This window comes from Ursus maritimus, unplaced genomic scaffold (assembly GCF_017311325.1).
Source record: "Ursus maritimus isolate PB19 unplaced genomic scaffold, ASM1731132v1 scaffold_24, whole genome shotgun sequence".
In the NCBI taxonomy this organism is placed as follows: Eukaryota; Metazoa; Chordata; class Mammalia; order Carnivora; family Ursidae; genus Ursus; species Ursus maritimus.
The window spans coordinates 21,505,543-21,643,826 of record NW_024424897.1 but is presented as its reverse complement, the minus strand read 5'-3'; the positions used below and the strand labels follow the sequence as shown (position 1 = coordinate 21,643,826).

The following is a 138,284-nucleotide window of genomic DNA, read 5'->3' as shown; positions in this document are numbered from 1 at the left end:
AAACCTTAGAATTGCCATTATAGTACGAAATTTCCACTTTTGAAAAAAGTGAATTTCAAGGTTTTCTTATGATTCTTTGTAGAAGAGTACAGATTATACCAACCACCTACTAAATGCGCAGGGTATATCTTAAAACTCTCACAGTGAGGAAATGTATTTATGTGGCATGTGTCGATTAGATATGAAGATACTTTCAATGATAGCTAATACTCCAGTCAAACTTCCCTGAGAATTGAGATTTCAAGATCTGTTTCAACTTTGCTCCTGGAGGTTTTTTTGGGGTGTTGTTGTTGTTGTTGTTGTTGTTGTTGTTTTGTCTTGGGCTACAAATAGTTTAAGTGTCATTCATCTTTGGAAAACAAAAACAAATGAAATTTCTTGATCCACATTTTTCTCCAGCAACAGCCCCACTTATTTCCTCTGTTTCTTTCCTAGCTAAATTTTTGGGGAAAATGGTCTGTATCCACATTTCTACTTCCTCTATTTCCATCCCTCCTTTAACCACTTTAATTTGGGATCCATCCTCACCACTCTGCAGAAACCACTTTTGTTAAGGACACTAGCAAGTTTTATGTTGCTAAAACCAACTTGCACTTTTTCTCCTCACTTTACTTGATTTTTCAGCAACATTCAACATAGCTGACCACCTACTCCTTCATGAAACACTCCCGTCTCTTGAATTCTGTTACACCACACTCTGCTGGTTTTCCTTCTGTCTTGCTGGCTGCTCTTTCTCTTTTGCTGGCTCTTCCTTCTCTACCTGACCACTTAAATTAGATGTTTCTCAGGACTCAATCCTGAGCCCCCTTCTTATGATACATTCTCTCTTTAGGTGATCCCATCCATTTTCATGGCATTAAATATCACCTATGTGCTGAAGACCAAATTTCTATCTCTAACCAAAACTTTTATTTAGAGGAGAGGTTCACCAACCATGACCCTGACCATTAATCTCCATATTAGCACTCTTTTTATTTTCTTCATAGCGCTTACATAATTTTAATTATTTCATTTGCTACTTACTTATTGGGGGCGTGGGGGTCTGTCTTTCTTACCCAACCGTAAATTCAATGGCAGCAAAGCACTGCCTATCTCGTTTACCATCGTATTGCCAATATTTTGCATACATGGCACGTAACAGGCATTTAATATTTTTTAAATGAATAATGAGGATTTCTGATTTTTGGATTAGGTTGTGTTATAAATGTTGTATCACAAGACAAGTAAAAAATAAGTGTTACAAAGCTTTTTGTTATTCAACTATCTTTAAAAATCAGCATTTACTTTTTATAAGATTCTTTTTTTTTTTTTTTTAGATTTTATTTATTTATTCAACAGACAGTGAGAGAGGGAACAGAAGCAGGGGGAGTTGAAGAGGGAGAAGCAGACTCCCCGCCTGATGCGGGGCTCTACTCCAGGACCCTGAGATCATGACCCGAGCCGAAGGCAGACACTTAACGACTGAGCCATCAGGCCCCCCTAAAATCAGCATTTAAATAAAAAATATATTCTAAATACATAAAGATGATCCGCCACTACTAATCCAACACATGCTATGAGACTGATGATAACCTGCACTGATACTTCTCAAACTGTGGGCAATGTTATAAGACTTTAATGTGCACAAGAATTCCCTAGGAACCTTGTTAAAATGCAGATTCTAATTCAGCACGTCTGGCCTTAAATTCTGCATTTGTAACAATTGCCAGATGTTGCTGATGCTGTTGGTTCACAGACTATATTTAAATTAGCGAGGGTCTAAAGGATCCTTGTAAATGATTTATGAATTAAATAAACAATTTGCTTGACTTCAACTTTGTGTCTAGTACCATGCAAGGTCATTTTCATACACATTATCTTATTTAGGTTGTGGTGGTCTCTTGTAGTATAGTAAACTCAGAGCGGGTTTCACCCTTACCAAGGTCAAGTGTCCCCCTTTTATTTTTTATTTTATTTTATTTTATTTGTTTGCACCTTGTGGTCATATTTACTGACACCACAAAGGAAACAACACGTCTACAAGCAAACAGCAATACTCCATGCTCCCATCTAACAGAGCTTCTGAGATTTACAGCCAGACTGATGGGCCATCTGATGAGTATTCCAAGTAAAACTGGTTAATGATGACCATGAGCAGGTGCAGGACTCAAAGCTTTTAAAGATTTACTTCTTTTATCAGCACTCCTGATTTTATAAATGATGAAGCCCATCAACCCCATTCCTACCCAAATCACCTAGTAAACTTGGGTATAGTAGGGCTACATGGGGACTCAAACATTTTTAACAAGGCTTCGAAGCATCTCAGCACAGGACCCCCAGCTCAGGCCACCCCAACCCACACAGCCAGTGATCTGGAAAGAAGTGTCCCACTTTTAGAAAAATATTTTATAATACCTCTTTTATCATCATGAATTAAATATCACCTATCCATACATGGAAGATTTTTTCTTTTTTTTTTTTTTAAAGATTTATTTATTTATTTGAGAGAGAGAGAGGGAGAAAGTATGAGAGGGAGGGACAGGGGAAAGGGAGAGAGAATCCCAAGCAGACTCTGCCCTGAGTGTGAAGCCCAATGGGGGGCTTGATCCCAGGATCCCAAGATCATGACCTGAGCTGAAACCAAGAGACAGAGGCTCAACCGATTGTGCCACCCAGGCACCCCTGTAAGCTTTTAATAAAGCCACATCTGTCATACAAAGGTGAAACATGAAAATAAAATAATCTGCATTTCAATAGGTAAGTATACCAGCACGATTATTCTAGAAAACATAATAATAAGGTAGTCAGATATATATGTAGAATCACCATGAATGCAAGACCTAAAAACACAGAAGGATACAGGTTGCATCAATAATGGCAAAAGAGCCTTGGCTCTTAACATAACAAAGAATCATCTTCTCTACGTTTATATAGTAATTACATTCTTAGACAATTTAGACTGTATTGAAACCACGCAAAAATACTTAATGTTTATACATAAAATGGAGTTAGGTTCTGGCAGTCATTAGACATAAAACATTACTGAGTTTCAAAAAAAGGGAAAAACTCCAACCTGGAATGAAGGATGGCTTCCTAAAAGGGATGACATTTTTGATAGAACATAATGAATAAGGATTTCAATGGGATTGTGTTGCTTTTAACAGTGTTGGTGAGTCAGGAGAAGTTGGTTTGGGTTGGAGAGATGAGCTCATTTTTGGACTTCTTGGGTTGAACAGCATTAGAAAAATGGGGAGTTAGGAAAAATAATGCATGTTCAGAGAACACTACGCAGTCCAGAATAACATTAGAGGACAGAGGACACTACTGGCAAGGTATATTGAAGCTACATTGTGGATTTTTTTTAAGATTTTATTTATTCATTTGACAGAGATAAAGACAGCCACTGAGAGAGGGAACACAAGCAGGGGGAGTGGGAGAGGAAGAAGCAGGCCCCCAGCAGAGGAACCTGATGTGGGGCTCCATCCCAGAACACCGGGATCACACCCTGAGCCGAAGGCAGACGCTCAACGATTGAGCCGCCCAGGCGCCCCATACATTGTGGATTTTCTTAAATGCCCTACTAAGAAATCCTTAAAATGGTTTTTTAGTAGGGGAATAACTTGGCATTTTAGGAAGATCATTCTGGCAGCAATCCTCAAAATGGATTGAAGGAAGTAAGTCTAGATACAGGGTTACCAGTAGAAAAAAACATGTAACAGTCTGAGTCCATAGTTTTCCAAATGTGTTCTATGGAACTCCAGGGTTTCAGAGGGCTGCCACAGGTGCCACTCTGTGTCAGGAGAAGGGAAGAGCCAAAAGCTAGGTAAGCCTCTCCCTCCTCTCAACTGGAACATCACACTTGCATCTGTCCCACATAAGATTTTTGTATAAAAGGGTATCCTGTTGATAAAAACAAATTTTTGTCTTTTTTTGTGTGTCTCATCCAAATTCTTGTTAATTGTGAGATGCACTATGGAACACCTCAAGGAGTCATCATATAATATCAGTGTCACTATATAGAGTACTAGCTACAAGATATATAAGCATTATATTAATTTTTACTATCAACTTTTTAAACCATTATTTGTCCCATTATACAGAATATGTCTCCATCCCTAAGTTAGATTACCTGTAAAAATTCCCTAGGTTTGCTTGGGTTTGGGACAAATAGGACCACATTAGGTCATTGATGTTTGCAATGGAAAACTGTAGAGTCCTTTGAGAAACTCCAAATTTCTTTTATTAAGATATTCATGGATGCTGTTAGCTAGGCTAACATAGAAACTATATACTGTGTACTCTGGTTTCTCGGTCCTACTAATTCAAATTTGAGGTAGGACTTCTACATACATTATCCTATTTAAATCTTTACAAAAGCCAACACATTTACAAATCTCTGTGTATTATTGTATTCTTTCAGGCTACTTGCAGAGTCAAAACAGCAGGTTACATTTGTAAAAGCCAAGGGCCTATTTTATACTGAAGTATTGTTTACCAAACAAGCTCACAATCTTATTTCTAGAATGCATGAAAAATGTTAAAATGGTGACTCACCCTAATTCTATTACCCATTAATTCTGGGGAATTTTGTTTTTATGGTGGCAAGCAGAAGTGTGTTGGTAGGATGGTCCATAAAGTTTTTTGTCCTACTGAAATGATTCTCAACCAAGAGAGGGAGAGTATCGGTGGCTTACACCAGTTATAAATAATCTCTCTCACCTGGCCCCCTTGAATCCACTGGCATACAAATGCTTTGGACAACTATTTCTTCTAGGCCAATGGGCCAGCTATTTCTCAAGGTTTGAAAGGTACAGCATAACATCTACAGTACCAAAATGAAGTTAGGAAGCTTAGTCTTAACAAAGAAAGTTGTAGAGCCAAAGGGACAGGGATTTAATGTCTAACAGTCATAATTTCTACAGAACTTGCTGAACTTTAGACAACACTGACTTCCAGAGACTACTTAGTTAAAAAGCATCTGTTTCTATCTCAGTAATTTTTAAATTTTTTTTGAAGAGGCACTTCATTTCTCAAATGAAATCTTACATAGATTACCGTACATAAAACAGGTAAAGAGGTATCTTAGTAGTATACAATATAGTAAGTTCAAATATATAAGAATTACTGAAAGGTCAAACAATGAGAACAATAAGGCTGTTTTAATAAACAAAAACGAAAAATCTATAGATATAGATGAAACTTGCAGCTTTATATCAGCTTCAAACAAATACATCATTTCTGTGTTTTGTTTTATTTGTCAATATGAAAAGAAATGAAGATGCATATATATAAAATCTGTTACCACTTGCAAGTGTTTCACCTTATTATTTCAGATTAGTTTTTAAACTACTCCCTGAAATTTGAAAGAAGATGGTAAGTAACCTTTGTTTCAAAGTTGAATCACTAAAAATATCTAACAAATCTTTACATTCTTTAATTCTGAACATAAAAATCAGACAAGAAGTAACCCAACCTTAAAATAAGTACTTGAGAAATTTATAATATATAATCATGATGTACCATGCTACACATTCTTACTATTGAGCAGTTGGTTACTACGCCGTGGTAAAAGCAGGTTCCAAGCACCTTAGCCTGAGCCTTTATGGGCACTTAGTTAAATAGAGGGAATAGGAGAGTTAATGATGTTCTTACTTAAATAATTTTACATGAGCAAATATGCACAGGAAAAAAAATACGAGTTCAGAACCATAATCTTACTCGTCATATTTATAAAGTGTTTATATGTCAAAGAGTTTCAAAGAGTTAGTAAAAAAAAAAGTTTTGAGATCAGAGTATAAATTTATACATTGATAATCTTCAATGCATTAAAATTTGGTAAATGATACTCATGAAAGTCAAATGAAATTTAAACCAAGTTAGCCTCTGATGCACATCTGTGGTACTGTCTAAACCGTATGCAAGCATAAAATCAACTATTAATGAGTATTAGCGAGTGATTTCCTAATTACAGAGATAAAGGCAGAAGATAGCAAAAATGATTAATTGTTAAATATAAAAATTAGTAACTTTCAGTTTTCAGGCTAGAGCTATTATGTATGAACTATGATGTAACTCCACATCTATGAAGTATTTATAGGTTTGTGAGCATGATCTTTTTTTCATATCCACAGACTCTATATGACTACTATTACAGGAAATTATTCTGATGTGCCAAATATTCTGACAAGTTAATAGTCTTTCAAATAGATATCACTTTGCAAGTGAACTGATAGTGCTGTGATAGAGAACTCAAATTAAGTGAAATATGTTGTCAACTTTAAGAATTAAAACATTGTTATAAAGAAATGGTTTATTGTGGAAAGTGCAGTGCTTCACGGAAATAAAGAATGTAGCAAAAATTTTAAACAAATGCAAAAGTTAGAAGGCACTATATTATTTTGCCCAGAGTAGAGCCAATATTGGATTAGAAAAAGATGGTAGGATTCATATTGTTGGATTTAGCCAACATTCCAAACTCTTCTACCAGACCTTTAACAGCACCTCTGACAAATTAGCCAGCAAAATTAACTAGTTTCAATGTCACTATTTTCCTTACTCTTTTTACCCTAAAAGCTGAACAAATAATCAAATGACCAAACACACAGGCAACTCATTTATTAATTTATTCAATTAATATGACCGTAGTCGTACTATGTGCTGAGGAATGGGCTGAGCTACTAGCATATTAACAACCAAAATAAGCAAGAAATCTATTTAAGTAATCTTTAGATAATTAAGAGTTACAAGTAGAAAATATACCTCTATATTGTTTCATCAGTGATGCTATTGAAATATTTTCAGTTTCCCTTATTTTAAAAAAGTTTCCTGTATAAACCCACAAATAATCTGATGTGCCAAAAATTTCAGCTCTAAGAACACACATTAACAAATACCATTTGTGATATGTTGCCAATTCTATTGATAAAAAAAATTCGGGAGGTAAACTGATTTTGAATTTTGACAATGAGTAAAGAGTATTGTTCATAAATGCATTTTATTCTGTTTCATATCCATTATTAAACACCTACTTTTCTTTTATCTCTCCTAAGTGGAACACATATCCACTCTAATACGATATCAACTCCATATTATTTTGATTTACTCTACACTACTTTGGACTCTAAGAACTTTAATTTGGGATGCAGAAAGCAGATTTCAATTAAGGCTGAAAAGATTATCTCATTCAAAATCACTGGGGATTAAAGTATTTTGATAATTACATAATAATAATAATAGTTATACATAGGTCGTATTTAAAATACATATAGTAGAAATATAATTATTGTTTCATTATTTCATCTTTTTTTTAGTGATTCAAAAGACAGAGTCATCCTTATGGTTTTTAATTTTTATAAATATACCAGTCAGTAAAAAGTTGTATTTTTAAAAGGCTAGATAGCAGAGTGATCTCTATGTCCTCGTGATGTTTAGGATCACTTTTCAAAATAATTAATGAATCCTTAGCACAAAAAAAATCATTTATTGAGCACCTACTATAGGCAGGTTTCTGTATTAATCTCTCAGTTCTTCTCAAACGTGGTCTAGAACTATAGTTGGAGTCAGGAGGCAATTAACATTGGATGTCTGATAAAAGATCTATGAATAATCTTTTACTCCTAAATAAGTGAATATATACAGTAAATATATTGACAAGTTTACAATAATGTATTAAAAAGGTATCACTGGAAAGTTGTATGCTAATTTTATGGTATCGTCTATATCTTACTGATTGAGAAAGCAAATTTCTGTTCATATTTGATTCATATTTTAATGGACTAATATGTGATCCTGAAATCTGCCAATATAAAGTTAATAGATAAGATTTTACTTTAGGGATAGTTTAGCCAAAATACCCAATAACATTTTTGTTTTCTTGGCTTTCTTTTTCCGTTATACCGTTTAATTATTTTAAAAATTTCTGAGTTCTATCGAAAAATTGCTAGCATCAAGCTCCTACTCATAAAAATTAATTAAATAAAAGGCATCATAATAAACATAACAAAAATTGCTTTTCAGCACTATTTTCTTAATTGAATGCAACAAACTCTGAGGGTCTTTTATGAACCAAGGACTATTCCTGGCACTGAGCACACAAAAATAAGACATATTCTCAGTCCTCTAGAAGCTTAAAGACAAGTGGGGGAATAAACATTTAAATCAATAAATAATTTCAATACAATTGGCAAAATATGCACAGAAAGGAAAAGGCTCTTAGCTGAGGAGGAGGGAGGTGAGTGACCAGTAGGGTGACTACCAGAAGGCATCAGAGAAGGTCATCAGAAAGAGGGCATCTGCAGAGCCTTCAGGGTGATGATGCCTGAGCAGACTCTTAAAGGATGAACAGGCATGACAAAGTAAAGAATGAACTGAAGACTTTAGTGAAGACATGGAAGTGTGAAATCCCATGTTGGATCATAGGAAGCACAAACAGGAATTTTCTAAAATTATGTTCTATCAGGATCCTGTGGCCTTTCTGTAGTTTGTTCCTTTGAACTTCACCATTTCATCCTTCATATGCTCATAATGGAGGCTAGTAAACACCATTTGGAGGTTATATCTCTGTAAAACTCAACCATCCAGAGCATAGAAAGGGACTTAGAAATGAAAAATGGCTTTCACAAAAGCCATGTGATAAGCTGACATTAAGGAGAAAAAATTTGTTCAATAACCCTGGAATATTTAGTGTAGGGGCATTCAGGTCTGCACAGTTCAAAACCCCTGTGAGAATATATTATAGCATAATAATACATTACCTGATGGTCAGAATAGTAACCCAGGGTTACCAAGATAAAGTTATCTCTTGTGTACCTTGTTTATAAGACAGGGATTGGGTAGTAAATACACTTAGAAAGATCTCTATCCAATATTGTTTAAATAGAAAGGTTTCATACTAGATGAGAAACATGTCAATACCTATGAAATTCGTATTTGTGAACCACCTCATTTCTCAACCATAACAGATAGAAGAACTACTGTTATTACAACACAAATAACAACATTTAGCAACATCAAGAGTCTCTGGATAGAAAATATTTAGGATCACAGATTGTGAGAAAAGAAAAAAGTTATAGCTTCTGATTTATTACGTGTATTAACTTCTCATTTTTATTTGACAAAATTTCAATTTCAAAAGCTTATTTCATCTGACATCTTCACACATAGAAAGTCTCAATAAACGTTTGTTGAAGAATGAATTTAAAAGAGATTTTATATGCTGAAAGAATGACTAACTAAACAGCTTTACATTTCACAATAAACTGTAGCATGTTAATTTAACCACCAAATTAGACAGAAAATAAAGGTATTCCATAAAGTATTCTACTTTCTTATACTGCCAAGAAATGAGAGGTATACACTGCAGTTCAAATCTCTGTCTATTGAGGCCAAAATGTCAAGATAATAAGAAAATATTTTAAATATCAAACACATGGACCAGATTACTCAATCTCAGGTGTCTCTAATGAACTAGATATTTTACTATATCAACTACTCCATCCTCAAGGACCTGATGTTACAACAGCCAAATTCACATCATTGATCTTTTTCAAATTTTATTAAGTGTTGAAGTTTTTGCATTAAGCATACTATATACCATCCATCTCTATGGACCTATGAATTTAATCTAGACATCTAAACTCACAACTGATCACTGTCTATATCCTATATTCCATCTCTTTTCATTTATAGTTTGTACTTTCTAAATCAAATTCTATACAAGTTTTCATTCCTTTCTTATTCAGACAGTCTTTATTCAGGCTTATCTAAAAGTCTTTGTTAGGGGCATTACTATACCCAATTATGCTATTTAGGTAATAATTTCTTTATCTCACATGAAATGAATTCAGGAGTATTAACATTTACAGGGAAACACTCTATTTTCCATAGATTTTACACTATTCTGTATGTTAGTCTGGAGAAGTGAAATGATTAAGAATAAGAAAAAAGTGTTGGATTTTGATTTATATCTTCACAAAAACAAATTCAGCAACTCATCTATAATAATTAAAGCATGAGAGTTTTTAAAATTATTTTTTCATAATGTACAACGACCTAATTTTTTCTTGTTCTTGGCCAACCAGACCTTTACATGTTAACAATTACACTTCATAAACCATTTTGAAATATTCACAATGTCAATTTTTAGAACTACTTTAAAACCCCAATAATTTAAAATTTAACAGCATAGTCTTTCATAAGAGAAAACACCTGAAGCATTATTCATAATGGCCATTTAAAAGTTTTCATATCCATACTAAACACATACTGTTCATTGACTTGTTTGGTATTCTACAAGAAAAAAAATTTATATGGGTCACGGCAGTCAGAAAAATTGTAGGCATACCCATGTACAAACTGAGGATTCAGGGCCACAATATTGCATTCAATTAAACTGTGAGGGGGGAAGCTCTACCACCTGTATCTTGTGTCCCAAATTATTTAATCAAATTTAAATAACTTCATATACTCTAGACTTAGAGTTGCCAAAGATCAAGGTTCATTGGCAGCATAAGATCCTTCGATTATTAAAAAAAAAAAATCCATGCTATTCGTACTATTTATCAAATTCATATTTTTATACTAGGCGTCAGTATCTCATTTATTAAGAGAATGAATACGTTTCTCAAAAATTCTGATCTTCGAAATACCTCACCTTCCCCAACTTAAAATGCATCTGCCATTTTCAAGGTTTTACAAACACTTGTTGAAAAGACCACTGAGAAGTTTACAATAGTAGTGTGAAATTTTAGTTATCCCAAGTAAGTACATACTGGAAATTTTTTGAGAAGCGAGGAGTTTCACGACTTTCAAAATTAATTCAAATGAAACTTTTTAATTGAGCCTGATTTTTCCTTTGGGTAAAGAAGGATCATTAGAAGATAGAGTTCCACGGGAACCACCAGTGCCAACCACTTTAAAATTCACCTTTCCCATATGATAGCATTTACTCTTAGAAGAAAAGAAAAAAAAACTGTCACGTTTCATTCTAAAGAAGTCACTCAGATTAGCATAATTCCAATGGACACTGAGGCCATGGACAAAAAAAGCATCCAAAAGGATCAGTGATTCCAACCCAGGTTTGCTGCCATTTCAGGGACGCCCCATAAGGACTCTTCCTCTGCAGACTTCGAGTTGACCCCTCATGTCTGACAACCCCTGAGACATAAAATTGAGGAGAAGTTATCACGTTCCAAAGTTAGGTGGGGGCTAGGGGGAGCAATATGAGAGATGTATGAGAACCGACACGCTTTGCCTTCTGAAATGCCTTATATTTACTTTTGACAAAAGAAATAAATAGAAGCAAAACCGAGATTCAGAAGGAACTCTCTCTGCTGCGTGCACCGGTCGAGCTTTTCAAAGACCCCTTAGGAAAGAAGCGGGCTGGAGGCTCACCTTCCATCTCGCCGCCGGGCTGGGCTGGAGTTGCGCTCTGGCTACCCGGCCGCTCCACGTGCTCCTGCCGTCGCTGGGACGCAGCGCGCAGCTGGCGGGAGATTCCCGGCACGGGGAGTCCCCGGGATCCGGCCGCCGCGTCGGCGCAGATTGAAAGGGGCAGGAGCCGGCGACCGGCCGGTGCGCGGGGTTACAGCGGCGCTGGCTGGCGGCGGCTTTAAAGCGCGCTCGCCGCGGAGCGCCCGAGGTTCTGCACCTCCAGCCCCCTTTTGAATGTCAAACACGAGAACCAGATAGGATGGAAATGGCGCATCAGTAAATTGTCCCAAAGTGTCTATTTAAGAAGGATAACGAATGGGAGAGTGATATATGGGGGAGGGGCGATCTGGACTGTTTTCTTACAAGTTTAAGTTCGAAGAGGTTTGTCTTAAATTTAACAAGATCTGGAACTTTTGGTCTAGGTTCGGGGATGATTGCCATGAATATCGTCAATGACAACTGACTCCATTCGAAGTATTATGTTTTTCTTCCTCTTTTTCTTTTCACATAATTCTTGGCCCAAGTTTTCAGAAAATTCTAAGGCAGTTTAAAAGGATTTGGGCACTTTTATCAACTCAACTTTTTCATTTTGGGAAGCAAAAATTCTCTCACTTTTGTTTTCCCTTCTGGGAACTGCTTGCCACCACTCAGAAAATACTATGCACTCTATTTAGGTGTTTGTTTTCTACTACTCTGCCTTCTTCCAAGTAGGATCTGAGACAGCTTACAAAAATACATATACATACATATAATGTATCAGAAAAGTAAGTAAAGAAAATAGAACTAAGGGGAAGGTGTGATAAGATAGTGAAATTAACTCAAAGATGTTACTGCACAAGAAACATACCAGTCAACATCTTTCCCTAACATCCTTCCCACTTTATAGAGGTAAAGTACAAATTTGACTATAGGAAAAGGAAAGGGAAAGTGCCGGAATAACAATTTTTCAAAAGCAAAACTTTTCTTCACATTGAAGTCTAAGTGACATTGTTCTGGTGAATCCTTACAAAGATATCCATTATGTTGATTTGGACAACATGTGAATGATTCTCAAAAAGGCCACTTCTACCCTTGTTAGGAAATTATATTGTTACTGTATAAAAATATATTTCAGGCTTAAGGTTGGGGGATTGGGCATTAGCAGACCATATCAGAAGAAACCCACACTTACAAGTGTCCATACTGTAATTTTATGAATTTTCATTTATTTTAAATATGCCTTGGTATAGAAGGCCAACATACATATGTGTGTGTGTATCTATATACACACACATTTATGTGTGGTGGGTGATTTTTTTTAATGAGTAAATAACTTGCACTGGCTTTGTTTTAAGATCATGACACCATGGTAGTATCTCTGTAGATTGTATGGGTTGGAGTTCTACAGGATAATATCAATTTTGGAGAAATACTCTAAACACCAGGTCTAATTATAGTATTGAAAGGGGAAATTTGTTGTTTGTTAGTTTCTAAAAGCAAAAATAGCACATCAAAAGTAGCAGAAGAGGAACTGTAAAATTTCGCAGGGATGGTTTAAGGATGAATAGTTATTTGGTTATTAAAAGGATGTAAAAACTGTTTTTATACTTAGCAGTGGAACGTGTTACTACTCTGTAAAAAAATTAGTTCAAATGGAGTATTTCAGACTCCAGAGAATGGTACTTAAGGGAATAGATAAAAAGTAGGTGGATGAAATAATTTATGTAACTACTCAACCCTTAAGAAGGTGGAGCATAATCCCCACTCCTTAGTGTGGGCTACATATAGTGACTTCCTTCCAAAGAGTACAATATGAAAGGGAAGGAAAAGAGTAATTTTCAAGTAGAGAAATCTGACAAACACTACCTTAGCCAGGTGATCAAGGTAACATCAACAGTGATAAAACATAATGACAGTATGTACCCTTAATATGTTATGAGAATGGCACTTTATCTCTATAATCTTCTACCCAAAAATCTATAACCTCAGTAGAATAATGAGAAAACATCAGACAAATTCCAATAGAGAGGCATTCTGCCAAGTACCTAACCAGTTAAGGTCAGGTAATGTCATCAAAAATGTCTTTTACTGTCAAGGTTATCAAAACGCAAGAAATGTCTGAGAAACTGTCACAGCCAAGAAGAACCTAAAGAGACATGATGACTTAATGTAGTGTGGGAGTCTGGATGGGATTCTGGAGCAGAAAAGGGACATTAAGTAAAAACTAAGAAATCTAAATAAAATATATGTCTTATTTAATAGTAATGTATCAACGCTGGTTCGTTAATTGTGAGAAATGTACTATACTAACCTAAGTTGTCATTAGGGAAAACTAGGTGGAAGTATACAAGAACTCTGTACTATACTCACAATTTTTCTGTAGATCTAAAACTGTTCTAAAATCAAAAGTTTATTTTAAAAGAATAGAGGGGCACTTTCAACAACTACTACTCATTTGGTTAAGTCTCTTCTTACAGTATTCAAAGTTTATCACACAGGATTTATAAGGATCGATGACTTCTAATAACTGGGAAACTAATAAAACACTGTGGATTTGTCATGTACTTTGACTAAAACTGTAATGTCAAACTGCTAGGGAATTAAAGATAATGCCTAATTTTGTCTTCATTATCACTACCTCAAGGAGGAAGGGAACAGTTGAGACTAAACCATTAACCTAGACATGGTAACTGACATGGGTGGATCTGACTCACCGAATCACATCTCATGGCTTAAGCTATGTAGGTATAATTAACAGTGACTAAAAACGAAATCACTGACAAAGGTTGCTCCTGGACCATCTGAGATAGTCCAAGTACTGACTTGGCTCAAAGGAAATAAAACTGAAAACTCTTGATCTCACCCAAAATAATCATTCTGCACCCTGTCTGAACCTTGGTCTCTTTACCCATCAGCCTACTCAAAACCACCCCCGAGGGTGTCCCGCTGCTAAGAAATAGACAACAAACAGGCCACCGAACTGGTCGCCAAGAAGGAATCATGAAAGACACGGGCATGGTCTCTTTCCGAGCTCTGTGATCATTACTCATCTGTCATCCGTCCCCACAGGAAAAGTACACTTCGGGGATCTTGTCTTTCGATTGGGCCCGTTTTCAAAAGCAAGGTTACTTCACGACCCTAGATAAATTTGCATGGGGGGTCTCCCAACGCCGTCTGATACTCGATGTGGAAAATAAAGGTTAAATGTTTCTCTAGCGTGGGAAGGGCTGGAGATGCCTTGTTGGTGCACAAATGGTTCTTCAAGTTCTTCGTTTGGGGAGTAGAAAATGCAGTTAGGTAAAAATTGGGTGGAAGAGTTTGGAAAAGATGCTGCACACAACTTCAGGCAGAATTCATGAGAAGCAAGGCACGGGAAATTCCCACAGGCTCTTTGCTTCCTGTAAGGAGCAAATTCTCACACGCTTCTCCCTCCCTCCGGGCTTAATGTAATTCCATCCTTACTCGCCTTACCGCATCGTTCTATTTGGGATCCACAGTGTTCCTCTCGTGGATCTCTTCAGCCTCCAGAAAAGGAAGTAACCGAAACGCGAAGGCTTGGCTTCTTTAACATTCCTCTTTCCTTCTCTCCCGGGGTGGGGAGGAGGGCTACTCAGAGAACTAAGTCACGGAGAGCGCGGGAAAATGGCGCCAGGCGCGAGGCACTCGCACGAGAGCAGCCGCGTGCGAGCGAGGGGGCGGGGCGCTCGCCTCCCTTGCTCGGGCCCAGCACGCGTCCGCCCCGCCCCCGCGCGCGAGGCCCCGGAGCGCGCACGCGCTCTCCTGCGCGTCCGCTCCCGCTGTAGCGACGGACGGGTAGGGGAGCTGACCCCGGCGGTTTGCTCCGCTCTGTGGAGGAGAGATGGGGAGGCGCTGGGCCTGGGCTGAGGTAGGAAGGAGCCCGCCCCTCGACGCCTCCAGCGACGCTAGCCCCTGAGCCGTGATGCGAGCGTGGGTCCTACTCTCCGCGGTGCTCTGGTACCTCACTGGAGGTGGGGCTCCTCCCCCCCCACCCCCGCCCCTCTTCCCAGTCCTGCCCGCTCCGCTTCGTCCTGCCCTGCCCCACTCTTAGCGCCCGCGCTTCTCTTCTACCTAAAAAGTCAGTGGTTTCTTTCTTCCACAGTTGGATGGCAGCGTTCTTCTGAACGTACGGGGAAAGGCTTCATTTATGGCAAGCCCGGACACCCAGGTACTAAGGACCTCTTCACCCGCAGAGTCTATCAGAAGAGGCGGGTGTGCAGTTGGACCTGCTTAATGTTCTGCCAGCGGAGGGAAAGGGAGAGAGAGCTCATTGACGTCCACCTGGTGCTTGGCACTCGTGTCATTTCATCGTTACAGCGACGCCTCAGTGTATCACCTGGCCTAAAGCCGCGCAGCTCGTAAGGAGCTAGGATTCAATCCAGATCTCTCTCTGATGCCACCTCACTTCCAGGTGTCTCTGCTGCTTTGCAACGTGCAAGGCCCACTCAGTGATTTCCAGGGCTTCGAGTCCCTCTGTTTGGAGCTCCTACACATCCTTTAAGGCTCAGCTCAAATGTCGTTTATCACTGTGAATCACTGTGATGACACTTTCCCACACTGCCCAAGGAAAATTGGTCACGCGGCTAACTTTAGCTAATTTGGGGCCAGTTCATAGCATTTGTCATGTTTGGGATCTCTCCATGTTTGGAGACCCTCCCCTTTTTCCCGTCCCCTAAATTGTGCGATGGTGTCTTCTTTGTAGGTTTAGGGCCTGGCATTCAGTAGACTTTAAAGTCAGTATCTTGTGGGATTGTGTTGGTTCTAAGTAGAGTATTGCTGCCTCTACCAGATCCGAAACACAGAACAGGTAACTGCAGAAAATCTTTCTAGTATGCTCCCACATAAGCTTAATTATTGTTCCTAAAAAAGGACATTTATAGTTAAATATCAAGTTCCTCTTAGGGATGACCGTGATTATCTTGAGAATAGTTTTGCAACCAATTTCAAATCCTTTTCTGATCTTTAAATAGATTCCACTAACCCTTCAAAGAATTGTGATTCAAGTGAGTTCTGAAATGAACTAAATATATCATGTACATTTTTATAAACAAAACTATAATATCACAGAAAAAATAATACGTCTAGAGTTTTAAAAACTTATAAGAAGAAATTTATGTTAGCATTCTAAGTGTTATAATGATATGCTGATTTTTAAAATACTGAAATCCAGAAAGAACTAATCAGTGTGTCTTTGGGACAAAATGGAAGGAAGTGTATTTCTTAATTTAATTTTGCTTTATATTATTTTATTTTGTCACAGTGAAAATATATGTAAAATTACACCACAATAGCCCAATCCTTGCCTGTATGGATTATAAACGTGCTAAAAAAGAAACAGTGGACCCCACCTACACATGGATTGGGCCTAATGAAAAGCCATTAACAGGTAATTTATTTGATCTTAGTTATCTTCTTTTTTTCTTTTAAGGTTTTATTTATTTATTCGACAGAGATAGAGACAGCCAGCGAGAGAGGGAACACAAGCAGGGGGAGTGGGAGAGGAAGAAGCAGGCTCATAGCAGAGGAGCCTGATGTGGGGCTCGATCCCATAACGCCGGGATCATGCCCTGAGCCGAAAGCAGACGCTTAACCGCTGTGCCACCCAGGCGCCTCTGATCTTAGTTATCTTCTTAAATGATAGGGACTTTTTTTTTTCTTTTAAAGAAAAGCACTGTCACTTATTGGGATGAACAATTGAAATTTAATTTTAACTGCGGTTTCACCTGCCCCATACTCAGATACAGCAAATCATGTTATATCTTGGTGACTTATTTTCTCTTTATGAAAAAAATCGAAGCAGTAATTTGTGTATCCTACTTCCCAGAGCTGTATTAGTTCAAAAGTTTTTTATAAAACCTAAAATTTGGGGTGCCTGGGTGGCTCAGTTAAGTGTCTGCCTTCTGCTCAGGTCGTGATCCCAGGGTCCCAAGTCCAGCTCCCTGCTCAGCAGGGAGCCTGCTTCTCCCTCTTCTGCTCCCCGTTTGTGCTCTCTCACTCTCTGTCAAATAAATAAAATCTTTTTTTAAAAACCCTAAAATTTATCTTTGTAGCATCTGTATTGGAGATGAAGTATCTAATGTGTAATTTTTCATGATGTTAGAAGAGTGTCTTGGAATATTAGCATTATTAATTTCTGTCTTATGTGAGGAAATTGTGTAGTACTACAGAGCAGTGTAATCTCATTTACTAAATTACCAGCATAAACCAATTGAAATTAGAGGCCAAAAAATGAGTTAAAGAAAATCAAAATATATTTTTCAAGTGTACTTATCTTATGTGGTTTTCCATAGAGTAATAACAGAATTAAGACTATTTTGAATTCTTGAAGTTAAATAGTCCATTAATTTTTTAAGTTTTATATGTATTTATAACCCCAAGTTTACTAAATAATGTTTGAATTGTTATATGTTAAATAACCAAGTAATTTACTGTTTCTGTTTAGAAAATAATCGAATAAATATAACTAAAACAGGAAAGCTGAAGGTGGAAGATTTTCTGGAGGCTTTGTCTGGACTTTACACATGTACTCTTTCTTATAAGACTGTCAAAGCGGAAACCCAAGAAGAAACGATAGTAAAGCAGAGATATGACTTTATGATCTTTGGTAAGAATATGGGCACATTTTAACGTACACATTTAGTTAGGATACGAATTAAGTGTATGGTCTCTTCATTTAGTGAAAATGAGTCTGTTATATATAATCATTATGACTTATGGAGTATTTTGGCGTATTTGATTATGCAAACTCTTAAATTGACATCTAGATAGTGTGTCCTAAATAATCCTCTTTCAGCCTCCCACTTCCCACCATCTAGGTATGCAAGTACAATCTACTTTACCACAATTTTGTCAGGTCATTTAAAACTGATGTTTAGTTCTATAAAAGCAAATTGATGACATTTTCACTGGACTGTGCTGATAGCAATGACACTTTCAGCAAATTAAGACATTCCCCCATCTTATTTTTTTTTGATACTCTTATCTATATATCCAGCCATTTCTTCTCTTGTACTGAGTAGATAATGTATCAGATGAAAACAACCTTTGTTCATTAAAGTTATTCGTTTTGTATATTTTTGAGGACAAACTGATAAAACATTTTATTAGATAAATTTCTATGCTGATTTGCAAGATTAATGAGATTTAATATTACACATTATTTGCAAATTGTTTAGTAGCACAATGCTAAGCACAACTGTTTTTATTCTCATCATTTTTTAAAGCCTATCGGGAACCTGATTATTCATATCAGATGGCTGTACGTTTTACCACAAAGTCTTGTGAAGGAAGATATAATGACCTGCTTTTTAGAGTGCTGAAGAAAATCTTGGATAATTTAATCTCTGATTTGTCATGCCATGTCATAGAACCATCATATAAATGCCATTTTGTTAAAATTCCACAACATGGCCTCATACATGAGCTATTTATAGCCTTTCAAGGTAAAAGAAAATTCAACATTTCTTTAATGTGAGATATCTTACAAAATAGTAGGCCTTAAATATTTGTTATGCACTAAAGTATATCGTTGGTTCTAGCCTGGTTAAGGTTTTAAAAATTAACATTAATTATTTACTTTAAACAAGGATATATTGTTGCTGATCTTTTATTTTTTTACTTATTTTTTTTAAGTAGGCTCCACGCTCAATGTGGGGCTTGAATTCACAACCCTGAGATCAAGAGTTGCATGCTCTACAGACTGAGCCAAGCAGGCACCCCAATATTGTTGCTTATCTTTTAGAAGGCAGTATTTTTTATAAATACTATGCAGCTAATATTTAATTAATAAATTCCTAAAAACTTAAATTGTATTTTTGAGAAGAATTTAATAAAAGAGAGGAACCAAACCAAATTGATTTCCATCCATTTTAAAGCCTTGTAGTTACTTTGATTAGCCCCCAGATGGAGTGAAATCATAATGTATAAATTATTCAAATTGTGCACTTTACTCTGTTACTAGGATTAGATAGATTAAACACAAGCATGCAAACATACTGAATTCAGCATTCAAAGCTTTATTGGAATGGTTGGAACTTTTTAGAATTCTTTTGTGAAGATATCATTTTTTTCTTCTCCAGTTAATCCTTTTGCACCAGGGTGGAAAGGTGCATGCAATGATTCTGCTGACTGTGAAGATATCACTAACCGTAATATCCTCCAGGTGAGAATTTCAATGTAGGGGGAAAGTATTTGAATAGTTAATAAAACTATGTAAAAATTTTTATAAATGCTCATCTTATTAATTTAAAAGTTTCCTCAAAAATTGATTTCTCCATATTGTGAATAATAATAATTGGCATTCTAAGCAAGTAGATTTAAATTATTGATTTTTTTTGTTTCAGTTTTTAGGCAGAGATTGTGAGAGTCTTGGCTGTATCAAGATGTTTTGTTTTGGAATAATACATCTAGAATAATATATAGCTCTCCAGGTTAATAGTATGTATTTTTTCTATGATGGAAGGATGAATCCCTGGTTTTTGTTTCCCAGATGGTATCTAAGCAGCAGCTTGAAGAACAGCCCCACAATCATGTAATCCTAGGTTAAACCAGTAGTCCTTCCAAAATTGTATGTCTGCTGGTCGTAATAGTTGCTTTCCCCTCTGCCATTCTCAGAGGCTAAGGACATAGTCTAAAAAATCCCTTTACTCTCCTGATCTAGTTCCTGAGCCTATACCCTTAATATTGCGCATGGCTTATGGAAAGCACTCAGTTAATATTAGTTATTACAAACTCTGTGTTCAAAAAATAAAATAAAATTTACATCATTAGTTTGTAATGCTGATTAGAGAATAGTTTTGGTTTCCATTTTGCTTGGCTCTTTGGAATTAGAAATGATGAACTCTCAGTTATCCACACATGAAACAGACATGCTGGAAATAATTTAAACCTCAATTTAATTTTTCTTCACTATTGTACATATGAATTGACAATAATTGATAAGGTCAAGGCTAGACTAAATTTAACATTAACACACAACTTTTCAGGAATTCATCTGTTGGATAAAGGATGACATGCTTTACTATGTTTCATGGCCTCTGATACAGGAGGATAAATTTGGTTCACAGTTTAGTAATTGTATTTCTTTCTGGTATTTTAAAATCTTAGGCAAGAGATCGGATAGAAGAATTTTTCCGGAGCCAAGCATATATTTACTATCACGACTTTAATAAAACTATACCAGCTATGCATTTCGTGGACCACAGTTTTCAAGTAGTACGTATGGATAGCTGTCGTCCAGGCTTTGGAAAAAATGAAGGTCTACACAGTAATTGTGCTAGCTGTTGCGGTAATTATAAAATATAAATATCTAAATATTTAGGTTATATAGTCAGAAGACTAGATTAATAATTCCCTTAGGATAATTGAATATATTGATTCTTTCACAATAAGTTATATTTAGTTAAAGGGAAGTAAAAATTCAAAGCCCAAATTTCTAAATATAATCATCCTCATGAGTATTAATTCTTCCTAATGCACTCTCCTGTGTTATAAAACATTTCTATAGTGTTCTGAGTTGAGCTGCTATGCTACGAAGGAAAACAACAGGATGGTCCTATCTAGAAAACAGAATTGGAAATAGAAACTAGAAAACTAGAAGTAGGAACTCATAAATGGGGCACGGCAGAAGATACTGTAAAATACTGATATTAAAGGAAAAAATAGGATTCTAACTTTCTCCTACCTTTAAGATCATCAAATTACAATGTTTCAAACTCAAATAATCTTCCACAACTTAATTGGCTGAACATTACCCAGTATAACATAGGTATAGAAACAATGTGATACTGAAGGCAGATTTATATTACTGGCATAAAATACCTCTAACTGAAATGATAATAATCTGCTCCGTGTTTTTTCCTCTGCAGTGGTTTGTGGTCCTGGGACTTTTAGTCCTGATGTTGATGTTACTTGTCAGAGCTGCGTTTCCATCCGTATTTATGGAGCTAAATCTTGCACATAAACTTCGAACAAAAATCATATTATGAAGACTAGAGGTGAAAGTATTGTTACTTGCTTCTGGAGGTGGGGAACATAAGATAATTTGTTCACATCCCGGAACATCAAAGACCCATTAAGTAAGACCAGTAAGACCAAAACATCGGAAAACATACATTTAAGAAACTTCAAAAAGATAGTTGACATGGCATTTCTAAGAAGGAATTTAGTATCTCCAGTGGACAAAGGAAAGTGTATTAGTGGATGATTTCCATGACATGTGTTTTGCTGTTTACAAACTGAATCTGTTGCTCTGTACCTAAGACTATATTAAGGTCAAGAGGAGTAGCAAAGTATAATATAATAAAAACTTTATACTTTCCATATATTAATTTGTTTGAAATCACTCTGATATGATATAAAGACATTTATAGTACTTTTGTAATTAAAACCAAAAACGTTGTTTCTTTTGGTCCCTTTGCTTTTGTTTTTTAAATAATTAGTTTTGAAAGTATAGTTTTAGATTTATAGAATAATTGAGCAGATATTACATAGAGTTTCGTATACCCTCACGCCTCCCCAATTTCCCCTACTATTAACCTCTTGCATCGGCATGATACATTTGTTACAATTAATGAACCAAAGTTGATAACTATTATTAACTATAGTTCATAGTTTACATTAAGGTTCATTCTTTGTGTTATACAGTTCTATGGGTTTTGACAAATGCATAATGCCTTGTGTTTACCATTACAGTTTCATACAGAATAGTTGCACCTCCCTAAAAATCCCTTGTGCTTTACCTATTCATCTCTCCCTCTTGCTCCAGAACCCTTGACACCACTGATTTTTTTTAATGTCTCTATGGTTTTGCCTTTACCAAAATGTCATGTACTTGGAATTATACAGTATGTAGACTTTTCAGGCTGGCTTCTTTCACTTAGCAATATACATTTAAGGTTCCTCCCTGTCTTTTTGTGACTTGATCATTTTTTATTGCTGAATAATATCCCATTGTATGGATGTACGAAGGACATCTTGGTTGCTTCCAGTTTTTGGTGATTATGAATAAAGCTGCTGTAAACATTTGTGTGCAGGTTTTTGTGTGGACTTCAGTTTTCAACTCAATTGCATAAATATCTAGGAGCGTGCTTGCTGGATTGTATGGTTTAGTTTTGTAAGAAACTGCCAGACCATCTCCCAAATTGGTTTACCATTTTGCATTCTCCCCAGCAATGAATATGTTCTTATCACTTCTCATCTTCACCAGCGTTTGGTATTTTCAGTTTTTTGAATTTTGCCGTTCTCATAGGTATATAGTAGAATTTCATTGTTGTGTTAATTTGAAATTCTCTAATGACATCTGATGCTGAGCATCTTTCATATGCTTATTTGTATATCTTCTTTTGTTAGGTGTCCAGATCTTTGTTCATTTTTTAATTGGATTTTTTATTCTCTTATTGCTGAGTTCTAAGAGTTCTTTGTATATTTTAACTACAGATTCCTTCTCAGTTACATGTTTTGCAAATATTTTCTCCCATTCTTTCTCTTCATTCTTTTAACAGTGTCTTTCATCAAGCAGAAGTTTTTAATTTTAGTAAAGTCCAACTTACCATTTTCTCTTTCGCGGATCATGCTTTTGGCATCATACCTAGAAACTCTTCACCAAACCCACAATCATCTAGATTTTCTCCTGTTACATTCTAGAAGTTACATAGTTTCATGTTTTACATTTAAGTCTAACATTAATTTGTATTTTGTGAAGAGAATAAGTTGTGTGTCAAGATTCATTTTTTTGCATATGGATGTCCAGTTCCAGCATCATTTGTTGAAAAGACTATCCTTCCTCCATTGAATTGTCTTCACTCCTTTGTCAATGATCAGTTGACTACATTTGTGTGGGTCTATGTCTGGGTTCTCTATTCTGCTCCATTTATCAATTTGTTTAGCCTTTCATCAATACCATGGTGTCTTGATTGCTGTATAGTAAATCTTAAATTTGGTTAGTATCAGTCCTCTGACTTTGTTCTTCTTTAGTATTGTGTTATTCTGAATCTTTGGCTTTCCATATAAACTTTAGAATCAGTTTGTTGATAACCACCAAATAACTTGCTGGGAGTTTGGTTGGAATTGCATTAAATCTATAGGTTGAATTGGGGGAAATTGACGTCTTAAATATATCAAGTCTCCCTATCCAGGAACATAGAATAGCTCTCTGTTTATTTAGATCTTCTTTGATTTCTTTAATGAGAGTTTTGTAGTTCTCCTTGCATAGATCCTGTACATATTTTCTTACATTTATGTCTAAATATTTAAAGGTTTTGGTGCAAATATAAATTACACTGTATTTCTTAAATTTCGAATTCCAGATGTTCTCTGGTATTTAGGAAGGCAGTTGGTTTTTGTATATTAACCTCATATCCTGTGATTTTACTGTAATCGTTTATTAATTCCAAGATATTTTTGTTGATTCTTTGGGATTTTCTTTTTTTAAAAAAAAGATTTATTTATTTGTGAGAGGAAGAGAGAAAAGGTGTGTGCATGCATGTGCATACATGTGTGCACGGGGAAAGGGCAGAGGGAAAGGGAGAGAGAATCCTAAGCAGACTCTGCGCTGAGCATGGAGCCTGATTCTGGGCTCCATCCCATAACCCCAAGATTACAACCAGAGTGGAAACCGACTGGAGTGGAACCCAAGATTCAGACACTCAACTGGCTGCCCTACCCAGGCGCCCTGATTCTTTGGGGTTTTCTACAAAAACAATCATGTTATCTACGAACAAAGACAGTTTTGTTTTTTATTTCCCAGACTGTATATTTTTCACTTTCTTGTCTTGTCTTACTGCATAAACTAGAACTTCCAGTATGATATTGAATAGGAGTGGTAAGAGAGGACATCCTTGCCTTGCTCTGGATCTTAGACAGAAAGCATCCAGTTTCTCACCAGTAAGTATGATGTTAGCTATAGTTTTTTAGGGAGTCAAGGAAGTTCTACTCTATTCCTAGTTTGCTGAGAGTTTTTATCATGAATGGGTATTGGATTTTACCAAATGTTTTTTCTGTATTTATTGATGTAATCATATTATTTTTCTTCTTTAGCCTGTTGATGAGATGGATTGCATTAATTGATTTTCAAATGTTGAATAATCCTAGCATATTTAGAATAAATTCCTTTTGGTCATGGTGTATAATTATTTTTATACACTGTTGGATTTGATTTGCTAATCATCTGTTGAGGATTCGTGCTTTTATGTTCATGAGACATACTTGTCTGCAGTTTTCATTTCTTGTGATATCATCATCTGGTTTTAATAATAGATTTAGTATTAGCATTAACATTATAGATAATGTGAGTTAGTCAGGATCCTCTTAGGAGACAGAAAACACAAAATAATTTGAACAGGATGATATAAAGAAGTATTAACTATAACAGGGGATTAGAATAGCAAGGAATTGGTTAGTAAGATATAAAGAGAACCCTAAAGAATGTAGGAATAGCAGATATAAAGAGCAGCTCCTGTCACTAGGACTGAGAGAGAGTGTTCAAGAATGAGCCACCATCTCCCAGAGCAGACATCCAGACCTTATTGAAGAGGCCACAACCATGGGTCACTGAATGGCAGAAGTCACTGATGCTGGAAATTCACTCTGTGTAACTTTCCAGAGATCCACCCTTTAGGGTGCCAAGGAAAGTTGTTCAAGGGGTAATTTCTCACTCAACTACAAAACCACACAAGGAGGAGAGCTGTTACCATGCGCTGTGGGATATGAACACTGGAAATGTCTCAGGAACCTGCCAAGGCAACAATCTAGAACCAGAAAGAAAATTCCTTTCCTCCTCTAATGTCTCTCCAGCATCATCTCTGACAAAACTTAATGCTGTGCCAGCTGGTGAAGGAAAACATTTACAAGACCTAGATCCATTTTCACAAAACAGACAAAAAAGATATATTTGGAGCTGAGAGGCAATAAATTAATAACTGAAATGGTGCAACCCTTTGACTATTTAGCTTCCATATGAACCTTTCTACATACCATTTAACACTTGTACACTGACAAAGAACTTTTATATTTCTACCTAAGAAGATACAGCTATCCATCATAAAAGTATTCACGATTTCCTAAAAATATAACAGCACATAGTTCCAATAGTCATTGTTTCTATTGCTGGCTATATTAATTATTCCTCAAATTCATTCACAGTCCCGTTCTGTGTCCTAAGGACTGAATTGTAAAATTCACTTCCAACAACTTGAATATAAACTAAAAATCAGAGAGAAGAAAATAGGCAGTGAATTAAAATAACCATGATTATAACAAGCAAAGAGAAAATATGCAAAGCTACTTTGTTTCTGTAATTGGTCATAAGGTTGTAATTGTTATCTGTGGCTTCTTTAACTACTCTATTCCATCTTTTCTTGGCCTCAGCCAGAACTTCAGTTGCTCTGGGTTCTTTATTTGGTGGAATGACCAAAACCTTCATTCCCAAAGAGTATGAGTCCTCGTGTTCTGCCCTTCTTTATTATTGTTGTTGCTATGTAGTTTTCCATTAACCTTTAGTATTGGACAAGAAAGAACTAAGAAGCACCCCCAGAAAATCTCCTAGGTTCCAGAAACAGTTCTTCTTGCTGCTGTCACGTAGCAACTCAACTCTCTCTTGGTAATCAGGACCATCACTCCAGTAATTTAATACACCACCTCCCTTTTTCCTGGCCTGTTCGTTCCATAGTATATGGAGCTTAAATATCCAGGTGGCAGTCTCATCTTCCAATTCAGGAAAGAACCATTGTTGTGTTTCCTGGTAGAAGCATTCCCCCACTTGAGGACAATGATCTCCAAACCAGTAGAGCTCAAAGTTGCCAGGATAGAAAGAAAAATTCTGCAAGTGGGTTACTAGGTATAATTTTGAGAGGGCCCACTTCTACTTCCATCTCTGATTTCTGGACTATTCTGGCTATGAAGGAGACAGCACTATATATATTTGTCTCTGATTCAAAGCATATACAGAACCCCTTTGTTTCAGGGTATTATCTCTCAACTGATACTGTAACTGAGATTTTGGTAAGCCATTTCACCTTTCAGTTATGCCAGTTGCTTCTGGGTGATGGGGTATGTGGTAAGACCATTTAATTCCATGGTTATGAGCCCATTGCTTCACTTCCTTTGCTTTGAAGTGAATTCCTTGATCAGACACAATGCCGTGTGGTGTGTCATGATGGTAGATAAGGCACCCTATGAGTCCACTGGAGCTGGCAGAAGCATTCTGAGCACAGGAGGCAAATCCACACCCAGAATTTGTGTCTGTTCCAGTAAGGATGAATCTCTGTTGTTTGGACAGTTTTACTCTGTCAATGTAAAAGGAATTAGTCACACAGGTTAATGAATATAATGTTGCCCTGAGATAGACTAATGCATTATTCTTTTTTTATTTTATAATAGTATGTCTCATTTTGAAACAGAATTTTATAAAAGTGAGAAACAGAATGTGAACATTTTAATGATTGAATCCTAAAGAGAAACTTCTGTCCCCTTACGAATTAAATGTCTTGGGGTGCCTGGAGCTCAGTCGGTTAAGTGTCCTCCGACTCTTGATTTTGGCTCAAGTCATGATCTCAGAGTCATTACATCTAGACCTGTGTTAGACCTCACCCTCGGCGGGGAGTCTGCTTGAGATTCTTTTTCTCTCTCCTTCTGCCACCCCCCCACCCCCACTCACTCTTTCTCTCTCTCAAATAGATAGATACATCTTTAAAAGAAAAAAAAGAATTAAATGTCTCCTTCTTGAAGGTGGAACCACCACCAGAACCATCCTAGAGAGAGAGATGCCTAGGGAACCGAAGGGGGAAAGCTGCACGTGCTCCCGAAGAACGGCTGACACACACAGCACACACAGAGCACGAGGCGCCAGGTACTCTCCGAAATGTTCTTGATGTAGTTACTCAGTAGTCCTCATGTTCGTCATAGTAGGTACATACTCATTCACATTTTATAGAGAGCAAGCAGAAGGACATAATCGTTAAGTAATTCGCCCAAAGTCACACAGCTAGTAAGTGGTAGAGCTGGCGTTGGAAGTCTCTAGAATCTAGGCTCTTAATTACTAGATCTTCTGTCTTTCTTTGCAAGTTTTATCTTCACAAGTAATAACTATTCCTAACATTTTGTATGAGCTCTTCAGATAAAGCAGTTTAATGAGAAAGTGTCCATTAGGCAAAGAAGATAGGAACAAAATATAAATTTTAACCAGCCCCAGTGAGGGAAAATGAGCAGTACAGGTTAAAGGGAGAACTAGTGATGGTACTGAGTACGTAAGATTGCCACCTGCTGCTTCCTGATGGTGTGAGCTGTGACTTGACTTTCCTTCCCCAGCTCTTTTAGATAATCCCACAGAATATAGGCACTGCTCTTGAGTTTGTGAATTTCTTTTTTTCTGAGCCAGGACACTATTTTCTCCTTTTACATTTTGTTTTTCATGCTCCAGCGTCCTTTTACACTTTAGATTGTTGCCATATTTGCATCTTAACTGTGTTCATCCTTGGCAAGCTTTCCTTACCCCACAGCCCTTGCATGTGATAAATGTTTCTCGGGGCCCTTCTTGCCTTCCTCCTTCGGTTTCATAAGCTTCTTCAGTCCCTCGGAAGGAAGAATGTAGATAAACTGACAGATCAGTATGATTACCTTTAGCTCCATGAGTAGAAATAGTTTTACAGTAAAAAAAAAAAACTTATCTCGAGAAAAAGAATTTTTAAGTTACAATAATGGATAAAAACACAAGATTGCCAGCTTTGTGCAGGTGTCAGTGTCTTAGAATGGAAATTATTTTCTTACCATAGCAGGCTTATTACTTCGCCAGTAACCCATTCCTCAGAACTGAAAATTCAGTAGCCAAGAAAGAACAAATTGTAGCTGGTAGGAAGTAATATAACTTCAGACAGCCCTGACACAATAATGAATTATGTAGGTCTGAAAGCCCCTGAGGTTGCAGAAACATGACTGGTGCCAAAGTGTAGTTCCAGAGTGTCAGTGTTTTTTATGAAGACGGCTAGAAATGTGAGGTGGAGTTTGGATAAACAGATACTATGCTATCACTTTGGATCCTCCCAGGGTAACACATTGATATCTGGTAACCGAATCCAGAAACAAATAGAGAGCAATGAAGGTGTTTGGAAAACAAAAGAGATAAGGAAACAGGAAGCAAAAAAAGAGAAAAAGTGGTTTTGACCAGCAACCACTGATTAGAAGATGTTGCATAACAACTCAGAGGGTAGAGGAAGTTCACCTCAGTCCAAAGGAGTTTGAAGTCCGTTTCTTGCAGACATAGATCACACAGCTTTTGACCGAAAAACCTCCTGGACCCTCCCTCGTTTCTGTGGAAGTTTTCTGGAATGTAGGTCACATAGAAGAAAGTCAACCAAATTAAAGCGCAGAGGATGACTAAATCGAGGGTTGAGATGTGTGCAGGTGCTTCTCTCTTCCTTCCTTCTGACCGAACTCTGTTTGAGTCTAATATTCAACGGTCTTTAAAGCATCTTCCAAGACGTGTCTGTCCTGAATGACAGAAAACAAGTGAGGAAGAATCTGCAGTCTATAATGGAAGGACCCTGGCTTTCTGATTCTCGTCCTGACTCCCTCCGTTTCTAGTACATCTTTGGCAAAGACCATTTTCTCATCTCAGCTGTGGGGAAACTAATTCCAGTTTCAACCTGTCTTACAATATAACTTTATGTAGTCATATAATTTATAAGAAAGAACTTTGTAAACCATAAAACCAACAATTTCAAGTTTCTGTATTAGACTGTAGGACCTGTGATAGATAAAGAAGTGATTCTAGACAGCTAGGAATCCATGGCTTTCACCATAATGTGTATACATCAGTCAATAATCTCATTTACTACAAGTACCACGCTCAATAGTCTCAGTCCCTGTCACCAGGGAGGGCACAGACTGGTGTCTGAGACAGATTAATACAGTACTGTTTGATTAAGTGCTATTGTAACCTCGATGGTGGCTTAGGACCCTCTCTCTGCCCCTTGAATATTTCAGTGGTAGACTTGAGGGAAGATTGCAGAAGGCAGATGGAGGAAGGGTTTACACTGCCCCAACACACACAAAGAGCTTCAAGTAGAACAGTGAACACCATTCTTTCTTTTTTTCCACCACTTTTATTGTCAATTATAATGTGCTTACAGAAATATGCATTACACGCAAAAGTATAGCTTAACAAATAATTATCAGATAAACATCTGAATTACCTACCACCCAAATGAACACATCTAGCATCCTAGAAGCCCATCCCTTTCCCATGCACCTCCCCCTGATCATGTCCCTCCTCCAAAAAGGATGATTCATGATAATCATTTTCTTCCTTTTCTTGGACATTTACCACCAAAGTGTGGATTCCTAAATTATTTTCTTACCATAGCAGGCTTATTACTTCACCAGTAACCCATTCCTCAGAACTGAAAATTCAGTAGCCAAGAAAGAACAAATTGTAGCTGGTAGGAAGTAATACAGCTTCAGACAGCCATGGAACAATAATGAATTATGTAGGTCTGAAAGCCCCTGAGGTTGCAGAAACACGACTGGTGCCAAAGTGTTAGTTTCAGAGTGTCAGTGTTTTTTATGAAGACGGCTAGAAATGTGAGGTGGAGTTTGGATAAACAGATACCATGCTATCACTTTGGATCCTCCCTATTTTTGAACATTCTGTGGAGAGAATCAAATACATTCTTTTATGCCTTGATTCTTTCTAAAGATTAATCTCATACAGCGTTAGCTCATTTGTATCCATTGCTATATAGTATTCCACTATATAGATATACAGTAATCCCCCATCATCTGTGAGGTATACATTCCAAGACCCCCAGCGAATGCTTGAAATTGTAGATAGTACCGAACGTATCCATTAGGATTTTTTTTTTAAAGATTTTATTTATTCGACAGCGATAGAGACAGCCTGTGAGAGAGGGAACACAAGCAGGGGGAGTGGGAGAGGAAGAAGCAGGCTCATAGCGGAAGAGCCTGATGTGGGGCTCGATCCCAGAACTCCAGGATCACGCCCTGAGCCGAAGGCAGACGCTTAACCGCTGTGCCACCCAGGCGCCCCCCATTAGGATTTTCTTATTTATTTATTTATTTATTTATTTATTTATTTTTAATTTTTTAGGATTTTCTCTTTGAAAAAGTTCTGTAAAAGACTTGTCTATTTTTCTGTTGCGTTGTCTTTTTAAGTTGATTTTCACAAGCTCCTTATACTGGATACTGGATTCTATTGCTTTATGAGCTACATATGTTTTAAATATCTTTTCCCACTCTACGATTTATCTTTTCACCTCTTTATGATAACTTTTGGTGAAGATGAGTTTTTAATGTTAATATAAGTGTAGTTTTACCTTTCACATTTTGATCTAAAATCCACCTAGAATTAATTTTTATATATGCTGTGTGGTAGGGATCAAATTTCATTTATCCATGTGGTTACCCAATTGTCCTGGCACCATTTATTGAAAAATCTAGCCTTTCGCCACTAATCTGCAATATTTCTCTCATATATTAAATGTCCATTTATGCATGAAAATCTGTGAGCTGTCTCTTCTGTTTTTCTGTCCCTGCTCTAATGTTACACTAAAATTACACCTTTTATAATCCATCTTGATATCTGGTAGAGCAAGTTTTTCACCTCATTCTTCGAGAGTACCATAGCTCTTTTTGTTCCTTTCCACTTCTGTATTAAATTTTAGAATCAGCTTAAGTTATACACTCACACAGAACTGTTGAAATTTTGTTGGGATTGCATTGTATCCATAAATTAATTTGGTAAGTATTGACATTTTCACAATATTGTGTCTTATAATCCTTCAACATAGTATCTCTTATTTAAGTCTTCTCAGGTCTCTCAATAAGATTTTTTTTTAAAGATTTTTACTTATGTATTTATTTGAGAGATAGATAGAGATAGAGAGAGAGAGCACAAGGAGGGGGAGCGGCAGAGGGAGAGGGAGAGGGAGAAGCAGGCTCCCCACCCAGCAGGGAGCTCCACCCGGGGCTCAATTCCAGGACCCTGAGATCAGGACCTGAGCCGAAGGTAGACGCTTAACCAACTGAGCCACCCAGGTGCCCCTCTCAATAAGATATTTAAATTTAATGTGTTAGAACTCTTTAAGACCTTTTGTTAGATAGATTCCTAGGTATTTCATATTTTGGGTGCTATTACAATGAGTACTCTTCCAAATTTCATTTTTTTGTTGCTGATATATAAAAGAATATGATTGTTTTGTGTATATTGATTTTAGCAAATTGCTAAGTTATTATTCACTTTAATGATTTATCTGTACATCCTTTTGGACTTTCTTTCTTTCTTTCTTTCTTTCTTTCTTTCTTTCTTTCTTTCTTTTTTTAAAGATTTTATTTATTTATTTGACAGAGAGAGAGACAGCCAGCGAGAAAGGGAACACAAGCAGGGGGGGTGGGAGAGGAAGAAGCAGGCTCCCAGCGGAGGAGCCCAATATGGGGCTTGATTCCAGGACTCTGGGATCACACCCTGAGCTGAAGGCAGACGCTTAACGACTGAGCCACCCAGGCGCCCCCCTTTTGGACTTTTTTTTTTTTAAAGATTTTATTTATTTAGTTGACAGAGAGAGAGACAGCCAGTGAGAGAGGGAACACAAGCAGGGGGAGTGGGAGAGGAAGAAGCAGGCTCCTAGCTGAAGAGCCTGATGTGGGGCTCGATCCCATAACGCCAAAGGCAGACGCTTAACCGCTGTGCCACCCAGGCGCCCCCCTTTTGGACTTTCTATATACATATTAGATCACCTGCAAGTAATGCTATTTTCTTTTTTTTTTAAATCCCTATGTGTGTGTGTGTGTGTGTATAAAAATATATATATATATATATTTTTTTTTTTTACTTTACTTGCTAGACCTTCTGTACAATGTCAAATAGATGGTGAGAACAGACATCCTTTTCTTGTTTCTCATCTCAGAAAGAAAGCTTATAACATTTTACCATTAAATATGATGTTTATTACAGATATGTTTATCAGGTTAAGGAAATTCCCTTCTATTCCTAGTTTTCTAGGAATTTTTATCATGAATGGAAATCGAATTTTATCAAGTGCATTTTCCTATCTATTGAGATTATCATGTTATTCTTCTTTCTTAAACTGTTAATGTGGTGAATTACATAAATTGATTTTTCAATATTAAACCAACCTTGAAATCCTAGATAAATCTAACCTCGTCCTAACATTTTATCTTTTTTTTTTTATTGTTTGATTTGGTTTGCTAATACATTTTTTTATTTTTGCATGTAAAACTTATTTTGCATGGGTAAAACTGGCCTGCATTTTAATTTCTTTTGTTCTTGTTCCCTGGAAGGGTTTCTATAGATTGGAACTATTTATTCTTGAATGCTTAATTGAATTTACTGGAGAAACCATTAGATTTAGAATTTTCTTTGTGGGAAGGTATTTTACTATTGATATATTGTCCTTTGTGGTTATAGGATTTTTCATATTTTCTGTTTTTTCTTGGTTTAGTTTTATCAAATTATAGTTTCCTATGATAGTGCCCATTTCATCTAAAATCTCAAATTTATTGGTAAACGTTGTTCCTAATATTCTCTTATCTTGTTAATGCCTGCAGCATCTACAGGACTGTCCACTTTCTGTATGTGCTTACTTTTTTTTCCTTTTATCACTCTTGTCAGAGGTATGTCCACTTTATTAATCATTTCAAAGATCCAATATCTATCTTTATTGAACCTTTTTATTGTTTGATAAACTTGTGCTCTTATTTTCTTTCCTTTCATTTGTTTGGATTTATTTTGCCAGCTTTTTTTTTTTTTTTTTTTAGCTTCTTGACATACTTAACTTTTTATTTCCCCCCTTTGGTCTTTCTTCTTCTCTAACATGAATAATTAAAGTGACACATATTTTTACCTCTAAAAAATAGTTTAATCACACAAGTTTGATATATATATTTTTCTTATAGTTAAATACCCCCAAAATTCTAATTTTCATTAGGATTTCTCCCTTGACTCATGAGTTATTTACAAATGTGCGCCTTACTTTCCTAAGATATGGTGATATTTAGTAATGTTTTGTTATTGATTTCCATGTTGTTTTTATTGTGGTCAGAGGAGGTGCTATGTTTCAGTGTTTTGAAATACGTTGAAACTTATTTTATGTCTCAACATATGGACAATGTTTATAAATGTTCCAGGCATATATTCTACAGTTGTTGAGTACAGCTTTCTAAATATGTCCATTAGGTTAAGTTTGCTAATCATGTTCAAAATATCTATTTTCGTAAACTGATATTTTTAGCTGCTTATTCTATCAATTACTAAGGGAAGTGATTGTGTATTTGACTATTTTGTCTTCTGATTTGTCAATGTTTGCCTTCTATATTTTAAGGCTATATTATGTGCATAGCAATACAAAATTGTTATATCTTCCTGGTAAATTGAAACTTTTATCATTATGAAGTGACCTTCTTTGCCACTAATAATGCTTTATGCCTTAAATTTATTTTGCCTAATATTAATATAGCCACACCCATTTCCCTCTGTTTAGTATTTACATAGCCAATATATTTCTATCCTTTTATTTTTAATGTTTTATATCCTTATGTTTTAGATGTCTCATGAACAGCAAATAGATAAAAATTATCCATTCTGACGATATTTGCATTTTTACTGGTTCATTTAGCCCATGTACATTGGATTTCATTCCATATTTTCTTTTGGGTTTTTTATTTGTTTCACCTCTTCTAGGTTTCTCTTTCATTCGTTTCTTGTTTTTTTGTTGATAGCTTTTTTTTATCATTATATCTTTTTTCCCTCCACTGGTTTGTTTCTATTTCATTAATGGTTATCTTAAAAATTATAGCATGCAGGGGCACCTGGGTGGCTCGGTCGTTAAGCGTCTGCCTTCAGTTCAGGTTATGATCCCAGGGTCCTGGGATCAAGCCCCGCATCGGGCTCCCTGCTCAGCGGGAAGCCTGCTTCTCCCTCTGCCACTCCCCCTTCTTGTGTTCCCTCTCTCGCTCTCAAATAAATAAAATCTTTAAAAAAAAATTATAGCATGCATACTAAATGATCAAAGTCCAAAATTAAGCAATATCATTTCTTTCTTCCCAGATAAAATATAACATTTTAATAGAAACTTTTAATAAATTCATATTATATTATGTTATTGTTATTTAACCCCACAAGATACTATTAATATTGTTTAATTATTTTTATATACAATTACTGTTCATTTATTTTTAAGTAATCTCTACACCCCACATCGGGCTTAAACTCATGACCCTGAGATCAAGAGTCACATGGTCCACTGACTAAGCCATCCAGGTGCCCCACAATTACTGTTCATTTGGATTTAACCATATATTTACCAGGTTTTTTGTAATTATTCTTCATTACTTCATGTACTTCTTATTTACTCCTCAGACCTTTCATTTGGGCTCTCTTTCCTTTTGCAAGAATTTACTTTAGTGAGAACCTACTGGTGGAAAATTCTCCCAATTTTTGTCTAAAAATAACTTTATTTACCTTCATTCTTTTTTTTTTAAAGATTTTATTTATTTATTTGACAGAGAGAGAGAGAGTGCACAAACAGGGGGAGCAGCTGGAGGAGGCAGAGGGAGAAGCAGACTCCCCGCTGAGCAGGAAGCCCTACATCGGGCTCAATCCCAGGACCCCGGGATCATGACCCAAGTCAAAGGCAGATGCTTAACTGACTGAGCCACCAAGGCGCACCTATTTACCTTCATTCTAAAAAGATAGTTTTGCTAAGTATACAATTTTGGGTTGGCAGTTATTTCAACACATATTAGATATAATTTCATCATCAAATGAATTCTATTAAAGTCAGTTTCAGTTGAACTATAACTCCTTTGAAGGTAAGCGATCTTTTTCTCTGGCTGTTTTTAACATTTTATTTTTGCTGTTGTTCTGCAATTTTACTATGATTTGTCTAGATGTGGATTTCTTTTTATGGATCCTGCTGTTATTCATTGAGCTTCTTGAATCTGTGGCTTGGTATCTTTGATTAGCTCTGTAAAATTCTTAATCATTACCTCTTCAAGTATTGTCTTTGCCTTAATCTCATTTTCCTCTTCTTTTGGAACTCTGATTAAACATATTTAATACCTATTGTGCTATACTCCATGTCTCTCTCTCTTTTTTTTTAAAGATTTTATTTATTTATTTGACAGAAACAGCCAGCGGGAGAGGGAACACAAGCAGGGGGAGTGGGAGAGGAAGAAGCAGGCTCATAGCGGAGGAGCCTGATGTGGGGCGCGATCCCAGAACACTGGGATCACGCCCTGAGCCAAAGGGAGACGCTTAACGACTGTGCCACCCAGGCGCCCCAATACTCCATGTCTCTTGACCTCACTCCATATTTTCCATCTTTTGTCTCTCTATATTTTATTTTTTTCCAATTTCAATTGCACTCCCTCCTCAGTTACATCCGATATGTTCTTTTACCTATTATGTTTTTAATGTAGGATCAAATTTCTCATTTCTAAAAGTTATATTTGGTTCTTTTACAAATACAATAGGTGACTTTTTAATAGTTTCTTCTTGCCATTGGCATTATCAAGCTCATGTTAAAATTTCTTTAAATGTAATGAGCACATATTTATAATCTAGTCTAATAATTCCAATAATGATATCTTTATAAGCCTCTTTCTGCTGTTTGTTGTTTCTGCTTGTCATTTCCTTATATGCTTTGATTTTTTTTACTGGGGACCACTCATTGTCCTTAAAGAATTATTTGTGGAAATGAAGATGACTTCTTCCAGAAAAGACTTGTGTTTTAATTCTGACTGACATCTAGGGACACAACCAATCCTGGGCCCTCACAAACTAAGTTTGCAATTTGAGATTCTCTGAAATACCCAGATGATGCAAATCCAGGCTGAGTTCTATGAAAACACAAGCCTATAGCCATAATATTTCAGAAATTTTTTCTTTTTTTTTTTAACCTCTTCTTCACTCAGTACCAAGAGTCTTCCCTATATCCCCTGCAGGTGAGGCAAGAGTATGGGTTTCCTGATTCACTTTTACCTCAATGATGTAACCTTTCAAGATTCCAGTTTAATATGGGAAAGATCTCCTTTAATTAGATTTCCCACCTGGGTGGGTTCTTGGCCTTGACTTCTGGATTCATCAATCCATAAGGCTGGCCAAACTGAAGCCCCAGCTTGCCTGGATCTGCAAATCTCAGTCTCCTTCATATGGGGCAAATTTGCATTAGTGTTCTAATACTTTGTTTATCTCCCTGGATCTCCTTTTTACTTATATTTTGGCTTGAGCTTCTTGTCAACAATTTGATGCTTTTTATGAATGGTTTTAAATGATCTTATCCAGGGGCACCTCTCTGGCTCAGGCAGACGAGCATGCAACTCTTGATCTTGGGGTCATGAGTTCGAACCCCATCGTGGGTGTAGAGATTACTTAAATAAATAGGACTTTAAAAAAATAAATTATCTTATCCAGCATTTTAAATTGTTTTCCATGGAAGAGCTACAGCAAATAATCTAACTTACTGGATTTAAACCCTGTTCTCCAGAAACAAGTTTGGTGTTACCATTCTTGAATGTTCTTCACCTATCTCATATCTAGAAGTTTTTACTACCTTACATAGTTTCAGCCTCTCTCTATCTTGCTTGTGCTTCTCTCCCTCCATTCTCTCTCCTTCCACTGTCCCTCTCCATCTAAGGAGCAAAATCAATAAATTCCTTGATTTATTTCCTACAAAGTAGTTTTCCCCCTTATCCAAGACATCCAACTCCATAGGATCGTATCTACCTCCAGCCGGCTTAACTAGCATTTCTGAAAAAGGTTTCTTTCCCAAAAAGGGTAACCACAGTGTGCTTAGAAGTCTCTAACTCAGCCTGGAGAGATATAGAAACTGTCAGAAATGGGTATTGCTAGGGGCGCCTGGGTGGCACAGCGGTTAAGCGTCTGCCTTCGGCTCAGGGCGTGATCCTGCCGTTATGGGATCGAGCCCCACATCAGGCTCCTCCGCTATGAGCCTGCTTCTTCCTCTCCCACTCCCCCTGCTTGTGTTCTCTCTCTCGCTGGCTGTCTCTATCTCTGTCGAATAAATAAATAAAACCTTAAAAAAAAAAAGAAATGGGTATTGCTTAAGCTAAGAGTTCTGAAGAATAAGTAAGAGCGCAATCTCCATCTCTCCAAGCTCAAATAACGACTATCCCAACTGCCCCCTTTTCGAAGCCATCTCTATCACAGTTTCAGCTGCTGGAACAGGAAATTCTTTACAGACACATGCAGTTACTGTATTGAATTTCACATTGGAATCAGGGATGTGAGATGAGGGAAATCAGCAGATTAAATATGAACGTCAGGTTTTTGGTTCAGTTCAATCTCCCTTAGACGAGTAGTCCCTTGCTGAGACTCTGAGAGGACAGAACAAAAATTCTTAGTGACAACTGGTAGTTCTGAGGTGGAGCCAGCCTCATGAAATTCTGGGTATGAATCCCAAACTTCCCCCAACTCAAAGGTACTTCTGAAGAAAACAATTGTTTACAGAGCCCTAGCAAAGAAAAGTTAGATTTAAACCTTGTTCTCCAGAAACTTTCACATTAGTGAAACAGGCATATGTACTAATAATTTCAGTACAGTATGGTGAATGCCATAGTAGAGATGTATTCAACGTGTTATGGGCCATATAGAAGTAAACCAATTCTTTGGGTAACTGGGATGACTACTGAAGAAGAGCTATTTGAACCGTAGCTTAACAGAAGGATAAGGTGGGGGGAAAGTAGGGACGCCTGGCTGGCTTAGTCAGAAGAGCATGCAACACTTGATCTCAGGGTCATGAGTTTGAGCCCCACATTGGGTATAGAGATTATTTTAAATAAATAAATACTTTTAAAATATTTTTAATATAAATAAATAAATAAGCATATCATTGTACAAGTGACAGCATGTTCAAATAAAAGGCCAACAGTTTGGTGTGACTGTCCCCTTCCCTCTCCCTTAAATTCTGATTCCAATGTCAGAGGTAAGAGGGGACTACCCTGTTATCTTTCACTACATACCCTAAATTTTTTTTAATAACATTCTTCCTACTTTGTAGTTCTTGTTCAATGTCTGTTCTTCCCAGTTTTCTTCCTTAGTACTGGGACGTCAATAAATACTATCTAAAATTAATAACTCAAGAACAAATATAAGAATATCATTTTTAATTGTAATAAAAACTAAAACTAAATAATAACAAAAACTTAAGTCTAGTGACTAAAGAAAGTGGGACTATGTTATAGGGTAAAGGGATTTGAGAGGAAATTTTTATTTAATTTTGTATATTCTTCTGTTTTGTTCAAGTATGTTTTCATGTGTATGCAATGTTTTTAAATTAAAATTCTTATTGAGGTAAAAAAAAAAAAAAACCTTACAGTAACATGAAGGTAGAAACAAACTTAAAGTGCCCAAATCCTAAATGTATGGCTTATTAAATTTGTATACATGTGGACACCCACATAAGCACTATCCCGATCAAGTTATAAAATATTTCCAATGCCCCAGAAGATTCCCTCATGCCCCTTCCAAGCCAATACCGTCCCCACTATTCTGACTTCTACCACTGTCATTTAGTTTTGCTCGGTTTTCACTTCATTTACATGGAATTATTCACTATGTACTTTTTAAAAAATTTTTTATTGATGTATAATATAGTGAAGTATACTGATCTTAAATGACAGTACAGTGAATCTTTATATATTTCCAGCACCCCAGAAGATTCCCTCTTGCCTCTTCTCAGTTAAGACTATTCCACTAAGATAACCACTATTTTGAGTTCTACCACCAATGCTTAGTTTTCCTGCTCTTGAGCCTCATATAATGGAATCGTACAGTACTGTGGTGGCCATGGAGAATTTTCTTCAGGAGAACCTGCTGCAGGAAGCACCGTTGACTAAGAACCCCCACCTGCTGCCTTGTAGATCTCCCTCCTGAGATCGAGCTTCCCTGGACTGCTTCCAGCCAAAGGCCGAGCATGGGGGTGGGTACTAGGGCCTGGCCACTCCCGCCTGATGGGGACTCCTCCAGTAGACCACCCTTGCTCAGGTCTGAGCAAAGGGACTCTCAGAAGTGCCCTGCAGTCTGAGACTCTTCCTACTCAATCCTTCCCTCCTTCTCCCTTCAGGGGTTTTAGACCTGCATCGAAGGCTTTCCATTCCTGCTCCCTCTCCCTTTATTCTTCCCAGGCTCTTCCCTTAAGACTTTTGCACATCCAATTCTACTTTGGCACCTGCTTCTCAGAGGACTCAAACATAAATACGTTCTTTTGTGTCTGGATTTATTTGCTCAGCACTGAGTCTGTGAAAGTCATCCATACTGTTATGTGGAGCAGTAATTTGTTCTCTTGCATAAATACGCCACAATATATGTACCCATCCTAACGTTGTTGGACATTTGAGTAGCGTTCAGCTTGGGGCTCTTGGGCTCATGTTTTTGTATATGCATGTCTTGTGGAGACAATGCACTCCTTTCTCTTGGGTATGTGCCTAGGAGGTGGAGTGGCTCATAGGCACGTGTTTAGCTTTCATAGATACCGTCAAACAATTTTCTAAAGCAGTTCACTCCCCACAGCATTTATGAGAATTCCTGTTGCATATAATATTTTTACCAATCTAGAAGAAAAAACAACTCTAGTACCAAAGATAGAAATCAAATTTGTTATATCATCCTAGCTTCATGTTTAAATTACCATTTTAGATACTGCTTCACAGGAAGACTGTTAACGTAGCCCCAAAATGTTAACAGTGGTTATATTAGAGGAAGAAGGGAGATCACCTTTGACTTTGAGAAATATTTGAAATACTTTACGACAAGCATATATTTCTTTTAATTACCTTGTCTTAAAATATATTAAAGAGAAAAAGTTCATAATGAGAGAACAACAGTCTCCTCCCACACTCCCCGCTCCCCTCAGGCCCACACCTCCCAGCTTGAATGCCTTTAATTACCTTCTAGTTTCCAAAGATGTGTCAGAATTTCTTATCTGCTGCCTCATTCTCTTTACCACTGTGCGTTTACATCTATCGCTTTACTTTATTTAGTGAGGTTTCAAGAGGGAGAGAAAATATGACCAATCTGCCATTTTTAGTCAGAAGCCCATGCATACAATCCAGGCTGATTTTTGGACTTTATCATGTAGGGAAAGCGATGTATTGAAGAATAGTTGGCTCTTTGTTATAAAGACACCGTGCTAGTGACTGGGGGTGGGAGGACGGGGATGGCCTGGGAGGGGAGCACCCAGAGGTTTGAGGGGAGAATGGTTCGAGGGCTAACATGTGGTTAGGAAGGCACTAGGTCAGCTTCTCACCCAGCTGCAGCAGGATGGAGAGAGCAACATGGAGGACACAGAGGAGCCGCGCGTCAGGGTCCCGGCCCACACCCTGGGGCTGCTCGCTCCAGTTCTGCTCCAGGACAGATCCCACCTGGAAGGAAACACACCACACTGTAAAGCTAGGAACAAGGAAACATGCCAGAAATGGCAAATACTTGGCCACCCTTCTTAGTCCTGGGCCGTGGCAGATGCAGTAATCCATTACGGCACTTCCTCCTGCAGATCCTGGAAAGCCTCATATTCTCAACGTAGTGACAGGCACTGCTAATCAATGTTGGCACTGCCATCCTGGGGCTAACAGTTTTCCGCCCTCCATCTCTAGCCCATAGGCTAGCAACAGTCTAGAAAGCCCAGCCCCAAGTTGTCTTAGAAACCAAGTGTTCCAGGGAGTTGCCACAGACCAGCTGAATGGATGTGAGTTGACAGAGAGCTGTGAAGTAGGGAGGACTGTACCCTGGGACTGCTGAGTCCCTTGCGAGCACGGGCATTCACTTCCACTGGGACCCTGGCCCTCAGCCCTGGCTGTCTTACCGGGTCCTTCAACCGGGGCAGGGTCCCCTTCCCTAGGGCCTCAGCCCCAAGACACTGCTCCTCTGCTCCTCAGACAGCTCTGGGGGCAAAAAAGAGGGTGAAGAGGGTGGCTGGCAGAGAGGGGCAGCACACAGTGGGACAGGGCTTCAGTGTCTCATCAGACCTGGGACCAGCAGCAGAAGGAGGTTCCAGAGGGCCCCTGGCAGTGACAGATGAGAGTTATCCCAAGCAGGCTCCTGCTGTGGTTCCTGCTTCCCTCTCAGCCTGCAGGACGTCAGTCTATGCCAGCAGGTAGAGGGGGCATCCTCCAGTCCCTGGCCTGGGGAAAATGGCCAGGTTCTAAAATGTGAAGGTCTCTCTTGCATAAAATGTAAAAGGCAATGTGCGCCCCCTTCGTCCTAGGATTTGAATCCCCACAGACCCCTCTGCTTGGCAATTCCTCCACACCAGCGTACAGTCACATCCCTCCCCACCAATCAAAGCCTCTGGGATACCCAGGATGGAGTCGGTCTGTGCCTTTACCAAGAACCCAGCAGCCTTAAAAAGGCTACTTATGGGAAGACCTGTTAGACCATCTATAGGTCACCAGAGATCAGGACCTCGAACACCGAGGGCCAGGAAACGGGGAGGTGAGCACCAGTCCTGCTCTAGCGGAGAGCGGCAAGTGCGCTCTGAGGCAGCTTAGCACATCTCTTTGTTCCTTCTCACCCAGACCCTAGAGGCCTCTCACCATGTCCTGCTCCTTCTCCTTCATGTTTCTGAAATCCTCTCAACTCAAGGACTTCCCTGTAGAGACAGCAATTAAGATCTCGATTTACCCTTGGGGCGCCTGGGCGGCTCAGTCAGTTAAGCGGCTGCTTTTGACTCAGGTCATGATCTGGAGGTCCTGGGATTGAGACCTTCGTCAGGCTCCCTGCTCAGCACAAAGTCTGCTTCTTCCTCTCTCTCTGCTGCTCCCCTGTTCATGCTCTCTCTCTCTCAAATCTTAAAAAAAAAAAAAAAAAAAAAAAAAAGAACTCGACCTACCCAGCCAACGAGCTCCATTATTAACAAGGACCCTGTAGACCCCATTCTTCAAGAGACCACTTTTCTGTCTCTTTCCTTCTTCTAATCTTTTCCTGAAGCATCCTTCTTCCCAGACACCCACCATCATTGCCTCCCGCTAACCTCACCTCCATCTTCCCAGCTCACCCCCAGTCTAGTACCAACCCCAAATTCTTCTCCGTCTCCAAGAAATCAAAACTTATTTAGTCCTTGCCATTCAACGTGCATGCTGCAGCTTCTGCAAGTTTCTTGAATTTTCTGCCACATCTAGACCTCTCTCTACCCCTTCCCAAGGCCTCTTAAGCAGTACAGCTCTTTGGGGATCCAGGAGAAGACTCTGAAATTCCAGAGGAAGCCACATTCAGAATCACAGGGATCTTCTAGTCTAACCCACTCATGTGAAAGTCAGGATAACCAAGGCTCTGAGGCTACAGAGCGTGAGTGGCAGAGCCGCTAGACCCTGAATCTCTCTGACTGCCAGGTCCAGTGATCTTTTCACAGCCAGTGCTATGCGAGAGCTGGACATTAATTCAATCGTGCTTCCCAGGCCTCTCAGCCTTCTTTAAGGGCTGAGACCCCAGGACCCGGCATACTGACCTACACAAAGTAAGTCAAAGTTGTCAGAGCCTGGAAACCCTAGGCCAACATGCAATCCAACCTGTTTCTGCAACAGACAGGGTTTTTTCCTGCCCATACCTCGGTTTCCACCCCTAAGTGCCCCCTATTCCATTCTCAACCCTAAAAACCCGATAATTCTGGGCCATTTGTTATCCTCTTTTAAAAAACAGTACCCTTACCCATTCTGGAATGATGAACAGAAGGCCTAGAAGCCACTCACCTTCCGGAAAGGATTTTTGTTGCCCAAGAAACAAATATCTAAACTAGTGCCAGAGCGAGAGAACCAGTTCTCAGAAAGACAAGTTCTTTCTCTGTCTCTGTAAGTTCCTCTTTCATGTCTCTCCCCAATCCTCATACCCTGCCCCTCACCAAAACAAAAAATGAAAACAAACTCAGGAAGAGCTAGGCATTAACACCTCTAGCTAGGGAAGGATTAGTGTCATGAATCCTGGGTGTCTGACCAAGGAGCCTCAGTCCTCCTACCCAGCTCTGAACCCTCCCCCTTCCCTGGAACTACCCTCCACCTTCAAGCTCACCAGGGCCCTTCCAGGCTGACGCAGAGCCTGGCTGAACCTAGCCCCACCTACCCTGCCCCCACCAGGCCTTGCTTACTCATTCTCCCCATGTTGGGGAAGATGAGCTGCTTTACTCAATAGCCCCGGACCCCTTTAGGGGGTTGGTCACTGACCTGTGGCGCTAGGAAAAAAGAGCTCATATTGATTAATCCCTAGGTGCTTTGCATGATTATCTTGCCAGATCTCCTAAACAATCCCCTTTTACAGATGAGAGAACTGACGCTCAAAACAGATTAGCAGGGGCGCCTGGGTGGCTCAATGGGATGAGCATCTGACTTTGGCTCAGGTCAGGATCCCAGGGTCCTGGGGTGGCGGGCAGTTGGGCCCCCTGCTCAGCAGGGAATCTGTTCCTCCCTTTCTCTCTGCCCCTCCCCCTACTCATGTGCCCTCTCTCTCTCCCTCTTTCTCTGTCAAATAAATAAAATCTAAAAAAAAAAAAAAAAAGGATCAGTAGGTAAGCCAGTTTCACAGCTAAAATAGTAGCAGAGCTGAAATATGAACCCGTATCTGACCCCCAAACTCATGCTGTTTCCACTGCTGAGTCAATAAATGTTTATGGAGGACCTTTTTATTCCAGGCACTGTGGCTCCTGCCTTCCTGTCTCTCAGAAAGGGAGGCAGACAATAAGCAAAAAATCCCCATGTAATTATGAACCGTGAGAAACGCTGAGAAGCAAATGAAAACAGGGCATCACAGGAGAGTAACAGCGGAGGGACTTAGCAATGCCACACGCACTTTCTTGGGGTGAGAAGAGAAGGCCTAAAAAGGCCAAGGAGCCGTTGAGATTGGTCAGGGAGGTCTGGAAGAAGAGCTAAGAGCCTGGGGTCTGGGCTGGCATCCCCTGACCTGGGGCGGGTGGGCCAAGGCTTGCTTCTCTCACAGACCCCGCCTCCCAGGGTCCCAGCCTCGTGTGCATCCAGCCCACAGTGTACACTGCCGTTCCCGTGCCAGGGCCCCTTCCGTGCCGTCTCCGGAGTCTCTGCCACCAGATACAGGTCTGCTCTCGTTCTCCGGATCACTTGCCACAAAGCAGGTAGTCTTCCCCTCAGCTTCCTGGAGGGAGTGGAGGGGGAGGATTAGAACTCAGGATCCCAGGAACCCCACCAGCCAGTGACATTTCTCCCTCTCCATCAGCTAGTTCCTATTTGAGACTGAGGGTCTCTGACGCTGGAAACCCAAGGGACATGGCACCCCAGCATAGTTCACTGTCCCCTCGGTGGGGGCAAGGAGGTGGGAAGTGGGAAGGGAACTCATTTGCATCTATAGAAGATTGTGTGCCAGCACGAGGTGCTTCCCACATCATTTCACTGCCCTCTCACCACAATCCTACCATGTAGGCAGAATTGCACCCATTTCTCATTTGGAAATTGAGACAGGCATAGAGACAGGTTGTGAATGGTCCAGGGTCACACAGCTACTAAGTGTAGAGTTGGAATTCAGACCCTAGTCTGTATGAGTCCAAAGCATGGGCCCTTCCCATGGCACTGAGACAGGCATCTTCCCAGGTCCTAACGCCCACTTCTCTGAGATGGGGCTCCAACTGGGACCTGGCCACACTGTCCACAGCCTTGGGCTCCAGAAGACACCTTTGATTCCATGAGGATATAAAAATAGCCTGATGGAACATCATCCGAATTTGTACCCGAAAGACCCTCGAGGAGACCTGCATCCTTGCCTCTGCTAACCCCTCTACCTAATAGCCTCCCCCCAGGTCTATATATATACACCACAGAGCCTCATTCTAGCAACAACAGGCATTCTAGAAAAAACTCAGCTCCCTTAGAAAAACTCCAAAGGCCCCTCAGCAGCAACACTATGGTAGGGAGGGGTCGTTCAAAGGCCCAGTAAAACTTCAGTGTCTTTCACTTTTTAACTAAAAAGGGCACACAAAAGGCATTGCGCACTGCAGGAGGGCTAGCCCTGGGGCAAGGCTGCGTCCCCTCCCCCGAGCTGCCCCACACTTTCCGACAACTTCAGCACGGAAAGAAAACACCCACGCCAACAACAAAATCCCTGCTGAGGGGGAAGGCTGGTGATGTCCCCGTAAGTCCCTGGAAGCACCATGTCCTCCGCCATCAGAACCTCTGAGACACTTGTTAGCGCCACCCTGGCGGGGTGGGTGGTGGCGCTTTCTGTGCGGTGAACGTTCTGCGCAGGGTGCCTTGATTTCACTGCACTTCGCTCCGGCTGTCTGGCTGTCTTACTGAGCACCGACCGCGCGCAGGGGATAAACGCAGAGAGGTTAGTAAAGCCAGTCCCGCCCGGTCGCGAGCGGTTCCTACTCGACGGAGGGGGCATAGCTCCCACAAGGCCGACTGAGGCTGCACAAAACCCAGATGTGGGCATCTCACGAGGAGAGCAAAGCAGAGTGGCCTCTTGAAACCAGCAGGCTGGGTCCAAGTCAGAAGAATCAATCACCCTGGAGGGTAGCGGGATGCGAGTGAGTTGGGGGTCTCAGAAGGTTTCCTGGAGGCTGATCCAGGAAGAACTTCTGGAAGGGGAAGAGGAGGGCAGGCCTGAGTGAGGAGCGGGCTCGGGGAGTGTTGGGAAGGGGCATGAGGGGCTGCACCAGCCAGGATACCTCCCCCTCAGATGCCCTCAGTGCCCAAAATGGGCCTTCCCCCTCTTCCTCCCCATGCTGCCCGACTCCAGCCTCCCCATGCTCAAGGGAATCCAGATATTGCTGGGGTATCCGGGTCTCCAATATCTTGACTCTCTGCTTGTGGGACCCGCAGAAGGCCCCTGCGATTGTTAATTCTTTGGGTAACTTCACTGTCAACGTTCCCTTTGAGTCTGCCATGTCCAGAAGTTGGGAACTCAGCCTTTGGAGTTCTCTGGAAAGGGAAGGGTAAAGGTCATGCTGCCAGGCCGAGTGCCCTTCTCTCAGACCTCCCAGATGTGAGCCTACAGAGGGGGAAGAGCTTCTACTGCTGGGGGGGGAGGGGGGGGCGCAGGGCTGGATCTCCATAGCAAAATGCATTTTGGAACTGGTGGAACCGTGGCAGAACTGGCAAGAGCGCCTCATATCAGTCCTACATGTGTGACCCTAACGTCCGGGCCCATCTGTTTCTTGAGCCATGTGAAAGTCTGCACGTACTTTGTCCAAGAGGAAAGAAAAATGAAACCTTATGCACAAAAACAGGATAGTACGGAGAAGGGTGAAAAAAGACTAATTTTACAGGAGAGAAACTTGATAAACACCACATCCGCCAGGTGACCAAGGTCAATACCAGCAGCGATAAGTCATGTTGACAGCACGTCCCCTTGCTGCGATGCAGTGCGAATGGCACTTTACCTCCACGGTCTCCCTCCCCAAACCCATTACCTCAGTCGAGCCGTGAGAAAAAAAAACATCAAGCAAATTCCAACAGACAAGCATCCTACAATATGCCTGACCGGTACTCCCCAAAACCGTCAAGGTCATCAAAAATAAGGGCAGCCTGAGAAATTGTCAGAGCCAAGAGAAGCCTCGGGAGATAAGATAACTAAAGGTAATGTAGTATCGTGGATGAGATCTTGGAACAGAAAAAGGATATTAGGTAAGAACCAAGATAATCAGAGTGAAGTATGTGGACTTTAGTTAACAGGAAAACAAAACAAAACAAAATAAAACCCAATGCATACTTTAACCATACCTTCAGCGCCATAGAGTGAAAAAAAATAAAAAATCCATTTGAAAAGGAAGCAGGCCAAGTTGCTGAAAATCAAATCAAATTACCAATCCACTTCATTTGTAAGTTTTGTTTGTTTAAGTTTGGTTTCACCTCTGCCTCTGAATTTTTTATGCAAACAGACAGACTTTCCCTTAAAGGAAGTTAACCGAGTCGGATTTTTTTTTCTATTTAACGCTTTGCCCTGTCCCTGGAGAGTAATATGATAATGGCAAAACACCCTAATCCTAGTTTAAAGTTTTTTTTCTGTTTTCAATGAACTGGTCATTTAGCAAACTTTTTTTGAGAACCAGCTTTTAGTAAATTCGCTCTTGGCAGTTTGCTTCTCAGAGAATGAACTCAAGAGTCTTTGAAAAATGATAATCTTGCAATTTGCCTGAAGCCCCTTGCTTGCTTAACGAAACTCCACTTGTGGAAAGGCCCACCGCCTCCAGGTAACCTGGGCCCTGCTCCTGGCGACAGAACGGCGGTGCCCGGCACGTGGCAGGTGTTCTAAAACTGGACAGTGGTACTGTTTAGGTTCTTTCCCGTCTCTCGGGGAGACCTAGATGGGCTGTAGCAAAGACATCTGAGCCGGAAAAGTCCTCACCCTGAGGTGCGAGAAAGGAGTCTCCCGGTGAGGGTTCAACAGCACTTACCCTGGGGCTTCTGAAATCCAAAAAACTGAATGCGGAGGCAGGGGCATGGAATGGACTCCTCTATAAATCCCGCAAGCCCTTAGGGAGTTCTGGTCACCTGCTCAGTCACGACCTCCGGGGAACAGCAGGGCTAACAGCCAAGAGCAGAACGACGGGGCTGGACTTCGACTGGAGGCTCCTTCTGCACAGCCGCTGTGATAAATGATTTACCTAACCTAGCCCACCTGATTTCTGCAACAGTCTTCTCGAGTTGGCAGATGAGGAAACAGACTTAGAGGGAGAAAGCAACTTGTCCAGCGGTCAGCGAGCTGGTAAGAGGCAGAGCCAGGCTTAGAAACCAGGTGCCCTCGGCTCTAAGGCCTGCGTCCTTTCTTAACCACTAAGCAAACTGCCTCCGTTTATTTATCTGTCTAAATCATAAACATAGCAACACACCAGAAGACCTCAGCTAATTTAAAAGTGAATTATTTACAAAGGGAAAACATGAGAAAGGAAGACAATTTAGGAATAATTTCCAATAAAAATAAATGTCCACTTCCCCCGTTCCTTTTCTCCCCACGCATTTTCGTGTGTGTGCATTGTCTTTTGTGCATTTTTTTCAAGTTTTTATTTAAATTCCAACATCTTTTGTGCATCTCTTAAACTGAGGCGTATGGACACGTGCATACAGGCTCTAGTACATAAAATTGTTTGTTGACTGCCTGCAGTGGAGAGCTGACAGCGTGGTACAGCAGGAGTGGGCGAAGCGTCCGGGCTGGCCATCTCTTACCCCCTCATACTGACCTTGGGGCCCAGAGCCAGCATATCAAGTAGCCCTTCACCCTCCCTTCTCTCCAGTACATCCTCCAGGGTGAGGTCTGGCCCGTGGTACTGGTGTCCCCAGAAATTTCTCTTCCCCCTCACCAGAGAGCAGCGGTGAAATCTGTCAGCGTCAAGGATTCTTCTGACAGCAATCATATCCCCTCCAACATCCACCTCTTGGACCACAACTCTCGTGATTTCCTCAGATATGCTGGGCATTGTGCCTTGACCAACTGGAGAAAAAGAAGCCAATATCATTTTGGGAGAGGGGGATATTGGTTCAGGTTTTTAAATCTACCTTTGGCAGCCTGGGGTCAATGAAGATCCAAAAGTTCTAGAACAATGAGGACTTGGAATTATTTGCCTTCCCCGTTTCTGGAAGGTAAGGTGTTCACTACACACTAAGGAGGGTGACCATTGCAAATGCTAGATTCCCTTCTGTCCTTTATAGAACCTTTCCGGAGGAAAGATGGAGCAGTGATTACCCCAAATGGAAAGGAGAGTGAGACCTAATTTCTGCATCTCCCATGGCTGAGTTGCCCCTTTGCTCAGAGGGGCCTGAGGGATAGGAAGGCAAGCCCACCATCTTCCAGCCAGAGCCCCCCCCCCGCCGCCGGTGTTGATGAAAAGAGGACCCAGGAAGAGATGAGGGGCATGGCCGCCAGACCTCGGTTGCCAACCCCAATGAGTACTTCTGGGACTCCCTCCCTTGCTGTATTCTGCAAGGCAGTGGGATGGGTGCTCCTACCAACCACTTCCCAATGAGACAGTGGTAAGTCGGCCTCAGAAGGAAACAAGAGAGAAAGGATGGAGTGTAAGAGTGGCTTGGGGGTGGGTGCCCTGCATACCCCCCCCCACTCCCATGGTCCTGTCTCCTCAGTTACTGGTCAGCCTCTGAAGGGTCCCCTTATTCTGGGTAAAATAAAATGAATCCCAAAACCCTACCTGGGGCATCTCCCCCACCCACTCTCCCCTTCACCCACTCCTGGTCTACAGTTGGCCCTTGTACCTCTCTAGCTCCCCTGCGGGACCCTCCATAGGTCCGTTACCAGGGCAACCTGACACATGCAGCTGGTCCATCCCTGTTTCTACTCAGAGCAGCTCTTCGTCCCCACCACACGGGACCCTTCAGGTGCTCCTACCTCCAAATCCTTCTCTCTCTCTCTCTCTCTCTTTTATTTATTTATTTGAGAGAGAGAGAAGCAAAGGGAGAGGGAGAGAGAGAATCCCAAGCAGACTCCCTGCTCAGTGCGGAGCCTGACTCAGGGTTCAATCTCACAACCCTGAGATTGTGACCTGAGCCAAAATCAAGAGTCAGATGCTTAACTGACTGAGCCCCCCAGGTGCCCTGCCAAATCCTTCTCTTTCTCTCCCCTTCCGGCCCTCTGCGACTCCTTCCTCTGGAGATGTTTCCCTTTCTTCAGGCTCCTCTGCTTTCCTCCTGGGGCCAGGACTCCCCTCACAAGCTTTCTGGGCTCCGCCTCCCCATCCTACCTCTGACCACCTTCCTCTAAGTTCCTTCCAGCTGGCCCAGGCACCCATGCTCGCCTCTCCGGCCCTGCCCCCATCTCAGTGGCCAGCTCTCAGCTCACTCCCAGCCCAGGAATTCTTCCGGGTGCCCAGAAAGACGGTGCCTAGGACCCCCAGGCCCATCCCAGGGGCCACGCACCTCAGTGGCTCACCAGGCATGGCAGCTGTGAGAATCCGCTCTGTAAGATCTCTGCACGGGTGCTGGCCACTGTGTGGCAGGGAGCCCCAGGAAGGGAACTGAAAGAACTGGAAAGCTGGGCAGGGCTGGGGGCCCCACCTCTCAGGCCTTCAGATAAGCCACATTCTGGCTGGGCCGGAGGTAGGCAAGTCCAGAGGTAAGAAACGCTTCCCTCTTCTTGGACTCAGGGAGCAGGTCAGAGAGATATCTGTATATTCACCCGGTCCGTCTTTGAGGTGAGTGTGGGCCAGAGAACGGGGCGGAAGGGGCCATCCTGGGCCGTGCCACCCAAATGCCAGCAGGCAACGGCTGTGGCTGTGCCCGGGACACGAGGAGAGCGATCGAGCTGGAACCCGCTACCGAGGGCCACGCTGCGGTGGGCAGTGCTGCAGACGGGGAACGCAAGGAGCGGCCGGCAAGGACTCGGCCTCCCCCGCCACGCGCTGCCCGTGGCCCCCTCAGGGAGATGCCTGCGCCGGCCCTCTCGACCCAGCTCCTTCCCCAGGGAGAAGCTTGTGGCCCCCACCCCTCAGCCCTCGGGGATTACCACCTGACTGAGCCTGGCCTGTCTTCTGCCCCCCAGCCCGCCCCGCAAGCAACATTTAAGGACGTGATCGCGGCAGTAACCCCAGAACTCGTGCTGACGTGGTGACCTCGTACCAAGTGTCTCCCAGGTGCTAATCCTCACGACAGCCCCGACACGGATTATCCTGCTACACGGAGGGAGAAACCGAAGCTCGGGGAGGGAAGGCCTCAAGGCTGCTAAGCGGCGGAGCAGGGTGAGAACCCCGGTTGTTGTCGATGCGCACCGGCCTCAGCCTGACCGCACCCCCGCAACTCCACGGGAGCTCCCAGGGCACCCCACCCCCAGCACCGGGCCCAGGGGCTGCACTGCTCCTCCCGGCGCTGCGTGGGCCTCACCCGGTGGACGTGGGCAAAGACCCTGCACCCTTCCCAGCACCCACTCCAAGGACACTGAGGCGGGCCCAGAGCCAGAGAGGGGCCCAGACGGCCCTGGGCGGCTCCTCCTTCCCCCCGGGACTTCACACCTGTCTCAGGAACAGCACCTGATCCTGCAGAGTGAAAGGCCCAGAACCCCAAAGATCCGCGTTCCTTCACCAAAGGACTCCCTCCTTTCCTGGCCCTGTGGGGCCTAAACGAGAGGAGAGGAGGCACAGATTCCCCCGAAGACTGGAAAGGACAGGAGGAAAGGCAGCGTCCCAGGGAAGGAGCACTGAGGGAAGAGAAGTGAGAACGGAGGGAAAGCACCCCGAGGAAAGGACTGGGACCCCTCGGGACTCCGGCTTCATTCACGAAGTCACTGACCCCTCCCTGGCCACGCACGAGCCATCCTCTGCCAGCGCGGCCTCAGGAGACCAGAGGTGTAAGTTCAGAGGAACAGCCAGGCAAGTCACGAGCAGAATTCTGCCCTCTGGCCGGCTGCTGCCTCTGCCAGTTCCCTCCCAGCCCCTCAGGCTTGCTCAGCGGGCGAGGGCAGCAGGAAGAGCCGCAGCCCCAGAGCCCCTCCCGCCATCCAGGCAGAGGGTCCCCGATGCTCCCACACTGCCCCTGCCCCCTCCCCCGGGGCCCTCCAGGAAGCCGAGGCCAGACTCAGGGGAAACAGGAACACATTGTCCTTTATTTGCGTTTCTCAGAATACTGTACAAAGGGAGTAAAAATCCTATTCACACATTGCTTACAAAGATTTTGAGGTGAAAGTTCCCTATGATACATGGGGTGATACAGCGGGGGAACCAGGAGGCAGGAAACGGGACCAATGACCTCCCCTCCTCCCTCAGGGCCCTGGGAGGGGGCACGGACACCCACACCTTTTCAAAAGTAACACAGACCCTGGTCAGACTGGGAAGGGGAGAAAGGCGGCTCCTCTCAGGCTCCTGCCCCACATCTCCCGCCCCCAGGCTGGGGAGACAGTGCCCGCAGGTCATTCCTGACTCCTTCCGCTATCCCGCTTGGGCAGGGACTATTCTGTGGTCCATGTGCCCCATTTGGGGGTGGCCCCAGAGCCCCACAGGTACATGCCACACAAGTGGCCCTGCACCAGCTCTGGTCTGCATGGGGAGGTTACCAGGTGGAGGCTGAGAAGGGCTCTACCACTCACCACGTGTCCCAGTTTCCCCACAGCCCTCACACCACCGCACAAGGCAGTGTCGAACTGGACCCAAGCTAACGACGACTCACAGGCCTCTTCAACCCCTCTCCACCCTTCACGCTAACCCAGGAGCTCTAACCGCCCCCCACCCCAGCCTCCCATCCTATAATCACCACCATGCCTCAGGCAAATGAACTCTGAGCCTGCCCCCATCCTGACCACTTCCCAAAGGCTGAGATTAGCTCTGGCTTCTATCCCCATCCTCCTCCCTCACACCAATCTCTGCAGCTATGTGGCCCCTTCTTCCAAGTCTCAATTCACCATCCGCCCCTGCCCCAACCGCCCTCCCCACCGCCACCAGGGCCAAGATAACAGTGGACGCGACTCCCTCTGGGACCAGGCCATCCACACCCGGCCCCACCATCCCTCTCCTTACCCTCCCAGCTGCCAAAAGCATGAGACTTGCAACAGACAGCTCTCTACCGGAGGGATGAGGCCCCGTCACGTGCTTGCTTTTATATATCCGAGCACACACTGTCATCCTAAAGACTTAAGAATTAAAGTGGAACCATCCAGAAGCTGTACCGTCCCCCTGCTCCCCTTGCAGGGGTTAAAGTGCTTTAGCAGTCTGAGGGTGAGCAAGTGAGCAGGGGGTTGCTCTTGTCCCAACCTCACAGGTCTGCCTTCAGCCGGGAGCCCAGCCCATTCCGTGACTGCCCCCGCGAAGTCTCGATCCAAAAGGCAAAATGAAAAGATCAAAAAAATCAGAAAGGGTCAGAGACCTGGGGGGGCCCACCCGAACCCCACTACACGCTACTCCAAGTTGGCTACCAGGGGGAGTGAGGGGGGAAACGAGGGCCCCTAGGCTCGAGCCCTAGCTCTAGCAGGATCCAGAGGCTCCTTCTGTCTTCGGCTTGGCAGCACAGGCTCCTGCCCCTCCCGCGCCAGCCAGGCAGGGGAAGGGGCTGCGCCCTCAGTACTTATTGATTCCAAAAATCCGGACCCCGTGGAGCTGGGGCAGTTTGGGGATGAGCACACTCATCAAGGACACGGTGTTGAGGACGAAATGGATCTGGTCATACTTGGTATAGAAGCTGGTGAGGAAGTACCTGGGTGGGAAGGTTGGGAAGAGGCGTAAGACTCTGTTTGGAGGAGCCCTTCCTCCCTCACTGCCGGGTGGGGAGTGGCAGATCCCTGCTAGCTGAGGAGTTATGGGAAAGACCCCCGGAACAGAAGCAGGGTGGCAAGATCTCCCTGGTTAAAGGGGTCCCTCCCAACCCAGTCCCCTCACTTGACCCCAGGTCTGGGGGCTTCCATCCCTGGCAGGCAGGAAGGCCCATCTGGTGAAAGACAGGGCCAGGGAGGCGCAAGGCCTGAGCCCAGCAGAGGACCCGGGGATCCTCCAACTTCCCTTCCTCTGCTCATTCCCATGCCGAAAGCCAGAGCAGGGGGCAGGTTTAAGCCTGGCAGGGCCCAGGGTTCCCCAGGCCTTGGCCGGCCTGCTGGCGTCTTTCTCTACTCCAGGCACTCACAGCACGATGGGTGTGATGGTTAGGAACTTCCGGGAGGCTGTGAACTGGACCCCGTAGTCCATCTGCTCCCAGTGCGTTAGCAACCTCGCCTTGCCCTGGTCCGGAGTCTCGAAGGGTGTCCCCTTCACCGTGTGCAGGAAGATGTACATGCCCTGGAGGGAGGGGCCTTCGTCAGAGGACACTAGAGGCAGAGGGCCCTCCCGCTCAGCTCCTCCGCCCCCGTCAGACAAGTGGGCCCTGTGTTACGTGGAGCCTCCCTCTGAGGGGCAGGGGGCAGCGGGCTGGAGGTCAGGACGGAGCAGCTGGGAGCCTGGCAGGAGAAGAAGGGGATCCACTGGGTGAGAGGGCAGGCCTGGCATGGGGATAAGGCACGGGGAGAACTTAGCTGCAGAAATGCCCCTCTGGCCCAGTAGGAGCTTCGCCGGGCCAGCTAGCTGGGGACAAGCCACGGGCCCCGCTTGGGTACAAGCGATCGAGCATGGGCTGAGGGAGCAGAGGGGCCAGGGTGGAAGATGGCCGAGATCTGGACTTGGGAGAGGGCCGTTTCTGTGCCAGGCTGGGTGCCTGGGGACTCTCTGGAGCCCTTGGTTCAGCTCCCAGTGGCCTTCCCTCCAGGTCCACAGGCCACCCCCTCCTGTCCTCTTCTCAGAGTGCACACGGCTGGAACCCAGAAGTCGGAGGGAGGCAGAGATGAGGTCTGGGCTCCGGTGACAGATGTGGCCCACGTCTGGGGGGCCCGTCCCACTCCCCAGCCCCACCAGAGAGCAGCGCACACGGCTGGGGTGGGCCCTCACCATGTTGTGGATGAGGTTGGTGAGGGTCCAGACGACAGGCACGCTGACAAAGGGGATGCTGAGCAGCACGACATGGAGAAGCCCGATGGCCAACACATAGGACAGCCAGATGCCGCGGCTGTTCATCACCCGCGTGTTGGGGTTCACCTCACTGTGCGCCGTGCCCACGTTCATCCTGCCGCCCCTCTCCTGCCGCTGCTCTGCAAACAAGCAGCACAGGAGAGACAGGTCACACCACTTCCCTGCCCCCTCACGCCATCCAAATCCCGCGGGGTGGGAGGCTCTGCTCTCCCCAACAACTCCAGGCAGTTCTGCTGCTTTGATTCTTAAGCGAAGCGGCCCAAGAAAGGCCGTGTGGACTTAACTCCATTCATTTCCCATTGCCGCGCTGGGATAAACACCAGGTCGCCCCACACACTGGCCAATCGGGACGGTGCCCCTCCAGGCACTGGGACTGCCTGGGTGGATAGGTCATCCAGAGCCATCCAGCCCAGAGCAAAGAAACCACTGCCTGTTCTCCAATCTCATCTTCCAGAGCATTCCCATGAGGGCCCTTTTTCCACAAGGCCCAGGGGAGGGGAGAAGAGGCCTGTCCCCTCAGAATCACGCAACATAACCCCTGCTGGACTGTCTTGCGGAGGGCCTGATATGGGGCATCTCCTACCTCTGAGCTCCCCGCACCATTAGAATGAACAAAAGAGGGCAGGGCCTGTGAGAACGCGCAGCTGTAGATGCTGTATTTAGGGGTTATTGCTTCCACCCCCTCCCCTAATTCCCCAATCCTGGGTTTCTCCCCACCCCGAACCAGGAAAACTGACAGAGCGGAAAGAGGGAGAGAGGGAAGAAAGGAGAAGACAGCAGACTAAGGACAACCTCTGCCCAGACTTGGAGGCCTCTTTCTTGGTGACACAAACAACTCATGCGGGATGTTTAATCCATTTGGCAGCCACTCAGGCTAACCCTTGTGATGCCACCCACTCCACTGCCAAACCACCAGGGCCCTTTTCCCCGTCACAGGAGGGTGAGGGTGGACAATGTGGCCAACTTCTACGGCTCCCATGGGTCGCTGAAACCCACATCAACACCCCCCTCCCAAGGACACAAAAACCACATCTGGGGCCTGTCTCCTGCCCCCTGTCCTCTCTGCCCGCGCAGCCTCACTTGAGCCTCTTTTCCCAGCACCTGCACCATGCTGCCCCTTGCCCAGCTCCAGGGGCAGAAGCCCTGCAGCACGAGGAACCAGCAGGGCTGCCCTTGATGCCCCAGAAACAATGCAACCCAGTTGCATTCCTGCATGCACGGAAGGAGGGGAATGAGCAGCCCCTGGTCTAGGGCTGGCTGTCCCCAGATCCCTAAGGGCCCTGGAACCAGCAGGAGGTGGGAACAGACTGCCTTTGTACTGACTCACCTCCCTAGGTGAGGGAAGGTCCTGCCTGATAAAGACCTTAGGTCATCACCATGGTAACAACCCCATCTTTCCTGGGGGTGCAGAAAGGGGTCACAGATGGGGTATCCGGAAAGTAGCCAGAAGGCCACCCCCCTCCCCCTGCTGCAACAACCCCCCTCAGATTCCGCTTCTATCCATCTCTGGCTAGGATCACAGCCAAGCCTGTGTGGGAGCCAGGATTCTCAAGGATCAGTTCCTTACTTCCAGAATAATGAGAACAAGTTTCCTCTTCTCAGAGAGCTCCAAGCTAAGAGACCTCAGGGGAAGTGTGACCCACAACACACCTTCCCCACATGCAAACACGCGTGAGATGGCCCAGGGTGCACCTAGAAGTGATGCTCCTGGGGCCCATCAGCTCAGCCCATTAGGCTGGATAATTGGGCCTAACAGAAACCCAAGGAACTAGAAAACCGGGACTGGCTCGGTTGTTTACCTTCCCAAGGCCTTGGAGCTTCATTTGCCCTAACACGGCTCCTGGGACACATACTAAGCAAAAGCCTGGGGCGGTGGGGAGCTGGCTAAGAAGTAAGGCCTCTGAAGGACTTACTACTAAAGAGAGCCACAGAGCTCCCCCAGTCTGACCAGAAACTGCTGCCCCTCCCCACTTCTCCCTAACCTAGACATACAAAGGTATAGGAGTGCAGAGACATGTAGCTGTCCCTGGTATTCTGTCCAGCAGTACCAAGGGCTTTGCTGAATCCCGGATCATCCTACACTCGTTTCTTGCTCAAACAGGGCATACAATGAAGATCAATGAGTCTAAGGAGGGGCCTAGACTTAGGACCTAACTGGTACCCTCAGAAGCGTCTTCCTGAAGACTGAACACTAGCTGCCCTGGCAGCAGAAATCCTAAAAGACGCCCCAAAAGACAGAAGAAATCAAGAAACTAAGAAAACGATGGCAGCCAGAAAACCCTCCTAAGAGGTTTGTGTGACTAAGGGTCCATATCGTTAGTTAAAAGAAACAAAACAAAACAAAACAAAACAAACCACCACCACCAACAACAACAACAAAAACAACTGCCCATTGCCCAGAGGGAAGAAACAGGGAGAAGAACCTGGCAGAGGCAGAGTAAGTCTACAGCAGCTGAGGCTGAAAAGTTCTGTTGCCCTAGCTGGCAGGTGGCTGCCGTGGCGGTGCCTGATGTGGTTTCATAACCTGTCTCAAACCAAAGCCTGCAGCAACTCTGTTCTGTTAACTACTTTCTTGCTGGTAGCTCTTTTTTACTCCTTCCCTCCCTTCACCACCGCCCCCCCTCCCCCACCGGCTGCGCGCACACAAATATCCCTGCCCAGCCTGTCAGTCTGGCACCTAAGCGCGGGCCACAGCGCGCCCCAGGACAGCTGCCAGGTGAGCGCTTCCCCTTCTTTCCCCCAAGTAAGGGCAGCCCTTTAAGCAGCAAACCTTCTGCCTTCTCGATGAGGAGCACAAAACATCCAAGCCCAACGGGGAGACTCTGGCAGCTCTCCACAATGCCATTTTCGTTCTGCCCACCGCCCAGCCCGCAGGGCCACAGTCACTCACCTCTCAGCTCTGGCCCTGCCTCCCGGACTCGCGAGGGCCGTGGGAATGGAAAGACGGCTAGTACCGGGGCGAACCCCCACTAGCTGGGGAAAAGGGTGAAACAAGGAGGTGGAGTCTATGCTATTGTTGGGATTTTCGGAGCGGGACCTCAAGCCGAAGAGGGGCCTCCCGCTCCGCTCGCCAGCCTGGGACCTCGCACTCGGAGCCGGCCCGGCCCGGCCCGAAGCCCCACCCCCACCTCCACGCGTTCACCCAGCCCTGGAGGCGGCCAAACCTTTATCCCCGAAGCCCAGCCTCTCCCCGCCCCCTCCCCCAGCCCGAGCACTCCTCCCGACTCCCCAGATTCGGTCTCCCGCCTCCACCTTCCCCTGTGGGCATCCCTTCGGCTGATGCACCCCCTCTGCTGTTGCACCCCCACCCACCTCCGCTCACCCTGCCCGGGTCCCCTCCAGCCCGGGGCGCTTCCCCAGCAGCCCCCACCTTCTTTCCCGCCCCGCCTCTAGCCCCAAGAGGAGGCTCCCGGTTCGGCCACCCCGAAGCCGCTCGCCCGGACTCACCGTACAGGGCCGGCGGTCTAGGGCCCAGGAGGGGTGCCCGGGGGCCGGGGCCGCTGCTGCTGCACCAGCTGTAACAACCCACGGCGGCAGCCACCCCGCTGGCAGCTCCGGCCGAATCAGCGCCCCGCGCCGGCCCCCGCGACGTCACCGCCCAGCGCCGGCCCGCCGGGTGCCTCCTGGGAGTTGTAGTTTCTCCCTTGGCCCGCGTACGGGCCCGCCCGGTGCCTCCTGGGAGTTGTAGTCGTCGTCGTCAGCCCGCGTTTCCCCCCCGCGCCGCCCGCTGCTGTCTTGGCCTCGCTGGGGCCGCAGGGCTAGATGTCTCAGTAGCACGCGAAACTGACATCAGATGGTATTGCTTTGGCGTGTAGTAATTCCTGCTTTTGCGTCCGCGCGCTCCAAGTGAGGTTTACTCTTGCCTGGTTTTGAGATCAGAGGTTTTGGGTTTTTTTAAGATTTTATTTATTTATTTGTCAGAGAGAGAGCACAAGTAGGGGGAGCGACAGGCAGAGGGAGAAGCAGGCTCCCCACCGAGGAAGGAGCCCGATGTGGGACTCTATCCCAGGATCCTGGGATCAGGACCCCAGCCAAAGGCAGACGCTTAACCGACTGAGCCACCCAAGCGTCCCTGTATATTAGAAGGAAATTCAGAGTTTTAAGTGACTTGCCATAGGTCCCTGCTGGGTCCCAGCATGGACCAGAACCCAGAGATTCGACCCCACGTCAGAGTGTTTTCACTACACCCCGCTGGCTCTGCCCTGGCTATATATTGGCTCTACGAGAAACAGCCTAGCAGGGTCCATTGCCCTGGCAGGCCCTCCTGGAAGCTGGTTTCTCACGACGTTGGTTAGGAGAAGAGTCTGGAGGACAGAGAATGCAGCTTATGGACAGCATTTGTCCAGAGCCTGGCTACTCTTCAGTTAACTTGGACCAGGCTGCCAACCCACATCCTCGGCCTCCCCACATTAGGCGTCAGAAGACACCACGTGTCTTGGGAAGACTCCATGATAAATAGTTAGGAGCCTAAATTCTAGTCCCAGGTCAGCTTGTGTGGCTTTGGGTGGGAGGCTCCACCCCTCTGGGCCACAATTTTCTCCGCTGTATGCCCCAAAGGCAAGGGCACAGATCTTATTGTCAGGCCAGCATAACAGGCACTTTTTTACCAGCAGTGTGACCCCGAGCAAATAACTTGTCTTAATCTCCGATTCCACACCTGTGAAACCCTACCTCCAAGGTTGTGAGAATTCAAAGGAATGTAGGTAAAGCACCTGTTGCGTGTAGGAAGCTATTCCCTAGGAGTTTGAACTAAATGGCCTTGAGGTCTCCTGGGTCAGTCCCACTCTCCATGTCACCAAAAGGGCCTTGTTTGAGTCATTTTCACTGTCCCCACCCAGCTTCTAAGTCCGCTCTGAACCGTAGGGCTGGAATAGCAGGATCAGATGACGTCATGACATGCCAACCTGACCGGCTGTAAACACACCCTGAATGAATGTGAGGGGCCAGAAAGGAGAATGCTGGCCCAGGGAAACTGGGGAGCAGTTCTCTGACACCTCACCTACCCTTCCCCAGGCGACTGCCAGGAAATAGTCATCACAAAGCTGGAGGGGACCCCCAGAGGCACCTAGTGGGAAGCAGGTGGATATCTGAACCACTCAGAGCAGGAGCACAGGAAGCTTCTCAAATCTTTCCAGGGCCAATGGCCAAAGAGCAGTCGTCCCAAGACCAAAATAATCACCCCAAAGTCTGAAAAAGCTCAACCGTATACAAAAGTTTCTCCTGCTTCGTGGGAGCCCCTTTTTTGTAGTCAGCCTTCAGAAGACTTAAGCAAACAACTGCGTATTGGCCTTGCTACAGAAACCTCCCAGCATTGAGGCAAGAAAGATGTCTTTATTTTTTCCAAAGCGAGCCTGCTTGATTCCTTTGACTCTTCTATGGAATTCTTCCATCGTCCCTCAAGTTGATCGAGCTGTCTGGATCTTTGCCAGCTTCCTCAGATCTCTGTGAAGTTCAAAGACCCAGACTGGGTCCACGTCTCAAATAAGGGCCTGACTAATGCGTAGTCTAACGGAAAGATTACCCGACATGCCATGCCCTATTAATAACTCCTGTTATCGAGGTTTGTTTTTTTTTTCCACAATGAGAATGAACAGAGTTCTGACTCACTCTAGGTCTGTGGTAAATTGTAGATCACTTTCTGCTGAATTTAGCCTGAGTCCCTGTCATCATCTTTCTCCTTCTCTAGCTCTCTGCCCTCATAATTACCCTGTCTTTACCAAACATCCTTTAGCCATGAATAGGCCTACGTACTGTTCAGAATGAGTGACCGCACTCTTATGTGGTTCTGGGGAATACACAACCCCTCGGACTAACAATTGGTAATATGTGCCAAGAGGCTGAAAAATCACTCAGGCCTTAGAGCCGTGATTCCATTTCCGGTAGCATATTTTAAGGAAGTACGCCCCATGTACTATGTGGGAGAATGTCCATTCCTGCGCTGTTGTTGTTGTTGTTTATAATAGTGGAAAACAGAAAGCAACCTGAATGCCCAAGAAAAATATTATGGAGGGCCACCTGGGTGGCTCAGTCGGTTAAGTGTCTGCCTTTGGCTCAGGTCATGATCCCAGGGTCCTGGGATGGAGTCCCCACATCGGGCTCCCTGCTCAGCCGGGTGTCTACTTTTCCTTCTCCCTCTGCTGCTCCCCCTGCTTGTGCTCTCTCTCTCTCCCTGTCAAATAAATAAATAAATAAATAAATAAATAAATAAATAAATAAAATCTTTAAAAAATATATGATAGTGCGTCCATCAGACGGCATAGGGTAAAGCTATATAGTTAGTGGTCCTGAAAAACCATGGGGCAGTATGGGAAAATGTTTGCTAGGTTATATGAAAAGATCAGGGGGAAAAAATAGCATGAGTATTCCCCAGGGACGCAGTCAGCAAAATCTAGGAACAGGGAAACTAGAACAAACATCCAATCCCTTAACAAATAAATTAGAAGGGAAAAAGGAGAGGGAGAGACTTACAGATCAAAACAAATTAAGCAGTCTGTCAACCAAAGGCCATATCTGGACCCTGTTTCAAGCAAACTAACTTAAAAAAAAAAAAAAAGGATTTTAGTAAGTTATCGTGGAAATGTGAATCCTGACTATACAAATCGATGATTTTAAGGAATAATAATGTTTAAGGCATGATATGGCCTTGTGGTGATTTTTTTAAATAAAAAGTCTTCCTTTTCTTTTGGAGATATATATACTAAAACATACGTGGAGGAAATGACATGATGACTGGATTTGCTTCAAAATGATCTGGGCGTAGGGACTTGGAGGAATAAATACAAGAAGCAAGATGGGCCGTGAGGTGATAATTATTGACACTGAGAGATGGGGACATGAGATTCCTTTTATTATTTTTTCTGCTTTTTTATGTTTGAAACTGTCTGTAATAAAAGCTTTTATAAACCTGTCTATGCAGGTGATGATAACAGTGATGATAGGAAAAAACAGAGCAGCACCATTGGTTAGATCCTGGCGCCAGCTGCTACGGGTTCAACAACCAGCTCTCGTCCTCACCAGCTGTGTGACCTGAGGCAAGTCACTGAACCTCTCTGTGTTTCAGTTCATGGAAATGGGGATGATCACGGTCATGCCCACCTCATGTCGTTGTGAAGCTTAAATGGCTCCGTAAGTGTGAAGCACTTACAGCAATTCCTGGCACCTACTAAGCGCTCTGTGTTACTTTTTATTAATCCAGCCGACATTTGAAGGATGTTTGAGCATCTACTTTACGCAGCTGTGGAAATTCAACAAAATAAAAACAGATCTTGTGTTAGGGTGGAGGGGTTGGGGGTCATCTTCTTCCTGCTCCAGTTTCAAACCTTGTGTAATGTGAGATTATGAGTTTTCAATGTTTTATGAAATGTGTGTGTGTTTTGAAAACAGAGGGAGCCACTCTCACAGGCTCTCCTGCCCTCTGGGAGCTCCTTAGTCTGCTGAGATAGACACATTCCCCAGCCTTGGCGTTTCCATCTGGCAGGGTGGCGTGGCCTCTGCTCGCTGCAGATACAGCCATGTGGGCCGAGATAGCAAACATGGGCGGGGTCATAAACTGGGAACACATTCCCGAGATGATGGCAGTGCATGGGAAATGAGGAGGTGGGACATCAAGAAACAGAGCCCCTTTCCCTGACTGCGGGCGGGCGGGGGAGTGGGGTACCTCTCCACTCCTACTGCCCCCTACTCCCCTCCAGAATCCCCTCCGATTCATTCTTTCACCGCCCCCCCCCCCGCTCCCCCTACCTCACCTCCCTCCTTCCTGAAGGAGGGTCACGCCCAGACCAAGTGCAATGAAGAAAAGAGCTGTTTATTTCCTTGGCAGTGGGGTTTGGGTTTGGGTGGGGGGCACCCCAGGCCTGGGGTGGCAGCGGTGGGGAGGGGGGCAGTGATGCCGAGCAGACAAAGAAGCACTGAGTGAGAGCTACTGAGATGGTGAGAAACAGGGAGCAATGCCAGGGGGCCCTCGCTCTGCACCCCGCACCCAGCCCTGTGGTTGGCTATTTGGGGCTGCAGAGAGAAAGGGCTGGAGCCGGCCAGGGCCTCCGGGCCCAGAGCCAAGGCCTGGGAACCAAAACCTCTGACTGGGAACCAAGAGCAGGGCTGTTCTTTAGACACCCCTCAATCTGCATATTCTCTGATATCGACCGTTGACATTTTCTCCCCTGGAAAAAAAAAAGTAGGCTAGAAAACTGCGAATATTACAGATCAAAAAGGCAACAGATATGAAAACAGGTTTAAGAAAAAATCCCCTTGTGCCCGGCCAATGGCATTACTACCCCTAGGAGGCCCCACCTCTCCAGAAATCCTGGGTGGCCACTGCCCCAGATCACCCTCCTCCCCTGTCTAATGACCGCTCCTCCACCGGTAATAACAACAGCTAACTTCTGCAGTGTTTGCTGTGTTCCAGGTATTGGGCAAAGGGCTTCACATGTGTAGGCTCTTTTGATCTTTAAAATGGCCCTGTGTGTTTATTTTCCTGACTTTAAAATGGAAAAATTGCAGTACAGAGAGTTTAAATATTCTGCCCGAGGTCACAGAGCTAAGGAAGTGGCGTTTCTTCCAAAAACCCATTCCTGGCCACACCCCCTGTCCAATGCGTGGCTCATGCATTGACCTTCGGTGCCTTGTAAAGACTTCTCTCTGCACTGAGGGCACTATATTTAAGTTATCTGCTACACACCCGCTTCCCCTGCTCGGCTGCTTGCTCCATGACTTACTCATATGTATTTCCTCCACACAGTGGGTTCTCAGTGAATGTCAGCAGGACAGACCTGACCCGCACGTCCCAGATACACCCCCTCTGAGCTCCTAACCATTCTCGGAACACACCTTGCTCTTTCTGGCTCTTAGCTGGGTCTACAATGCTTTTGCCTCCTAGCCTTTTCCATTTGGTAGACTCTTACTCATCCCTCAAGGCCACCCTCACCTGTCACCTTCTCTGTGGAGCCTTCCCCAGCTGCCCAGGCACAGTCTACTGCTCGGACCTCCAGGGTCCTCTGACCTCTGCAAACACCCCAACTAGAGCCCACCCCTCGGCTATCAGACGTACAAACCTGGCTTCATCTATTGTCTGGGGGACATTTTACCTCTCTCTGCATCCCCAACACCTAAGAGGCCCAGGAGGTGTGCGTTGAATAAACAAGAGATGGATGGGTATACACCCCCTTTGCTATTTCCCACGAGGAAATTTCCAGCAAAGGCCTTTGCTGCCTCTTCTGCGTACACTGCCCAGTAAACTGGCATTAGATGAGTCCCTGGCTGACATGACGGGTAAAGTAGCTAGGCCTCCTCCTTTCCTTTCAATTATCCGTCTTTTCCAGGCTGGATGTGGACACTTTCCACATCAGGGAGCAGGGACCTGGAGGCCTACTTTCTCTCCTCCAGGGTCACATCTCAGAGGCATGGAGTTACTACCCTTGGAGAGAGGAGCTGGGACTCAGCCCAACCAGGGTGGGCGTCTCTTCTGGGCCCTACACTTGGGAGCCAGGCCCTGCCATGCCTCAACCTCTTCCCTGCCCCACCATCATAGACACACTGAACATCAGGCTGGAAGGGATCTCAGAGAACATGATGTCCAGAGAAGCAAAGGTCCAAGGAGATTGGAGAGGGATGCACGCAGTGGCAAAAGTGGTCTTGGGCCCGGTCCAAGGGTTTTCCCATGTACCCCATAAGTCACGGTGAAGAATGGAACACCCCAGTCATTGCTCCTTTGGTTCCGTGCCATAGCTTCTGCTCAGGCCTTTACCACGTCCCACCTGGTCTTTCCTCCACCAATACATCCGCCACACGACCAGAAAGTGATCGAAACATCAAAGCTAATCTTAAAACCCTTCATCTACCAGCCACTAAATCCAGTCCCAAGTCTTACGTGGTAGTAAAACCACAAGGATCTGGTCCCTTTCCATTTCAACCATAGCCTTTGACACCATCTCTTCATTCTGAAGTCTAGGAGAAGCGAAAGCTTCTCGCACTCCCCTGCTCTTGCTCGTACCCTACTACTCCACCTGATGAACTCAGCCTTGGAGACCCAGCACGGATGTCACTCCTTGGTAAAGCCTTCCCTGATATCCTGGAGAAGTCAGCATATCAGGTAAGAATGCCCCCAGCTGAAAGCAAAAGAAAACCCAAGCAAAGGAATGATTCCGACCTTCAGTTGCCAGGAGAGTCAACTAAGGAGCTTTTAAAAGTCCCCATCCACTGGACACATGCCAGAGCAAGTTAATCAGAATCTCTGTGGTGGGCACGGGCACCGGTGGTTTTCAAAACCTCCCCTAGTCTAACGTGAGGCCAAGTTGAAAATCACTGGAGCCGGGGCTTATTTGTCTCACATAATGAAAGAAGCAGGTGGTTGCTAGTGTTGGGCAAGTGGCTCAGTGATATTTAGGCCAACTTCTCAGTGATGCTCTCGACCTTTCCTTCCTGCTTTGTTGCCTCATGGTCAGAGGACAGCTATGGTTGACCCTCCACGTTCAAAGCAGGGAGATAGCAGTAGGGAGGAGGGGAGGTTAGCCCATCCTCGTTTATAAACAAATCACAGACTGTCCCAGAAACCTCTTCAGCAGACTTCCCCTTAGATGTCATTGAACTGGGCCACCCCCGGCCACAAAGGAAGCTGGGAAAATGGGCAACAGGATTTCTGATAGACCGAGAGGACCAATCAGGCTCTATGAGGAGGGATTGAGTACATTGTTACTCCCAAATCGGCGAGTGGTAGAAAGAAAGGAAATAAGGAACAGATATTGAGGGGGGCAGAATACCCCACCCCAAAATATGCCACTTTGGCATTAGGATGATTTTGAGCTCAATTCACATAAAAAAAAAAAAAAACCAACAGATGCAAGAAGGGTATTCTAGTCTCACCCTTTTCTCCCCCTCTGAATACAGGAGACAAAACTCCCATGTGAAAAATGCCTTCCTGGTACCAGGAGAAAAGGAACATTCGATGGGGAGTCAAAGCTGAGAGATTTCTGTACAAACAGACCTTGTTAAAAATAATCTTTCTCCTTCTCTAGCCTCTCCACACATTGCCTGTCTTTATTCAGTGTAGTATAAAAGTATTCACAACTTGCCACGTTTTTAGGTCCTCATTTCCTTGCGAGGCTCCTGGGTCGCGTAAAGCTTACATAAATGTGTGTGCTTTTCTCCCGTTGGTCTGTGTTATGAGCTCAGTTCTCAGGCCCCGCTGAAAAGTCCTAAGAGGGAAGAGGGAAAATGTCAGAGTCTGCCACTGCCGCTGTTCCTTATTCTCTCTCTGGGTTTGGAAGCTCCTCGTACACACGTCAGTTCTGGAAGACATCACGGAACGCCTGCGGAGACACGTATCAACACGTCCGTGTCTTCTTCTAGACCAGCAGTTCTCAGCTCGGGAGGCCCATGAGAAATGCCTGGGGAGCTTTTGAGAGACCCCAGCCACAGAGAGTTGAATTTCATTGATCTGGGTGAAGAACAGGCTCAGTGTCTCCTTCAATGAGCACAGTTCTTAGAACACGAGGCACACAGGAAATCCTCGTGGAACAGATGAACGAATGGCAGAGAATCTCTGCCCCAGCCTTGTCGACCCCCAGCCTGCACGACGCACCATCCCCCGGGGTTCCCCCTTCCTCTCCATTCCTTCTCCACTGAGCACTGCCCTCAGCCACCCTCAGTTAACCACAAGTATGCTCCCCTGTCTACACACATCGCCTGCTTCTCTTGCCGCTGCTGGGCTGGGCACCCCCGTCGTACTCTCTCTTGGTAGCCGCCCTCGTCTGAGAAGGACATCACTCTGTCAACAGCCAGGCTCGCTTCTTGTGCCTTATTTAGCTAAACTCCTGCCCAGTGTGAGAGAAGAACCGTTGTGAGGGGTAGGATTCCAAATGTTTGCTATTCCACATTCAGCCACAGTCCCAAAATGGACATCCAAGGATTCAGTGGCAGAGTGCCTAACAAGCGACTAAGAAACAACCCACAGCCAGAGTTTTCGCTTCTCCTGCCCAAGTGTAGACAGTGTGTCTTATCTGATTTCTTGGACAAATGTTGAGTCTGAGAAGGGCCCCTGTTGATGTCACAAGAATGAGTCCGTGGTGAATGTCTCCAGAGATGATATCATCCGATATCAGCTTCTGGCCCCCATCACACTTCTGAAACTGCTTGTTCAGAGGTCACCTCCAGGGCCAGCTTCGTGGGCACACGGCCCCGGGCAGTCCCACAGAGCCCTGGGCCCCACGCTCAGGAGGGCCCTGCGCTTGGTTTTACAAGTTGTTGTTGCAGTTTCGAAATTCCTAAGTTTTTTAACAACGGGGCCCTACATTTTCATTTTGCCCTGGGCCCTGAAAGTATGTGTCTGCTTCTGGTCACTCATAGTCTCTTACAAAATCCAGCAAGGTTTTCCTTCTTAGCAGGGTCTCCACGGCACATGACATCAGCCTCCTTCGTGCAAGAAAGGAGGTGTCCTGTGATGCCCCACTCCCCAGCTCCCTTTCACTGCATTAGGAGAGGGTGCTGTAACAGGGTTGCTTGGGGTGCAAAGGATGGTTGAGATCAGAGATCAAGAGGCCCTGGGGAACGAGCCCTCCCTGGTTCCCAGATATGAGGGAGACTTAAAAGGACCAACTTGGGAGCCCAGGGCTCCAGCAAACAGAGACAACCACAGTCGGCTCCAACCCACAACAGAAAATCAGCCAGAAAACTTGTAGGTGACCATATCAGACTCCAGACACCTTGAAGAACTCCTTCCAGCTCCTGGAGGGGCCATCCACGAACGGTGCAGACGACAAACGAAAACTGAGCCACAGTGCCCTCTACCAGGCAAAAGCGGCGGGCACCAAAGCTTTGGGAGGAGCCAGAAGATGAGGTCTTCTGGAGAAAGACAAGTTTTCCAAGGAAAAGGCTGAGGGAAGTTCATTTACCACGGAAGAAGGTGGCCCAGGGCACAATAGAAGGACAGAGAAGGAGAGTGGGGGAGGGACAGAATTGGGGAGACAGCTGGTGGAGGCAGTGGCTGTGAGATGGGGCCCACCCTAATTCTGCTTCCCCCGCTCCCACCCCAGGCCTGCCAAGCCGGGATCCTTCTGCAGGGCCAGACTCTGGGCAAGTGGCAGAGGTTCTGGAAGGCAGTCTCAGCCCTGTCTCAGAGAGCAGGGACAGAAGATGGCGATGTCAAGGCCTTGGGAGGGGAGCCTGGGGCAGAGAAAGGAACTGGGGCCTGGTCTCCCCATGGCAGAGTTCATCAGGGTCCAGGATCTGCCCTGTCTTGGCATCTCCTGGCCAGGCCATGGCTCAGGTATCTGACACCTGGGGCCCGGAGTCACATGCCAGGAAACCGAACACTCTGGGGCCCCAGCCCCCAATTTCCAGCAGCTACGAGCAAACAGGGCTTCTGGAGGAGGAAGCAGGTCTCCAGCTGGGAGACAGACTACTTCCGGGGAGAGGACACAAAGAAGGCTCTCCCACCAACAGGGGTGAGAGGTTGAGAGGAGGAGGGAGAGGATGGGGGAGGAAGACCAGGGTGGAGAGGACAAAGCTGGGGCAGGCAGAGGGGTGGGTGCTCCAGGAAAAGGGGGAGATGGGCATAGAAAGCAGGCCTTTGTCACCTAGCCTAGCTGAATGCCCTGAAGTCCGACTGCTGGTCTGTCTTCCTTGTCTCCTTCATACGAGTGCCAGCCTGGCCCTCTAGTGCCCACGGGGCCCACCTGGCAGCCACCCAGGTAGGCTGGCAGAAAAAGACTTTATTCCAGTAAGAGAAATTAATACATGGGTGGCAGCAGAGACTGGGAAGGCCCCAGACCCAGAGTGACCAACAGGGCCTTGGACCAAGAGACTTCATAGATTAGCCTTCCAGAAACAAAGAAATGCTACAAGAACCTTGAGCCCCGGGGACCTTTTACCCAAAGGGCCTGAAAAAGGAGCCTTAAATCCCAAAGAAGAAGCCAAAGTCACCCAGACCTGAGTGAACCCCCAAAGGAAGGTCCCAGCCCACAGAGCCCCTGTGGGGGACCTCCAGATGACAGAGCTGGCTGTGGGGGATGGAGTTCTCTTGACTCATTCTTCCTTTGTGGGGCTTTTCTTCCCCAGCTCCTACTCCACTCCAGGACTATGCCAACCTTTCGCCATGCTCCCACCAGCCAGTCACCTGCTGTCTCTCCTGCTGGTGATGGGCACAGGTGGCACGGTGCCCAGGCCCTGGGGACCTCCTCGGGGCTGCTATGCAGCCGAAGAAGCTGGTGAGCGGACGTTCCGTTGCAGCCAGGCGGGCCTGAGCGCTGTGCCCACCGGCATCCCCAACGACACACGCAAGCTCTACCTGGATGCCAACCGGCTGGCATCCGTGCCAGCTGGAGCCTTCCAGCACCTGCCTGTCCTGGAGGAACTGGATCTGTCCCATAATATCCTTGCCCACCTCTCAGGGGCCGCGTTCCGGGGCCTGGCGGGCACACTGCGGCACCTCGACCTCTCTGCCAACCGGCTGGTCTCGGTGCCCGCAGAGGCCTTCGTGGGCCTGCAGATCCAAGTGAATCTGTCTGCCAACCCGTGGCGCTGTGACTGTGCCCTCCAGGAGGTGCTGAGGCTGGTGAGGCTGGCACCGGGCACTGGTACGGGCATCGTGTGTGGCCCCGGCGCCCGCGCAGACTTCGTGGGGCAGGAGTTCCTGCCGCTGGTGGGGGAGGAAGAGCTGTGTGGGACGGGGCGGGGCGGCGCCCAGCGGAGCACTGATGTGGCCCTGCTGGTCACCATGGGGGGCTGGCTGGCGCTCGTCGTGGCTTATCTGGCCCACTACGTGTGGCAGAACCGGGAGGAGACCCGGCGTCCCCTCAAGCGAGCCCCGGTGCTGCCCGTGCGCTCCGAGGACTCGTCCACGCTCAGCACGGTGGTCTGACGACCCTCCGGCCCCCTGGCCTACACGCCTCCCCCTCTGCCCGCCCCTCTCCTCTGACCCTCTCTACCTCCTCTGCAGCCCCATCCCATCCCCCGAATTCCACCCCCTTCCTCCTCCGTCTCCCCTAAAAACCCCAATCTCTCTCTCTCAACCAACACCCTCTGTAGTGCCTGGCGTGTTTGATGCCTACTCTGTGCTCGACTCAGAGACGCAAATCTCCCAAGTCCACAGTGGTGGGGGGGACAGCACAGGGAATGACAGTAGACTGTACGACAGCCCACGCAGAGGGAGGGGCAGCGGCTGTGGGAACACAGAGGAGGAAGCCTCTGCCTGGCTGAGTGATCTCCAAGCTTCGCTGTGTGAATGTTTGAACTGACTCTTCGAGAATGAGAAGGGCTTTGGGCAGGAGAAGGAGGACCCCGGCTACGAAGTGGTGGGCGAAGGCGAAGAGGATGCAAACAGCTTGGAACGTATGGGCAGCAACGACACATCCCTGGGGGCTGGAGTAGAGGGTGCAGAGAGAGGCGAGGGGAGGCTGGTCCCGGTGGGCTCCTGCTCTCCTCTCTCCACCTCTTCTGAGAAGCTACCCCTCACTTCCTGCCTCTCTCTTGGCCTCAGGCTCCTCTCCCTCTGCCCTCTGTTGGGGAGCCCCCTGGCTTAGGGGACCCTGCTTCTTTTCCCAGAGATGCCCCATCTCTCTGCTCTCTCCTTTATACACGGACAGGCTCTCTGAACCCTTTCCCTTGGGAGAAGAGTGGTCTCCTCTGTGTCTGAGCTGAAGATGGGTCACTGGGTGCTGGAGGGGGATGTGGACTTAGCAGGTCTCCCACCCCCAGAATATCACTGGACATCTAAATAAAGTCACTTTTACTAATGTCCCTGATCTCTTCCTTATTGTTCATCTCATGGAACGCATGTGACCTGACGATGAGGAGTGGGAAGGTGTTGAGCTCTTTACAGCCTCTGCCACTGCTTCGGCGATGGGTGCTCCCACTGGGCTGGATGCCAACCCCTCTCTCCCCTCCTACCTCCTGGCTCCTGACACTGGAGTCTATCTGCTAGGGATGCCAGGGCTGATGAATTAATGATGATAGAACCAGAATGGAGGGTGGGAGGAGGCTGGAGGGAGGACAAAGGGGGAGGAGGAAAGGAGGGCAATGCCCAGCATCAGTCATCAGCTGGCAGCCTCCAGCCTTCTGGAAGGGGCATGGGAAGCAAAGGGAGAGGGGAGCTCTTCTCCTCTTGGCAATCTGTCTTTTCTCTCAGTGGGAGTCTGAGCAGGGGGTACAGAGAAACTAGACGTGCTCAAAGTTAATGAAAGAATTCCTGGGGTGGCCAAAGGAGGGGGGCCCTGTGAGATATCCCTATCATCAAATAGGCTTGAGAGACCAAAGGGGTCAACACACCCCATCCCTTGCCCCCATGTAGGGTGATCCAGCCATGCAGCCTCTGGGGAGGAAATAGCTGTTTTGGGGAAGCTCATGGAAACCCCAATAGAAGCTGAAGACAAAACCACTGAACCAGGGTTCCACCCAGTTTGAGGCAGAGCCTGTGGTAGACGGGGTGGCCACTCAAGGAGAAGCAAAGTGGAGCCCATCAATCCTCCCCAGTCCCTCTGATCCACCCTGACTTCCCTGTCTCCTTTCCAACACCCCCACCCCTCCTCTTGCCATCTCTGAGGCTCCCTCCACCACTCCAAGGTTGGTCTCCCTCATATCATCCAGGAAGCTTCAACTTGACTCATCTCAGAAAAACCTGGGACCCCCCCACCCCATCCTCTTTTCTCAGGAGACATGGGCCTCCCCACTTTCAGGGGGAGGGAAAAGAACTAGGGTGTGGGAGGTTTCAGGATGCAGTTCAACCTCCAACCCAGCCACACCCTGGCCTGGGGTTTGGAATCTTGGCCCCAACCCTATCGAACCCTCCATCAGTTTCTCCCCTGCCACTGTCTGTCCCTCTCTGCTCACCTACCCGTTTCTGAAATCAGTCTGGGGCACGTCTCACTGGATGCTGGGAAACAGACCGTGTAGACCCACGAGAGTGGGAGGCTGGGGAACAGGTGGGGCCCTGAGACTGTCATCTATGCCCATCTCTGGAGCCTCATTTGACTTCCTGTCACCCCAAGCAGCAGAAATGGCATCTTTAAGATCTGCAGAGAATCGGTTCCCCCATCTGGACACCTAACACCAATTCCCCGAGGTAAGCTAGGGTGGGAAAGGATCCAGGGAGGGAAACTGTGCCTGGAACCCAGGTCAGGATGGGTCCTAGAGCTCGGGATAGTAAAAGTGATCTACTAGCTCTCCCCTTGGCCCCCTCTGGCTCAAATTCCTTTCCCCCTTGGGATCTAGGGCAGGAGAGGGAGGACAAGGGGGGGCAGATGATGGGGGAATGGGGACGGGGCAAGAGAGATGATTCATTGGTTCCTCTCCCCGGGGAGAGACCCCTTCACCCCAGTCAGTTGGGGTCCCTGAGTCCGAAATTGGTGGGAAGGGGGCATCAGAAGCTATAGCTTCAGCTCGGTGCGTTACAGGACACTGGACAGAGCGGAGCCTCCACAGACTTGGAGATGCTTCTGCCCGGAGCCACAGTCGCTGAACCCCTAAGCCCTTCCCTCTGCCCCCTGCCCTCTGGGTCGTACTTGCCCACCAGGCAGGCAGGAAGGGGTGGCGCAACCGGTTTCTCTCCCATCCTTCTCTCTACCGGGGACCAAGCATCATGGGACCCGTGTTCTGAGATGCCAAGCAGGCAGCTGGACGGTTTCATTTTTGCTGTCTGCTTCTCACACTTCTGGCTGGTACAGATGCACTCTGTCAAAACCAACACTCCCACCGGGCTGTGCGGGAGCCAGGAACCAAGCTGCCAGGAGCCCAGAGTCCAGCCACATATCGGGTCCACAAGAACCCGGGAGCTCTGGGGCAGGACCCAGCTTGGCATCCACGTGCAGCATCCTGGAGCCAGCGGGCTGTGGGTAGGGGTGGGAGAAAAGAAGTCCCTCACTCAGCCCTCGCACCACCAATTTCTTCCCGCCCTGTGGAGCAGAAGCCTGGAACAGCCCCGAGGGAGCTCCCAGTCTGAGGGGGAGAGACATGAACCTCACTCTCAGGGAGCTCCCAGACCAAGGGAAGAAGTAGGATCTTTTTCCTTTGAGGAGCTCTGAACCTGGGGAGACCAAGACCTACTCCCCACACAGAGACCAGAGCATCTACAAAGCCTCGTTATCTACAAAAGGAAGTGAACAGGGAGCCAACTGTGGGTACCCAGGAGCTGAGAGAGGCAGTTAAGGAGAACTGGGTGGGGCGCAGCCCCCACCCTTCCTGTCCTGGGCTCACATGCAGACACTTCGAGTGCAACGCTGAGCTCTCCTACAGCGGGAGGGCATATCAGCCTCAAAACCAGAAGCTCCCCGACAGCTTATTCCAAGGGGAGGGCTGCACCTCCCCCATTAGACTAAGATGAGTTCCGACTACAATCAGTTTCACCTCATCTTGCTGGGACTTTGTCACCAGCAACCTCACTGCCTATGAGGAACGGTGTCCCAAACCAGGAAGACAGAAAACCAAGCTGGGTGAGGCCTCGATCTGCCAAAAGGGATGCCAGCACAAGCCCATTCATTCGTTCGACATTTATTGAGTTACTACTACATGCCCAGCACTGCAGATACAAAGATGAGGCTTTCCCTCCCAGCTCCACCCTCTGCCCAGTTCCCCTGTCTTCAGCTGTCCCCCCCCCACACGTGGGACTCTCCTGCTTCTCTATCGCAGCCACTCATGGTGACGGGGTGCGCCCCCTCGCCCTCTGCAGGATCCTCAGTGCCCACCAGAAACTACTGTAAGGAGCTGAGCTCCCGGGCACCCCACGCTAGACCTGCCCTGATCATATTCCCCTGGGGAGGGGTACCTGAGGAAGGGCACAGGACGCCAAGGCCCAGAAGGGGGCTTCTGTGCCTGGGGGTGGGGGACCCGCTGAGTGAAGTCATGTCGAGGAGGTGGAGCGGGGTAGGGTCCTGGTCACCACTGTCCTGCGCCCAGAGCTCAGTCTGGGCCTGGGCCGGGAGCACACGGACTTTCAGGCGCTGCGGGTTGCGGTGGACGAGGAGCGGCTGGCGCTGAAAGGCCTGACCCGGGGACAGCGGCCGCCCAGCTAAGGGGTGGTGCTGCGGGAGTAGGGGACACGGCGGGGGCGGGGCGGAGGCGCCGGGGGGCGGGGCTTGGGCGGGGCGAGCGGGCTTTCTCAGGCCGGGGGCGGGGTGATAAGGGAGACCCGGAGCGGGCAGGAGTCCTGGGGCCAGACTGCGAGCGCCGGGGGCGGGACCCGGTGGAGATGATGGGGAGGGGCGAGGCTAAATAGGGCAGAGGCGGGGTTTGGTGGCCTGGGCGGAGCTAAGGGCGGCTAGGGCGCGTGTGGGCTCCACGCGGGTGACGGGCCTGCTTCTCCAGGGAGATCTCAGCGCACTGGAGGGAGGCTTCTTTGAGCTAAGCGAGGGACTGGGGCCCTGCCCTGACGGAGTCTTCTCTCTGAGCGGGGAGAACTCTCCCCCACTTCAGGGACTTCCCTGTCTCTCCAACTGGAGGAGTACTTAGCTGATCACTTCCCATACTCTCCCAGGTGGATGGGGCCCTGGATCTTAGTGAGCCGGAGATTCTGGGGATCCGAGGGGCAGAGCTGAATGACTGCAGGAGACTTCTAGTAAACTCAACCCCATACGGGCTGGGTACATGGTCTACCTACTAAGGGCTCTGCATGGTGAGGGTCGGGAGCGGGGTTGGGGTCCCTCCCTGATGTGACTGGCAGGTCCCCTGGCTTAGACCCAATGGTACCAAGCCAGGCCTGCAACATAATTTATGGGTCTCTGTGCAAAATGAAAACTACAGGAGTTCTTGCTTAAAATGATTAAGAATTATTATTCCGCTAGCTGTGTCCGTGAAGAACGAGGTCCTTCCTGACGTACAGAACTGGTGAGGGGCCTGGGGGTTGCAGGACAGGTGTGAGGGGTGACAACTAGGGTAAAATAGAGTTCGAGCACTAGAAGTGTTGCAAGAGCTCATGCAGCTCCACCCCTTCAGTCACAGATGATGTCTCTGGCCCAGAGAAAGGAAGGAACTTCTCCAGGGCCACACAGCAGGCTCCTGGCAGAGCTCTCTATGGTATTCAGGTCTCCAGACTCTTAATCTGTGCTCATTTCTGCTCAACTCTGGTACCAATGGGCAGAGGGGTTCAAGGCTAGGGGCAGGGGCTGGAATTTAAAATTGTACTGCAGACCACCTCTGAAGCTGGTGGTACCCCAAATGCAAATCCTCCCATGATATTTATTCTCTGTTGTGCAAATGGGGACGTCCCTGGACTAGAATTTCATCTAGGGGGGTGGTAGGGCTCTTCTGTCTTCATTTCAAGCTGCTCAAGGACTTTCAGGTCGGAGCTGAAGGCTACCTGGGCCCTGGCATACCAGGGGATGGACTTCTCTATACCAGGGAGCACAATGCCTTGTCACCACTCTGTGCCCTCTATGCCACCCCCTCCATTCTTCAGGTGCTGGCCAAGAACACCTGACTTTCCCTGACCAGGACTAGGGAAAGCAGAGTGGGCCTTTGTATAGACCCAGAGTTGCTGGTGAAATGGAGAGGCACTTTGGCTCCAAGTTCTCTTGGAGGCAGACCTTCAAAGGCTCCATCTGGGACCCAGTATCTTTTACAAGGATCTAGGGGCTCTGTCCCATCAAGAGGGGCCTAGCAATCATAGCCAAGGAGGAAAGCTTCTCTTTCATCAACCATGAAGTGGACAGGAGCTCCAACACCTGTTCCAGCTGCATCTTCAGGGGCTCAGGAAGAGCTGGGGTTCTGGGAGAATCAGCTGACAGAGGAGGCATCTCTGGATTTGGGCTGGAACAGGCAGTGGACTCCTTGCCCATACCAGCCTTGTGGGTCGAGGGATTGGCAGTGGAGGGCTGGGGGCAGTGAGGGCCGACGCCTTCAAGTTCGACACACTTCTTGAGTTCTTCAGCACAACTTTGATTTGAATAAGTGTCACAAGACCTTGAACTTGTGACAAGTGTCACAAGACTTGTCTACTCAGCCAAGAGTTTGGAGGTGTCTTGGGCTCCAAAGCTGATTTGGGAATTTGGGAAGAAACCTCAAAGTATTTTAGGGTATAAGAAAGGATTCGGTGCCTGAGTAGCTCAGTCAGTGAAGCATCTGCCTTTGGCTCAGGTCATGATCCCAGGGTCCTGGGATCTAGCCCTGCATCAGGCTCCCTACTCAGCGGGGAGCCTGCTTCTCCCTCTCCCTCTGCCTCTTCCTTCTGCTCGTGCTGTCTCGCTTGCTCTCTCTCAAATAAATAAATAAATCTTTAAAAAAAGAAAAGAAAAGAAAAAGGATTCTGGGGGTTTTATTTTGTTCAGAAAGGAGAATTTATAGAAGTATAGCTCACGGTCTGCAGTCTGCACCCCAAAACTTCCTACCTCCCATGGGAAATATAAAACGCAATGCCCCTGGGGCATGTTCTTCCTGCCCCTCTACCACAGTCAGGCTTCCACTCCGGCCTGTCCTCCCCCCAGCTGATTCACCATGTTTCACTCACAGGAGGTCTGGCAGTATGTCTGTGCCAGCTTCTTCCCATTCTTGCCAGGATCAGTACCTCACACCCTTCTGAACTCCACTAGCCTACCCCCTCTCTGTCCTGTTTGGCCCCTTCCTAAGCAGAAAATCAACAATAATAAAAGGAAAATGGGTAAGGAAATAACAGTCTGTCCCAAAGCCTGCGTGCACTCTAGGACATTCAGGTTCCCAGAGAACAGGTGGCTTCCTCCCCTAGGTCAGCTCCCTTCCCTGATCCCCGTTTTCTAGCAACTACACCCAAATCACAAGCTTGGTGCCCACATTAGAGGTGATTATCGCATTACCTCCCCTGAGTGACCACCAGAGGGAGATAGAGAGCAGAACCCGCCGCATACAAGGCACCATGCACCACCCAGCCTCCTGTTCTCAGTAAGTCGCTTTTAATTGACCTAAAGAGTTCTTACAAATTAGTCTAAATTAAATAACTTCCAGCACAATTTAAATTATATCCCAGATTCCCCTGATTGTAAACCAAGACTCTGAGGAGAAGGAGCCTCGGGACTCTGAAGGGATTCTCTGGCCTATCCCCAAGACTCCTAGATAGGGGGACTGGAGAAGTGACAAAAAGACAGGGTATCCTGGATGGGTGGAAGGAGCAGCACAGTGACAAGGCTGACATGGATGTTTTTCTTCCAAAAGCACAAGATCTTCAACTTGGCTGACCCCGCAATCCCTTATTTCTTCTTTGCCTCGAACCCTCAAAGCCGCCTTCTTGGAACACCATTAGGCAGTGTGGGGAATGGTGCAATGGGACAGAGGTGGGATGGGGTGGTATAAGGAGAACGAGGACAGGCCTGGTAGAGCCCAGAGTGAATGAAAGAAGGCAACAGAAAGGAAAGGAGCAAAACTTCCGGGTCTGAGGAGAGAAAGCTGGCTACAAGGACTTTTGAGGTGGCTTCTCGAAATCACCGGTCTCCAGGTCTTTGGAGGATGGCCTGGACTGCAAACGTGGGCCTGCAGCCAGTGGAAAGAGGGTAGACGCCAGCGGGAAACTCCCAAAAGTCTCACTGAGGCAATGGTGGGCCAGTGGGAGGGTGGGGAAGGGGGGCCACCTTCTCTGGAGCTGATTAAAAGATGAGAGAGTGCACAGCCCAGGACGATGAGCTGGTTGACAGTGGCATCGCATCAAAGCACTGATTAAGAGATACAGAAAGGACAAGACAGGTAGAGATGGAATGAATACAGCACATACACCTATTTCTGCATACCTGCGCCCATGTGACAGGGACCGAATGACTAACGACAGCCTTCCCACACATCCAAGCCCTTGGCTGGGGCTATTGGAGGAGGAAGTACTAGACAGTCACACAGGAAGGGCCTGGGGGATAGGAAGGAAGCTGATAGGGGCCAGGGACCAGACCCCGGGAGGTTTTGTTTTATGACACAGAGAAGAGAGATCTGGGAGCATCTGTCATATTGAAGGACACTTTGGAGACAAAGGTTTAATTCGGGTCTTAGGAAGTTTTGCCGAGCATGGGGTGATCTGATCTCGGCATTCACCACCAGCCCCTCAGAAAACCTCCAGGGAAGACCTAACTGCTCTTCATCTCATGATTTTCTTTTTCAGAAAGAGAGAAGGGGGGCGGGGGGGGGCCTGGTGGCTCAGACAGTTAAGCATCTGCCTTCAGCTCAGGTCATGATCCCAGGGTCCTGGGATCAAGCCCTGCATCAGGCTCCCTGCTCAGCGGGGAGTCTGCTTCACCCTCTCCCTCTGCCTCTCCCCAGGCTTGTGCTCTCTCTTGCTCGCTCTGTCTCAAATAAATAAATAAAATCTGTAAAAAAAAAAAATAGAAAAAGAGAGAGAATGGAGTGGGGAGAGGACAGAGGGAGAGGGAGGGAGGAGAATCCTAAGCAAGCTGCACGGCCAGCTTGGAGCCCGATGCGGGGCTCAATCTCACCACCCTGAGATCATGACCTGAGCTGAAATCAAGAGTCCAACACTTAATCAACTGAGCCACCCAGGCGCCCCTCTTCCCGGTTTTCAAGGCTGCATTTCCTTTTCGATGAGTGGTACTGAGGAGAGCCTCAAAGTTCGAGCATGAAGACAGATTCAGGCGACATAGGCATAGACACATAGATACATATCCCAACACGATAGGAGTCTTGCTTGGAAATGTCTTGATTTGTCATCTAGAAACCCAACCTCGTGCATAAAGTCCCCTTTAAAATTCCCGTCAGGCACGGACTTCAGAACAACACTCAAGGCAGACATGCCCATTAGCCTCGCCACTCACTCCGCTCGGCCTCTGTCTGTGTGGGTACAACACTCCAAGAGGAGCCAACGCGCTGAGCGGGACACAACAGGAAACCACTTGGTCTGTGTCTGTCTCTGCCTACACAGACATAGGCGGCTAGCGGGGCCATTGATATTTCTTTGTGGCTAAAACGAAGGGAGGGAGGGAGGGAGTGATGGGCAGACAGACCAGCAGAAAGATGAAGGACAATGTTTCAGCCGTTCTGCTTTCTGCTGGAATCTGTGGACACACAGGATTTCTTGTCCCCTTATCAGGCCCACAAGGCCTCGTCATGAATCCTAGATGCTTCCTGATGACCCTGATGATGACAGAACAGAGATGCCTTCCCTCATGACACATCAACGTGCACACACACACCCCACTGCCTCTGTTGCCCCTCTCCCAAAGCTGTCTTCCTTCCTCTCCACTCAGCCCGTCAAGCCAACCTTCGGTGGCCACCTCTCCCTGGTCTGGCTCCCTCCGCCCACGCTGGCACCTGCCTGGCAGCTCCCGCCCCCTCAGCCCTCCGGAGGCCAGGGCCCAGGGCCTGGGGCAGGGCACGCGTGGAACAGGTTGATGCTGTTCTCCTGGAAGTGGAGCAGGAGAGGGGTGGGGTCACCGGGGCAGGCGGGGTCCCTGGAAGCCTACATCCTTGCCTCCAGAGAGGCATAAAGCAGTAGCCCATCCCCGTGAGGGACAGTAGCTCTCTCAACCTACAGACTGCGTGAGTCCTGGGCCCTTATCCCAGATCCGGCCGCTGCACGGGACCCGGAACTGCTCTCTGGTAAGAGCTTGATGACAGCAGGGGAGGAGGGGGTGTTCTAGGGATGAACAAGAACACAGGTGGGAGGAGACGGGCCTAGGAGTCCCCTAGAGCCCAGGCGAGTAGGTATCTTCATAAGCCTTGGGGGGAGAAGTGAGAAGGGGTCCTGTGAGCACCTCTCAGGGAGGGAAGAGACAGAAGTCACCTGATCCCTTCCCACGGGCATCTAGCTGGCCCCCCGAGGTTGTCCTGTCACATCCTGGCCCACCCGGGAATGAGGGGTGAAAAAGGCACCTTGGAGCCATGTGATTGGCAGAGGGCCCATGCACCTGTGTGTGTGGCTCCCGCTTCCCTGACTCTGTGAGGCACCCACGGGGGCGGCGAGACAGTTCCAGGCTAGCTGGTGTGTCTTCTCCCACCCACGGCTGTGCCAGCTGGCCACCCAGCCAAAGCACCTGGACTCGAACCTCAAAGGCTACGAAGTTCAGGCTCTTGCAGACCCCACATTCTCCAGGGCCCTCTCCCCCCAGTATATGTCTCCCAGGGCCACGTTCATTCACTCATCTCTTCATTCATTCTTTCCACACACATTTGCCAGTCTCCCGGCTTGCACCAGGCCCTGTGCTCGGTGCTGACGCTGCAGAGATGACTAAGACCCATTTCCTGCCCTCTGGGAGGCCACAGTCGAGTAGGCGAGAGTCAGGTGAACAGATCATAACAACATGAGCCACATGAGGCCGCAGGTGTTTCGGAAGGGCATGTACCAAGTGCTCTGGGGACATAGGGTAGAGTCACACCAGCTGCCTGAAGGGGAGTGACAAGGGAGTCACAAAAGAGGTGACCCAAATTGAATCTTAGAGGATGACTGGGGATTCTTTAGCTTGGGAGGGAGTGTGTTGCAAGCAGAGGGAGCCAAGGCAAAGACGGAAATGCCCGGATGTATTGGGCAGCACCGAGGGAAGTGGGTCTCCTCAGAGCCAGGAGCCAGGAGGTGGGCACAAGGGAAGTACAGGGTATGGGGAATTGACCCCCACCCAAAGAAAGGGCAACTGGGGCAGGCGAACCACATCTGCCTCCTCGGGCCCTCGGCACCAGGGGGGGCTGCCCGCCTCCCTGGCCTCCCCGGTCCCGGCCCTCAGAGCTCTCTGCGGAAGACAAGGTGGGCAGAGCTGTGTGACAGGAGCTATGCTTCCCTCACGAACGAAATGCTCCAGCCAGGCTGCAAGTCCGTGAGCAACACGGAGGGGTGAGCAAAGAGCCCTTGACCGGGAAGGCCTGGCTTCTCGAACCAGCCGTGTGGCTTCGGGCAAGTTGTCTCAGCTCTCGGGGCTGGTGTCCTCATGCTACAGTGGAGACTCCTGTGGCTGCTTTCAGCTCTGACACGCCGACAGTCCACACGTCTTGAAAGGCACCCCCTCCCCCAGAGCCAGGTGCTGTCTCTCTGCGAGGCCCTTACCATGTCCTGGTCCCTCAACTTGTCACTCTCCTGTCTCTCGCCCCCACCCCCACAGAGAAAATGACCATCTTTGAAAATGTCACCCGAGCCCTGGCTAGACAGCTAAACCCCAGAGGGGACCTGACACCCCTTGACAGCCTCATAGACTTCAAGCGCTTCCACCCCTTCTGCCTGGTGCTGAGGAAGAGGAAGAGCACACTCTTCTGGGGCGCCCGGTACGTCTGCACCGACTACACTCTCCTGGATGTGCTCGAAGCCGGCAGCTCGCCTTCAGGTCAGTGCCGGCGTGCGGTTGGGTCCTGAGGGCTGGGGGCCAGGCCCTGGCCTGCGAGGAGGAGCCCAAAGCTCCCTCTGCCCAGATGTGGTTTGGTGTCACATAGCCCACAGTTGTCCCAGGAGGCAGGGGAAGTCGGGGATGCCTCTCAGGCTGGCCCCTGTCGCCTTCTCGCTCCCGCAGACCCAACAGACTCCGGCAACTTTAGCTTTAAGAATATGCTGGATGCCCGAGTGGAGGGAGAGGTGGACGTGCCCAGGACAGTCAAGGTGACGGGGACTGCCGGGCTGTCCAGGAGCAGTACCCTGGAGGTCCAGACACTCAGTGTGGCTCCTAAGGCTCTGGAGACCTTGCACCAGGAGAGGTGAGAGTGACAGGGCTGGGGCGCTGCCAGGATGCGGTGGGCGGTGCTGGGAAAGGGTGCTTTGGGCCCTGAGTTAAAGGACAGGACCCTCACACTGACCTTCCCCTATGAGGTCATCACAGGGGAGCTCTTAAAGATGACCATTCTAGGGGTGCCTGGGGGGCTCAGTGAGTGAAGCGTCTGCCTTCGGCTCAGGTCATGATCCCGGGGTCCTGGGACGGAGCCCTGTATCCAGCTCCCTGCTCAGCAGGGAGTCTGCTTCTCCCTCTCCCCCTGCTGCTCCCCCTGCTTGTGCTTGCTCTCTCTCTCTTTCTGTCAAATAAATAAATAAATAAATAAAATCTTTAAAAAAAAAAAAAGATGACCATTCTATCCCATGAGTACATCTGGGCCATCCCCTAACCACTCCCCCCATCTTTCCACTACTTCCAGTACCACCGCCCTGCTCGCTCTCTCTCTCTCTCTCTCTCTCTCCCTCTCTCTCTCTCTCTCACACACACACACACACACACACGAGAAAGAGCATGTTCACATTAACTTGCTGTGTGACCTTGGAAAAGTCACTTCTCCTCTCAGGACCTGTTTTCTTTCCTGAAAAATGATGTGGTTCCTTGAAAATCTCTAGGGTTCCTTCCTGAACTATGACTCTATAAAAGGGAAAGGGTCTTATCTGCTCCCCACTGACGCTTGGGCACAGGGTTCTCTTCCCATAAATCAAGCCACCTGCCCAGTCCCATACATACACCAGACAGCCCTGGGGAATGCTGCCCCCGCAGCACAAAGGGTGTGGCAGATGCCATGTCGATGCTGGGCACCTCAGATGTTGGGCTTGCCAGGGGAACCCACTTTTAAGTTGTTAAGTAGTGGTTGAAAGAAGGGAGGCAGGAAGGCTCCCCCCACCCTCCGCCAACATGGGGCCCAATCCCACAACCCTGAGATCACGACCCAAGCCGAAACCAACCGAATGAGCCACCCAGGTGCCCCAACTATATCACATTTTAAAAGAAAAATTTTAAGGCAGTTGGAAATGAGGGCCCGGAGCTCAGGAGAGAAGTCAAGGTGAAGATCCCTGTGGGGTGGTCGGCCATATAAAGACGGAAAACTATAGGAATGGGGTACGGGGAGGGGATGTTCAAGGAAGTCCAGACAGCAGAGAACTGAGAACAGAATCTTAGAGAACGTAAAATTTTAAGGAACCAAAGAAACTAGCACAGAAGACAGAGAACGGATAGGAATTAGAAGGCTGAAAGCGGGGAGCAGAAGCATGGTGGCACAGGGGGACTGGAAGCCAGGAGCCCGGCCTGGGCCAGCAGGGTCAGTGCAGAGTGACAGAATGTGAATTTGGTGGGTGTGAGGTCGTTGGGATTTCAGTTGAGGAGTGGAAATAGAAGCCAAATGATAAAGAATTTAGGAGTGGACAGTGAGGAAGGAAAGACAGTGCGTGTGGGCGCATCTTCCGAGATACTTGCCAATGAAGCGAAGGAAAGACACAGAATGGCAATTTGAAGGAGTGGCAAGATCAAAGAACGCGTTTCTGTATGCCAGCAAGGGGGGAGGAGGAAGTGGTGTTAACAGCAAGAGAGAGGGTAAGAGATGGGAACAAGGGGCCCCAGGAGAGATGAACAGGACTAAGAACAGGGAGGAGGAAAGAGAGGGGAAGGCATCCCGAGGCAAAGGGAAAAGGGGGTAGGAGATACCACGGGGCCCTGTTCCGGGCCAGGAGCCATGCCAGATGATTTCCTAGTTTTGCCCCCAGCACCCCTGGAGGGAGGTGTCATTATCCTCATTTTATAGATGGGGCACCCCAGACTCAGAGTGGCCGCCTTGCCAGGAGGTGGGAGATCTGGGCTTCAGCCTCGGTCCCTTACTCCAGAGTCCTCACGCCTCTCCCCAATGCCACCAGGCCTAGCTCCTGACCGAGGGAGAGAGGAGCGCGTGATGACCCAGGCGGGGAGAGGTTCTGACCCATCCCTTCGTGTGTCTCCTGCCCCAGGAAGCTGTCAGCCGAGCACCCGTTCCTGAAGGAGATGCGAGACCGAGGGGAGAACCTGTATGTGGTCATGGAGGTGGTGGAGACCGTGCAGGAGGTCACTCTGGAGAGAGCCGGCAAGGCCGAGGGCTGCTTCTCCCTCCCGTTCTTCGCCCCACTGGGGCTACAGGTTTGGTTCGCACACACATGCGCGCACACACACACACACACACACACTTACATTTAGCCTCTCCTCAGAAGCCGCATTAACACATTAACTTTGCCCGATCGGTGCCTACCCAGGATACTGAAAATGACCCACTCCTTCTTCCTGCTTTTCAAGATTCAAGGCCCCTGTCAGCCAGACACAAGTCCTCTCTGTGGTCAAGAGCGCCCCGTGTGGGCAGATCCCTGTGCCAGACGCCACAGGGAGCCATCAGGGAAGGGGAAACTCATAGTCGTGGGTGACCCCTCCTGGTGTTCCCAGTGCACAGGAGAGACATCCCTGCTCTCAGAAAGTTCTCGGTCTCATGGAGGAGACACACAGGTTAAAGCCCCAAGAACACAGGCTCGGAGGATTCGATGTAGATGAGTAATGCTCTACATACCTAAATCTAGTTTGTATAAATATCCAAGGGGTGAGTTGGAACTGAGTAGGGTTAGTCATGGAAGGCTTCCTGGAGGAGATGAGCATGGGCCAGAGGGCAAAGAGGAAGAAGGAATGGGGCCTGTGGACACTCTCAGGTGGGATGGAGATGCCCAGGCAGGTGATGGAGCGGGTCCACCCAGTTCCTTCGTCTGTCTGAACCAGGAAGAGAGATACACATTGTGAGAGGGATGATGCAGAAGGGCTCCGAAGTGCATTCCATGGCGTCCAGACCGGACGGAAAGACAATCAGGGACATGAATGTAGGGTTTTCCACTTCTTATCTCCCCAGAGGTGCTCAGGCCTGCCCCTCCACATGCCCCTCCCTCACCCCATGTCTCAGAATCTCTGCAGGTTCATAAATCCTCATTGTCTGATCCTAGGGATCCATAAACCACAAGGAGGCCGTAACCATCCCCAAGGGCTGCATCCTGGCCTTTCGAGTGAGACAACTGATGGTCAAAGGCAAAGATGAGTGGGGTGAGCAGACACTGGCATGTTCTCCCCTCAAGACAAGAGTTACCCTCATTAGCACTAAGGCATCCTGGTCCCCTCTGGTGGCAAGCCTGGGAATGAGTGCTGGAACGTACTACACTGCGGCCCAGATGCCAGGGACTGAACTGCGGGGGCTGCTCTGGAGAGGGAGTGAAGGAACCCCTGGGCGCTGTGTTAGTTGGCGGAAGGGGGCACAAAGATGAATAACCACAGCTTCTGCTCTCGAGAAGTCCATGGCCAACGGAGGAAACAGACCCAGATACCAGCACTAGGACGCAAGGCAGAAATAGCGTTGAACTCGGGTTTACAGAGGAAGAAAAGAGTTTTCAGCAAAAGAGGTGGAGCAGGGGATGAGGTGGGGCATCTGGGAACAGGGACCTAGCCCTTAACAAAGCCCATGGACTTGAGAAGAGAGAAGGGAAGGTGGGCAGCTGCTAAGGGTCCTCCTGCTCTGGCCTCTCTTGCACCTTACAGATATTCCACACATCTGCAATGATAACATGCAGACCTTCCCTCCTGGAGGTGAGTGAAATTGCTTCCCCCATCTTTTGCCCAACGCTGACATTAGCTGCTAAAATCCTGCACCCTCTAATAGCATATACCCTAATCCCTCAAGGAGCCCCTCCTTTTGTTTCCCAAGTCCCTTTATAAAAATATCTGTCCTCAACTTGAGGACAGGCAGACAGAAGCACATAAATACTGCCCTAGAGAGACAGAGAAGCAGAAAGAGACCGGAAGTCAGAAGCAGAAGCAGAAATAAGACTCAGAGATACTGTGTGTTCCCAAAGGGGGGGGGGTGAGCTAACATAATCTCCGTGTGTTTTTATAATGATCTCTGATAAAGCTGCCTTGACATCCGCTCTAGATAAAAAGGCACAAATAGGTTTTATGCTGACATAGGTACATTGTTTCTGTCTTCCGAAAAGCCAGAGGAGAAGTTCACCCATAAGTGTTTCCTCCCGTTTCTTTTTTTTCTTTTTTTTAAAGGTCTATTTATTTATTTTTTTATTTTAGAGTGAGAGAGCGAGCACAAGTGAGAGGGGCAGGGAGAGGGAGAGAGACTCTCAAACAGAGCCCGATGTGGGGCTCCATCCCAGGACCCTGAGATCAGGACCAGAGCCAAAACCAAGAGTTGGGTGCCTAACCCCCTGCGCTACCCAGGAGCCCGTTTCCGCTCCTTTCACTGCAACTTTCTTGATGCAGAATTTTATTTATTTATTTATTTATTTATTTATTTATTTATTTATTTATTTTAAGGATTTTATTTATTCACTTGAGAGTGAGCAAGAGAGAAAGAGAGCACGAGCAGGGGGGAGGGGCAGAGGGAGAAGGAGAAGCAGACTTCCCACGGAGCAGGGAGCTCAATGCGGGCTCAGTCTCACCACCCTGAGATCATGACCTGAGCCGAAACCAAGAGTTCGATGCTTAACCGACTGAGCCACCCAGGTGCCCCTCGACGCAGAATTTTAAAACTCCAATCTTTTCCTCCTCTTCCCTGAAGGACTGACGGGGGACATGGAAGAGCAGATCTCAGCAAACAACGGTCCTCAACACATGGCAGAAATTCCAATAGCTTAGGGAAAAGTGGTGGCAGGGGGAAGTCTTTGGACAGGGTACCCAGGTGGTCTGTCCTGGAGGGTCTCCTTAGCTGTAACCTGTCCCACGCACATCTGCTGCTCTGCTCCCCCGCATCCGGGATGGTTGAGTCACTGAGTCACAGTGATGCCAACTCAATCAATCCAGGAGCCCCTTTTCACGTTGCATTAGCTTCTCTCCTGCCCCTATTCCTGCCTCCTATGAATGCAGCAAGTGTAGCTTTAAGATAGCTGGGATATCCCAGGACAGGATGTATTTCCTAACCCCCATTAATGTTTCATCTTCTGGGCATGGCTACTGTTTTGGAGGAGTACATTCTTGTCTTTTCTTTTCCCCCCTCAGGTATCCTGGCATCTGAGGCTGGTAAGGAATTTTCTGAGTATCTCCCAAGACTTTGGCATGAAGGCAGTGGAGTGGAGGGAGGGAAAGACAAGTGCAGAGTCCCAGGTCCGGGCGATTGGAGCCACTTCCAGGAGCTTCCAGAAGCTACTTTCCTGGACATATTCTTAGGATGCCGGGTCCCTAGAGGGTCAGGCCAAGATTCCAGCTAACCCTGATCCACCCATATCCTTCATAAAGACCCACCCATCCTAGCCTTCACTCAGTCACCAAAGTCCTTCTTCTTTGTCGAATAACTCATAAGAAGGGGAAATAGACTCCCCTTCTCAACTTGAAGCTGGAGTCTTAGAGAAAGGGAAGTCAATTGTCTACTGTCACAGGATGGAGCTTGGGAGCCTGGGGAGAATCAACTGCCCACTTAGATGATGACATGGGTCCTGGTCCACCTCTTTGCCCTAGACTGTCCCCCACAACACCTCAAGTCAGGGCTTGTGGAAACTTCATAATCACATTCCCTGGCCAAGAAGAGAGGCCAGGCTCAGGCTGGGAGCAGAGCACAGGGACCTCGGCCCCTGAGGGGGCTGAATGGGAAGGCTGCCAGATGGAGGGCTCTTGGCTTACCATGTTCACTGTCTCAACAGGGGAGGAACATGAAGACTTCAAGACACTAAAAGAAGAAGTTCAAAGAGAGATCCAAGAAGTGAAAAAGCTAAGCCGGGTAGGGCAAAGCTCCCTGCTCACCTCCCTCAGCAAACTTCTCGGAAAGAAAAAAGAGCTACAGGACCTGGAGCTCACGGTGAGGTCCCAGAGGAAGGTTGTTGGTGGAGGTGTGCGTGGGTGTCACAACTGGCAGGGGACCTGACATGACAGAAGGGGGTCAGCGGCTAGGAGAGAGTGGGTGTCTTCCTTGAGACTGACCAGGTGCCCCCCAGCCTGCCCGCTGCCACTGCCCTCCTTGTGCCTCTGGAAAAGGGCACACAGGGCAGATTCCCTCAAAGCACCTGCTCCTGGATGACGGACAGAGGTAGGCAGCGGGCCAGCGGGGCCTTTTCTTGGGAAGGGAACTGGAACCTTTCCAGTTCCCAGGCTCAGGGAACAAGAAATCTAGGAGTCCAGTACTTTTCAGAACTTGACACCTTGAAAAAGAAACAAGGAAATGAGAGATAGTTAACACTTCTCAAGGGACTATAATGTGCCAGGCATTGTGTTGGGCCCCTTACCCATGTTGTCTTAAATAGTTGCCCACCTTTCCCCACAGCTTGAAGGGGCTCTAGACAAAGGACATGAAGTGACCCTGGAGGCACTCCCTCAAGATGTCTTGGTATCAAAGGAAGCTATGGGTGGCATCCTCTATTTCCTCGGAGCCCTAACAGGTAAGTAGAGAGTAAGGTCTTCATTTATAAACCTATTCAGTGATACGAATGAGTCACTGGATGAATTCCCAGATATATGAAAAAATGAATGAATGAATGAATGCATGCATGCATGCATGCCAGGCAAATTATACCACAGTTAAAGTAGTTTATATTTAAAGAAATTGGTTATAGGGCCACCTAGCTGTTGGTAGGTTGGTAGAACATGCAACCAAGGGGTTGTGAGTTCAAGCCCCACGTTGGAAACAGAGATTGCCTTAATAAAATAAAATAACAAAAATTTTGTAAAAAATTGTTTACCTTCCTAAGAATTCATCTGGGCACCTCGGATAACCTGAGAAGGTGGCTGAGTCTTGCTGATAGAGGTTGGGAAGTAACCCTAGTTGTAGCAGCCACATATTTCAAATTTCTACATATAGCTAAGTTCATTACTTTTTTAAAAGATTATTTTATTTATTTATTTGAGAGAGAGAGAGCAGAGTGAGAGAGAACAGGAGTGGGAGGGTTCAGAGGGAGAGGGAGAAGCAGGCTCCCGGCTAAGCAGGAAGCCCGACATGGGGCTCCATCCCAGGACCCTGGGATCATGACCTGAGCCACCCAGGTGCCCCGAAGCTCATCACTTGTATACGAAAATTTGTTAGTTTTAATTTCAGAGCGTAACGCCTTTTCATCTTGCCCTGAATTCTCTTCTTCCCTCTGCATGGAACATTGCCCCACTTAGAAAAACTCTCTGGTCCTTCAAGAGTAAGCTGAGATGTCTGTCCCCTTAAAAAGCTTGCCCTCAGGGGCACCTGGGTAGCGCAGTCGTTAAGCGTCTGCCTTCTTCCTTCAGCTCAGGGCGTGATCCCGGCGTTCTGGGATCGAGTCCCACATCAGGCTCCTCGGCTGGAAGCCTGCTTCTTCCTCTCCCTCTCCCCTGCTGTGTTCCCTCTCTGGCTGGCTGTCTCTCTGTCACATAAATAAATAAAATCTTTTAAAAAAATTAAAAAAAAAAAAAAAGCTTGCCCTCAAATGCCAGGTCCGAAGTAGACCCCTCAGCTATCGCTCCCTTAACGCCCTGCGCTGCCCCTGCACACGGCTTTGTCTTCTCCACTAGCCTGCAAGTTCCCTGAGTCCAGGGGTAGGATTTCTACCCCCAGCAAAGGTGCCTACAGCATAGAGAGGCTTTCAACCTGGGATCACTGTGTGGATTAATTAATGCTGAAATTCTAGAAGTGTATCTCTTTGGAGTCTCGAGTCCCCTTTGCACGAGCACCACACATCTATGTCTCTGCTTTTTTTTTTCCCTCCAGAGCTAAGTGAAGCCCAACAGAAGCTGCTGATAAAATCGATGGAGAAAAAGATTCTACCCGTGCAGCTAAGGCTGGTGAGAGAAAACAGCAGGTGCCGGGGAGAGTTTGGGAGGGAGTCAGCTGGAACCAGTGGAAAGATACAGACTTAGCCTAACGACAGACTGTCCTGGAGAGCCTCTGTCGCAGGGCAGGGGCGCGTGCCCAGGGCTCATTTGTCTCCGTGCTCTCCCTTGTATGCTATTTCGCAACCAGAGGTAGAAGAGTGGATTTCTGGGCAGTTATCTGGGTTTTTCAGCTTTGAGAAGACAGAAAACCCTGGCTTTGCTAATTCACAGCCAAATGATGTGAGCAAATCTTTTCATGTCTCTGAGTCTGTCTCAATTCACTCCTCTGTAAATTAGGGCTTAAAAAAAAAAAAAAGTGCTGCCCACCCTACAGAGTAGTTAGTTAAAAGGCCCACATGGAGTTATAATGTAATGAAAAGAGTTATAATAAGAGAAAAGTAGCCCTCTTCGTGGTTTTTATGAGTTAGGAGAAAGGAGGACAGGTTCCAGTTCTTTCTTTTCATGCTATTTTGGTTCCTTGCAGGTGGAGAGCACAATGGAACAGAATTTCCTACAGGATAAAGAGGGTGTTTTCCCCCTGCAGCCTGACCTGCTCTCCTCCCTTGGGGAAGAGGAACTGACCCTCACAGAGGCCCTAGTGGGGCTGAGTGGCCTCGAAGTGCAGCGATCGGGCCCCCAGTACACGTGGGACCCAGACACACTCCCCCACCTCTGTGCCCTTTACGCTGGCCTCTCCCTCCTGCAGCTGCTGACCAAGGCCTCCTAACTTGCCTTTTCCACCTGCTTCCTGCCTCCTAGTGCCTTCCCGACCTCACTGTGCTGCGTTCTTAACACGCTAGGCTGAAGATGATGGAAGCCCTAGCTGATCGCCCAAGATAAGCAATTTCCACTTGTCCAGCTCTACCTCTCCCCCTACCCCTTCAGCTCCACAACCCATCTGCTGATGCTTAAAGCCTTTAAAGGTGGAAAAGTTCAAATTTTTAAAAATATGACCCATTTCAGCAAAACCAAAAAAAATTAATTTCCTATCCTAATTCCTCCTGCTTATGCTTCCACAAATCGAGTTTTACTGGAATTTATGGAAAATATTATTTCACTTTGGATGAAATGTCTTTTGGTGTTTTTCTTAACTTCTGCCAGAAAAAAAAAATAGACCATCATACTACATATAGCTCATGTTTACATGAGTACTATTATACTGTCCACGGGCCAGCTGGAAAATGCCCAGAGAACTCTGAGGGTGTAGAATGTAGAATCCAGATTCTAAAGTGAGAAGATCAAAGCAGCTTGTCTTCAAAGAGGAGGGTTCAGGGACTCGGGTTGAGGGACTGGGACAGGCTTATTTGTGGTACAAACCCAAACCCAAACAAGAGTAAGACAACTTTCAAATATATCAAAAAGAAATTGCAGATAAGTCTTCGAAAAAAAATTTTACCCAAGAATAAGACTGACCCATAACTTTTAAAAAAGAAACTGTGATATCATCTTATTTCACCTTTCCCTCCTTTTTTTTTTTAAGATTTTATTTATTTATTTGACAGAGAGAGAGACAGCCAGCGAGAGAGGGAACACAAGCAGGGGGGGTGGGAGAGGAAGAAGCAGGCTCCCAGTGGAGGAGCCTGATGTGGGGCTCAATCCCAGAACACTGGGATCACGCCCTGAGCCAAAGGCAGACGCTTAACAACTGCACCACCCAGGTGCCCCTACCTTTTCCTCTTCTATCCTCAGTCCTGGGTGGTTGTGGGAGGAGGTAACGTGGGCTTGCCATACGGACCTGTGAATATGGATATTGCAATGTTATAAAACTAGCGGGTTCATACCATCCTTCTCTGCCTAAAGCTGGGTTTTAACACCTTTCACCAATTTCTTTTAAAGTATTTTTATGGATGGAATACTTTCTCCAAGGTTTTTGGCCCCAGGAGTCAGACTCACCCCTTTCTTGGCTACCCCCTCCCCCGTCTAGTTCCCTCACTCAACAAGAATTCATGACCAACTGCCAAAAGCTCTGTGTTAAGCCATCCTCCCCCATTCTGGGGCATCTTCTAATGCCTCACGACGGTGCTCAAAGACATCCTGAGTAATTATCTGCTGACCTGGTTGTTTTTCTCTTGTGATGTACACGTAATAAAGAGGTGAGCTAACACCCTAACTATCCAGAAGGGTAACTTCGTAAGGATGAACAACAAAGCTCACTTGTTTTCTGTTTTCTTCCTTTACCCTTCTCACCCACCTTCAGTGAGATACGGTGTTATGAAGAAGAGGCTTTAACGAGTTTATTCCAGCGATGATTCAAAAGTCCTGTTATCCATCCCGCAGCCCAAGAGGGCAGAGACACAGTTAAGGAGGAATTGGTCAAGGCACGTTCCCTAAAACCGGACAAAATGTTTTTCCTTCAGCAAGCAGTTGTTTAGCACAAGGGGCTATTTGCTGGAATAGTATGACAAAGGGGGAGACAAAGAATATCCTCTCTCTGTATGAATATAAAAACTACAGTCAAAACATATTCTCTGCCCTCTTTGATCTTACAGCAGGACTAGATTGTCTTGTAGGGTCTGACCTGGTTTAAAACTTAGGACTTCCATCTACAGAAGAGAGAAAAGTTCAAAGATAGGGAGTTTTTGTTTTGTGTCTTAAGAAGTTGGAACTTGTTATCTAACTCCTGCAGAATCACTAGAGGATTCCTTTGAAAAATAAGTGGACAGGATTTCTGGTTCGATTTCCTTCCCCTGGGGATTCTTAGATTCTCTTTAGGTGCGCTATTATTGCGCTCCCCGTTTCACTACAACGTCTGTTTGGATGCAAACAGGCGCCCCGACGGACTCCCTTAAGTCTCTGCCAATAGGGGCTTCCACCCGCTTTCCTCCGGCCTCACAACACGCGGCAGAGCACAGCCCCCAGCCGACCACATTCTGGAGCTGTTTTTAATAACTCTGCGCCCCGAACGTGCTAGTTCTGGGCCGTACCTAGAGTGGACCCGTATATTTTATACTGCAGTGCTTGTACACAAACGCACTCTCCCCCCATCCGCACTCCCAGGCTGCAGGGATTTTATGCCCTTTTTTCAGCACTTGCTAAAATCTGACAGGAAATCTGAATCCCAATGAGTTTCCCCTACTCCCCGGTTCGGTGCTCACATCCCCCTTTTCGCAGCTTCTTCCCTCGCGCCGGATGTACTGGGCGGCGGTTGAGTACGAGCCTCAAGAATCTCGACCGAGACCCCAAACAGGGGGCTGGGGGCGGGAGGGAGGCAGGGGGGCGCAGACTGAGCGAGTTGGGGCCCGAAACTGCCCGGCAACTCATGACGTCATCACGCCCTGCGCTGCGATGGGACTTACCCACTCCTTGCTGGTTAGGGTGCTCTTAGGAGTCCGACGTAACCCACACGGGAGCCTGAGGGGACATCTAGTGGACGTGCACGGAAATGCACTCCAGAGGAACGTAGAAGAAAACCACACACTGAAGCACTCCAAACACCGGACAAACCCATACAAGCTCCTCCCTGCTCCCTCCTCGAAGATCCGCCTCCATCTTGCACCTCGGCTGTTGATTTCTTTTCCTTTTGTGGATTCGGCCTTCGGCCTGCCAGGCCTGGCGTTTCCCAGAAGGCCCAGCGCCGGGAAGGGGTTTGCAGCTGCTCCGTCATCGTGCGGCCCGTCGCGAGCCCGCGCTCGTGTACAGGCCCGGCTCGGTTCCTGGTCTCTGGTGCGAGGATTCACACGAGGCCCTGGTCTCGGTTCCCGGAGTAGGCCGCGACCCCGGGCGCCATGAAACAGGAGGGCTCGGCGCGGCGCCGCGGCGCGGACAAGGCGAAGCCGCCGCCGGGCGGAGGAGAACAAGAACCACCGCCTCCCCCGACCCCCCAAGATGTGGAGATGAAAGAGGAGGCGGCGGCGGCGGGTGGCGGGTCATCGGGGGAGCCTGATAGCAAAGCGGCAGCGGCGGCGGCGGCTGAGCACTCCCAGCGAGAGCTGGACACCGTCACCTTGGAGGGTACGAGAGCCCGGGACGGGGACCTGCCGCGGTCACGGATGACAGTGCCCCAGTGATCCAGCCTATCCTTGGGACCCCAGCGCAGGTTCCACCACCCCGATTCCTTAGGATCACCCCCAGTGCCCGCCCCCTACCACCCTGACACTCCTGACCCTAGCCCCGTAATGAACCTACTCTCCAGGCTCCGGACTCTTCCCTTAACACATTTCCTCCCCCCTTACCTGGGTTGCATCTAGAAGTAGGTCTCACTGGGCCTGTGTACTCCCCCCCCCCCTTGTAAGTCCTCTCCGACCTACTCTATTTACATCCATCGAACTGATTTCTAACGCCGGTAGTATGTGATTGGGCCTTCTAGAAACCAGTGTTTGTATCTATGTGTGTAAAGGGGGTCAGGGTGACGCAGAATATTGGCCCCTGAATTTTAAGACCGTACAAAAGTTTTCTGTTGTCTTAGCTACCTCTGGCAGACTCCCCTAAGAGAAGCCTTTCTGTTCGGTATCCTGCTTCTTTGTTTCTGTAATTAAGATGCCCTAACGATCCCACTGCTCTTCCTCTCCCTTCAAGTCCTTATTTCTGTTCCTAAAGAGTTTAAACACATTACAGACTTTAAAGTTTTAGGTGTCATCTTTGTTTGGGTTCGTAATACTCACCTGCGACCTTAACTATGTACCAATCCCCCTATTTCTTTTCTCCTGGGTACTTGTTCCCAGTTTCTTACTGCCGTCTTGTTCCTCCAGGTTCTCATTTCACTTTTCTCAGAGCATCCTGTCCTCATTTGGAGTGGGCAGAGTGAGAGCTTCCCACTGTGAACCTGGTGCTATTTTCCCAGCTATGGATCAAGTGGAACCAGACTATTTATTGGGTTTTCTCTCTAACTGCATGAGAACCTTGCTCAAAAACATTGAGATAAGCAAAGTTATGCTCCCGGTTGATGTTTTTGAGGATGTAATTGACTGCATCAGCCCCTAAAGTTGGGCAACAGGCCCCAGTATCTAATCAAGACCGTTGTACCTAAAATCGTGATAGCCGCTGGCAAAGTTGCTACAGGGTGCATACATATGTCTCTTATAAAGTGCTTCGTTTTGTTACTATGAAGTAGTTCATGTTTCATTGTAGAAATTTTGGAAAATATGAGAAGTCTAAAGTAACGGAATAACATCAGCCATGGTTAACATTTTTTTCCTATGAATTTTTGATCTGCTCTTCTGTAATTGAGATCAAGTTATATAGACAGTTTGGAACAAGGCATAACTAAATACAGATAATTTTGTGTGCTTTCATCTAACATGTCCATAAACACAGCGTTCAATTTATTCCAGAAACGTGTATTGAATATCCGATATAGTGGCTAAGCGTACAAGCTCTGGGATTAGTTTCCTCATCTCTGTAAATAGAGTAATAGTACCTACTTCATTGAGTCGATGTAACGATTAAAATGCTTGGAACTGCGCCTCGCACATGAGGAACACATAGTAAACCCTCTGTAATGTTAGCAGTTATCATTATTATGTCATTAGAGGACCCAGGCATTCTATGCTGAGTGTACAAAGGTAACTAAGAAACTACCAATTCAGTGTGTTCCTTTATTCCTGGACACTTCAGTTGTTTCCAGTTTTTTACCATTTTAAATAGCTTTGCAACAGTCATTTTTGTGACCCAAGTTTTTAATCTGCCTTTATGGTTTTTTCTTTAGTATAGATTCTCAATATGCCTGAGTTGAGAAGGCAGATGTTTTTAGAGTTTGGGTGGGTATCGTCCAGAGAAACTATTAATTTGCATTATACCAACAGAAATGTCCTGTTCGCCCCTGACTCTTATGTTACGATTTTTTTTATAAGACACAAACTTTATAAATATTAAGACAGAATAGTTGAAAGTACTGTTACGTTTTTTTTTTTTTTTTGAAGATTGTTTATTTTAGAGCGAGCACAAGCACGTAAGCGGGAAGGGTAGAGGGAAAGGGAGAGAGAATCTCAAGCAGACTCCATGCTGAGTGTGGAGCCTGACACAGGGCTTGATCCCGGGACCCTGAGATCACGACCTGAGCCGAAACCGAGAGTCAGACGCTCAGCCAACTGCACCACCCAGCCACCCTTCTGTGTTACGATTTTTTAAATATTACCAGTTTGGTAGTTGAAAACATTTCAATTTGCTATTATTCAAATGCTAGTGAAATATATTTTCATGTCGGTTTGCTGTCTGTCTACTTTTTGCATTGTCTATTTGTGTTCATTGTTACCTACCCTAATTTATGCAGGCTCTTTGTAAAATAATGTGACTCTCTGGTCACATTCGTTGCAAATATTTTTCTTTTGTTTACACAGTTATTCGGAAGGATTTTTTGCAGAGTGGAGTTCCTCATTCATGTGCGCGCACGCCTGCGTGTGTGTGTGTGTGTGTGTGTGTGTGTGTGTGTGATTTCTCCTATTGTTTACATTTAAAGAGTCTTTTCCCATTTAGAGAACTGATAAATCCATGTAATTTGTCTTGTTGGTTGTTTCTCATTGTTGCTTTTCCCTTCTTCCTCTTTCTCTTACCCTGTACCCTTTCCCCCACCCCAGCTTTATTTTTCATTGTCTGTTTGTTGTGTCTTAAAATCATCGTATGGTATATAAGTATTGCTTAACCATATTAGGCAAAAGAAACCACTGGCTACATCTTGCCTTTTATAAGAGGTTCCCTAGAACTACTTGCCTAGAGTGGTGGGAGGATACAAAGAGTTAGAAGTAACATGTTTTTCTTCTGTGGTCCTCCGCAGACATCAAGGAGCATGTGAAACAGCTGGAGAAGGCAGTTTCGGGCAAGGAGCCCCGATTTGTGCTGAGGGCCCTGCGGATGCTGCCCTCCACATCCCGCCGCCTCAACCACTATGTTCTGTATAAGGCTGTGCATGGCTTCTTCACCTCAAATAATGCCACTCGAGACTTCTTGCTTCCCTTCCTGGAAGAAGTAAGTGAGTCAGGTGCTTCGAGGGTACGAGCGTGGCCTCAGACCGTACCCCACCCCACCCCCCACCTCTCGACGGTTTTTGTCATTGTAATTGTTTCCCACCCTCCAGACCTGTCTCAGTACCTGCTGTAGCTGACCAGTGAAACAGAGCAGCCCCTTTTAGTGCTCATTTGCCCCTAACAAGGGACCGTCCTGCCCTGTGCTACACTCTTCTGGGTCAGGGAAAAGAGCTGGGAATCAGGATCCTTCGAACCAAACTCGGTTCCCGCTGATACCCAGCACCAACACTCTCCTCCAGTTGGGTAGTGTCTCCGTCGTCCGAGTGGAGACCTCTCTGCCTCCGAAGCCTCACCATGGAGAACGCATAAAACAGTGGTTAAGAGCCCAGCTTCTGGAGGTCGAGTTGAATTTGAATCCCAGCTGGGTCGTGTGGTACCTGTGGGACTTGGACCGGTGACCTAACCTCCTTATGCTTCATTTTCTCCTTTGTTAAATGTGGCGAACAGATTTGGGGGGATGAGGGGGAGGAAAGGAATATGTGTAAAACTCTTAGAACCGTGCCTGGCACACAGCGAATGCTCGTGAAGCTTATTTGGGGCCGGCAGTGGACTCCGTGTCAGGAGAGGCCTCTCCTTTTCCTTTCTGGCTGGAAAATCCCTCTTACGTCCAGGTCCTGCGTCTTCTCAAACCTCATTGTCCCTTCAGCCATCTCCCTGTATTCCCATGGGCTGTTCCATAGAACAGACTCAAAAAATCTCTTGAGGTGGAACGAGGAGGAATTTATTGTCTGGGAACAGGGAAAAGCACCCTCTCCCAACTTGACCTGGAAAAAATTTTTTAACCTGTATATTTCTAAATTCACCCCAATATGTTTGCTTTTTGAGCTGTTGCACGTAATTCCAGTTTGGGTGATTAGAGCTGATAATAAGTATGACGTATATGTCAATTTCCCCAAATTTCCTTTGTCCCCACTAAAAAAAAAGCCTCTCTCATTATTCTTAATCTCATCTCTAGAATTATATTACCTTATTAAACCCTCTCTGATAAAATTTGCAGTGGTTCCAGGTGTGGTGGTTTAATCTCTCTACTTAGATTGTAGGCTCTGAGGGGGTCCTCACATCATCCTTTCCATCCCCATTACATCCTGTAAAGAAGTCTGTTGTGCTCCTGTCGGCCTTTTTTTTATTTCTGTTGCCAGCCTCCTTGACCTCCTTTGGAAGGAGACAGTACCATCTTTATTTTTATATCCCAAGGACCTAAAAAAATCTTGCATATGACAGGCACTCAGTGAATACTTGTTGAAATACATCAGGAGTGCTTAATGAAGTCTTAACTGTTGACCGACTGAGCTTTCCCCAGTAATCCCTGTCTTCCCCTAGCCCATGGACACTGAAGCTGATCTCCAGTTCCGTCCCCGGACAGGAAAAGCCGCGTCCACGCCGCTGCTGCCTGAAGTGGAAGCCTACCTACAGCTCCTCGTGGTCATCTTCCTGATGGGCAGCAAGCGCTACAAAGAGGTACCCAGACCAGCGCGCGGGGGTCGCACGCCCCACGCGGTGCACGGGGCTTGCGGGAGAGATGGTCTCTGGTGAAGAATTGGGAGAGAATCACTGGGTTCTTCATCGTCTCGCCAGACTCTCTCCCCCATGTGGGAACGTACCTACCCCACATCCAGGGAAGCCCCCTTCGCTCCCGTTGGGACACCGTGGGAAGGGGCTGGCGGCCACCATTCTGTGCTTCTCTGGGGCACGGAACCGAGTCTGTTAGGAAAAGGAGATTTGGAGACAATCCTGAGTTCAGATCATAGCTGTACCTTGGGCAGATTAATTTCTCCTGGCTTTATGTCACATGGGGTGCCCACCTCCCAACATCATTGTGGGCATGAAATAAAACACAAGCACAGTGATCTGCGAATGGGAAGCTTTCTTGGTATTTGAGTAAGTGGCAACGCGGAGCGCGGGACTGAACAGCTTCGCGGTCGCTGCACTGCCGCCGCCCCTCCGGCCCGGGCCAGCTTCTTTGTCAGTCACACCACTGTCCAAAGAACACGCTCAAGAAATGATGGGTCCGGGGCAGCTGGGTGGCTCAGTCGGTTAAGCATCCGACTCTTGATTTTGGCTCAGGTCACGAGCTCAGAGTCGTGGGATCGAGCCCTGAGTCGGGCTCCACGATCAGCGGGGTCTACCCGAGATTCTCTCTCTCTCCCCCTGTCCTTCCCCCCACCCCCTGCTCTTGAGTGTGCGCATGTGCCCACCCAAGCACTCGCTCGCTCTCTCAAATAAGTAAAACTTCTTAAAAAAAAAAAAAAAGGAAGAAATGACAGTTCCCTCTGCTCCATTCCTTGTTTCGTTTTTTCCTTGCCTCGCCACGAGTTGGTTTTTGTTTTTAGATATAATTCACCCCCTTTAAAGTGTATGGTTCAGGGCTGCCTGCCTGGCTCAGTCAGCAGAGCGTCCGACTCCTGATCTCCGGTTCCTGAGTTCGAGCCCAACATTGGGTGGAGAGATTACTTAAGTAAATTAATTAATTAAATTAAATACATTTTAAAAACTAAGGGTACAGTTCCGTGGGTTTTGGTGTTCACAGGGTTGTGCAAGCATCATCACTGTCTAATTCCAGAATGATTTCATCGCCCCAAAAAGCAACCCCATCACTGCTAGTAGTCGCTTCCCGGTCTCCCCTCACCCCAGTCTCTGGCAACTACTCATCTGTGTTTTCTGGCTCATGGATTTTCCTATTCTGTTCATTTCCTATAAAGGGAACTCTGTAACACATGGCCTTTTGTGTCTGGCTTCTTTGACGTAGCACCATGTTCTCCAGCTTTGTCCGTGCTGTAGTGTTACCTGTATTCCAGCCCTCTTTACGGATGAATGCCATTCCGTCCTGTGGATAGTTACGAGTAACGCTGCTGCGAACATTTGTGCACAAGCTCTCACGTGAACATACGTTTCCCGTTCTCCTGGATTCATGCCTAGGAGGGGAGTTGCTGGCTCACGGGATAGCTCCCGTTTACCTTTTTGAGGCACTCCCACGTGATTCTCTTCTGGCCGCCCCCCCAGGCCCAGCAGATCTCCGACGACCTGATGCAGAAACTCAGCAGTCAGAACCGCCGGGCCCTGGACCTCGTGGCCGCCAAGTGTTACTACTATCACGCGCGCGTCTACGAGTTTCTGGATAAGCTGGACGTGGTGCGCAGGTACGGGTGGCCAGGGTCTGACCCCAAGGTTAAGAACTGGCCCCCGGGCTCTTCCCGACGCTCCACATCAAGGGAGGACTGATGGGTAGGCCGGGGGTAGAAGAGCGGGCTGGCAGACCTACCAGACATTTCACTCCTCTGCTCAAAACTTGCGGTGGCTCCCCGTGTTCCTGAGGGAAGAGCTGACGTCGTCACGGTAGCGCGTAAGGCCTGACGTGCTCGGGCCCCTGCCGACTGCCTTCTTGACTCTGCCTCCCCTGCTCCCCTGACTCACTCCTGCCACACCGGCCTCCCTGCTCTTCCTGGGGCGCGCCAGGCACGCTCTTGCCCCTGCTTCCTTCCAGCCTGGGTTGAGTCGTGACCTTTTCAGAAGTGCGTCCTCCCCGACGAAGCCATTTAAAATCACAACCCCGTCCTCGCCCCCCGCGCTCCCCGCTGCACTTACGCTGGTGTCCCCATAGCCCCGGTCTCCTCCTGTCATGCTGTCTACGACACTCATGTATCACCGTCCTTGTCTGTCCTGCCCGTGAGAATGCAGAGTCGTGGCCTTCCTCGCGCCACCGCAGGCGCGCGATAGCCGAGGCTTCCGTGGATAACCAGAAAGGCAGTTTGCATCCCTTTTTGTTGCAGTTGAGCGACTAGAGAGGCCCAGGCCGCTCGGAGCGTCGCGCTTGGAGGCGCCTGACGTGCTTCTCGTTGCCCCCTTGCAGCTTCCTACACGCGCGGCTGCGCACGGCCACGCTGCGGCACGACGCGGACGGCCAGGCCACGCTGCTGAACCTGCTGCTGCGGAACTACCTGCGCTACAGCCTGTACGAGCAGGCCGAGAAGCTGGCGTCCAAGGCCGCGTTCCCCGAGCAGGCCAGCAACGGCGAGTGGGCCAGGTACCTCTACTACACAGGTGAGCCGCGCCCGGCCCTGCTGGCGCCCGGTCTGCGGGGGGCTTGGGGCGACGCCGTCCTCCCGACCCGCTCTCTCCTCCACGCCCAGGGCGGATCAAAGCCATTCAGCTGGAGTACTCAGAGGCCCGGAGAACGATGACCAATGCCCTTCGCAAGGCCCCCCAGCACACGGCTGTGGGCTTCAAACAGACGGTGAGCAGCAGCCCTCACCCCCACGCCGCTTCCCCGCCCTTCCCTGTGCAGGGGCCCGGGGAGGCCTCCCGAACCTTCATTTTCCCAGCGTTGCATCACATGGCCCTTTGCGCATGGCACTGGTCAGAGCACACGAAGCAGACACGACCTGCACCTCCCGTGGTTTGTGTTCAGGGTGTTCTCCTCGGTGGATAGGTTTCGAATTGTCCTGGTTCCCCGGCGCTCCTTACAGTCATCCCAGGCACGGACCTGGGTTGTGTCGAGAGACCCCGGGCTCTTTCCTGGTCCCTCGCGTGCCCATGTGGGAGCAGTGCTGCTAAGCAAGGGGCGTGGGATCATGACCCGAGCTGAAGGGGCAGACGCTTAAGGACTGAGCCACCCAGGCGCCCCACCCCACCACCCATCTTAACCCTTCCTTCCCTCACGACTCTTGCTGTCAACGTGACTTAGCCGTCTGTGGTCCCGTCCATCCAGCTAGGTAGGCCCATTCGCTGAGGTTCTGCCAGTCCCCCTCCGCGCTTCTGCCTCTACCCAGGTCCCGAGTTCTCCACGCTCACCTCCTCTCCTCCAGTAACAGTCCACCTCCCTAACCAGCGTCTTTGGCTGACATCTGGCCGTACTCCCAGAGCGCTGCCTTTGCAGCATGGTGTGCACGTGGAGTTGGGGGCTCGGTGTGACCGAAGGGGCAGCTCTTCCCAGTCCCCGGCTCCGGGCACTTGTCCAGCTCTTCATGGGCCTCATATGGGGCCATTTTCCCCATTTCGCGGTGTGTCTGACCGCACTGAAGCCCCGGTCCCCTCTCTCCTCCCTCCTGCTGGGGCTCCCTGCCCGTTGTGTTCCTGGGTCCCACACCGCCAGGTGCACAAGCTTCTGATTGTGGTGGAGTTGCTGCTCGGGGAGATCCCGGACCGGCTACAGTTCCGTCAGCCGTCCCTCAAGCGCTCGCTCATGCCCTACTTCCTTCTGACTCAAGGTACGGCTGGTCCCGCCCGCAGAGCCGGCCAGACCCCTGGCGCGGTGGCCTCCCCAGTGGGTTTGCCCGTTTGCGTTTCCTGATCACTCCTCTCCCCCTCCAGCTGTCAGGACCGGAAACCTAGCCAAGTTCAACCAGGTCCTGGACCAGTTTGGGGAGAAGTTTCAGGCAGATGGGACCTATACCCTAATCATCCGACTGCGGCACAACGTCATTAAGACAGGTGTGGATCGGAGTCTGAGGGGCCACTGGAAGAGCAGGGCCCAGACGGGGCTTCTGCAAGGGGTGGGGCAGCGCTAGGGGTGTCCGTGGGTGGGTGTAGGGGCTGTGCCCCCCGTGCCCACCCCAGAGCTCCTTCCTCTCCCAGGTGTGCGCATGATCAGCCTCTCCTATTCCCGAATCTCCCTGGCCGACATCGCCCAGAAGCTGCAGCTGGATAGCCCAGAGGACGCGGAGTTCATTGTTGCCAAGGTGGGGCTGGCTTGGGGACGGCAGTCGCCTCACTCCTGCCGCATTTCAGGGGATGGGAGGGGTCAAGGAGCGGGTGGCATGGTCTTATCAGGGAGTGCCGGTCCTTGAGTGAGGCCCGCAGGTTTCCAGAGAGAATGTGTACGCGAGTGAGCATGAGAGAGTGTAAGGAGAAAAGGGACAGGACAGGGGTTCTCGGATTTAGAAGATGGGCTTCCTGGTGACTCGGCGTCCCTTTGGGGGCCTGCAGGCCATCCGGGATGGCGTCATTGAGGCCAGCATCAACCACGAGAAGGGCTACGTCCAGTCCAAGGAGATGATTGATATCTATTCTACCCGTGAGCCCCAGCTGGCCTTCCACCAGCGCATCTCCTTCTGCCTCGATATCCACAACATGTCCGTCAAGGTGAGAAGCCGGGGCTGCAGAGGGGGGTTGGCAGCACCCAGGGCTCCTCAGGGGAGCATAGCCTCGTTCCCATCCTCCGTAAAGCCGCTGAATGGCGGGGCAGGGGGCCCGGAGGGAGCAAAGGACTCGGCATGTGGGCCCATAAGACCTTCGATGGCTTCTAAGGGTCTGGTTGCAAGGGAGGACCGGACGGATTCAGAGTGTAGGTTCCAGATTTGCTTCCAAATTTGAGTCGTTGACCTTCTCTGAGCCTGTTTCTCCATCTGTGTAGCTGGCGGTGAGATGACCCGCCCTGCCCGCCTCAGGCTCGTTGACCTTAAATGCACTCACTGTCTCGAGGCACTTAGCGAAGGCTCAGCTGTGGAGAAGGCGCGGCGGGAGGGGGCGTCCGGTTCCGCAGAAGGCTGTGAGCCTTTCTCCTGTGGCAGGCACTGACCTGGGTGCTGGGACTGTGTGTGTGATTTTTCCTGGTCTCTTCTTGCCCCAAGAGACTAGGGATGTTGTTGCCTTGCCTAAAATCAGGTAAATGCTGTGCTCAGGGAGACAGGAAAGGCCCTTTGCGACCTGGTCCCCTCCCCCTGGCGCTCCCTCCCCTTCCCCTCCAGCTCTGTCTCCCAGCTTTTCCTTCCTTCCCCTTCCCCCCCCCCCCAGCTGGCCCCACGGAGCTCCGGCCAGGCCTGTTCACACATTGAAACCTCTGTGTGGAGTGCCTTTCCTCCATCCGCACCAGTCTGTTCCTTTCCTCCTTTCCCTCCTCATTGCCGGCCCCTCCCTGCCATTCAGAAGCATTGGTCACTTGTACCCCAGGGTCTGCTGACTCTCTCCTTGAGCTGTTAGCACGCGGTGTAGTAGTAATGCGCTGGCATGCCTAGCTCCCCCCTAGACTAAGCTGGGGAGAGAATAACCTTATGCCTGTCATGGTGCCTGGTACGCAGAAGGGGCACAGTAAACGTTACGTTAAGTGCATGTGTTCTCTTCATCTTGCCCCTCTCTCTACTGTGCTTCAGGCCATGAGGTTTCCTCCCAAATCGTACAACAAGGACTTGGAGTCAGCAGAGGTAAGGTGCTTCTGTTTAGGTAAGACTGAAAGGTCAAACTTCCCTACAGAGATGGAAGAGGGAGGCGGTTTCTGGAAGGGCTGGGAGCAGCTCTGAACCTTTTGCAGTCCCTGACCTTGGGGTGGGTTGGCCTGGGTAAGCACTGTGTGAGAGAGCCCCACTGGTCCCCGGCAGCCCAGCCCTCACCCCACCTCTTGCCCCAGGAACGGCGTGAACGAGAACAGCAAGACTTGGAGTTCGCCAAGGAGATGGCAGAAGATGATGATGACAGCTTCCCTTGAGCTGGGGGGCTGGGGAGGGGTGGGGTGAGTGGGGACTGGCTCTTTATCTTTCCCCCTTGGGGTCCCCTGCCCAGGGAACTGGCCCCTTTCCCGTACATGTCTCACAGACTGCATATGTGCAGGGGGTGAGGGGTGCAGGGAGCCAGCCACCCCCACCTCACCCCAGGACCCCTCCCCAGCCAGTGACAGCACGCGGTGGGCAGGAAGGTGGGCAGGCGGCCTCCCCAGGGCAGGGTCCTGGCTAGTGGTGTGGGCAGCAAGATGGGGGGGAGTAGCCCTGTGCTCTCCAGGGAGTCGGGGACTGGAACTGGGACATGTGTTGGGTTGTATGTTTTTTGAAGCTTCAATTATGATTTTTAAACAATAAAAAGTTCTCCAAAGTTCTTTGTGTATCATTTAGTGACTGTACTTTGCTCTCACACCTGTAGTGTTTTGTTTTTTATTTTATTTTATTTATTTATTTGTCAGGGAGAAAGAGCACAAGCAGGGGGAGGGAGAAGCAGACTCCCTGCTGAGCAGGGAGCCCGATGTGGGACTTGATCCCAGGACCCTGGGATCATGACCCGAGCTGAAGGCAACCGCTTAACGGACTGAGCCACCCCGGCGTCGTCCCACACAGAGCCAGATTTTTCTCTCCTAGTCTTGGGAGGACTAGCCCAGTGTAATCACCCAGTGTGACTGGATGAAGGTGAAGCCGAGGGCAGGGTGAAGGGCCTCCCTCCTCTCTTAACTGGCTGACCGGTGTTGGGCAAGCCACGAAACCTTTCAGCCTCCTGCCCCACATCTGTCCAATAAAGTATGAGACTCCGTGACCTGGCTCTGAAGTTAGAAATCCAGACCTCTAGAGGGTCAAAGGAAAGGTGAGGGTCTGGCCCTCAGGTGGGGTTTGCAGAGAGAAGGGGCGCTGACGGCTCTGCCCCCGGAGATGGAGGCCAGGGCTTGGCCCATTTGGCCCTTAGGAACGGCAGGGAGAACAGAGCTGGGTCAGGCAGGAGGAGGCTCCCTGTGCCCCGCCCGCTTACTCCCGCTGCGGATGGGGGGACGGGCCTGCTAGGTCTTGAAGTCTCCCGGACACTAACGGCCCTGCTCCCCATCCTGGGGCACTGAACTGTTGCTGTGTCCCCGGGCAGCCCGGGGACGTTGCTGTGTGCGTTCTCTGCTCCTGCCAAGCGCTGTTATCTGAACACAGCGCTGTGGCTTCTGCTTCTGCGTAACTGTACTCCCTCTCCTGCTGTGCTCTGGCTCTCCACCCCATGGATTTCGACACCTCCTCCAGGCTTCCTGCCTCGTGGTGATTTATCCCCATGGCTTCTGGAACACTCAGGCGGTGGTGTGAAAGTCTTATCTTCCTGACCAGCTTATAGGTTCTCGGAGAGCAAGAGGTATCTGTGTCCTCCGGAGGCTTTGCCCAGGGCCTAGCACACTGGGTCTGACGAAGTCTTGTTTGTCAGGAAAGGTACGTTCTGTTCATCACCAATTGAAGATTTTCATCCCCCAGTATCCCTGATTGCCCTTAAAGGCCTTGCTCTGGTTCCTGATCCCATCCCAACCTTGGTCACAGCGATCTGGCATCGCCCACTTCCTTGAACAAGCTGCCGCCACCCCTCTGTGTAATGAAACTCTTAAAAAAAAAAAAAAAAAAAAGATTTTATTTCAGGGGCACCTGGGGGCTCAGTTGGTCAAGCATCTGATTCCTTGATTTCGGCTGGGGTCATGATCTCGGGGTTGTGAGATCAAGCAGCACGTCATACATCGGGCTCTGCACTGGGCGTGGAGCCCACTGAGGATTCTCTCCTTCGGCACCTCCCCCCACCACGGGCTCGCTCACTCGTGCTCTCAAAAAAAAAAAAGACTTTATTTTTAAGTAAACCCTGAGATCAAGTGTCCCGTGCTGTACCGCCAGCCAGCCAGGCGCCCCACGGTTATAAATCTTAGAGTCAGCACCTGACCCGAAGTGCCTCAGACCCTCCCCCGGTTGGTGACAGATTGGAGAGTGTGTCACCCTGGTCCAGAGAGTTGGGGTCGTTTGCCATGATTTCCTGGTTCTCGCCCACCTTGAGTCTATGGACTATTTTTCTGTCCGCTCGCTGTCTGGAAGTTTCTTGTAATTCATTCCCATTGGCTTGGTTTTCTCTTCCTGGAGAAGCTTAGGGTCCTTTTTATGCTTGGAGAGTTCACTGTGTTCTCCACTTTCTGGTTTTCTGTTTTGTTTTTTAATTAGAGAACTACAGCGAAGCATGAAGAATAACATGACGAATAGCCATGAATTTCCACCCAAGTTTAGTAAATGGTGACCTTTGGTTATCATTTCAAGTTTTCTCAGCCGAGGAAAACCATTACGGATCAGTTGGAAGAGCATCTTGTCCCTTTCCCAGGCCCTTCCCTACCCTCCCGAGAGCCAGCCCCTCCAGTGCATTCGGTGGGTAGCCTTCCAGTTTATGTTTTTATACCTTACGTTATGCAAAACAGGAGTGTGTTGCGTTTTTGAATCTTTTAAACGATGTATCACACGAATGTAACTTGCTCTCTTCACTCAGTCTTGGTTTTGAGATCTGGTTGTGTTGCCACCATGCCTGGCACTGTCCTGGGCACCTTGAAACAGCACGAATACAGCAAATTCCGCAAGGGCGTGGCGGGGGAGGCGTACGTGGCATGAACGGACCACGATTTCTTTCGCCCTTTCCTGACCGGTGCACGCCAACTTGCTCTGACAATCAGTGGACAGCTCCGTGTGTCTCCTCATACACAGGGACTTTTCTCAAAGGGCCAGACTGCACATTTTTGGGGCTCGTGAGCCCTATGGTCTGTTGCAACTGTTCAGTTCTGCTCTTCTTGAAGGCGCCTCTAGACAATACGTAAACAAATTCCTGAAGAACACTGGGGTTTCAATTTCGTATGATGTTTACATGTTAGGAAATATCCTTTTGATGTTTGTCCCCCAACCACTTAAAAATGTAAAACCCATTCTTGACTCGAGATGTCCATCTCTTGGCTCGCAGGCCGAGTCTGCCGCAAACGAGTCACCCCCGAGCCCTTAGAAAGATGCTCCGAGTCCAGTACCAGGTGAAGACAGGAAGCATGAGGGGAACCGCTGGCCGGTTCTGGCCGTTCAGAAACACCTGGGAAAGCCCTTGGGAAGCTGGAAGGCGGGTCGGCAGCCGGGGGTCTCCGGAGCCCGGCCCTTTGCCAGAAGATCGTTCTGGTCTAGCTCGACCTGCGTGACAAGGCCAGTAACAAGCCCCTCTCTACCTGGTCCTCGTGTCCCACGGGCGGGGCTGAAGTCGGGATCGAGCCGCCCTCCGAGAACAGCTGTCTGAACAGGAAGGTGGTGTAGCGGGCGCGGCGCGCGTCCTGCCCGCCTGCACCGCCGGCTCCTTCTGGGATCCGAGGCGAGGCCTGCGCTTCTCTGCCGCTGCCGCTTGTCTCTAACAGGAGTCATCCCCATCCTTCCCCTGGGTTTGTGGGACGAGATGACAGAAGTGTAATGGAACGTGCCTGACATCTAAGAGGTGTCCAGTAATCGCCAGTCGACACTGGGATTTTCTCCCTGTGGGACGGATGCCCGAACGCCGCCCCAGCCGGCAGCTCACTTCCCCTGGAAGCAGCCCGCTCATCTTCTACCACTTCCGACGGCTGGAAAGCTCTTTCCTTCTGCTGCGCTGAAAACTCGCTGGCTGTGGCTTCCAGCCCCTGAGACCAGACGACAACCCCCTCCTTCGCTTCCCCGGTCAGAACAGCCTGTGTGATCAAATTGTGATCCTGAGTCCTTGGTAGAATTAACGTATTTTCTCAGCCACACATCCTACACACTTGGACTGTAGGTGAAGATAAGAGTCCGGGTCGAGGTCTGCCTGGCCACGGGCGAGGAAAGCCAAACGTTGGTTAAGACATTCGGTGGTTAGGAGGCACCTGGGTGGCTCAGTCGTTAAGCATCTGCCTTCGGCTCAGGGCCTGATCCCAGGGTTCTGGGATCGAGCCCCACATCGGGCTCCCTGCTCTGCTGGGAGCCTGCTTCTCCCTCTCCCACTCCCCCTGCTTGTGTTCCTTCTTTCTCTGGCTGTCTCTCTCTGTCAAATAAATAAAATCTGTAAAAAAAAAAAAAAAAAATCGATGGTTAAGGGGCACCTGGGTGGCTCAGTCGGTTAAGCGTCCAACTCTTGATTTGGGCTCAGACCCTGATCTCAGGGTGGTGGAATCAGGCCCCACATCGGATCCCTGCTTGTGGGGAATCTGCTTGGGATTCTCCCTCCCTCTCCCTCTGCCCCTCCCCCCCTAAAATAAATAAATCTTTAAAAAAAAAAAAGAGTTTAAGACTGCAGCACAGGGCAGACCTTGGTTCTGCTACTTGGGCAAGTTACTTAACCTCTTTGAGGTCAGATTCATCTTCTGTAAAAAGGGGAAATGGTTCTAATATCTTCCCCAGAGACTTATTAAAAGGCGAACTCTCGATCTGTATGGAGTGTGCTCAGCACCATGTCTGGGGTCGGCTGAGTCCTCTGGAGCCTCTTTGGGGAAGGGGGAAGGGACGTGTTTGTGAAAGTGAATCTCCCGCCCTGCACGGTTCTAAACCCAGTCCTCTGCTCCCGCAGAGCTGGGCACAGAGCTGGCCTCTATCCGTGCACGGTGGCCAGCCAGCGTGCCCCACCGCCCGGTAGGACAGGGGGACTGGAGGCAGCATGTGACCAGACCTGCAGGTGACGTCCCTGCCAGCTGTGGCCACCAGGGGGCATCCCCACCCCAAAGATGGCCTCACCCAGGCAGACACACCCACTCCTCGTCAAAAGGTGTCTGTTCCTTGGCTCGTGCAGAGGTAAATTGGGACAGAAAGTGACAGCCTTGGGTGCGGTCGGTCAGACTGCTAGGCAGGCCCTAAGGCCTGTAGGAAACCCTCAAGCCAGAGGTGAAGGCCCAGGCTGTAACTCTGAGTCTGAGCCTGCTATCCATGACCTTGGGCAAGGCACTCCCCTCTCTGGCCCAGGTCACGGGGTCCAAGCCTTGCGTGGCTCTAGGATTTGAGGCTGCAGCAGTTTTTTCTTTCTCACCCCAGCTCTTCTCCACCTCGGGCAGCACACACTCTGGCAGGCGGCGAACCTCGCCAGGCAAGCCACGCGTCACGGACCCTCCCCCAGCTCCAAAGCGCTGGGACACTGCTGGAGGGAGGGGAACCCCGGGAGGAGGAGGAAGGGCAAGGTCAGGTGAACCAAGAGACCCAGAACCTCAAGGGTCTTGCTTCATTTGGGACAGACATCCGGTTTCCTCTGGTTTCTGCCAGGATTCTGGGGGCTTAAAGGAATGAGTCACCGGGGGGATTGGGGAGTTCCCAGCTCACCAGCTCAGGACAGGAACCTGGGATAATGCCCATCAAAGTGTGGGGCGGAGACAGGAGGCAAGACCCCAGTGTCCCAACCTCAGGCCCCTGGCCCTCAGGAGGGGACTCGGGAAGGCAGGCTCCTGGGAGTTTGGGGACGACAAGCTTCTTCCCTCTCAAAATTGGGGGTCTGGGGAGCAGGTAGCTTGTGACTCCCAAGGGAGAGTGCAGGGGGGCTGCTCCGGCTAATCTGGGGGGGAGGGAGGGAGGGGCCGCCTGGAGGCCTGCCTCTTCGGTCAGTCGACCAGCCTCCAGCCTCCATGGCTTTTATCAGTGGCTCGGCCTTGGTTCAGCAGTTCTGATCAAACACCCTGGGGCAATTTCAGGCCTGGGTGGGGCTGAGGGGAGGAAGAGAGTTTGAGGGGGGCCAGACGTCAATGAACGATCAGGGATTCCACAATTTCACAAAACTTTCGCAAACAGCTTCATGTCCCAGCCCCCCTGCATTGTCCTGGACACCAAATTTGCATAAATCCTGGGAAGTTATTACTAAGCCTCAGTCGTGGCACCAGGTAATTTCCTCCCCGGCCTCCATGGGCTTTTGTATAAAGGCCCTCGAGTCAGTCCCTGCCAGAGCCCAGAGCCTGCAGACCCACCCGGACCTTCGGCTAAGCCTGCCGCCCAGAGCCCCATGAAGCTGACGGGTGAGTGTCCTGCCCCCACCCCGGGGAGGGAGGCTGGAGTGGCAGAGGGGCTGGGGGGCCCTGGACCGGGCCCCAGGTGGGGGTGAACCGCCGCTCTGCTGAGCCCCTGGGTGCCCTCAGCCCTGCAGCTGTTGCTGTGGCAAAGCGCACTCTGGCTAGTGCAAGAAGCCAGCCCCCCAGGCCCGGGCAGCTCCCTGCCCCAGAGCTTCCTGCTCAAGTGTTTCGAGCAAATGAGGAAGGTCCAGGCTGACGGCACAGCGCTGCAGGAGAGGCTGGTGAGTGAGCGGCACCGGCACCGCGGGGACTCGGATGCTGGAGAGGGGTGGAGGAAGGGGTCAGGGCTGAAGGACAGAAGGGAATGGTGAGAAAGACATCATCGGGGAGGGGCGTGGGAGAGGAGAGACCCAGGGGGAAGGGGAAGAAAATCAGGAGAGGTGGAGCCGTGGAAGGCTGGCTGGGAACGGGGGGGAAGAGAGTGTCTCGGGGACAGCGCCCAGACGGCCAGCATGGCCAGGATGGCAGTGGAGGGCAGGATGGGGCTGAGCAGCCCGGCAGGACTGGGAGGGAGAGGAAGACCTCGGAGAAACGGGGAGGACTTGGGAAACAGGAGCAGCTGGGGCCCCATCAGGTCCCCCCCACTCAACATCCCTCCTGTCCCCAGTGTGCCACCTACAAGCTGTGCCACCCCGAGGAGCTGGTGCTGCTGGGACACGCTCTGGGCATCCCCCAGCCTCCGCTGAGCAGCTGCTCCAGCCAGGCCCTGCAGCTGGTGAGCTTCTGGAGGGGAGGAGGGGGCAGAGGGGTGGGAAGAATGGTCTGGAAGTCTCTCTGGACCTCCAGGCCCTGAGAGGAGCACCCCGGGCAGCTCCGCCTAACTCCCCTACTCTGTCCCCCAGACGGGCTGCCTGCGCCAACTCCACGGCGGCCTCTTCCTGTACCAGGGCCTCCTGCAGGCTCTGGCGGGGATATCCCCCGAGCTGGCCCCCACCTTGGACACGCTGCAGCTGGACATCAGCGACTTTGCCGTCAACATCTGGCAGCAGGTGAGCCTCCCTGGGAGTGAGTGCAAGTGTTAGGGGCCTGGGCTGAGCTGGTCCCCAAAGGTCAGGGTGCAAGCCTGGGGATCCCAGTTCTTTAGGGCCAAGGTGGGAGCCTTCTCAGGGCCCTCTTGCTGCCGGCCCTTCCCCACTCTCCCTAGACAAGGGCGGGAGCCAGGTCACTGGACCCTGACGCAGACCTGGGTTCAAGGCCTGGCTCTTCCATCAACCGGGTGGTGTGCCGGTGCCCAGCCCCAGCCCGGCAGCCCTGCATGTTTCTTTAGGTAATCACCCCGCTCAACAGGGTGCTGAGGGCTGAGTGCTGACCTCCTCTTTCCCCCTCACAGATGGAAGAGCTGGGGGTGGCCCCGGCAGTGCCGCCCACCCAGGGAACCATGCCAACCTTCACCTCGTCCTTCCAGCGCCGGGCGGGAGGGGTCCTGGTGACCTCCGACCTGCAGAGCTTCCTGGAGCTGGCCTACCGCGCTCTGCGCTCCTTTGCCAAACCCTGAGCACAGCCCCCCCCAACCAGTGTATTTATCTTTATTTAATATTTATGCTTATTTAAATCTAATATTTAAAGTCAAGGTAGAGCAGCAAGGAGCCCCGGACTGTCGGGTCCTTCCTGCCATCTCCGAGTTTCATTCTCCTGCTCATGGAAGGGAGAAAAGCCCCTGTCTTCCTGTCCCCTGGACTGGGAGGTAGCTACGTAAATACCACGTATTGACTCCTGTGACTGCTCCCCGGCCTGGCTCTGTGGTGGGCACTGGGAAGAACCCCAGTGAACTCCTTACCCCAAGGGTACCCACCTTGAGGCCCCTGGAAGCATCAGGAAGTCTCCCATGTGGGAGACAAGACAACCCTGTTTAATATTTAAACAGCAGTGTTCCCCTCCTGGGTCCCCCTCGCTCTGGCCACCCCAGCTTGGCCTGCGCATTCCCGGTGGGCCAGCTCTTGCTTCTCCTCACGTCCCCTTCCCCACTGGCATTAGGCCCTGCAGGAGGCGGCCAGAGCAGGGAGGCTTGACCCTGGGGTCCCACGAATTTGCTGGGGAATCTAGTTTTTAAGATGTGTTCAGGAATATTTTGACTTCCAGTATGGGGAGCCTGGGCATTGCCGACGTTCCTCATCTTTCTGGACGCCCTAGAGCGCCGACACAGGCTCCTGCCACCTGCCCCACCCTCACCAGGGTCAGGATTCTGACTCTTCAAGGGGGCGGATGGGGAGTGTGGGAGAGAAGCTGTGGGGGGTTATCTGATGGGGTATGTGAGAGGAATGCTCAGCTCTTCACCCTCCGCCTCTGCCCCCACTTTCTCACTGTAGCCAAACTTTGTGATAATAAAATATTTTGCTTGTCTCCAGTAAATGTCTTTTCCTCCTTCTCGAGTCCAGCTGGTGCCCAGCCAGGGGTTGGGGGGCAGGGTGTTAAATGGCGAATGAGGCCAGAGGGAGGGAGAGGGGAAGTGCAGGGAGGAAGGGGGCAGTCCTCCAGCTCATCAGTGTGACGCCTTCAGCACAGCTTTCTCTGGTACCTACTCTGCGTGGGCACCGGGCCAAGTGCTAGGGACACGGCCGGGGACAAGGCAGGCATGGGCCCTGCCCTCACAGAGACGCAGCCTAGCGGGAAGACACGGGCAGACGGGCCCCCATACTGGGAGAGAACGTGGGGCTGGGGGCGGCGGGGCGTCTTCACAGCCAGGCGCAGGCAGACCCCGAAGCAAGGGAGGATTTACCGTTTGCAACCCTCCGTACACTCCAGCCCATCGTGCTCACAGCTAGAGACAGAGTACGTGCCCTTTACAGATCAGGATCCGAGTTCAAGGTGACCACTTGGGTCAAAACTCCAATTCCCGACCCTGCACTTCTCTCCCCCCGCTCTGCCTCGGATGGAGCGGATGGAGCGGGAAGCAGCTGCCGCCTTCCTGCTGGTCTCGGGCTGCTGAGGGCGGGAGGGCAGGTGCACGTGAGAGAGAAGCAGAGATCAGAGGGGCGGCGTCACACCACAGGCTGGAAGCTCTCCCCTCCGTGTCCTCAGCCAAAGATGCACCTGTGGTTCCAGGGTGCCTCCACCCGACCCGGGAAAGGCCAGATGGCCCACCGGTCCCCAGCCCCCCATCTCGAGGCTTCCCCTGGGCTCCTCAGGCACCTCCCACTTCCCGTCTCCATCTGGCTCCTCAGAAAGGAAGGTCTGGCTGAGCGGGGCCAGAAGCCCCAGCTGCGTGGCTCAGCGCCCTCGCTCTCGGCCCGGTCCTGAAGAAGCTGGGGCTTGCGCATGTGTGGCGAGGGCAAGCAAGGGTTAAACAGATCCTGCCCCTCACCGCCCAGTCCTCCTCTAGAGACACACAGATCAGACTCGGGGCCAGTTGCTGGGTGGGGTTGGGTCTAGTGGGAGAGCATCGGAAGGACAGGACACCCTACCCCAGCACCAGTGGGGCCTTTAGCCAAAACCTCTCCCTTCTCGGGGTTAAGTCTGCTCTGGGCTGTGGGGGTAGGCGGGGTGTTGACTCCTTATCGCCCAGCACGGGGCTGAGGAAGGGAAGCCCTGCCCCTGCTGGGTGGACAAACACAGGAACCTGAGCCCGGCCCTCCTCCGCCACAGGACGGAGCCCTCCCCGGGCCACCGCACATGGGATTCCAAGGAGAACACGCCGTTCCCTGCCTCCGAGGGACTCGGGCACTGACACCACTTGGACTCACGGGGACCCACAAAGATCTTTATTTACAAATGAGCTGAGGGGAACTTCCCTCACGTGTTACAAAAATATAAATATACACACTCTGCACCTGCAACGTTCCCAGAGGTACACCTACTGCTGGAGGGGGAGGCGGGCGAGGCAGAGCTGTAGGGCGTGAGGGCCCATGAGAGGGCCCATGCGGAGGGCCCCGGGCTACGAGCCAGGCCGCACACACTCTTTAGGTGCTGGCAGCGGGCAGAGGAAATTATGAAAGAAATTGGGAGACGTCTTAGAGGTCAGATGTCAGGATAGGGGAATGATCTGGAAATGACATAGGGCTCTTACATCACGTGGATATGAGCAATGATGTCTCATCTTTCCTCACTGTTCCCTTCGGAGGCGCCTGGGGCTGCGGTCCCCCAGACGGCCCCTGCGGCCACTCCAAGCCTGTCAGAGCGCAGCAATGGCCTTGGCAGCCACCTGGCGGCCCAGGGACAGGCTAAGGTCCGTGATGGCCAGAACCACCTTGGGGCTGGACATGGCTGACACCTTCACCAGTTCTGACACCTGCCACAGACAGACAGACAGCTGCTCGCTGGGGCTGCCCGGTAGTGGCTGCCACGTCCCGGGAGGAAGGAGGCCCTCCTACTCTGAGGGCTGTCCCTGAACCCCATGCTCTGCTAAGACTGGCTGCCCCCACCTGAGCGAGAAGTGGGGACTGCCACGCCCGGGGGCGAAGCACTCACGGTGGTAAAGGGCATGAACTGCAGGATGCTGCCTCGGCTGCCCTGCTCCAGGCAGTCCACACACTCCTCCATGAACCACTGCACAAACTGCGTGTGCGGGCCGGCGGTCCGCGAGCCCAGGATGGAGGAAATGAGCAGGAACAGGTTGGCTGTGTGGAATGGGGGACAGTGAGCACTCCAAGAGAAGGGTCTGAGAAGCCGTTAGGCTGGGAGGTGGTGGCATCGAAAAGCAAAAAGAAATTAGTGCTCAGAGTGCCCCCCGAGGGGGGTGTGTGTCAAAAAGACGAAGTGTGAAAGGGAAGTAAGCCAGGGGGGAGAGGAACTGAATGGGGACCTGGGGGGACAGGAGGGCCAGCGGCTGGGAAGATGGAGAAGCGAGATGGGGACACTAACAGGGGTGAAGGGGCACCAAGAGGCCCCCCTCCAGCTGGCAAGGCCTCAGCCCTCCCACCCCCCAACCCTGGCTGGAGGGCAGTGGGAGGACTCACCCAGGACTCGGTTCAGCGGGTCTCTCATGTTAACCGTGTGCAGCTGGGAGGCTGACAGGGAGCTGCTCATGGAGCGGTCAGCTGTGGGGCCAAGCAGACGGAACCTGAGGCAAAGGCCCCCTACCCTCAAAACCCCCCTGCCCAGGGGACGCCCTCACCCATCAAGCGTGGAGGGTCTGCCCAGGAAGGTCCTGGATCCAGAGTCACAAAGGGTCCCTGAATACAGAGATCTCAGGGAGGTAAGAGAGAACATTTGGTGAGCACTGCCAGGTGCCAATCTGCAGGCTACACACAGATCAGGCCACATAAGCCTCACACCCCCACTTCACAGACAAAGAAACTGAGACTCAGATTTGCTGAGTAACCAGCCCAAGGTCGTAAGGTTTATGGGTGGCAGACGTAGCATCTTTCCTCTATTCAACTGCACAGTTGGTGCCCTAATGCCTAAAAGGCCTTAGAGAAACTTCTAGACTCAAAAGAAATTTCTGGAAACAGGAAAAATTAAATGCCACGGAAGAAGCCCTTGGCAGGGAGAGGTAATAACATCAAGGGGAGCCTGAGGGGGAGGGGTGCTCTTCAGGCAGGAAGAGTGGGGAGCAGCAGCATCCCAGGCCTCGGGGCCTGATTCAGGGGTAGGAAGGCCAGAGCTGGTGAGTCAATGGCACAGACTGTGCCCAGGGTAGTGAACTCACTTGTGGTGAGTAAAGGGTACGGAAGGGACTGTGGTGTGTCTGGGGATGGGCTGGGGTCTGGACAGAAGAGCCTTTCTTTTGAGAGGGATCCCCAGCAACCTCTGGTCTCTCCGCAGGCAGAAAACAGAGCAGCAGTGGGGGGCAGAACGGGACAAACTCCCACCACACGCCCTCCGACCAGCAAAGATGCCGGCGGCTAGGTTCTACGCGGAGCAGCTTTCCCAGGCGGGAGTGAGTTCCCAGGGAAGGAGGAACCGCCCAGCCCAGTCTGCACGCTCACTGGGACTTGAGAGGATGTTGGCGTCCTCCTCGTTGGAGCTCAGCAGTCGCATCAGCTTTGAGGGCTGCATGTCATCCAAGGGGAAGAGACTGATGTAATCCTGGAGGACGAGAGGGTCACTGTTAGCCACCCCGGGCCCCCGAATTTCCCGTTACCAGGGAAGAGCGCTGGAGCTCACACAGGAGTGAGGCAGTCGGCTCCCACACGTCTCTGCCGGCAGCCCCGCGCGGCCAGCTGCCCTCAGCCTCGCACAGCCCCAGTGAGAGACCCCCTCGCACAGTCACCCTGCAGACGCTGGGCCACGGCCTGTGCCTGGGAAGGTGCCTCTTCGCCCAAAAGGCTCAGTAAATGCCTGCTGAGCACAAGAACGAGTGAACGGAGGGCTCCCCTACCTCGATGTCTTCACGGTGTCTCTTCTTTTGGCGGGAAGACGCCTGTCCCTTATGGGAGGAATAGGAACTCAGGGCACACCAGACGGCTAGCCTGGCAAAGGGTTCCAGGAAGAGAGGGTCAAGTCAGAGGGCCCCGGAGAAGGTTCTGGGCCGGCGCTGACTGGGCCCCAGCTGACAGGGCTTCCCCCACAGCCCGGCCTCCCCGCGCGGCCCTCGGTCAGCGAGCGGCACCCGGCACCGCGCTGTGGGGACCCGAGGCTCTGAGAGAACCCTACTTGGCGAGAGCGGTGCCGGGGGGGTCCATGAGGCTGTGCCACTTAGAGGAATCGGTGAGCAGCCCCGGCAGGATGTGGCCCAGCAGGACCAGAGTCACTTGCTGCATGTCCAGACAGAAGATGGAGTAGAGCAGCTCCACCGCCCGCAGCGTGTGCTCCTTCCGCGTCTCCTTCAACAGCTCCTGCGTGCGCAGCGCAGGCACGTTTAGGGGCTGTGGACTCCCGACACGGGGTTCCCTGGGCGGGCCCACGGGGCAGCCCCAGGTGCAGCTCCAGCCCTCACTCGGCATCAGCGTCTGGCCACCGCTCCCTGAGGAGGTGGCTCCCCCCAGAGCCCAGGGACCCCGAGACCAAGTCCTGCTGACCAGGCTGCGTGCAGGACTTTGGTCCTACCTGGTCTTTTCTCTGCTGTCTCCCTGAGTCTGAGGACACCTGCTCCCCCAGCCTTGATCTGGCTGCGGGTCTGCCCCCCCACCGCACCCCAGGTACCTTAACCAGGTTGTTGCAGAACCAGTAGACGCCGCCCATGTGCAGCAGGGTGTCGAAGATGTGGATGGAGCGGCTGTCCACCCATCCCTTCTCCAGCACCTTGGCAAACATGTCCGTTAGCACCTCCTTGATGGGTCGCTTGGGGGGCAGCAGGTTCCAGTAGGGCATGGTGTCCACGCCCGTGGACGGGAACTTGATCTGGGTGGCTGTCTGCTGCAGCACGTCAGCGCACATGTGCTCCAGGATCGAGCTCATGATCACCACCCTGGGGGACGGGGAGAGCACCTGACGTTCAGGTTCAGGCAAGAGTGGAGCAAACATCCAGGCTAGACTTTTCCCAGGACTTGGGTTACGGAAATCTTCCTGGGGAATTAACCCCATTCTAGGCTGAGGGAGGACACAAGAGGAAGTCACAACCCCCTAGCAGACCTGACCCCACCAGTCCTGCTTCTGGCAGGCCGCTCACCTGCTGGGCACAAAGCCTAAGGCCGTCTCCAACTTCCCCCATCCCCCAGACCTAGCCCTGCCAATCCCTGGACGTAAATAAATATAATCACTTCCCTCTGGGCTGAGTGCTGGGGGGGGGGGTCCCCGCCCAGCCCTGGCCTCCTCCCAAAGTAAACTGTTACTTCCAGGACAGGGGCCCAAGGGCTGCACCACAAGACTCTTCCCGGCCTTGGGTAGCTGGGCAAACAGAAGCGTATATCCAGGAATTTTCTCCCGAACAGTCTTTGACTGAGTTAGCACTCAGACCCGGGTGTGAGTGCTCACTGTTCCTGGCACGCTGGGTGGCTCTGGGAAAGCCGCGGAGACTTTCAGCGCCACTCTGTCCACCTGCATGATGCACCCACAGATTCCCACCATTCCTCACCCAGGGAGGAGTCAGGGTGCTTAGCATGGATTCTGTCAGAGCAAACCCTCCGGTACTTGTGGGCGGAAGGACGTGAGGGAAGAAGAGAGAAGGAAGCGAGGAAAAAGGTCACAACCTCACAGACCCTCTCCGACCACGTCTTGGGACGATGTTCCCACTTCGGCCCTCTGGGGCACCTTGCCGGGGAGCCTTCTCTCCCAGCTCACTGGTCGTGCATGCTCACTGCCTGGCAGTGCTATTCACAGCAGCCAAGAGGCAGAAACTACCCAAGTGTCCATCAACCGATGACCGGATAAACAAAACATGGCGCATGCACACAATGGAATATGATTCTGAAGGGAAATCCGACACAGGCTACGCCGTGGATGACCCTTGGGAACGTCATGCTGAGTGAGACACGCCAGGCACAGGGACAAACGCTGTATGTCCACTTACGCGGGCTACCTAAAGGAGTCAAACTCACAGAAACAAAGTAGAATCGCGGTTACCAGAAGCTGAGGGAGGGAAAAAGGGGTGAGTTGTTACTTAATGGGTATGAAGCCTCAGATTTACAAGATGAAAAGGTTCTGGAGATCTGTTTCACAACCACGGGAATACCTCACACCGCTGAGCTATATACTTAGAAACAGTTAAGACAGTAAATGCTATGTCTTTTTTACCACAATTTAAAAAAGAAAGTTAGTGGATGGGGGAGTGAACCGACACCACTGAACTCAACACAGATGAAGTCGCCAGGGAGGTCCTCCAAGTCTCTGAGAAGTCAAGGCAGCAAAATGTCCCGAGAGAGAGAGAGGCAGGTGGGAGGATGACAAGGGTGGGAAGGCCCAAGGTTCAGAGTTCTACGGATGGGCTCCGTGCCTAGAGCGTGCCACAGCTGAGACAACCACTCTGATCTTCTGGTGAGCTAGTTCTCCAGAACTTGAGCTCTTTGAAGACAGGCATCAGAGCAATTCGGGGTCTGTGTTTCTGGGACACAGCAGGTGCTGGGTCCTAAACATTCCTGGCACAGAGACAGACACTCCATGTTGCTGAGTCAGTGCGTGAACACGTAAATAAGAATGTGAGTGAGTGAGCGAGCAGCATGTCTGGGAAACGTTAAGAGAAAAGGGGGATACAGGTTACTGGAGGCGCTGCCTTCTCACAACAGGCCGACAGCGTTCCAGAAGGGAGGGGGTGGGTTACTGACCTCTCATTGTAGAACTGCAGAGTGTTCTCACTATACAGCGGCCCAGCCAGCTGGCGGATCATCTGCAGGGACTTCTCACGCTCATCCAGCCCCAGCATCCGCACATGGGCCACAAGCCAAGCCACCGCACACACCGCCAGACTGCACACCTTCCCCTTGATGTTATCTGTGATTTTCTGGGGGGAGGGGAGAGGGTGACTGAGGCTACTATCTCCCCCTCCCTGCCCATCACTTTCCCCGGCCTCCATGGGCAGCTAAGTTTAGCAGGTGGCATCCTGGACCACATCCCATACCTCTTTCCACCCCAAATATGCTTTGCCCAAAGTCACCTGGGTGGGAGGGAGGGGCTAAGCCTATGATTACAAGGAAGATCAACAACCGAGCCTGAGCTCCTGGATTTAAGGGTCTTCTCCTTCTTAGAAAGCGTAACGAGCTAGCAAACACTGGCTCTGTGTCTCAGGGAAGAGAGAAGGCTGCTGGAAAGGCGGGGCTACCTGGATGGACTCGAAGGCCAGGACCCCATTCTCCCAGGCATTGAGGATCTCCAAGATGGCTGCTGAAATGCTGAGACAGGCTTCATGCCACTTCATCTGCCTACGAGGGGGTGGGGATAGGAGAAAAATCACCAGGGGGGAGTGTGGGATGGGCTGAGACAGAGGGTCTTGGTCTGCCCCCACCGCCACCCTTGGAGCGGACACACGGCCACTGACACCAGCTTCATCTCCGAGGAGTTGTTGAGCAAGGCCACCAAGGACTCCACTTTGGTGGAGTCAGGCCAGAAGCAGGGGTGGTCAGGGTTCAGGATTTTGCCCTCCTCGGGCATGCAAGTCTGCATCCACGTCTCAAAGAAGGGCACCTGTGCTCCTGTGCTCGACTCAGACAGAATCACCTAGGAAAGGAAGGGAGTGTCAGCAGCCAGTGCCCTGTGCCTCAGTTTCCCACCCCACTGCTTCTTTCCAGCCTGAAGACTAAAGACGAAGTGGTCAAAGGGAGAAAGACGGGGGCTATGCTGCCACTTAGTGGTGAGTGTGGATGTGGCACTGAAGGATTCGGATGTGACCCAGGGGGCATCTATGCACTGGCCAGGGGTGGGGGCACATGCGTTCTGCAACTAGCAGAACTAACTGGCTTAGGAGTCCACTGGTCATTTCTTTCCCCTTCTCCCCGTCCCTAATGCCGGTGCCCCTAATCCTGACTGCTCTCCTCTCACTCACCTCTGAGCCATAGGTCTGGGCCACGTGGCATAACATGAGGAAGGAGATGTCGAAGAGCAAGGCGCGAACGGAGGCTGCTTTGGCTACGGAAAACAAGGAGGCTGACCCCACAGCCCTGAACAGGGCCCAGAGCCCTTGCTCTGAATCGGGATGGGATCAGGATTTGCCTCAAGGAAGGTCAGTGACCAACTGGCTGCTTCAAAGCTCTAAGGCTCAGAATCCTTTTCTTGAGTCTCAACTGGAACATCATTCCTTCCGTGGGATCTAAGACTCCTCATACCCTCCTTCTTCCCAGTACCCAACCAAATCATAAAGGGCGACGGTAAGAGACAGAGGTGGTTTTGGAAGAATCCTTTTCCTAGCATTCCCCTTTCAAGGCTCCCCAAAAGCTTCAGTCAGTCATTGCTCAGGGGAGAAAACAGCCTCCCCAGGAGAAGCAACAGGCCCTCTGCCCTCCCCTGTTCTCTCCCTCCACCATCCTGCCCGCAGTGCTGGGTCTACGGGTGCACAGAGCTGACCTACCGAGTTCTTCATTGCCGTGTGTCGTGAATTCATTCAAACTGGGGGAGGAATGGAGACAGGTCACAGCAAGCAGGGCAAGGGGTCAGGGGGCTACACTTGTCCAAAAAGGCAGTCACTAGAGTCTGAATTAGGGGTTAAACTTAAAATGAACACTACCGCTACACAGGAGACAATGCTTTCTATTTTTAAAAGATTTCCAAGACAGGGATGCCTGGAAAGCGTCTGCCTTTGGCTTGGGTCATGATCTCAGGATCCTCGGATCAAGTCCCACATCAGGCTTCTTGCTCAGCGGGGAGCCTGCTTCTCCCTCTGCCTGTTGCTCCCCCTGCTTGAGCTCTCTCTCTCTCTCTGACAAATAAATAAATAAAATCTTTAAAAAAATGATTTCCAAGGCCCAGAGAATGGCTCACTGGATGGAACAAAGTTCTATATATCAAATTCCAGGTCAACCAAAAAAGTCAACAGTGTTTGAGAGCCCCTTACTGACAACTGGACGAACCCAAATCCCCCCACATCCGCCATTCGATGCCTCCCATCTCATCAAACAGATCCACGTCATGAGCGCTGGACGTCCAGAAACCTGACCCCTCCCCCAGCTTCTCCAACTGGGACGATCTGGCTTGCCCTGGGCGTCTCCAGGGAGACCCAGACCCCAGTGCCTTGCCCCTCTTCTGCTACCTCCTCCTTCAGACCTGCCTCCCCGGTCCTGGACAGGGGCTCAGCCTTCCTTACTTGATGAATTTCCGGGCGAAGGATTTAAGCTTCCCAGTGGCAGCAGCAGCGGCCAGCAGCAGATCCAGACTCTTCCCGGACAGCATGTGGCCCAGGACTCCTAGCAGGCCCTCTGGGGACTTGGAGTGGTCTGCATCCATCGTCTGGGAACACAACAGGAAATCAAGTCCTGAAGAACAACTGAAGACCCCCCCTCAGATACAGCCTAACCGCAGCTTCCCTCTCCACATGTCCCCATTAAATGGCATACCACAACCTACAATTCAATCTATATTTTTCTGACTCCCATCTGGAAAAACATTCCCAAAATCTATCCTTGCTCTCTGATCCATCCCTCTCAACTAAACTGCGATCATGGCGGGGGGCGGGGGGTGAGATTCTCCCCTGCTTCTGCGGGAGCAGGTGAAAGCCCCTACCTCAGTGCCTGCCTTCCAAGTAACGCTCAACAAATGTGAGTTTTCAATGGCAGCTTCCCTGCCTTGCCTGTTTCTCTACTTCCAAAGGAACTACTTATAAGAGCCAGAAGACAGAGAGCTCTACGGCCTCGGTTTATTTACCTGGAAGTAGAGGCAAAAGTGGAAAAGAGGAAGAGATGGCGCTGGAGGCAAGGGAAGGGCACGCTCACCTTGAGGATGTTTGTGACAGTGGGCTCCGCCCGAAGGATCAGCCCAGGATTGGGCTGGATGTTGGCGTTTTCTCCTGATTTCAGCTGCGGGGCGTGCTCCCGGTCCGCTGCGCTGTGGCCAGAAGCCATTCGCCAAGAGAAGGGAAAAGAAATAGAGATTAGTTCCCGCTGTGCTCCCTAGTCCGGCCCCAGAAGCAGAGGCCCAGGGAAGGTGGGGAGCACAGGAGAACCTCTCGGGTTGGGGTGACGTTTATGAAAGCATAGCCACAGTCACTATTGCTCCAGTTTCTCACTGATCGTTACCTCGATTTTGAAAGTCCACTTGAGATTAAAGGAAGATTTAGCATTTTTACTTGGCTCACAGAGGAGGGCGGGAATTCAAGTGCAGCACCTACGGGTGCAGAACCCTGGTGTCTGCGGTTCCTGGTAACCCCAGGCATGGCCCCAGGCACCTGGACGGGTGGGGAGAGGGCACCCAGGGGTCCAGACCAGACATGAGGGAAGGAGGGCAAGCGGCCCCTCGGCCAGCCCAAGGGAGCTCACGCTTACCGCTTGGCCATGAGGTTGGTCACACTGGCTTCGGACAGAAGCCCCTGCTTGCTACATTCTTGGAGTAGGAATTTTGTACAGTCACAGCTGTGAGGGAAAAGATAATGAGCGGCCTGGGCACACGGCAGGGATTATTGGGGGGTGGGAACAATAGGCCCCTGCCTGGTCCCTCCTTCAGGATGAAGAATGTTTTGAGTGCCTGAGGGATGGTAGACGGGCTTGGGCACTCGGCAATGACAGGGCTACTGCCTCCTGCCCCCTGCCAAGGGGAACGAACCAGGTGACAGGCCCCTGAGGTCTGTCTAGCACAGAGGAGCAGGGCAAGAGCCCAGAACACCTTCGAGTAGAGCGAGGGCGAGCGGGGCAGTTCGTACTTGCAGCGCTGGTCAGCTTTGTCCAGCAAGGGTGTGAGCTTCAGCAGGAACTCGAAAGCACAGCTGACGTCCTCGGTGAAGTCCTACAAAGAACCAGGAGCTGCCCTCTGGCTTCTAGGCCCTCCACTCCTCCCATAGCTTGTGACGCAGGCTCACAAGGACACCCCACCGGATATATACCCCGACAAGCCTCTCACACCCACCACTGGCTTCCAGGGACATGACGGGGAGGAGTGTAGAGGACCAGTGCTCTACACTGGCCCTGGTCACCTTGGGCCACCTCACGTCCTGCGTGGCCTGGCCGCCTCTATCCGGAGAACAGGTGTGCAAGCGTGGACGCACACGGATGTTCAGGTGCGCTCACATTTCCAGCCTGCACCCAGATGCAAGGACGCAAGGCTGACCCTTCCCCTGCCCCTGTGTCTCCCTCGCCCTTGTGGAAACAAGGATTCGCCAACTCCCATGCACCCCTCCAATGTCATTTCTCCAAATTACCTTGTCCCCATGACAGTATTTCTTTAACTTCACCAAAACCTGTGGGATCTAGAGAGTGAGGCAAGAGGAGAAACAGGAAGATCACTTTCTTCTTTCACCCAGAACTGAAGGCATCCCCTCCATCTCCCTGCTCCGAGCAGAGAGACAGGAACCCTCCCACCCTGGAAACGAAAGCACTCTCAGGGCCAGATTAGAAAGCTGACAGGCATCCAAGTGTCCGGTGCCCGATGCCTACAGGACACAGGGACCCCTCACTTCTGCTGGCTCCACAAGGAATCGCCATAAGCCAAAGGAACCCTGATTCGAGGACCAGGGCCACTTCCCCGGCTCCCATAACTGCCCTGCGCCAATCTGGCTGATGACTGAGCTAAACGGCACCTGTGTGCTAAGAGATGGCAGGCGCCTGCCAAGTCGGCTAAATATAGCCCCGGGACTTTCAGAGAAAAGACTCGATGGGAACTTGCGCTGGGGGACCTGGCAGGCTGCGGACAATGCCGGTGGGGAGAAATGCGGGACAAAGATCCTGGGTGTCACTGCTTTTCTTGAGAACCACTGCTAGACCGGGTGCTCTGTTGCTCCCATGTCCCAGGTACCTTGAGGAAGGTGAAAGCTGTCCACTTGAGCTCCTCCGTACCCTCGGGAGACTCGATAAGCCCCACGAAGCAAGCTTTCCAGATCTCCAGGACAAAAAGTGGGGTGGGAATATGCTGTGGGATGATCGGAGAGTGAAGCCTAAAAGGGTGCCCATCCCCCTGCATCTTTTGAAGGCCCCAGGGTGGGGGGAAGGCGGGGGCGGTCGGGCGAGCTCAGAGACGGTGCAGGACAGGTGAGAAGCAGGGATGTCACGTGAAATGGCACCACCCTGCATGACAGGGATCCACTTTCCACCACGAATCAGGAGAATCCCCCTTTCTCCCAAGAAGTACCAGAAGAATCCTCCCCACTGCCCCACGTGGCCAGGCCGCCATGTGGACAGAGCGGCCACTCTGGGCCCCCCACCTGCATGCGCTTCACCATCATCAACTGTTCCACCAGGGGCTGTGTCTCGCCTGTCAGGTTCATGGTGCCCTCGAGCAGGACCACCGCGTGGACTGTGGGGTAGCCGGTCTTGTGCAGCTGCTCCGAGTGCACAGCCAGCATTGTGGGGATGCTGAAGGGAACAGACGCGGGGCACAGTGTGGGGCGCCAGGAAGTGGAGGGCAGGTGAGAGCAGAGGGGCGGAGGCCAGGGGCCACAACTCCCCAGCCACACGCAGAGCCTTTCCTCTCTCCCACCACCCCCATCAGCCTGGGAGCCCTGTACCTCCTGATGAGCGTGCCACACTGCTCAGCCTGGCTCCGGAGCTGGGGGTTGCTGAGACTGGCCACGGTCTCCCCAAGCTTCAAGAGAGAATGCTCAATGGCAGTCCAGGAGGCTGGTGGAGAAGAGGAAATGCAGACACACGATGGGAAACAGAGGAGAGGAAGACACTGGCCCTGAGCTCCTCAGCTTTGGCTCCCCTGGGTCCTCAAAACCACATATGAAGGCTTCCCCTGAGGATGACATGGAGGCCAGGGGCCTGAGGGCAGCATGCACTGTTTCTAGAAGGGGGGTGAGCACTAACAGTGAAGGCCCTAGAAACTATCCCCAGAGGCCTGCCTTCTAGGGGATGCACGTAGCCGACTTCAGAGCCCAGGTGCGGCCCAACACAGGCAGTGGCAGAGAGAGGCACAGCAGGGTGGAGTCCAGTGGCTGGAACGGGGAGGCGGCCACAAATCGCATCAGGAGTGGTCAGCCTTGCAAGTGGCCACCAGTCTTTACGGCTGTCAAGCTAGATTCCTAACCAGCCTCCTGGGCTCACCCCTGCCTCGCCCTGCCGAGGCCTCTGCTCTCACCACCCACCCCCTCTGCAGGCGCCCCCGCTTGGCTCATTCATCGCCACCTCTCAAACTCACTCTCCTCAAGCCTTTGTTCAAGCCCGGATCCTTCAACAACTCACCCAACTGGTCCAACCCACTGACCTCTCCTCCTAAATGCTTGAACTCATGGTTTATACTGCATTATTTTGCACTTAATTATGAGTCACTTATCCTAGTTACAACTCCAGAGGGTCAAATAATGAATACTGGCACCAACTAGCCGTTAACCTCCATGTGGCATGGGGAAGAAACAAAAAGACAAGACCTGAGATCCATTAAAATTAAGTTAAATATCCATTTACTTTTCAAGCCACTAAACATTTGTCAGGGGCTTGAGATAGGTAAGACGCTGTCAACATAGCCCATTTTTACAGAGGGGTCATTTATCTGGACTTTTGACAGGCAATAAAACATACTTTGGGAAGTAACTAATACACTAATCCTAATAATAAATTCTCCAAACAGGTCCTGAAGACCTGGGTGTGACCCATTCTAGCATTCTTGTTACTACAGAATAAGAGATCCTTGGGCGGTCTCAAGCCACTACAAGACCGTGGCCTTGGGCCCCACATCCAGAAACACCAGAGTCTCCCCTCCCACCGGGTGATCTGTCTCCTCTCAGGCTCTGGAGGGTTCCAATATTTCACATCTGCACTTGAGTCAAGGGATGCATGATCCAACAGGCCTGACAGCAGACAGGTACCATGTTTAAAGGGACGTGTCAGGCAACACTCAAACACAAGAGTCATGTGCTTTCAGATGAGGAGTGTGGAGACAAACACAAGGATGGATGGTGTGCTTCTCTCGTCCTCTAATTTCTTCCATGTATATTACATACTGGTCTTGCTCCCCACTAGCATGTATGCTTGTTGAGAGCAGGGACCCTGCCACATGCTCCTTTCGTAGCCCCCCACCCCCCTCCCCCAGCACTTGGCACAGTGCTGGGCATACAATAATGCTCAGTAAATACCTGTTGGTTGATTGGCTCGGGTGCCACCCTGCCCAAGTCCCTGGGATGTATGCAATGCTTATGGGGAGAAAAAAAAGGAAGTGGGATGATTTCAGATCCTCCTGGAAAGAAGTGGGATGGCATCCTGCCTCTCCCCTCTGAATTAAAGAACCGACTATGGGAACAGTGGCAGGTGGGGCTCAGGGGAACCAGGGGGACATACAGGCCTCCTCTAGTTTGGCGATGTGGAGCAGGGCGCGGTTCTTGGTGCTGCTGAGGGTCTTCTCGAGGCGCAGCAGGCACATGGCAAGCTGCTTCTCCCCAGCGGCTGGAGTGCCGGCCTCCAGCCCCTCCCGCAGCCGCTCTGCAGAGGCTGCAGTACAGCGCAGTAGCCAGTGGAGGGCGCTGAGAAGGGCCCGGCACAGCCCGATGCACTCCTCGGCTTTGCCGTGACAGCTACCAGGAAAGGATGCAAAATCTGTCTTGGCTCCAAAGGCTGAAATATGACCCACACCAATGTTCCCCAGAGTGCCTGGCACGCCCCTACTAGGGAAGAGAGCTGGGAAGCTAGCAAAGTCCTAGGGAAGACAGCAAAGTCCTAGGGAAGACAGCCCGATCAGCTTCCACCGGACAAGATTTCAAAAAAGCCACTCCAAAGAGAAAAAGCCTTTTGTCCTAGGGGATGAAGAAGAGGATGGGGGTGGGTGGGTGCAGATGAGCAAGTGGGAAGAAGCGCAGGAACCCACTGAGCTGGTGTCAGTCTGTGGGCTAGGAGCTTCTCCCTTATGCTAAGATAATGCTGCCAGGTTAGGAGCTCCGCCATTACCTCAGTCGGTCACAAAACATGTCCATGATGTCCAGCAAAGCCTGGACACACAAGTCCCGGGAAAAGTCATCAAACTGTGGAAAGAACAGTGACAATGCTACGGAACATCCCAGTCGACCTCTGGTCTCCCACATGAGGCCGATGGCATAGTCAGGACGCCTGCTCATCTTTCCTCCGACCTCAGGTTTCAGACTCGGCATTCTTTCAACATTGGAAACTGGCTCCTCATTGCCAGCCCCTACTTCCCGGGATCCCCCTCCCTCCAACAGAACGCAGCAATGCCAGCTAGAGGCATCACGTGCTGCCTGTCCAGCCTCAGAGTTCGCACGATCAGAGCAGGCAAGGAGGTGGGGTCCCATCTGCAACTACCAACTCTCTGCCCCCCTGCCCTCCACCTAGCTCGTGAGTGGCTATGGTCATACCTTACTGATTGCTGTGAGGACAGAGGAGTAGGACACCATCTGGAGGGAAAGAAGAAAGAGAGAGTTCAGACTAGTGTCGCACAGCTGACAGGATCGAATACTGACACTTAAAGGTTCTGCAGCTCTCCAAAAACCTCAACCCTTTCAAAAGGCCTTCCTCAGCCCATTAAAAGAGAGGCATTGTCNCCATTCCTGCTCCTATCGGAATCACCGTAAATGACATCATCAGCACACGCCCACTGAGAAGATGAAGGCGGGCATTCAAAGGTGCCGAGTTCCATGTTCACATGCCACTCACTGTCCACCATATACAAGGTTCAAATACTGCTACTCGGCAGACGAACGGCCAGGAATGAGGTTATGTTGTTCTACTCCTACAAGTTCTATAAAGAGTACTTTTATTTGGACAAGAAATGGAGACGAACAAACATTCCCTGCAATGAACAGGTAGCAGCTGCCCCCTGAAATAGGTAGGGAATTTCATTATACACTCTCACTGATTCTCTAGGACTTACTCTCTAGGACTTCTCCAGGACACCTTCTCTGACCAACCCCAACCTCCCACCCAAAGCCGAAATTCTTCCCCATGTGCTCCAAGTAATCGCCTTATACCCCTCACAATACAGTGGGTGCCTGCTGCCCCCATCAAACTAGGAGCTCCTTGAGGACAAGGATGCTTTTACTCAGTGACCACCACGAACTTGCTGAGAATGTCTGTAGAATGAGTAAGGAAAGACACACCCTGGATCAGCATTTCTCGAAGTAGCTTCCAAGGTTGCACTGTTCCATAGGGAAGCCATTAGCCACATGTGGCTGTTTAAATTTAAATTAAATAAAATTTAAAATTCAGTTCCTTCCCTCTGCAGGGCATGGGAGTTAAACATTTTCTCTTAAAACAGGACAATGTTACAAGAGTAAGAGATTCTTACTTGTATATAGGCTTAACCTGCTGAAAACAGGTCCCTGCTGTACAGATTTTTCATAGCCAATTTAGCTCTTTTAGTCCATCCAAAAAATATAAGTATTTTTTCGAATGCCAGGTACAGGCTTTTTGGTTAAGACCTCGTTTTTTAAATTGCCTTAAGTATAAATAGTAATCTTGGAGTGTCTTTAGTTTGTCATTTGGGCTGCCATCGAGGAAAAAGAAATCAGATTGGTTTCCTCAGCCTGCCTTCATGCTTTAGTATTTTTAGCCCACTGTTTGCTTTGTCTCAATAAAAGCTTCCTAATGTCAAAAAAAAAAATAAAAAAATAAAAAATAAAATTCAGTTCCTTCGTCAGACTAGCCACACCGCAGGTGCTCAACAGCTACTGTATCGGGCAGCACAGACACAGAGCATTTCTGTTATTGTAGCAATTTCTATTGCATGATGTTATTCTAAAGATTCCCCAAGATGTTAAGAAATTTTACACACACACAAACACACACACACACACACACACACACACAGCTTCTGTGTGATATGAATTTGAGAAACCACAGAATAAATATAGAGTTTTCTTTACTCTAGGGTATCTCTAAATCATAATATGCGTGTGTACAATGAAAACATCTAAGATAAATGGAGACATAGTAAGCAATACTTTTCAAGCTTATTTGACTAAGGGAAATCCTACCTGAACTGTGAGCTCCCTGGGAGAAGAAATAGTGGTGAATTTATATCTATTTCTCTAGAACCTAGCCTGGGCCTAGCACGTAGTAGGTCCTTGGTAAGTCTTTACTGCTTTGGATTGATGAATTCTCGGAACTAGCATTCTGAAAAAATGGAACTTTAAAAATAAATCTCTATTAGTAAAACATATTCATCACCACCATAAGATTGGAGATGTAGTTCAAAAGAAATAAGGTGTCCTGAATGAAATTAAAACCTATGGAAAGTCTCTTAAGTTGTCATATTTTTAAAAAATAAATACAGCATGCTGATAAAATATGAGTAATAGCTTAGAAAGTAGTTACATTTATATACTCAACATCAGTGGCAAAATACACCAAAATAAAAAAGTAGAATACAATGATAGAAACTGTCAGGATAATCACCAGACTCGTGGGTTGTCTTCCTTAGAGGAACAAAGATTTCCAAAGATTTCAGGAGAAAGCACAGTCAGCCTCAATGGCCTTAGTATGGTGAATTTTACATGCATGGCAATGTCTTCTGTGTATAATTTCTCCATCATGTGAACAGAGTGCTCTCTGTTCAGACACCTTTAACTAGTATTCTTGAATAAACAAGAGCAAAACACACAGAGGACTTAAATACGCAATTAGTGTTTAGCGCCACGCTCGGCAAGATGTTCTGTGAAGCCATAGCTGGTGTCTGATGGTGATCAGAAAGTTGGGAGCCTGCCTGGGCAGGATGACCATAACGTTCCAGGCGAGGGTTTGTTTATTTATAACTGATGTCCCCATAGCAAGAGCTTGGCAGAGAGCTGAACCTTGCTGGATACCAACCTGAAGGGGGAGCTGGATGTTCCCACTGAAACTGACCCCAAACTACCAGAACAGAACCCCCCACCCCAATTCTGTCTGTTCTGAGGGATGCTGTATGTTCTAATGTATTTCTGATCTCCAAATTCAGAATTCCGTCCAGTAAGTCTTTGCTAACAGTATCAATAAAGCACTGCTACTCTTGAGACCTAAAAATACTTTCCACATGGCGAACCGTTTGAACTGTTTTTCACGGCAGGATTTAACCTATTTCACTCTTAATATATCTATCAACACAGGAGTTCTAAGCTACCACCAGCCCCGGAGGCTGGAGCCCCTCTATGTGGCCCACTGCACACCTGGCTAGCCCGACTGACCTGCGGCTGCTCTCTCCTCTCCTCTCTCTTGATATTCAACACCCCCAACTACTCCTAAGTGCCCTCTATGTGCAAGCACTGGACCGAAGAGCCTCTTGACTCTGAAGGGAGAAGCAGTGACTAATTTTGCATAGCACTTTGCAAGCACAGAAGCTCCTGCATATACATTTAGTTCTCTCCCTCTGTTACTTCAGCCTTGCTCTCCCCCTTGCCTTCCCATCAGTGTTTACACATCTCGAGATCTTCTATCTTTAAGAGAACTTCCCGCAGACCCCCCCCCATTTCCAATGAACCACCACGCTCTCTCTCTTGCTCTCACAGACATGCCTTCTGTGCGCTCGTTGTCTCTACCTCCCCACCTTCCGTTCACAATTCAACCCACCCCAATCACTTGTGTCCTTACCACTGCAGGAATCTCCTGGGTAGGCTCATCAACACACTGCTTGTCAAACCCCACGGATACTTCTCAGTTCCCATCTCACGGACCTCTCAGCAGCACCCAACACCAGGAAATGCTTCCTCATTCTTCCATCCTCTCCTCCCCCGGCTGCGCTCGATACCACTCTCTCTTGCTCCTCTTCCCACCTCACTGACCTCTTCTTTTCACACTCTTACGAGGAATCCTTTTCATACGTGTGTTCCCTACATATGATTGGCTCCTCGGGGATTTGGCTTGGGTCATTTCTTTTGCTTACTCTCCACCTTCTCCGGACACTCTCGTCCATGCCCACAGCTTCCATTACCATCCGCAGTCGACAACTCCGAAATCAACAGCACCAGTCTAGGCCTCTTCTTCTAAGTTCGGACATATATGTTCAACTGCCTACCAAGTGTCTTCTCTTTGATAGCTCACACAGGCACCTTACTTAACAAGGCCAAAATCAGGGGCGCCTGGGTGGCTCAGTTGGTCAAGCATCCAACCCCTGATTTCAGCTGAGGTCATGATCTCATGGTCGTGGGATCAGGCCCACACTGGGCTCTGTGCTCAGCTGGGAGTCTGCTTGAGATTCTCTCTCTCTTCCTTCTGGCCCTCCCCCTGCGAGTACTCTAGCTCTCGCTCTAAAATAAATCTTAAAAAAAAAAAAATGTGTGTGTATACACACACACACACACACACACACACACACACACACACACAAGAAAACTATTTAAAAAAAAAAAAAAGGCCAGGGGCACCTGGGTGGTGCTGTTGGTTGAGTGTCAGACTCTTGCTTTTGGCTCAGGTCATGATCTCAGGATCGTGAGATTGAGCCCTGCGTCAGGCTCCACGCTTGGCATGGAGTCACCTTGGAACTCTCTCTCCCTCTCCCTCTGCCCCTCCCCACCGTGCTTGCTCTCTCTCTCAAATAAATAAATAAATCTTAAAAGAAAAAAAAAAACGGCCGAAATCAATGTCCTCTCCACCCCTCAGCTGCACCCCAACCGTAACAATGGCCCTACCCTTCTCCCAATGTCTCCTTATCATCCCATCAGCCATGATTACTTTCTCTAGCCCATGCCCCTCATCCTGGTAACCACCAAACCCTCACATTTGCCACCTCCTGAACGGTTCTGGAATTCGTCTTCTTCTCTGCTGCCACTGCCTATGCTAATATCGTCTCTTACCTGAATCACTGCAACAGCCTAAATCAGGGGTTGGAAAACCATGGCTCACAAGCCAAATTGGACCCATCACCTTTTTTGTAAATAAAGTTTCATCGGAGGGCACCTGGGTGGCTCAGTCAGTTAAGCATCTGGCAGCTCAGGTCATGATCCTGGTCCTGGGATCAAGCCCCATATTGGGCTCCCTGCTTAGCGGGCTCCCTGCTTAGTAAGGAATCTGCTTCTCCCTCTCCCTCTGCCCCTCCCCCTGCTCCTTCTCTCCCTCTCTCTTGCTCACTTTCAATCTCTCAAACAAATAAAATCTTTTTTTTTTAAATAATCAAGTTTCATCAGAACACAGGCATGTCCATTTACTTATATACTATCTATATCTGCTTTCAAACTATAATGACAGAATAACGGTGACAGAGACCACATGGCCTGGAAAATGGAAAGTATTTACTATCTGATCCTTGGCAAAAAAAAAAAAAAGAAAAGAAAAAAGCCTGGGGTGAGAGGCTGGCTCAGTAGAAAAGCATGTGACTCTTCATCTCAGGGTCATGAGTTTGAGCCCCACGATGGGTGCACAGATTACTTAAATAAATAAATAAACTTTAAAAAAATATATATATATGCCTGATTAAATGGTCTCCCTGCCTTCTGTCTTACCTGCCTTCAACTCATTCCTCAAACTACCACCAGAGTGATCTTTCTTTTTTTTTTTTTTTTTTTTTAAGATTTTATTTATTTATTTGACAGAGATAGAGACAGCCAGCGAGAGAGGGAACACAAGCAGGGGGAGTGGGAGAGGAAGAAGCAGGCTCCCAGTGGAAGAGCCTGATGTGGGGCTCGATCCCATAACGCCGGGATCACGCCCTGAGCCGAAGGCAGACGCCCAACCGCTGCGCCACCCAGGCGCCCCCAGAGTGATCTTTCTAAAATTAATCCACAAATTCCCCAAATGCACAAAGTCAAGGAAATCTCCATCAAAATATAATTGGATTTTTAGGGGCGCCTGGGTGGCTCAGTCGTTAAGTGTCTGCCTTCGGCTCAGGGCGTGATCCCGGTGTTACGGGATCGAGCCCCACATCAGGCTCCTCTGCTGGGAGCCTGCTTCTTCCTCTCCCACTCTCCCTGCTTGTATTCCCTCTCTCACTGGCTGTCTCTCTCCCTGTCAAATAAATAAATAAAATATTTAAAAATATATATATATAATTGGATTTTTAAAAAAGAATCTGACAAGTTGATTCTAAAATTTGGAAAAGAAAACACCTGAAAACAGCCAAGAAATTTTTGAAAAATAAAACAACTAAGGGAAGACTTGCCTAACCAGACACCAAATATACTATAAAAGTAAAGTAATAAAACAGTAAAGCACTAGTGTAAGTAGAGACAAATGTATCAATGAACTAAACTAAAATATCAAGAAATAGACCTTTGTCTGTAAGAGAATTTAGGATACGGATGAATGGCCTATTCAATAAAGGCAGCTGAGGCAACTGTCCATCTATTTGGAAAAAACAAATAAATTTGGATCTCTTCCTCACACCGCAATAAATTCTAAATGGATGAAGCAAAATAAATACAAAAAATAAAAGTGAAGTTTTGGCAGAAATTGGAGAACGTATTTTGATCCACGGAGCAGGGAAACCCTTAAGCAAGACAAAAGCCATATAGGAAAAAATGGTTAAATCTGACAACAAAAACATTAAAAAGGTCTGCATGCTAAGAAAATAACACCAGGGGCGCCTGGGTGGCTCAGTGGGTTAAGCGTCTGCCTTCCGCTTCGGTCATAACCCCAGGGTCCTGGGATCCAGCCCCTACTCAGACTCCTTGATCAGCGGGGAGCCTGCTTTCCCTCTCCGTCTGCCTGCCACTGCCCCTGCTTGTGCACGCGCGCTCTCTCTCTCTCTCAAACAAATAAAATCTTTTTTAAAAAAAAAGAAAAGAAAATCAGAAAGTTAAAAAAAAGTGACCAAGCATTTCAAACATAAATAACAGATAAGGATTACAAGATCAATTATATTAAGACACTTAAAAATTAGTAAGAATTTTTCTTGGGGTGATGAAAATGTTCTCAGTTGATGTGGGAGTGGTTGCACAACTCTGAAAATACTACAATTCAGTAAACTGTATACTTGAAATGGGTAAATTGTATAGTATGTGATTTATATCTCAATAAAGCTTTTACAATAAAAAAAAAAAACCAAAAGAAAAACGGGCAAATGATATGCGTAAGCAATTCCCAGAAAATATACAGAGAACAAATAAACATATAAAAAAATGCTCAAGATCACAGTTATAGAGGTACAAATTATAATGTGATGTAATTTTTTGCCTTCTGGAAAGGAATTTTAAAAAATTCTATCGAGCATTCAAAAGGTGTTGGGAAACACTGTCAAACACCACGGAGGGGGTGTAAACTAATACCATGCTTTCTGGAGGGCAATTCGCAGGATGTATTGCAATTGAGTATGTGGGAATTCTTTCTTTATCGTTTTTTTAGAGGAAGGGGAAGGGGCAGAAGGACAAGGAGAGAGAATCTTAAGCAGGCTCCACGCCCAGTGCGGAGCCTGATTTCGGGCACGACCTCACAACCTTGAGATCATGACCTGGGCCAAAATCGAGTCAGATGCGTAACTAACTGAGCGACCCAGGCGCCCCGAATATGTGGGAATTCTTTAAATTAGCAATTCCATTTCTAGGTATCTATACTAGGGAAACATTCCCAGAAGTGCAGACAAGTAAGTATAAGAACATTCAATGAGGGGCGCCTGGGTGGCTCGGTCAATTAAACAACTGACTTTGGGTCAGGTCATGATCTCAGGGTCCTGGAATTGAATCCCATGTTGGGCTCCCCACTCAGCGGGAATCTGCTGGTCCCTCTGCCCCTCCCCCTGATCATGCTCTCTCTCTCTCTCTCAAATAAATAAATAAAATCTTAAAAAAAAAAAAAAGTCCACGAAAACAATGAGTATAACGATAAAAAATTAAAAACCTATATGACAGTACATATGAAACATTATGCAGCAGTTAAAAAGAACAAAGTAGATGAACATGTGTTCACATGGAAAGCGGACGTAGGCCAAGAGGAAAGAGGAAGTGCAAGAACTACATGCCACTTGAGGGATACTACTCAGCGATGTACAGAGAATCAACTGATGACATACACAAGCACATAGATAAATCTGAAAACCATTCATTTTTTTAAAGACCTATTTATTTATTTGAGAAAGAGAGAATGAGAGCACAGCAGGGAGGGGCAGAGGGAGAGAGAGTCCCAGGCAGACTCTGCACTGAGCCCAGAGCCTGACACGGGGCTCCATCCCACGACCCTGAGAGCACAGACCTAGTCAACACCAAGAGTCGGATGCTTAACCGACTGCACCACCCAGACGTCCCTCAAAAACATTTATGTTACACAAAAGAAGACAGAGTATACAGTGTTTGCTATATGATTCCATTTCTATGAAATCCGAATATAGACAAGACTAATCTCCAGTGACAGAAAACATTTAGTGGTTATAGGAGGATGGGCTAGAAAGGGGCACAAGAGAACTTTCTGGGAGAATAGAAATGTTCTGTATCTTATTTTGAATGTGAGTGACATGGGTATATACAACTGCTAAAACTCACTGAAATCATCTTAAGATCTGTACATTTTATTGCATGTTAAATATCTCCACACACACACACACACACACACATAAATCCTACCACACCATTCCTCCACTTAAAACTCTTTAAACGATTACTTGTCACCCTAGAATAAAGTCCAAACTCTAGCATCACTCACAGGCCTCCCGATCTCTCTCTAAACCAGTCTCCTTTTTGAAGTGCTAGCCCAGCAGTTCTCAAAATATGGTCCAGGAACCCCTGGAGTCTGTGAGGTTAAAACTCTTTTTTAAATACTGCTAAGATGTTATTTGCCTTTTCTACTCTCATTCTCCCACAACAGTATGTGGAATGTCCCAGAGGCTCCATGACATGTGAATCATATAATTAAATGTGTCAACAATTGGAATATCTGTGTAACTCAGTAACAGATATTTTCCACATGACCAATTCATGATATTATAAAATCATGCATGAGTAAAAGATCTGTTCAAGTGCAAGAGAGAGACCAATGGATTTTAATGTAACAGAGTATAAGAAGTTCATTGAGGGGCGCCTGGCTGGCTCAGCTGGTAGAGCATGTGACTCTTGATCTCAGGGTCGTGAGTTCAAGCCCCACGTTGGGTGTAGAGCTTACTTAAAAAAATAATTAATTAACCAATTAATTTTTTTAAGTTCATTGATGTAGTTCCAATCACCTGTTGAATATGTGTGTCAATGAATATCCAGTTATCTGAAAAGCTTATTAACATTCTCGGCCCTTCTCAAACTAAAACTCTGATGTGTGAGGACAGATTTTCTTCATACACTTCAACCAAAATAGCCTACTGCAACAATTGAATGCAGAAGCAGATATGAGAATTCAGCTGTCTTCTATTAAAGCATTAAAGAGATTTGCAAAAACGTAAAACAATGCCACTTTCCTCACTAGCTTTTTTGTTTTGGAAAATATGGTTTTCATTGAAATGTTATTTGTATTAACATGCAATATAACAGGCTTTGTTTAATAGACTTTACTTTTTGTTACTTTTAAATAAATAAGTTCATAAATATTTTTTAAATTTCTCAGTTTTCGTTTCTAAAATGGTAAATATGGATAGATGTAACACATATAAACAAAAGCTTTGTGGGAGTCTCAATAGTTTTTAAGAGCATAAAAATGTCCTGAGACCAAAACTACTGCTCTAACCATACAAATTATTTTCAGTTCCTAAACAACATGTGATTTTTGCCTCCCAGCCTTTACATATGCTTTTCTTTCTGCTTTGTACCCTCTCACCAATTTGCCTGGCTAACTCCTGTTAACAATAAGGTTTTGGTTTAAACATCACTTTCTCCAGAAAGCCTTCCCTGATTGCTCAAGACTGAATTCCGTGCCTCTCTCATGTACTCCCCTAGTACTGCCTTAACATACATCATAAACCCATCCTGCGACCGACTGCTTATTTTCATGTCTGTTATTACCCACTAAATTCCTTGTGTGCTGGGATCAGGTCTTTCTCACAGCTATATCCCCGGGGTCTACACCACGATCTGACACATTCATGAATATTTATTGATAGACTAAGTTAATGTAACATTCATCACAACCAATGAAGTATTATTATTTTCACAAGAAAACTGAGGCTCGGAGAAGTGTTGTGTTCAAACAAATTCCCCTAGCAAGTGTGAGCTGACAACTGTACTCCAAGTCTTTTACCTTCAAATCCTCACTCTCTGGAATAGGTGGGGCAGTTTACCTGGGAACTAATGGCATACTTCAGGTAGGACAGGATGAGAGGATTGGGGGAAGGTCCAATCATGGCTTGCTCCAGGAGTGCTTCTGCAAGGGGAATAACAAAGGAAGACTGAGTGGTTACAACTTTTCTGGGTTTAGCCCTCCCATCCTTCCTTCCTTCCTCACTCAAGACCTGCTAGGTTGAGAATGTCCCAGGTGGCTCCTTTGGGAAAGAATTTCTTCATGTTGATTGCCCACTGGTAGTCACTCCATCGCTCCTTCCAGGCTTGCAAAATGGCTTGCTTCAAGTTCACTACCTTCATGATTTCACTCTGAGAAGGGGCCGGTGGCAGTCAGCTCTGAGGTGGAAAAAAACTAAGCTAAGAAAAGGGGAGAGGAGATTCTGAAGGAAAGAACAGAGTAGGGCCGAGTTGAATGAAACGGATATAGGAAAATTTAAGGGAGGCGGAGGAATTAGATAGAAAAAAATGGGGAAGAGGACAAGGAAGGGATTCTGTCAGGTTCCTTCCTCCTGAATCATCCTTCCTTCAACTGGAGAGGGTGGCAAGGGGTTAAGCCTAGCCCGATTGCCTAATTAAGCCCTCAGCTCTGGCCGCGTCCCTCAGCCCCTACCACCCCAAATCCAGAGTTTTTTTCTCCATTTCCTCCACCGTCCCCACCCTTGAAACTGTAATTCTCTATTTCCTTTTCATCCACCACCTCCCCAATTTTAAGCCTACCGTACAAGCTACTTCTAGAGCCTAGGTATCGCCATCTTGACACTTATCAAAGAGCTTAACTTCTATTGGCTGGGAGTAACAAACATGATTCAATAAGAATGCACCAAGAGACAGGCCGCTCCGCGATGTCTTCTGGGAATTGTAGTTCGTTGGATTGGGCTAGCGAGGAAGCTAAGGGACTAAGCTAGGCAGCCCGCATTGTTTCTCTCCTTTGGAGAAGCACCTGTATGAGCTGAAGCGTCAGAGACTCAGGGGACAGAGGAAGCGGAGAGCTCTGGAAAGACCGTTGGCTAGCAGGAGTCGCCCAAAGACGTCACTGTCCACCAGGCATTTAAATGATATTCTGACACCCTTTCATTACGTGCTGGTTACCAGGCACAGCAGGGGTGTGGCGTTCGTTCAGCAACACATGTTCCTCTTTCTTGACCTTTTTTTTTCTTTTTTCCTTCCCCCCCACGTGTGTGTGTGTGTGTGTGTGTGTGTGTGTGTGTGTGTGGTGTGCTCCTACAC

General features: G+C 48.5%; 9 protein-coding genes, 4 long non-coding RNA genes, 1 other non-coding gene and 1 pseudogene across 25 annotated transcripts in view; 7 read left to right on the top strand and 8 right to left on the bottom strand.

Moving 5' to 3' along the window:
* Positions 1–11,621, bottom strand: part of IKZF3 (IKAROS family zinc finger 3) — an 83,508-nt gene extending 71,887 nt beyond the window's left edge. Inside the window, exon 1 of the mRNA XM_008689280.2 lies at positions 11,371–11,621. Within this exon, the coding sequence (XP_008687502.1) occupies positions 11,371–11,377 (7 nt within the window). The 5' untranslated portion in view covers positions 11,378–11,621. The remainder of the gene's footprint in view (positions 1–11,370) is intronic.
* LOC121105001 lies at positions 1,400–5,366 on the bottom strand (annotated as a pseudogene).
* Positions 11,622–15,188: 3,567 nt separating the features above from the next.
* On the top strand, positions 15,189–22,662 carry ZPBP2 (zona pellucida binding protein 2). The gene is given in 9 exon segments (XM_040641223.1): positions 15,189–15,377; positions 15,509–15,574; positions 16,667–16,792; positions 17,849–18,010; positions 18,630–18,848; positions 19,485–19,567; positions 20,512–20,692; positions 21,273–21,401; positions 22,655–22,662. Coding segments are annotated over 9 exon segments (1,023 nt in total). The 5' UTR covers positions 15,189–15,328.
* A 17,744-nt stretch (positions 22,663–40,406) lies between these two features.
* On the bottom strand, positions 40,407–51,555 carry GSDMB (gasdermin B). Of its 3 annotated transcripts, none has more exons than XM_040640683.1 (3): positions 48,585–48,777; positions 44,458–44,545; positions 40,407–40,815 (listed from the first exon to the last, which is right to left on the bottom strand). In XM_040640683.1, the coding sequence occupies exons 1-3, from the start codon at positions 48,641–48,643 to the stop codon at positions 40,684–40,686; spliced, it is 279 nt and encodes a 92-aa protein (XP_040496617.1). In that variant the 5' UTR covers positions 48,644–48,777; the 3' UTR covers positions 40,407–40,683. The 3 variants fall into 3 exon arrangements, with proteins under 3 accessions (XP_040496617.1, XP_040496615.1, XP_040496616.1); XM_040640681.1 differs by lacking the exon at positions 40,407–40,815 and adding an exon at positions 51,360–51,555 and having other exon boundaries at positions 44,229–44,545; positions 48,585–48,835; XM_040640682.1 differs by lacking the exon at positions 40,407–40,815 and adding an exon at positions 51,378–51,555 and having other exon boundaries at positions 44,229–44,545; positions 48,585–48,835.
* A 1,345-nt stretch (positions 51,556–52,900) lies between these two features.
* ORMDL3 (ORMDL sphingolipid biosynthesis regulator 3) lies at positions 52,901–58,420 on the bottom strand. Of its 2 annotated transcripts, none has more exons than XM_040640680.1 (4): positions 58,275–58,420; positions 54,747–54,946; positions 53,953–54,104; positions 52,901–53,529 (listed from the first exon to the last, which is right to left on the bottom strand). In XM_040640680.1, the coding sequence occupies exons 2-4, from the start codon at positions 54,918–54,920 to the stop codon at positions 53,394–53,396; spliced, it is 462 nt and encodes a 153-aa protein (XP_040496614.1). In that variant the 5' UTR covers positions 54,921–54,946; positions 58,275–58,420; the 3' UTR covers positions 52,901–53,393. The 2 variants fall into 2 exon arrangements, with proteins under 2 accessions (XP_040496614.1, XP_008687588.1); XM_008689366.2 differs by lacking the exon at positions 58,275–58,420 and adding an exon at positions 57,718–57,916.
* Positions 57,465–62,183, top strand: LOC103661649. Of its 2 annotated transcripts, none has more exons than XR_005837402.1 (2): positions 57,465–57,543; positions 61,744–62,183. It is a non-coding gene; the product is annotated as an uncharacterized LOC103661649 (long non-coding RNA). The 2 variants fall into 2 exon arrangements; XR_005837401.1 differs by lacking the exon at positions 57,465–57,543 and adding an exon at positions 61,057–61,629.
* Positions 62,184–62,615: 432 nt separating this feature from the next.
* Positions 62,616–73,829, bottom strand: LOC121105000. The gene is made up of 3 exons (XR_005837404.1): positions 73,576–73,829; positions 65,806–66,016; positions 62,616–62,986 (listed from the first exon to the last, which is right to left on the bottom strand). It is a non-coding gene; the product is annotated as an uncharacterized LOC121105000 (long non-coding RNA).
* On the top strand, positions 64,774–65,892 carry LOC121104999. Its single transcript, XR_005837403.1, has 2 exons — positions 64,774–64,914; positions 65,709–65,892. It is a non-coding gene; the product is annotated as an uncharacterized LOC121104999 (long non-coding RNA).
* On the top strand, positions 68,381–70,550 carry LRRC3C (leucine rich repeat containing 3C). The gene has a single exon (XM_008689342.2). The coding sequence runs from the start codon at positions 68,806–68,808 to the stop codon at positions 69,676–69,678; it is 873 nt and encodes a 290-aa protein (XP_008687564.1). The 5' UTR covers positions 68,381–68,805; the 3' UTR covers positions 69,679–70,550.
* On the top strand, positions 71,360–90,258 carry GSDMA (gasdermin A). 6 transcript variants are annotated; one of them, XM_008689303.2, is made up of 12 exons: positions 71,360–71,378; positions 71,807–71,877; positions 80,798–81,016; positions 81,200–81,380; positions 83,374–83,539; positions 84,379–84,475; positions 84,965–85,012; positions 86,429–86,449; positions 87,067–87,221; positions 87,684–87,798; positions 89,091–89,164; positions 89,679–90,258. In XM_008689303.2, exons 3-12 carry the CDS (start codon positions 80,803–80,805, stop codon positions 89,919–89,921), a joined length of 1,314 nt encoding a protein of 437 aa, XP_008687525.1. In that variant the 5' UTR covers positions 71,360–71,378; positions 71,807–71,877; positions 80,798–80,802; the 3' UTR covers positions 89,922–90,258. The 6 variants fall into 6 exon arrangements, with proteins under 6 accessions (XP_008687525.1, XP_008687553.1, XP_008687546.1 ...); XM_008689324.2 differs by lacking the exons at positions 71,360–71,378; positions 71,807–71,877 and adding an exon at positions 79,253–79,307; XM_040640678.1 differs by lacking the exons at positions 71,360–71,378; positions 71,807–71,877 and adding an exon at positions 80,015–80,123.
* Positions 87,230–92,473, bottom strand: LOC103661638. The gene is made up of 4 exons (XR_005837405.1): positions 92,290–92,473; positions 91,386–91,521; positions 90,863–90,929; positions 87,230–87,561 (listed from the first exon to the last, which is right to left on the bottom strand). It is a non-coding gene; the product is annotated as an uncharacterized LOC103661638 (long non-coding RNA).
* A 275-nt stretch (positions 92,474–92,748) lies between these two features.
* PSMD3 (proteasome 26S subunit, non-ATPase 3) lies at positions 92,749–103,950 on the top strand. Its single transcript, XM_040640676.1, has 12 exons — positions 92,749–93,145; positions 95,904–96,094; positions 97,474–97,611; positions 99,154–99,290; positions 100,001–100,191; positions 100,281–100,384; positions 101,243–101,357; positions 101,461–101,580; positions 101,725–101,828; positions 102,076–102,231; positions 103,239–103,289; positions 103,493–103,950. Exons 1-12 carry the CDS (start codon positions 92,920–92,922, stop codon positions 103,568–103,570), a joined length of 1,611 nt encoding a protein of 536 aa, XP_040496610.1. The 5' UTR covers positions 92,749–92,919; the 3' UTR covers positions 103,571–103,950.
* A 5,619-nt stretch (positions 103,951–109,569) lies between these two features.
* Positions 109,570–111,933, top strand: CSF3 (colony stimulating factor 3). Its single transcript, XM_008689372.2, has 5 exons — positions 109,570–109,582; positions 109,703–109,857; positions 110,244–110,351; positions 110,479–110,625; positions 110,967–111,933. Exons 1-5 carry the CDS (start codon positions 109,570–109,572, stop codon positions 111,129–111,131), a joined length of 588 nt encoding a protein of 195 aa, XP_008687594.1. The 3' UTR covers positions 111,132–111,933.
* Positions 111,934–113,319: 1,386 nt separating this feature from the next.
* On the bottom strand, positions 113,320–137,827 carry MED24 (mediator complex subunit 24). Of its 3 annotated transcripts, none has more exons than XM_040640674.1 (27): positions 137,775–137,827; positions 137,228–137,393; positions 137,057–137,139; positions 127,320–127,358; positions 126,898–126,971; positions 126,295–126,527; positions 126,093–126,149; positions 124,527–124,638; positions 124,224–124,374; positions 123,818–123,931; positions 123,225–123,272; positions 122,730–122,812; positions 122,356–122,442; positions 121,807–121,918; positions 121,182–121,324; positions 120,450–120,487; positions 119,928–120,010; positions 119,424–119,602; positions 119,208–119,307; positions 118,714–118,889; positions 116,657–116,921; positions 116,168–116,349; positions 115,893–115,983; positions 115,501–115,600; positions 114,529–114,609; positions 114,041–114,189; positions 113,320–113,861 (listed from the first exon to the last, which is right to left on the bottom strand). In XM_040640674.1, the coding sequence occupies exons 2-27, from the start codon at positions 137,355–137,357 to the stop codon at positions 113,745–113,747; spliced, it is 3,027 nt and encodes a 1,008-aa protein (XP_040496608.1). In that variant the 5' UTR covers positions 137,358–137,393; positions 137,775–137,827; the 3' UTR covers positions 113,320–113,744. The 3 variants fall into 3 exon arrangements, with proteins under 3 accessions (XP_040496608.1, XP_040496609.1, XP_008687596.2); XM_040640675.1 differs by having other exon boundaries at positions 123,818–123,901; XM_008689374.2 differs by lacking the exon at positions 126,093–126,149.
* On the bottom strand, positions 120,090–120,193 carry LOC121105090. The gene has a single exon (XR_005837521.1). It is a non-coding gene; the product is annotated as a small nucleolar RNA SNORD124 (small nucleolar RNA).
* Positions 137,828–138,284: the final 457 nt, after the last annotated feature.

Excerpts from the sequence above, each read along its gene's own strand:
- GSDMB (XM_040640681.1), bottom strand. The coding sequence starts at position 48,821 with ATGCCCAGCATATCTGAGGAAATCACGAGAGTTGTGGTCCAAGAGGTG. Across the intron at positions 44,546-48,584 it reads TGCTGGCTCTGGGCCCCAAG|GAAGCTGAGGGGAAGACTAC; the intron begins GTCAGTATGAGG and ends CACTCCCTCCAG.
- ORMDL3 (XM_040640680.1), bottom strand. The coding sequence starts at position 54,920 with ATGAACGTGGGCACGGCGCACAGTGAGGTGAACCCCAACACGCGGGTG. Across the intron at positions 54,105-54,746 it reads CCAACCTCATCCACAACATG|GGCATGTACATCTTCCTGCA; the intron begins GTGAGGGCCCAC and ends CCCTCCCTCCAG. Across the intron at positions 53,530-53,952 it reads ACCATCACACCCATCGTGCT|GTACTTCCTCACCAGCTTCT; the intron begins GTGAGTGCCTGG and ends CTTCCCACCCAG.
- LRRC3C (XM_008689342.2), top strand. The coding sequence starts at position 68,806 with ATGACAGAGCTGGCTGTGGGGGATGGAGTTCTCTTGACTCATTCTTCC.
- GSDMA (XM_008689303.2), top strand. The coding sequence starts at position 80,803 with ATGACCATCTTTGAAAATGTCACCCGAGCCCTGGCTAGACAGCTAAAC. Across the intron at positions 81,381-83,373 it reads GAGACCTTGCACCAGGAGAG|GAAGCTGTCAGCCGAGCACC; the intron begins GTGAGAGTGACA and ends CTCCTGCCCCAG. Across the intron at positions 89,165-89,678 it reads TACCCGTGCAGCTAAGGCTG|GTGGAGAGCACAATGGAACA; the intron begins GTGAGAGAAAAC and ends GGTTCCTTGCAG.
- PSMD3 (XM_040640676.1), top strand. The coding sequence starts at position 92,920 with ATGAAACAGGAGGGCTCGGCGCGGCGCCGCGGCGCGGACAAGGCGAAG. Across the intron at positions 100,385-101,242 it reads CTGTGGGCTTCAAACAGACG|GTGCACAAGCTTCTGATTGT; the intron begins GTGAGCAGCAGC and ends CCACACCGCCAG. Across the intron at positions 101,358-101,460 it reads CTACTTCCTTCTGACTCAAG|CTGTCAGGACCGGAAACCTA; the intron begins GTACGGCTGGTC and ends CTCCCCCTCCAG.
- CSF3 (XM_008689372.2), top strand. Across the intron at positions 109,858-110,243 it reads CAGCGCTGCAGGAGAGGCTG|TGTGCCACCTACAAGCTGTG; the intron begins GTGAGTGAGCGG and ends TCCTGTCCCCAG. Across the intron at positions 110,626-110,966 it reads CCGTCAACATCTGGCAGCAG|ATGGAAGAGCTGGGGGTGGC; the intron begins GTGAGCCTCCCT and ends TCCCCCTCACAG.
- MED24 (XM_040640674.1), bottom strand. The coding sequence starts at position 137,357 with ATGAAGGTAGTGAACTTGAAGCAAGCCATTTTGCAAGCCTGGAAGGAG. Across the intron at positions 116,350-116,656 it reads TCTGCAACAACCTGGTTAAG|GAGCTGTTGAAGGAGACGCG; the intron begins GTACCTGGGGTG and ends CTGCGCACGCAG. Across the intron at positions 115,984-116,167 it reads CCCGGCACCGCTCTCGCCAA|GCTAGCCGTCTGGTGTGCCC; the intron begins GTAGGGTTCTCT and ends ACCCTTTGCCAG.